Source organism: Lonchura striata, chromosome 4 (assembly GCF_046129695.1).
Source record: "Lonchura striata isolate bLonStr1 chromosome 4, bLonStr1.mat, whole genome shotgun sequence".
Taxonomy (NCBI): domain Eukaryota; kingdom Metazoa; phylum Chordata; class Aves; order Passeriformes; family Estrildidae; genus Lonchura; species Lonchura striata.
The window spans coordinates 64,367,577-64,475,896 of record NC_134606.1 but is presented as its reverse complement, the minus strand read 5'-3'; the positions used below and the strand labels follow the sequence as shown (position 1 = coordinate 64,475,896).

The window sequence follows — 108,320 nt, the reverse complement described above, 5'->3', positions numbered from 1 at the left end:
CAGTGTGACATCATAGAGATGTCATTGTGATGTCAGAGGAGGTTGTGTGACATCACAGAGAGCTGTGTGGCATCACAGATATTAGTGTAACATCACAAGGATGTCCATGTGACATCACAGAGAGATTTGTGACATCACAGAGGTGTCTGTGTGGCATGACAGAGAGCTGTGTGACATCACCCATGGAAAACCTCTGCCACAAATGGCATTCCTGAGATCAGGGCTCCACCTTTGCAGCGTAAGGGTGCTTGTGATGGAATGGGATGGCTTGGTTCCAGTTTTGCTCTGACAGTGGCAATGACAGCAGGAGAATGCGCTGTTGCCTCGCAGAGGCAGCCACACGATTTTCTGCTTTTAATGAGCAGTCGAAGGTTCTGATAATGTGTGAACCTGGAGCTGCACTGCCTCAGCTGGTTCTCTTCAATAATGCAGAGTCTTCACTCAAGGTTCAAGTGATGTGCAGTTGAAGATAAACTGTCATAGTGTATTTTTTCTCCTTTCTTTTATACATGACAAAAAAAATCTAAATGTGCATGTCAAATCTAAAGCTTGCTTTCTTTTTAGATGATTGATGCAGATCTTCTTCGTGGCTTCTGCACAGGTATTGAAACTGGCTTTTTGAAATTATGCTATCCAAACCAGTTTCAATATATTTTCCCTTAAAATTATTTTTAAAAAATTTGCATTCCAAGGTAATGTCAAATACATATTTTATCATCTTGCCATAGTATAAATCGAAACAACAAAAAAAATCTAATAAGTATTGGTTACAACCGCTACCTCTCTATAAAGTAGTTGTCCTGGTTTGTAAAATAAGCTTGTATTCTATTTGCCATCTGTTGGAGGTTGGGCAGGTTTATTATCTCTTGCAAGAACGATGGTTTGCTCCGAAGAGGTAATCGTTTGTTAATGGGCCATTGACTGGCTCACTGCAGGCCCGGTAACGTAACACCATCCCAATTTGAGGTGCTCCACCCAGAGGGGGAAGCCAAGCACTCTTTTATGGTATAAAGTGGTACCTTTTTGGGAGACAGAGCAGCTCTCTCTTTGCGGGATTCCGAGAGAAGCAGCTCCTTCAGCGAGAGTCCCAGAGAACTGCCTAGCCCTGCCTCCCATTTCATAGGAAGAAAGAAAAAGAGTTCAGCAGGGCTCAACCTGAAATGATATTTTGTAGCTTCTGGCTCTCCTCAGAGTTCTGCTAAGAGAGGAACGTCTCTGTCCCTGAAACCAAATAACCCCTGGAATGCACACATGGACCTGTGTGTCACTTCAAGAGACACCAAGAAGCCCTGCCACTTTGCAAGAGCAGCTGTTGTTCCACTGCCGCATTTCTTGGCTAGGCAAAGCCCCTCCTACCCGCACTACGGCCTGAGCTGGAAGATATAAAGAACCAGCCGGGAGGGCAGGCATGGAAAGCTTGACAAAGGCTGAAGGCAGCACTCTGATTCCCCCCTTGCCCAAGACGTTTCTTTAGCTGAAGTTGCTGAAAAGAACCAGCCCCTTGACACACCGCAATGGGTTTGCTGTTTTATTTTTCGGGTTCTCAGTCCTGCGTGGGACTCGCTAAGTTGGTGCTGCAGAGGCTCCGGCAAGGCATCAAAAATGCCGTCCCCGCACCCAAGGGTGGCATGAGATCTCCTCCAGCTCCGGCCTGTCCGCAGGGTGCTTGGCCAAACACCATCGGATCAGGTGCTGGAGCTCTGGGGAGAGAAGGCAGAAAGTGCCGGTCACCGGCAGAGTCTCCTGCCCAGCTGCCCCCGTCGCCCGCGGGGCCCGGGCCATGTTGTGCCGGGCTCTGGGCCGTGCCGGGCTCCCGACCGGCTCTGCCCCACGCGGGAGAGCGGCACGGCGGGACACGGCCGCCTCCTCTGGCCGCCCGTGCCGCGCTGACCCCGTCGGCACGGGCCCCTCCTGCGGCCGGCCCTGGAGGGCAGATCCACGTCCCGCGGAGCTGGTGAGGGCCGCGCCGAGCTGCGCGCCGCCAGCTGCCAAAGCCCGCCGGCTTGAGGCCGGACACCCACCTGGAGAGAGCTGCTGCCGGAAGACGAGCTTGCCCAGCACGATGTCAGGCTCATCCTGGAAGGGGAGGCTCCCGCAGACCATGACGTAGAGCAGCACGCCCAGGGACCAGATGGTGGCCGCGTGGCCGTGGTAGCAGCCGAGCCAGATCCACTCGGGCGGGCTGTACACGCGCGTTCCTAGGGGAGACAGGCGGCGCTGGCCGGGCGCAGGCTGCTGCCTTCCAGAGCCTGGCGGCGGCCTCCTGGCCGAGGCAGGGGCTGCAGCCGTGGCCACAGCTTCCCCCCGAGGCCACCCCGCGTCCCCCAGCCAGCTGGCCAAAGGCACGAAACCATTCCGCAAGGCCAAGAAGGCCAGCGGAGCAGCCCAGGCCCTCGTGGGCCCGCTGAGCCCAGGGGCCGGGAGCCGCTTTTGCCCCCCCTCTGTCGGCAGGGCCGGCAGCCGGCTCCTGGGTCTCGGCATCCGCCCCGTTCCTAAAGGCGGCCGGCTGAAGGACGCAGCCCGCAGCCCAGGAGGGAATGGGGCCGTGCGGTGCCTGGCACCGGGAGCAGGGCCCAGGCCATGGGCTCACCGGCAAAGCCCGTGAAGGCCCGCTCCTGGAGGAAGGTGCCGCAGCCGAAGTCAATGAGCTTCAGGTGGCCGCTCTCCGGGTTCACCAGGAGGTTCTCTGGCTTGATGTCCCGGTGCAGGACGCCGCAGGCGGTGCAGTGCCGCACGGCCTCCAGCACCTGGCAGAAAAGCCAGCGCGCCTGCTCCTCGCACAGGCAGCCCTGCTCCTGCAGGAACTGCAGGAGATCCTGCGATGCCTCCGGACGCTCCAGCACTAGCACAAAGCTGTCCGGCAGCTCAAACCAATCGAGGAGCTGGATGATATTCTGGCAGCCAGAGCCCACCTTCTCCATGAGCACCACCTCCAAGGGCACGCGGGTGCCGTCGGGCTGTGAGCAGGAGAAAGTCAGTGCCTGCAGCAGCCTGCTGCTGCTGCTGCTGCTGCTGCTGCAGCAGCCCTGGGGCTGCGCTGCGCCCTGCCCGGGATGCCCCAGTGCCCCCTGGCGCAGCCTCCCAGGCGCTTGCGCTTCCTCCCGCCCGGGGGATGCTCGGGGCTGCCGCTGCCCGGCCCCAGCTCCGCTCTCCGGTGTGCCCAGGCCCGCGGGGCTGCGGCTCCGCACGCTGAGCCCGCCCCGGGATTCTCCCTGCCCGCCACGCCCCGCTCTGTCCCGCTGGCCCCGTTCACTCACCAGCTCGTCCCACTGCAGGACGCTCTCCCGGGCCACGCGTTTGATGGCCACCTGCGAGCCACGGAGAGAGGAGGGCTGAGCTCCAGCCCTGCCGCTCCCCGCCGCTGCCCCTCCTGCCCCGCCCGGCCGTGGCGGCCACTCACCGGGCTCCCGTCCGAGAGGCGGATGCCCGAGTAGACGGTGCTGAAGCCGCCGCTGCCCAGCTGCGGGCCCCACAGGTACAGCTCCTGCCGCTGCCTCTGTTGCCCTGCGGCCGAGAGAAGCCATCAGCCTTGCGCCCAGAACCCCCCGCAAGTGCCCGCGAGTGAAGCGGGCCGGGCCCCCGCGGCCGCCGCGCTCTCACCTGCTTCCTGCTGCGCGCCGGGCAGCGGCCACCGCCCTGCAGCCGCCGGGCTGGCGAGCGGCAGAGCCGGGCCGGGGCAGCGCGCACAGGCGGCTGCGGCAGCCCCGGGGCAGCGGGGCAGGGCGGCACCGTCGCTGTCCCCGGCGGCGTGGGCTGGGCTCTGCTCCTGACGACGGCCGGGGCTGCAGCCCGAGCCTTGGCACAGGGGGATCCCAGGAGCGGCTGCAAGGCAGACAGGGCTTTTTCAAGCCGTGCCGTCGGAGGCACTGGAAACAGCCGGCGACTAGGCTGCTCGCAGGGGCCCTGGCCTGGCCTGGCCGCGCCCCTCCAGAGCCCCGGGGGAGCCGCAGGCAGCTCCTCGGGAGATCTCACCTGCTACTAGAAAGGCCTTGGCTGCACTCGAGGGCTGTCTTGGAGCAGCTTCCTGCAGATGGAGGAACCTCCGTGCTGTCTGGAGGCTCGTCTCCACCACCAGGCTGGGGCTGTTGCTGGCGGGCAGAACCAGAAGAGCGTCCTGGCTGTCCTGGCTGCTGTGGGATGCCCACTGCTGGCTGCAGGACGCTTGCTGCCCCGCCAGCTGCTCCTGAGCAGGCTCCCCTGCACCGGTCTGGGCTCCCAGTTGGACTTCTGGGCTTTCCCTTGCCACGTCAAGGGTCAGGATGGCACCTGTGTTGTTGAAGTCCCAGAGTCCAAGGGAGCTGGGAGACCTGTCCACGGGCTCTGCTCCTTCTGCAGGCTGACAGGTCTCACTGAGCCTCTGCAAGGGATGGAGGCTGTCAGAGATAGCAGAGGCTCCTGGCAGGATGCAGGGTCTCAGACAGCCTGAGCTTCCTGCATGGATGGTGATGTCTCTCCCCTGCTGTGCCATCCTTGCAGGCCTTGAGGCTCTCCCAGGGATGGAGAATCTTGCTGGGAGCAGCCTCTGGATGGGATGGAGGCTTCTGGAGGAGCTGGCTAAGCCACAGCAGGGCAGGTGGCCTTGGTTCTGCAGCTCCTCCAGTTCTTTCCACAACGCCTGCCACATCCCAGAATAGAGCGGCTCACGTGTCCCGTTGCCATCCCCGAGGTGCAGCATCAGTTCCCGCAGCTCCCGGGCCTCTGCCAGGCAGGGGCCGCAGCTGCAGGGGCTGCCCAGGGGGCTGGCGGGAGCACGTGGCCGCTTGCCAGGAGTCGCCCGAGGCCTGGGGAACCTGGGAGCCGCAGGGGCTCCTCGCTTCCTCCGTGAGCCTCTGGGCTGGACCCTGGGGCGCTTCCTCCACTTCCCTCTCCGTGTCCGCCGGCCCCGCGGTTGCCGGTGGCCAAAGGCCCACCAGACAGCCACGGCGGCCAGCAGCAGGAGAAGCACGGTCAGCAGGACGTCACCGTCACCCATGGCTCCGGCACGTCCCGTCGCGACTGCACTGGCAGCTGCGGGCGCTGGCCCGTCTCACACAGCCACAGCGCGGTGATGTCACAGCGATGTCACAGTGCTGCGGCCAGCACAGCCCTGGGACATCACAGCCCTGCCTCACGCCAGCGCTCTGCCCCTTTGTGCAGTCACAGCCCTGCCTCGGCCCCGCCCTCCGCAGTGCCCCAGGAGGGATGAGGGGGCTCCCTAGGGGCACTTGCCAGCTCTCTGGAGCAGAGCGGGTGGAAGATTCTTCTTTACGTAGGACACAGGGATGAGGAGGGGAATGTTGATGGTCTCACCTCCTTGCTGGCAGAGCACGGCACATGGATTGTCCAATGTGCCACTGCAAAGTCCTTGAGGAGGGCAAGCCCCACTCAGCAACATCCAAGCCATCCGTGTGCTATCTACCACATTCCCGTGCTGAATCCAAACCCAGCTCTTTGCCGCTCCCTGGGAAGAAAATGGATCCTATCCCCTTGAAAACCAGTACATCACCATTCTTCACCCAGCACACCCTGTCTCTGTTTGTCTCACAGCTGGACACCTCCTCCAGATGTATTCTGCGAGGAACAGGATCAAAACTGCACTTAAAACCCTGAAATAGAACCTGCTTTGCCTTCCCATCATCCATGAGACCAGGCCAGGACATCGCTGCTGTTTCTGTGCTGCTGGAACTCCAGTGGTGTGAGCTCCAGTTGAGGGATCTGTGACCTGTGGATGAGCCCAGAAAGGAGCAGGACACCCGCAGGCATCCGCGGCTGGGAATAAGCCCATGGCAGAGCAGGAATCTCTCAGAGTACCTGTGGCCAAGGTTGTTTCCATGGCCAAGAAGGGATTGTGGCCCAGGGATAAACCTGAAGCCTCTGTGGCTGTGGATTAGGCCATGCTCAGCAGGAAGCCCTCGAAACATCAGTGCCTGTGCCTGGGGTCGTGCTGGAGCACCTGAGAGCCATGACCATGGAAGAACCCCTGGCAGAGCAGTTACAGCCTTGGGGGTGCTGCAGCCGTGGTTCAGGCCAAATCCTTTTCTTTACTGGGGATGGAAAACTTCATTGCCTATAGTTAGTATCAAATCATGTTTGTAAAAATTGAAGGTTCTAAATTCTTAGATTCAGGACAAATAAAATACTGCTAATTTTCCTTCAGCTATTTCTTTTCTTGTTACACTTGTGTGACATCAGAGAGATGTCAGCATGACATCACAGAGAGGTCTGTGTAACATCACAGGAGCTTGTGTGACATCACAGATGGCATTGTGACATCACAGAGGTGTCTGTGTGACATCACAAAAAGCTGTGTGATGTCACAGAGATGTCAGTGTGACATCACAGAGAGCTGTGTGACACCACAGATGCCCATGTGTTACCACAGAGAGCTGTGCAAGGTGTCAGTGTGACATCATAGAGATGTCATTGTGATGTCAGAGGAGGTTGTGTGACATCACAGAGAGCTGTGTGGCATCACAGATATTAGTGTAACATCACAAGGATGTCCATGTGACATCACAGAGAGATTTGTGACATCACAGAGGTGTCAGTGTGGCATGACAGAGAGCTGTGTGACATCACCCATGGAAAACCTCTGCCACAAATGGCATTCCTGAGATCAGGGCTCCACCTTTGCAGCGTAAGGGTGCTTGTGATGGAATGGGATTGCTTGGTTCCAGTTTTGCTCTGACAGTGGCAATGACAGCAGGAGAATGCGCTGTTGCCTCGCAGAGGCAGCCACACGATTTTCTGCTTTTAATGAGCAGTCGAAGGTTCTGATAATGTGTGAACCTGGAGCTGCACTGCCTCAGCTGGTTCTCTTCAATAATGCAGAGTCTTCACTCAAGGTTCAAGTGATGTGCAGTTGAAGATAAACTGTCATAGTGTATTTTTTCTACTTTCTTTTATACATGACAAAAAAAATCTAAATGTGCATGTCAAATCTAAAGCTTGCTTTCTTTTTAGATGATTGATGCAGATCTTCTTTGTGGCTACTGCACAGGTATTGAAACTGGCTTTTTGAAATTATGCTATCCAAACCAGTTTCAATATATTTTCCCTTAAAATTATTTTTAAAAACTTTGCATTCCAAGGTAATGTCAAATACATATTTTATCATCTTGCCATAGTATAAATCGAAACAACAAAAAAAATCTAATAAGTATTGGTTACAACCGCTACCTCTCTATAAAGTAGTTGTCCTGGTTTGTAAGATAAGCTTGTATTCTATTTGCCATCTGTTGGAGGTTGGGCAGGTTTATTATCTCTTGCAAGAACGATGGTTTGCTCCGAAGAGGTAATCGTTTGTTAATGGGCCATTGACTGGCTCACTGCAGGCACGGTAATGTAACACCATCCCAATTTGAGATGCTCCACCCAGAGGGGGAAGCCAAGCACTCTTTTATGGTATAAAGTGGTACCTTTTTGGGAGACAGAGCAGCTCTCTCTTTGCGGGATTCCGAGAGAAGCAGCTCCTTCGGCAAGATTCCCAGAGAAGTGCCTAGCCCTGCCTCCCATTTCATAGGAAGAAAGAAAAAGAGTTCAGCAGGGCTCAACCTGAAATGATATTTTGTAGCTTCTGGCTCTCCTCAGAGTTCTGCTAAGAGAGGAACGTCTCTGTCCCTGAAACCAAATAACCCCTGGAATGCACACATGGACCTGTGTGTCACTTCAAGAGACACCAAGAAGCCCTGCCACTTTGCAAGAGCAGCTGTTGTTCCACTGCTGCATTTCTTGGCTGGGCAAAGCCCCTCTCACCCGCACTAGGGCCTGAGCTTGAAGATACAAAGAACCAGCTGGGAGGGCAGGCATGGAAAGCTTGACAAAGGCTGAAGGCAGCACTCTGATTCCCCCCTTGCCCAAGACGTTTCTTTAGCTGAAGTTGCTGAGAAGAACCAGCCCCTTGACACACCGCAATGGGTTTGCTGTTTTATTTTTCGGGTTCTCAGTCCTGCGTGGGACTCGCTAAGTTGGTGCTGCAGAGGCTCCGGCAAGGCATCAAAAATGCCGGCCCCGCACCCAAGGGTGGCATGAGATCTCCTCCAGCTCCGGCCTGTCCGCAGGGTGCTTGGCCAAACACCATCGGATCAGGTGCTGGAGCTCTGGGGAGAGAAGGCAGAAAGCGCCAGTCACCGGCAGAGTCTCCTGCCCAGCTGCCCCCGTCGCCCGCGGGGCCCGGGCCATGTTGTGTCGGGCTCTGGGCCGTGCCGGGCTCCCGACCGGCTCTGCCCCACGCGGGAGAGCGGCACAGCGGGACACGGCCGCCTCCTCCGGCCGCCCGTGCCGTGCTGACCCCGTCGGCACGGGCCCCTCCTGCGGCCGGCCCTGGAGGGCAGATCCACGTCCCGCGGAGCTGGTGAGGGCCGCGCCGAGCTGCGCGCCGCCAGCTGCCAAAGCCCGCCGGCTTGAGGCCGGACACCCACCTGGAGAGAGCTGCTGCCGGAAGATGAGCTTGCCCAGCACGATGTCAGGCTCATCCTGGAAGGGGAGGCTCCCGCAGACCATGACGTACAGCAGCACGCCCAGGGACCAGATGGTGGCCGCGTGGCCGTGGTAGCAGCCGAGCCAGATCCACTCGGGCGGGCTGTACACGCGCGTTCCTAGGGGAGACAGGCGGCGCTGGCCGGGCGCAGGCTGCTGCCTTCCAGAGCCTGGCGCTGGCCTCCTGGCCGAGGCAGGGGCTGCAGCCGTGGCCACAGCTTCCCCCCGAGGCCACCCCGCGTCCCCCAGCCAGCTGGCCAAAGGCACGAAACCATTCCGCAAGGCCAAGAAGGCCAGCGGAGCAGCCCAGGCCCTCGTGGGCCTGCTGAGCCCAGGGGCCGGGAGCCACTTTTGCCTCCCCTCTGTCGGCAGGGCCGGCAGCCGGCTCCTGGGGCTCGGCATCCGCCCCGTGCCTAAAGGCGGCCGGCTGAAGGACGCAGCCCGCAGCCCAGGAGGGAACGGGGCCGTGCGGTGCCTGGCACCGGGAGCAGGGCCCAGGCCATGGGCTCACCGGCAAAGCCCGTGAAGGCCCGCTCCTGGAGGAAGGTGCCGCAGCCAAAGTCAATGAGCTTCAGGTGGCCGCTCTCCGGGTTCACCAGGAGGTTCTCTGGCTTGATGTCCCGGTGCAGGACGCCGCAGGCGGTGCAGTGCCGCACGGCCTCCAGCACCTGGCAGAAAAGCCAGCGCGCCTGCTCCTCGCACAGGCAGCCCTGCTCCTGCAGGAACTGCAGGAGATCCTGCGATGCCTCCGGACGCTCCAGCACTAGCACAAAGCTGTCCGGCAGCTCAAACCAATCGAGGAGCTGGATGATATTCTGGCAGCCAGAGCCCACCTTCTCCATGAGCACCACCTCCAAGGGCACGCGGGTGCCGTCGGGCTGTGAGCAGGAGAAAGTCAGTGCCTGCAGCAGCCTGCTGCTGCTGCTGCTGCTGCTGCTGCAGCAGCCCTGGGGCTGCGCTGCGCCCTGCCCGGGATGCCCCAGTGCCCCCTGGCGCAGCCTCCCAGGCGCTTGCGCTTCCTCCCGCCCGGGGGATGCTCGGGGCTGCCGCTGCCCGGCCCCAGCTCCGCTCTCCGGTGTGCCCAGGCCCGCGGGGCTGCGGCTCCGCACGCTGAGCCCGCCCCGGGATTCTCCCTGCCCGCCACGCCCCGCTCTGTCCCGCTGGCCCCGTTCACTCACCAGCTCGTCCCACTGCAGGACGCTCTCCCGGGCCACGCGTTTGATGGCCACCTGCGAGCCACGGAGAGAGGAGGGCTGAGCTCCAGCCCTGCCGCTCCCCGCCGCTGCCCCTCCTGCCCCGCCCGGCCGTGGCGGCCACTCACCGGGCTCCCGTCCGAGAGGCGGATGCCCGAGTAGACGGTGCTGAAGCCGCCGCTGCCCAGCTGCGGGCCCCACAGGTACAGCTCCTGCCGCTGCCTCTGTTGCCCTGCGGCCGAGAGAAGCCATCAGCCTTGCGCCCAGAACCCCCCGCAAGTGCCCGCGAGTGAAGCGGGCCGGGCCCCCGCGGCCGCCGCGCTCTCACCTGCTTCCTGCTGCGCGCCGGGCAGCGGCCACCGCCCTGCAGCCGCCGGGCTGGCGAGCGGCAGAGCCGGGCCGGGGCAGCGCGCACAGGCGGCTGCGGCAGCCCCGGGGCAGCGGGGCAGGGCGGCACCGTCGCTGTCCCCGGCGGCGTGGGCTGGGCTCTGCTCCTGACGACGGCCGGGGCTGCAGCCCGAGCCTTGGCACAGGGGGATGCCAGGAGCGGCTGCAAGGCAGACAGGGCTTTTTCAAGCCGTGCCGTCGGAGGCACTGGAAACAGCCGGCGACTAGGCTGCTCGCAGGGGCCCTGGCCTGGCCTGGCCGCGCCCCTCCAGAGCCCCGGGGGAGCCGCAGGCAGCTCCTCGGGAGATCTCACCTGCTACTAGAAAGGCCTTGGCTGCACTCGAAGGCTGTCTTGGAGCAGCTTCCTGCAGATGGAGGAACCTCCGTGCTGTCTGGAGGCCCGTCTCCACCACCAGGCTGGGGCTGTTGCTGGCGGGCAGAACCAGAAGAGCGTCCTGGCTGTCCTGGCTGCTGTGGGATGCCCACTGCTGGCTCCAGGACGCTTGCTGCCCTGCCAGCTGCTCCTGAGCAGGCTCCCCTGCATCGGGCTGGGCTCCCAGTTGGACTTCTGGGCTTTCCCTTGCCACGTCAAGGGTCAGGATGGCACCTGTGTTGTTGAAGTCCCAGAGTCCAAGGGAGCTGGGAGACCTGTCCACGGGCTCTGCTCTTTCCGCAGGCTGACAGGTCTCACTGAGCCTCTGCAAGGGATGGAGGCTGTCAGACATAGAGGAGGCTCCTGGCAGGATGCAGGGTCTCTGAGAGCCTGAGCTTCCTGCATGGATGGTGATGTCTCTCCCCTGCTGTGCCATCCTTGCAGGCCTTGAGGCTCTCCCAGGGATGGAGAATCTTGCTGGGAGCAGCCTCTGGATGGGATGGAGGCTTCTGGAGGAGCTGGCTAAGTCACAGCAGGGCAGGTGGCCTTGGTTCTGCAGCTCCTCCAGTTCTTTCCACAATGCCTGCCACATCCCAGAATAGAGCGGCTCACGTGTCCCGTTGCCATCCCCGAGGTGCAGCATCAGTTCCTGCAGCTCCCGGGCCTCTGCCAGGCAGGGGCCGCAGCTGCAGGGGCTGCCCAGGGGGCTGGCGGGAGCACGTGGCCGCTTGCCAGGAGTCGCCCGAGGCCTGGGGAACCTGGGAGCCGCAGGGGCTCCTCGCTTCCTCCGTGAGCCTCTGGGCTGGACCCTGGGGCGCTTCCTCCACTTCCCTCTCCGTGTCCGCCGGCCCCGCGGTTGCCGGTGGCCAAAGGCCCACCAGACAGCCACGGCGGCCAGCAGCAGGAGAAGCACGGTCAGCAGGACGTCACCGTCACCCATGGCTCCGGCACGTCCCGTCGCGACTGCACTGGCAGCTGCGGGCGCTGGCCCGTCTCACACAGCCACAGCGCGGTGATGTCACAGCGATGTCACAGTGCTGCGGCCAGCACAGCCCTGGGACATCACAGCCCTGCCTCACGCCAGCGCTCTGCCCCTTTGTGCAGTCACAGCCCTGCCTCGGCCCCGCCCTCCGCAGTGCCCCAGGAGGGATGAGGGGGCTCCCTAGGGGCACTTGCCAGCTCTCTGGAGCAGAGCGGGTGGAAGATTCTTCTTTACGTAGGACACAGGGATGAGGAGGGGAATGTTGATGGTCTCACCTCCTTGCTGGCAGAGCACGGGACATGGATTGTCCAATGTGCCACTGCAAAGTCCTTGAGGAGGGCAAGCCCCGCTCAGCAACATCCAAGCCATCCGTGTGCTATCCACCACATTCCCGTGCTGAATCCAAACCCAGCTCTTTGCCGCTCCCTGGGAAGAAAATGGATCCTATCCCCTTGAAAACCAGTACATCACCATTCTTCACCCAGCACACCCTGTCTCTGTTTGTCTCACAGCTGGACACCTGCTCCAGATGTATTCTGCGAGGAACAGGATCAAAACTGTATTTGAAACCCTGAAATAGAACCTGCTTTGCCTTCCCATCATCCATGAGACCAGGCCAGGACATCGCTGCTGTTTCTGTGCTGCTGGAACTCCAGTGGTGTTAGCTCCAGTTGAGGGATCTGTGACCTGTGGATGAGCCCAGACAGGAGCAGGACACCCGCAGGCATCCGCGGCTGGGAATAAGTCCATGGCAGAGCAGGAATCTCTCAGAGTACCTGTGGCCATGGTTGTTTCCATGGCCAAGAAGGGATTGTGGCCCAGGGATAAACCTGAAACCTCTGTGGCTGTGGATTAGGCCATGCTCAGCAGGTAGCCCTCGAAACATCAGTGCCTGTGCCTGGGGTCGTGCTGGAGCACCTGAGAGCCATGACCATGGAAGAACCCCTGGCAGAGCAGTTACAGCCTTGGGGGTGCTGCAGCCGTGGTTCAGGCCAAATCCATTTCTTTAGTGGGGATGGAAAACTTCATTGCCTATAGTTAGTATCAAATCATGTTTGTAAAAATTGAAGGTCCTAAATTCTTAGATTCAGGACAAATAAAATACTGCTAATTTTCCTTCAGCTATTTCTTTTCTTGTTACACTTGTGTGACATCAGAGAGATGTCAGCGTGACATCGCAGAGAGGTCTGTGTAACATCACAGGAGCTTGTGTGACATCACAGATGTCATTGTGACATCACAGAGAGCTGTGTGACACCACAGATGCCCATGTGTTACCACAGAGAGCTGTGCAACGTCACAAAGGTGTCAGTGTGACATCATAGAGATGTCATTGTGATGTCAGAGGAGGTTGTGTGACATCACAGAGAGCTGTGTGGCATCACAGATATTAGTGTAACATCACAAGGATGTCCATGTGACATCACAGAGAGATTTGTGACATCACAGAGGTGTCTGTGTGGCATGACAGAGAGCTGTGTGACATCACCCATGGAAAACCTCTGCCACAAATGGCATTCCTGAGATCAGGGCTCCACCTTTGCAGCGTAAGGGTGCTTGTGATGGAATGGGATGGCTTGGTTCCAGTTTTGCTCTGACAGTGGCAATGACAGCAGGAGAATGCGCTGTTGCCTCGCAGAGGCAGCCACACGATTTTCTGCTTTTAATGAGCAGTCGAAGGTTCTGATAATGTGTGAACCTGGAGCTGCACTGCCTCAGCTGGTTCTCTTCAATAATGCAGAGTCTTCACTCAAGGTTCAAGTGATGTGCAGTTGAAGATAAACTGTCATAGTGTATTTTTTCTCCTTTCTTTTATACATGACAAAAAAAATCTAAATGTGCATGTCAAATCTAAAGCTTGCTTTCTTTTTAGATGATTGATGCAGATCTTCTTCGTGGCTTCTGCACAGGTATTGAAACTGGCTTTTTGAAATTATGCTATCCAAACCAGTTTCAATATATTTTCCCTTAAAATTATTTTTAAAAAATTTGCATTCCAAGGTAATGTCAAATACATATTTTATCATCTTGCCATAGTATAAATCGAAACAACAAAAAAAATCTAATAAGTATTGGTTACAACCGCTACCTCTCTATAAAGTAGTTGTCCTGGTTTGTAAAATAAGCTTGTATTCTATTTGCCATCTGTTGGAGGTTGGGCAGGTTTATTATCTCTTGCAAGAACGATGGTTTGCTCCGAAGAGGTAATCGTTTGTTAATGGGCCATTGACTGGCTCACTGCAGGCCCGGTAACGTAACACCATCCCAATTTGAGGTGCTCCACCCAGAGGGGGAAGCCAAGCACTCTTTTATGGTATAAAGTGGTACCTTTTTGGGAGACAGAGCAGCTCTCTCTTTGCGGGATTCCGAGAGAAGCAGCTCCTTCGGCGTGACTCCCAGAGAAGCAGCTCCTTCGGCAAGATTCCCAGAGAAGTGCCTAGCCCTGCCTCCCATTTCATAGGAAGAAAGAAAAAGAGTTCAGCAGGGCTCAACCTGAAATGATATTTTGTAGCTTCTGGCTCTCCTCAGAGTTCTGCTAAGAGAGGAACGTCTCTGTCCCTGAAACCAAATAACCCCTGGAATGCACACATGGACCTGTGTGTCACTTCAAGAGACACCAAGAAGCCCTGCCACTTTGCAAGAGCAGCTGTTGTTCCACTGCTGCATTTCTTGGCTGGGCAAAGCCCCTCTCACCCGCACTACGGCCTGAGCTGGAAGATATAAAGAACCAGCCGGGAGGGCAGGCATGGAAAGCTTGACAAAGGCTGAAGGCAGCACTCTGATTCCCCCCTTTTCCCAAGACGTTTCTTTAGCTGAAGTTGCTGAAAAGAACCAGCCCCTTGACACACCACAATGGGTTTGCTGTTTTATTTTTCGGCTTCTCAGTCCTGCGTGGGACTCGCTAAGTTGGTGCTGCAGAGGCTCCGGCAAGGCATCAAAAGCGCCGGCCCCGCACCCAAGGGTGGCATGAGATCTCCTCCAGCTCCGGCCTGTCCGCAGGGTGCTTGGCCAAACACCATCGGATCAGGTGCTGGAGCTCTGGGGAGAGAAGGCAGAAAGCGCCAGTCACCGGCAGAGTCTCCTGCCCAGCTGCCCCCGTCGCCCGCGGGGCCCGGGCCATGTTGTGCCGGGCTCTGGGCCGTGCCGGGCTCCCGACCGGCTCTGCCCCACGCGGGAGAGCGGCACGGCGGGACACGGCCGCCTCCTCCGGCCGCCCGTGCCGCGCTGACCCCGTCAGCACGGGCCCCTCCTGCGGCCGGCCCTGGAGGGCAGATCCACGTCCCGCGGAGCTGGTGAGGGCCGCGCCGAGCTGCGCGCCGCCGGCTGCCAAAGCCCGCCGGCTTGAGGCCGGACACCCACCTGGAGAGAGCTGCTGCCGGAAGACGAGCTTGCCCAGCACGATGTCAGGCTCATCCTGGAAGGGGAGGCTCCCGCAGACCATGACGTACAGCAGCACGCCCAGGGACCAGATGGTGGCCGCGTGGCCGTGGTAGCAGCCGAGCCAGATCCACTCGGGCGGGCTGTACACGCGCGTTCCTAGGGGAGACAGGCGGCGCTGGCCGGGCGCAGGCTGCTGCCTTCCAGAGCCTGGCGCCGGCCTCCTGGCCGAGGCAGGGGCTGCAGCCGTGGCCACAGCTTCCCCCCGAGGCCACCCCGCATCCCCCAGCCAGCTGGCCAAAGGCACGAAACCATTCCGCAAGGCCAAGAAGGCCAGCGGAGCAGCCCTGGCCCTCGTGGGCCTGCTGAGCCCAGGGGCCGGGAGCCGCTTTTGCCCCCCCTCTGTCGGCCGGGCCGGCAGCCGGCTCCTGGGGCTCGGCATCCGCCCCGTGCCTAAAGGCGGCCGGCTGAAGGACGCAGCCCGCAGCCCAGGAGGGAACGGGGCCGTGCGGTGCCTGGCACCGGGAGCAGGGCCCAGGCCATGGGCTCACCGGCAAAGCCCGTGAAGGCCCGCTCCTGGAGGAAGGTGCCGCAGCCGAAGTCAATGAGCTTCAGGTGGCCGCTCTCCGGGTTCACCAGGAGGTTCTCTGGCTTGATGTCCCGGTGCAGGACGCCGCAGGCGGTGCAGTGCCGCACGGCCTCCAGCACCTGGCAGAAAAGCCAGCGCGCCTGCTCCTCGCACAGGCAGCCCTGCTCCTGCAGGAGCTGCAGGAGATCCTGCGATGCCTCCGGACGCTCCAGCACTAGCACAAAGCTGTCCGGCAGCTCAAACCAATCGAGGAGCTGGATGATATTCTGGCAGCCAGAGCCCACCTTCTCCATGAGCACCACCTCCAAGGGCACGCGGGTGCCGTCGGGCTGTGAGCAGGAGAAAGTCAGTGCCTGCAGCAGCCTGCTGCTGCTGCTGCTGCTGCTGCAGCAGCCCTGGGGCTGCGCTGCGCCCTGCCCGGGATGCCCCAGTGCCCCCTGGCGCAGCCTCCCAGGCGCTTGCGCTTCCTCCCGCCCGGGGGATGCTCGGGGGTGCCGCTGCCCGGCCCCAGCTCCGCTCTCCGGTGTGCCCAGGCCCGCGGGGCTGCGGCTCCGCACGCTGAGCCCGCCCCGGGATTCTCCCTGCCCGCCACGCCCCGCTCTGTCCCGCTGGCCCCGTTCACTCACCAGCTCGTCCCACTGCAGGACGCTCTCCCGGGCCACGCGTTTGATGGCCACCTGCGAGCCACGGAGAGAGGAGGGCTGAGCTCCAGCCCTGCCGCTCCCCGCCGCTGCCCCTCCTGCCCCGCCCGGCCGTGGCGGCCACTCACCGGGCTCCCGTCCGAGAGGCGGATGCCCGAGTAGACGGTGCTGAAGCCGCCGCTGCCCAGCTGCGGGCCCCACAGGTACAGCTCCTGCCGCTGCCTCTGTTGCCCTGCGGCCGAGAGAAGCCATCAGCCTTGCGCCCAGAACCCCCCGCAAGTGCCCGCGAGTGAAGCGGGCCGGGCCCCCGCGGCCGCCGCGCTCTCACCTGCTTCCTGCTGCGCGCCGGGCAGCGGCCACCGCCCTGCAGCCGCCGGGCTGGCGAGCGGCAGAGCCGGGCCGGGGCAGCGCGCACAGGCGGCTGCGGCAGCCCCGGGGCAGCGGGGCAGGGCGGCACCGTCGCTGTCCCCGGCGGCGTGGGCTGGGCTCTGCTCCTGACGACGGCCGGGGCTGCAGCCCGAGCCTTGGCACAGGGGGATGCCGGGAGCGGCTGCAAGGCAGACAGGGCTTTTTCAAGCCGTGCCATCGGAGGCACTGGAAACAGCCGGCGACTAGGCTGCTCGCAGGGGCCCTGGCCTGGCCTGGCCGCGCCCCTCCAGAGCCCCGGGGGAGCCGCAGGCAGCTCCTCGGGAGATCTCACCTGCTACTAGAAAGGCCTTGGCTGCACTCGAGGGCTGTCTTGGAGCAGCTTCCTGCAGATGGAGGAACCTCCGTGCTGTCTGGAGGCCCGTCTCCACCACCAGGCTGGGGCTGTTGCTGGCGGGCAGAACCAGAAGAGCGTCCTGGCTGTCCTGGCTGCTGTGGGATGCCCACTGCTGGCTGCAGGACGCTTGTTGCCCCGCCAGCTGCTCCTGAGCAGGCTCCCCTGCACCGGTCTGGGCTCCCAGTTGGACTTCTGGGCTTTCCCTTGCCACGTCAAGGGTCAGGATGGCACCTGTGTTGTTGAAGTCCCAGAGTCCAAGGGAGCTGGGAGACCTGTCCACGGGCTCTGCTCTTTCCTCAGGCTGACAGGTCTCACTGAGCCTCTGCAAGGGATGGAGGCTGTCAGACATAGAGGAGGCTCCTGGCAGGATGCAGGGTCTCTGAGAGCCTGAGCTTCCTGCATGGATGGTGATGTCTCTCCCCTGCTGTGCCATCCTTGCAGGCCTTGAGGCTCTCCCAGGGATGGAGAATCTTGCTGGGAGCAGCCTCTGGATGGGATGGAGGCTTCTGGAGGAGCTGGCTAAGCCACAGCAGGGCAGGTGGCCTTGGTTCTGCAGCTCCTCCAGTTCTTTCCACAATGCCTGCCACATCCCAGAATAGAGCGGCTCACGTGTCCCGTTGCCATCCCCGAGGTGCAGCATCAGTTCCTGCAGCTCCCGGGCCTCTGCCAGGCAGGGGCCGCAGCTGCAGGGGCTGCCCAGGGGGCTGGCGGGAGCACGTGGCCGCTTGCCAGGAGTCGCCCGAGGCCTGGGGAACCTGGGAGCCGCAGGGGCTCCTCGCTTCCTCCGTGAGCCTCTGGGCTGGACCCTGGGGCGCTTCCTCCACTTCCCTCTCCGTGTCCGCCGGCCCCGCGGTTGCCGGTGGCCAAAGGCCCACCAGACAGCCACGGCGGCCAGCAGCAGGAGAAGCACGGTCAGCAGGACGTCACCGTCACCCATGGCTCCGGCACGTCCCGTCGCGACTGCACTGGCAGCTGCGGGCGCTGGCCCGTCTAACACAGCGACAGCGCGGTGATGTCACAGCGATGTCACAGTGCTGCGGCCAGCACAGCCCTGGGACATCACAGCCCTGCCTCACGCCAGCGCTCTGCCCCTTTGTGCAGTCACAGCCCTGCCTCGGCCCCGCCCTCCGCAGTGCCCCAGGAGGGATGAGGGGGCTCCCTAGGGGCACTTGCCTGCTCTCTGGAGCAGAGCGGGTGGAAGATTCTTCTTTACGTAGGACACAGGGATGAGGAGGGGAATGTTGATGGTCTCACCTCCTTGCTGGCAGAGCACGGCACATGGATTGTCCAATGTGCCACTGCAAAGTCCTTGAGGAGGGCAAGCCCCGCTCAGCAACATCCAAGCCATCCGTGTGCTATCCACCACATTCCCGTGCTGAATCCAAACCCAGCTCTTTGCCGCTCCCTGGGAAGAAAATGGATCCTATCCCCTTGAAAACCAGTACATCACCATTCTTCACCCAGCACACCCTGTCTCTGTTTGTCTCACAGCTGGACACCTGCTCCAGATGTATTCTGCGAGGAACAGGATCAAAACTGTACTTAAAACCCTGAAATAGAACCTGCTTTGCCTTCCCATCATCCATGAGACCAGGCCAGGACATCGCTGCTGTTTCTATGCTGCTGGAACTCCAGTGGTGTGAGCTCCAGTTGAGGGATCTGTGACCTGTGGACGAGCCCAGAAAGGAGCAGGACACCCGCAGGCATCCGCGGCTGGGAATAAGCCCATGGCAAAGCAGGAATCTCTCAGAGTACCTGTGGCCATGGTTGTTTCCATGGCCAAGAAGGGATTGTGGCCCAGGGATAAACCTGAAGCCTCTGTGGCTGTGGATTAGGCCATGCTCAGCAGGTAGCCCTCGAAACATCAGTGCCTGTGCCTGGGGTCGTGCTGGAGCACCTGAGAGCCATGACCATGGAAGAACCCCTGGCAGAGCAGTTACAGCCTTGGGGGTGCTGCAGCCGTGGTTCAGGCCAAATCCATTTCTTTACTGGGGATGGAAAACTTCATTGCCTATAGTTAGTATCAAATCATGTTTGTAAAAATTGAAGGTTCTAAATTCTTAGATTCAGGACAAATAAAATACTGCTAATTTTCCTTCAGCTATTTCTTTTCTTGTTACACTTGTGTGACATCAGAGAGATGTCAGCGTGACATCACAGAGAGGTCTGTGTAACATCACAGGAGCTTGTGTGACATCACAGATGGCATTGTGACATCACAGAGAGCTGTGTGACACCACAGATGCCCATGTGTTACCACAGAGAGCTGTGCAACGTCACAAAGGTGTCAGTGTGACATCATAGAGATGTCATTGTGATGTCAGAGGAGGTTGTGTGACATCACAGAGAGCTGTGTGGCATCACAGATATTAGTGTAACATCACAAGGATGTCCATGTGACATCACAGAGAGATTTGTGACATCACAGAGGTGTCAGTGTGGCATGACAGAGAGCTGTGTGACATCACCCATGGAAAACCTCTGCCACAAATGGCATTCCTGAGATCAGGGCTCCACCTTTGCAGCGTAAGGGTGCTTGTGATGGAATGGGATGGCTTGGTTCCAGTTTTGCTCTGACAGTGGCAATGACAGCAGGAGAATGCGCTGTTGCCTCGCAGAGGCAGCCACACTATTTTCTGCTTTTAATGAGCAGTCGAAGGTTCTGATAATGTGTGAACCTGGAGCTGCACTGCCTCAGCTGGTTCTCTTCAATAATGCAGTCTTCACTCAAGGTTCAAGTGATGTGCAGTTGAAGATAAACTGTCATAGTGTATTTTTTCTCCTTTCTTTTATACATGACAAAAAAAATCTAAATGTGCATGTCAAATCTAAAGCTTGCTTTCTTTTTAGATGATTGATGCAGATCTTCTTTGTGGCTTCTGCACAGGTATTGAAACTGGCTTTTTGAAATTATGCTATCCAAACCAGTTTCAATATATTTTCCCTTAAAATTATTTTTAAAAAATTTGCATTCCAAGGTAATGTCAAATACATATTTTATCATCTTGCCATAGTATAAATCAAAACAACAAAAAAAATCTACTAAGTATTGGTTACAACTGCTACCTCTCTATAAAGTAGTTGTCCTGGTTTGTAAGATAAGCTTGTATTCTATTTGCCATCTGTTGGAGGTTGGGCAGGTTTATTATCTCTTGCAAGAACGATGGTTTGCTCCGAAGAGGTAATCGTTTGTTAATGGGCCATTGACTGGCTCACTGCAGGCCCGGTAACGTAACACCATCCCAATTTGAGATGCTCCACCCAGAGGGGGAAGCCAAGCACTCTTTTATGGTATAAAGTGGTACCTTTTTGGGAGACAGAGCAGCTCTCTCTTTGCGGGATTCCGAGAGAAGCAGCTCCTTCGGCAAGATTCCCAGAGAAGCAGCTCCTTCGGCAAGATTCCCAGACAAGTGCCTAGCCCTGCCTCCCATTTCATAGGAAGAAAGAAAAAGAGTTCAGCAGGGCTCAACCTGAAATGATATTTTGTAGCTTCTGGCTCTCCTCAGAGTTCTGCTAAGAGAGGAACGTCTCTGTCCCTGAAACCAAATAACCCCTGGAATGCACACATGGACCTGTGTGTCACTTCAAGAGACACCAAGAAGCCCTGCCACTTTGCAAGAGCAGCTGTTGTTCCACTGCTGCATTTCTTGGCTGGGCAAAGCCCCTCCTACCCGCACTATGGCCTGAGCTGGAAGATATAAAGAACCAGCCGGGAGGGCAGGCATGGAAAGCTTGACAAAGGCTGAAGGCAGCACTCTGATTCCCCCCTTTTCCCAAGACGTTTCTTTAGCTGAAGTTGCTGAAAAGAACCAGCCCCTTGACACACCACAATGGGTTTGCTGTTTTATTTTTCGGCTTCTCAGTCCTGCGCGGGACTCGCTAAGTTGGTGCTGCAGAGGCTCCGGCAAGGCATGAAAAGCGCCGGCCCCGCACCCAAGGGTGGCATGAGATCTCCTCCAGCTCCGGCCTGTCCGCAGGGTGCTTGGCCAAACACCATCGGATCAGGTGCTGGAGCTCTGGGGAGAGAAGGCAGAAAGCGCCGGTCACCGGCAGAGTCTCCTGCCCAGCTGCCCCCGTCGCCCGCGGGGCCCGGGCCATGTTGTGCCGGGCTCTGGGCCGTGCCGGGCTCCCGACCGGCTCTGCCCCACGCAGGAGAGCGGCACGGCGGGACACGGCCGCCTCCTCCGGCCGCCCGTGCCGCGCTGACCCCGTCGGCACGGGCCCCTCCTGCGGCCGGCCCTGGAGGGCAGATCCACGTCCCGCGGAGCTGGTGAGGGCCGCGCCGAGCTGCGCGCCGCCAGCTGCCAAAGCCCGCCGGCTTGAGGCCGGACACCCACCTGGAGAGAGCTGCTGCCGGAAGACGAGCTTGCCCAGCACGATGTCAGGCTCATCCTGGAAGGGGAGGCTCCCGCAGACCATGACGTACAGCAGCACGCCCAGGGACCAGATGGTGGCCGCGTGGCCGTGGTAGCAGCCGAGCCAGATCCACTCGGGCGGGCTGTACACGCGCGTTCCTAGGGGAGACAGGCGGCGCTGGCCGGGCGCAGGCTGCTGCCTTCCAGAGCCTGGCGCCGGCCTCCTGGCCGAGGCAGGGGCTGCAGCCGTGGCCACAGCTTCCCCCCGAGGCCACCCCGCGTCCCCCAGCCAGCTGGCCAAAGGCACGAAACCATTCCGCAAGGCCAAGAAGGCCAGTGGAGCAGCCCTGGCCCTCGTGGGCCTGCTGAGCCCAGGGGCCGGGAGCCGCTTTTGCCCCCCCTCTGTCGGCCGGGCCGGCAGCCGGCTCCTGGGGCTCGGCATCCGCCCTGTTCCTAAAGGCGGCCGGCTGAAGGACGCAGCCCGCAGCCCAGGAGGGAACGGGGCCGTGCGGTGCCTGGCACCGGGAGCAGGGCCCAGGCCATGGGCTCACCGGCAAAGCCCGTGAAGGCCCGCTCCTGGAGGAAGGTGCCGCAGCCGAAGTCAATGAGCTTCAGGTGGCCGCTCTCCGGGTTCACCAGGAGGTTCTCTGGCTTGATGTCCCGGTGCAGGACGCCGCAGGCGGTGCAGTGCCGCACGGCCTCCAGCACCTGGCAGAAAAGCCAGCGCGCCTGCTCCTCGCACAGGCAGCCCTGCTCCTGCAGGAGCTGCAGGAGATCCTGCGATGCCTCCGGACGCTCCAGCACTAGCACAAAGCTGTCCGGCAGCTCAAACCAATCGAGGAGCTGGATGATATTCTGGCAGCCAGAGCCCACCTTCTCCATGAGCACCACCTCCAAGGGCACGCGGGTGCCGTCGGGCTGTGAGCAGGAGAAAGTCAGTGCCTGCAGCAGCCTGCTGCTGCTGCTGCTGCTGCTGCAGCAGCCCTGGGGCTGCGCTGCGCCCTGCCCGGGATGCCCCAGTGCCCCCTGGCGCAGCCTCCCAGGCGCTTGCGCTTCCTCCCGCCCGGGGGATGCTCGGGGCTGCCGCTGCCCGGCCCCAGCTCCGCTCTCCGGTGTGCCCAGGCCCGCGGGGCTGCGGCTCCGCACGCTGAGCCCGCCCCGGGATTCTCCCTGCCCGCCACGCCCCGCTCTGTCCCGCTGGCCCCGTTCACTCACCAGCTCGTCCCACTGCAGGACGCTCTCCCGGGCCACGCGTTTGATGGCCACCTGCGAGCCACGGAGAGAGGAGGGCTGAGCTCCAGCCCTGCCGCTCCCCGCCGCTGCCCCTCCTGCCCCGCCCGGCCGTGGCGGCCACTCACCGGGCTCCCGTCCGAGAGGCGGATGCCCGAGTAGACGGTGCTGAAGCCGCCGCTGCCCAGCTGCGGGCCCCACAGGTACAGCTCCTGCCGCTGCCTCTGTTGCCCTGCGGCCGAGAGAAGCCATCAGCCTTGCGCCCAGAACCCCCCGCAAGTGCCCGCGAGTGAAGCGGGCCGGGCCCCCGCGGCCGCCGCGCTCTCACCTGCTTCCTGCTGCGCGCCGGGCAGCGGCCACCGCCCTGCAGCCGCCGGGCTGGCGAGCGGCAGAGCCGGGCCGGGGCAGCGCGCACAGGCGGCTGCGGCAGCCCCGGGGCAGCGGGGCAGGGCGGCACCGTCGCTGTCCCCGGCGGCGTGGGCTGGGCTCTGCTCCTGACGACGGCCGGGGCTGCAGCCCGAGCCTTGGCACAGGGGGATGCCAGGAGCGGCTGCAAGGCAGACAGGGCTTTTTCAAGCCGTGCCGTCGGAGGCACTGGAAACAGCCGGCGACTAGGCTGCTCGCAGGGGCCCTGGCCTGGCCTGGCCGCGCCCCTCCAGAGCCCCGGGGGAGCCGCAGGCAGCTCCTCGGGAGATCTCACCTGCTACTAGAAAGGCCTTGGCTGCACTCGAGGGCTGTCTTGGGGCAGCTTCCTGCAGATGGAGGAACCTCCGTGCTGTCTGGAGGCCCGTCTCCACCACCAGGCTGGGGCTGTTGCTGGCGGGCAGAACCAGAAGAGCGTCCTGGCTGTCCTCGTTGCTGTGGGATGCCCACTGCTGGCTCCAGGACGCTTGCTGCCCCGCCAGCTGCTCCTGAGCAGGCTCCCCTGCACCGGTCTGGGCTCCCAGTTGGACTTCTGGGCTTTCCCTTGCCCCGTCAAGGGTCAGGATGGCGCCTGTGTTGTTGAAGTCCCAGAGTCCAAGGGAGCTGGGAGACCTGTCCACGGGCTCTGCTCTTTCCGCAGGCTGACAGGTCTCACTGAGCCTCTGCAAGGGATGCAGGCTGTCAGAGATAGAGGAGGCTCCTGGCAGGATGCAGGGTCTCTGAGAGCCTGAGCTTCCTGCATGGATGGTGATGTCTCTCCCCTGCTGTGCCATCCTTGCAGGCCTTGAGGCTCTCCCAGGGATGGAGAATCTTGCTGGGAGCAGCCTCTGGATGGGATGGAGGCTTCTGGAGGAGCTGGCTAAGTCACAGCAGGGCAGGTGGCCTTGGTTCTGCAGCTCCTCCAGTTCTTTCCACAACGCCTGCCACATCCCAGAATAGAGCGGCTCACGTGTCCCGTTGCCATCCCCGAGGTGCAGCATCAGTTCCTGCAGCTCCCGGGCCTCTGCCAGGCAGGGGCCGCAGCTGCAGGGGCTGCCCAGGGGGCTGGCGGGAGCACGTGGCCGCTTGCCAGGAGTCGCCCGAGGCCTGGGGAACCTGGGAGCCGCAGGGGCTCCTCGCTTCCTCCGTGAGCCTCTGGGCTGGACCCTGGGGCGCTTCCTCCACTTCCCTCTCCGTGTCCGCCGGCCCCGCGGTTGCCGGTGGCCAAAGGCCCACCAGACAGCCACGGCGGCCAGCAGCAGGAGAAGCACGGTCAGCAGGACGTCACCGTCACCCATGGCTCCGGCACGTCCCGTCGCGACTGCACTGGCAGCTGCGGGCGCTGGCCCGTCTCACACAGCGACAGCGCGGTGATGTCACAGCGATGTCACAGTGCTGCGGCCAGCACAGCCCTGGGACATCACAGCCCTGCCTCACGCCAGCGCTCTGCCCCTTTGTGCAGTCACAGCCCTGCCTCGGCCCCGCCCTCCGCAGTGCCCCAGGAGGGATGAGGGGGCTCCCTAGGGGCACTTGCCTGCTCTCTGGAGCAGAGCGGGTGGAAGATTCTTCTTTACGTAGGACACAGGGATGAGGAGGGGAATGTTGATGGTCTCACCTCCTTGCTGGCAGAGCACGGCACATGGATTGTCCAATGTGCCACTGCAAAGTCCTTGAGGAGGGCAAGCCCCGCTCAGCAACATCCAAGCCATCCGTGTGCTATCCACCACATTCCCGTGCTGAATCCAAACCCAGCTCTTTGCCGCTCCCTGGGAAGAAAATGGATCCTATCCCCTTGAAAACCAGTACATCACCATTCTTCACCCAGCACACCCTGTCTCTGTTTGTCTCACAGCTGGACACCTGCTCCAGATGTATTCTGCGAGGAACAGGATCAAAACTGTACTTAAAACCCTGAAATAGAACCTGCTTTGCCTTCCCATCATCCATGAGACCAGGCCAGGACATCGCTGCTGTTTCTATGCTGCTGGAACTCCAGTGGTGTGAGCTCCAGTTGAGGGATCTGTGACCTGTGGACGAGCCCAGAAAGGAGCAGGACACCCGCAGGCATCCGCGGCTGGGAATAAGCCCATGGCAAAGCAGGAATCTCTCAGAGTACCTGTGGCCATGGTTGTTTCCATGGCCAAGAAGGGATTGTGGCCCAGGGATAAACCTGAAGCCTCTGTGGCTGTGGATTAGGCCATGCTCAGCAGGTAGCCCTCGAAACATCAGTGCCTGTGCCTGGGGTCGTGCTGGAGCACCTGAGAGCCATGACCATGGAAGAACCCCTGGCAGAGCAGTTACAGCCTTGGGGGTGCTGCAGCCGTGGTTCAGGCCAAATCCATTTCTTTACTGGGGATGGAAAACTTCATTGCCTATAGTTAGTATCAAATCATGTTTGTAAAAATTGAAGGTTCTAAATTCTTAGATTCAGGACAAATAAAATACTGCTAATTTTCCTTCAGCTATTTCTTTTCTTGTTACACTTGTGTGACATCAGAGAGATGTCAGCGTGACATCACAGAGAGGTCTGTGTAACATCACAGGAGCTTGTGTGACATCACAGATGGCATTGTGACATCACAGAGAGCTGTGTGACACCACAGATGCCCATGTGTTACCACAGAGAGCTGTGCAACGTCACAAAGGTGTCAGTGTGACATCATAGAGATGTCATTGTGATGTCAGAGGAGGTTGTGTGACATCACAGAGAGCTGTGTGGCATCACAGATATTAGTGTAACATCACAAGGATGTCCATGTGACATCACAGAGAGATTTGTGACATCACAGAGGTGTCAGTGTGGCATGACAGAGAGCTGTGTGACATCACCCATGGAAAACCTCTGCCACAAATGGCATTCCTGAGATCAGGGCTCCACCTTTGCAGCGTAAGGGTGCTTGTGATGGAATGGGATGGCTTGGTTCCAGTTTTGCTCTGACAGTGGCAATGACAGCAGGAGAATGCGCTGTTGCCTCGCAGAGGCAGCCACACTATTTTCTGCTTTTAATGAGCAGTCGAAGGTTCTGATAATGTGTGAACCTGGAGCTGCACTGCCTCAGCTGGTTCTCTTCAATAATGCAGTCTTCACTCAAGGTTCAAGTGATGTGCAGTTGAAGATAAACTGTCATAGTGTATTTTTTCTCCTTTCTTTTATACATGACAAAAAAAATCTAAATGTGCATGTCAAATCTAAAGCTTGCTTTCTTTTTAGATGATTGATGCAGATCTTCTTTGTGGCTTCTGCACAGGTATTGAAACTGGCTTTTTGAAATTATGCTATCCAAACCAGTTTCAATATATTTTCCCTTAAAATTATTTTTAAAAAATTTGCATTCCAAGGTAATGTCAAATACATATTTTATCATCTTGCCATAGTATAAATCAAAACAACAAAAAAAATCTACTAAGTATTGGTTACAACTGCTACCTCTCTATAAAGTAGTTGTCCTGGTTTGTAAGATAAGCTTGTATTCTATTTGCCATCTGTTGGAGGTTGGGCAGGTTTATTATCTCTTGCAAGAACGATGGTTTGCTCCGAAGAGGTAATCGTTTGTTAATGGGCCATTGACTGGCTCACTGCAGGCCCGGTAACGTAACACCATCCCAATTTGAGATGCTCCACCCAGAGGGGGAAGCCAAGCACTCTTTTATGGTATAAAGTGGTACCTTTTTGGGAGACAGAGCAGCTCTCTCTTTGCGGGATTCCGAGAGAAGCAGCTCCTTCGGCAAGATTCCCAGAGAAGTGCCTAGCCCTGCCTCCCATTTCATAGGAAGAAAGAAAAAGAGTTCAGCAGGGCTCAACCTGAAATGATATTTTGTAGCTTCTGGCTCTCCTCAGAGTTCTGCTAAGAGAGGAACGTCTCTGTCCCTGAAACCAAATAACCCCTGGAATGCACACATGGACCTGTGTGTCACTTCAAGAGACACCAAGAAGCCCTGCCACTTTGCAAGAGCAGCTGTTGTTCCACTGCTGCATTTCTTGGCTGGGCAAAGCCCCTCCTACCCGCACTATGGCCTGAGCTGGAAGATATAAAGAACCAGCCGGGAGGGCAGGCATGGAAAGCTTGACAAAGGCTGAAGGCAGCACTCTGATTCCCCCCTTTTCCCAAGACGTTTCTTTAGCTGAAGTTGCTGAAAAGAACCAGCCCCTTGACACACCACAATGGGTTTGCTGTTTTATTTTTCGGCTTCTCAGTCCTGCGCGGGACTCGCTAAGTTGGTGCTGCAGAGGCTCCGGCAAGGCATGAAAAGCGCCGGCCCCGCACCCAAGGGTGGCATGAGATCTCCTCCAGCTCCGGCCTGTCCGCAGGGTGCTTGGCCAAACACCATCGGATCAGGTGCTGGAGCTCTGGGGAGAGAAGGCAGAAAGCGCCGGTCACCGGCAGAGTCTCCTGCCCAGCTGCCCCCGTCGCCCGCGGGGCCCGGGCCATGTTGTGCCGGGCTCTGGGCCGTGCCGGGCTCCCGACCGGCTCTGCCCCACGCAGGAGAGCGGCACGGCGGGACACGGCCGCCTCCTCCGGCCGCCCGTGCCGCGCTGACCCCGTCGGCACGGGCCCCTCCTGCGGCCGGCCCTGGAGGGCAGATCCACGTCCCGCGGAGCTGGTGAGGGCCGCGCCGAGCTGCGCGCCGCCAGCTGCCAAAGCCCGCCGGCTTGAGGCCGGACACCCACCTGGAGAGAGCTGCTGCCGGAAGACGAGCTTGCCCAGCACGATGTCAGGCTCATCCTGGAAGGGGAGGCTCCCGCAGACCATGACGTACAGCAGCACGCCCAGGGACCAGATGGTGGCCGCGTGGCCGTGGTAGCAGCCGAGCCAGATCCACTCGGGCGGGCTGTACACGCGCGTTCCTAGGGGAGACAGGCGGCGCTGGCCGGGCGCAGGCTGCTGCCTTCCAGAGCCTGGCGCCGGCCTCCTGGCCGAGGCAGGGGCTGCAGCCGTGGCCACAGCTTCCCCCCGAGGCCACCCCGCGTCCCCCAGCCAGCTGGCCAAAGGCACGAAACCATTCCGCAAGGCCAAGAAGGCCAGTGGAGCAGCCCTGGCCCTCGTGGGCCTGCTGAGCCCAGGGGCCGGGAGCCGCTTTTGCCCCCCCTCTGTCGGCCGGGCCGGCAGCCGGCTCCTGGGGCTCGGCATCCGCCCTGTTCCTAAAGGCGGCCGGCTGAAGGACGCAGCCCGCAGCCCAGGAGGGAACGGGGCCGTGCGGTGCCTGGCACCGGGAGCAGGGCCCAGGCCATGGGCTCACCGGCAAAGCCCGTGAAGGCCCGCTCCTGGAGGAAGGTGCCGCAGCCGAAGTCAATGAGCTTCAGGTGGCCGCTCTCCGGGTTCACCAGGAGGTTCTCTGGCTTGATGTCCCGGTGCAGGACGCCGCAGGCGGTGCAGTGCCGCACGGCCTCCAGCACCTGGCAGAAAAGCCAGCGCGCCTGCTCCTCGCACAGGCAGCCCTGCTCCTGCAGGAGCTGCAGGAGATCCTGCGATGCCTCCGGACGCTCCAGCACTAGCACAAAGCTGTCCGGCAGCTCAAACCAATCGAGGAGCTGGATGATATTCTGGCAGCCAGAGCCCACCTTCTCCATGAGCACCACCTCCAAGGGCACGCGGGTGCCGTCGGGCTGTGAGCAGGAGAAAGTCAGTGCCTGCAGCAGCCTGCTGCTGCTGCTGCTGCTGCTGCAGCAGCCCTGGGGCTGCGCTGCGCCCTGCCCGGGATGCCCCAGTGCCCCCTGGCGCAGCCTCCCAGGCGCTTGCGCTTCCTCCCGCCCGGGGGATGCTCGGGGCTGCCGCTGCCCGGCCCCAGCTCCGCTCTCCGGTGTGCCCAGGCCCGCGGGGCTGCGGCTCCGCACGCTGAGCCCGCCCCGGGATTCTCCCTGCCCGCCACGCCCCGCTCTGTCCCGCTGGCCCCGTTCACTCACCAGCTCGTCCCACTGCAGGACGCTCTCCCGGGCCACGCGTTTGATGGCCACCTGCGAGCCACGGAGAGAGGAGGGCTGAGCTCCAGCCCTGCCGCTCCCCGCCGCTGCCCCTCCTGCCCCGCCCGGCCGTGGCGGCCACTCACCGGGCTCCCGTCCGAGAGGCGGATGCCCGAGTAGACGGTGCTGAAGCCGCCGCTGCCCAGCTGCGGGCCCCACAGGTACAGCTCCTGCCGCTGCCTCTGTTGCCCTGCGGCCGAGAGAAGCCATCAGCCTTGCGCCCAGAACCCCCCGCAAGTGCCCGCGAGTGAAGCGGGCCGGGCCCCCGCGGCCGCCGCGCTCTCACCTGCTTCCTGCTGCGCGCCGGGCAGCGGCCACCGCCCTGCAGCCGCCGGGCTGGCGAGCGGCAGAGCCGGGCCGGGGCAGCGCGCACAGGCGGCTGCGGCAGCCCCGGGGCAGCGGGGCAGGGCGGCACCGTCGCTGTCCCCGGCGGCGTGGGCTGGGCTCTGCTCCTGACGACGGCCGGGGCTGCAGCCCGAGCCTTGGCACAGGGGGATGCCAGGAGCGGCTGCAAGGCAGACAGGGCTTTTTCAAGCCGTGCCGTCGGAGGCACTGGAAACAGCCGGCGACTAGGCTGCTCGCAGGGGCCCTGGCCTGGCCTGGCCGCGCCCCTCCAGAGCCCCGGGGGAGCCGCAGGCAGCTCCTCGGGAGATCTCACCTGCTACTAGAAAGGCCTTGGCTGCACTCGAGGGCTGTCTTGGGGCAGCTTCCTGCAGATGGAGGAACCTCCGTGCTGTCTGGAGGCCCGTCTCCACCACCAGGCTGGGGCTGTTGCTGGCGGGCAGAACCAGAAGAGCGTCCTGGCTGTCCTCGTTGCTGTGGGATGCCCACTGCTGGCTCCAGGACGCTTGCTGCCCTGCCAGCTGCTCCTGAGCAGGCTCCCCTGCACCGGTCTGGGCTCCCAGTTGGACTTCTGGGCTTTCCCTTGCCCCGTCAAGGGTCAGGATGGCGCCTGTGTTGTTGAAGTCCCAGAGTCCAAGGGAGCTGGGAGACCTGTCCACGGGCTCTGCTCTTTCCGCAGGCTGACAGGTCTCACTGAGCCTCTGCAAGGGATGCAGGCTGTCAGAGATAGAGGAGGCTCCTGGCAGGATGCAGGGTCTCTGAGAGCCTGAGCTTCCTGCATGGATGGTGATGTCTCTCCCCTGCTGTGCCATCCTTGCAGGCCTTGAGGCTCTCCCAGGGATGGAGAATCTTGCTGGGAGCAGCCTCTGGATGGGATGGAGGCTTCTGGAGGAGCTGGCTAAGTCACAGCAGGGCAGGTGGCCTTGGTTCTGCAGCTCCTCCAGTTCTTTCCACAACGCCTGCCACATCCCAGAATAGAGCGGCTCACGTGTCCCGTTGCCATCCCCGAGGTGCAGCATCAGTTCCTGCAGCTCCCGGGCCTCTGCCAGGCAGGGGCCGCAGCTGCAGGGGCTGCCCAGGGGGCTGGCGGGAGCACGTGGCCGCTTGCCAGGAGTCGCCCGAGGCCTGGGGAACCTGGGAGCCGCAGGGGCTCCTCGCTTCCTCCGTGAGCCTCTGGGCTGGACCCTGGGGCGCTTCCTCCACTTCCCTCTCCGTGTCCGCCGGCCCCGCGGTTGCCGGTGGCCAAAGGCCCACCAGACAGCCACGGCGGCCAGCAGCAGGAGAAGCACGGTCAGCAGGACGTCACCGTCACCCATGGCTCCGGCACGTCCCGTCGCGACTGCACTGGCAGCTGCGGGCGCTGGCCCGTCTCACACTGCGACAGCGCGGTGATGTCACAGCGATGTCACAGTGCTGCGGCCAGCACAGCCCTGGGACATCACAGCCCTGCCTCACGCCAGCGCTCTGCCCCTTTGTGCAGTCACAGCCCTGCCTCGGCCCCGCCCTCCGCAGTGCCCCAGGAGGGATGAGGGGGCTCCCTAGGGGCACTTGCCAGCTCTCTGGAGCAGAGCGGGTGGAAGATTCTTCTTTACGTAGGACACAGGGATGAGGAGGGGAATGTTGATGGTCTCACCTCCTTGCTGGCAGAGCACGGGACATGGATTGTCCAATGTGCCACTGCAAAGTCCTTGAGGAGGGCAAGCCCCGCTCAGCAACATCCAAGCCATCCGTGTGCTATCCACCACATTCCCGTGCTGAATCCAAACCCAGCTCTTTGCCGCTCCCTGGGAAGAAAATGGATCCTATCCCCTTGAAAACCAGTACATCACCATTCTTCACCCAGCACACCCTGTCTCTGTTTGTCTCACAGCTGGACACCTACTCCAGATGTATTCTGCGAGGAACAGGATCAAAACTGTACTTGAAACCCTGAAATAGAACCTGCTTTGCCTTCCCATCATCCATGAGACCAGGCCAGGACATCGCTGCTGTTTCTGTGCTGCTGGAACTCCAGTGGTGTTAGCTCCAGTTGAGGGATCTGTGACCTGTGGATGAGCCCAGACAGGAGCAGGACACCCGCAGGCATCCGCGGCTGGGAATAAGCCCATGGCAGAGCAGGAATCTCTCAGAGTACCTGTGGCCATGGTTGTTTCCATGGCCAAGAAGGGATTGTGGCCCAGGGATAAACCTGAAACCTCTGTGGCTGTGGATTAGGCCATGCTCAGCAGGTAGCCCTCGAAACATCAGTGCCTGTGCCTGGGGTCGTGCTGGAGCACCTGAGAGCCATGACCATGGAAGAACCCCTGGCAGAGCAGTTACAGCCTTGGGGGTGCTGCAGCCGTGGTTCAGGCCAAATCCATTTCTTTAGTGGGGATGGAAAACTTCATTGCCTATAGTTAGTATCAAATCATGTTTGTAAAAATTGAAGGTCCTAAATTCTTAGATTCAGGACAAATAAAATACTGCTAATTTTCCTTCAGCTATTTCTTTTCTTGTTACACTTGTGTGACATCAGAGAGATGTCAGCGTGACATCGCAGAGAGGTCTGTGTAACATCACAGGAGCTTGTGTGACATCACAGATGTCATTGTGACATCACAGAGAGCTGTGTGACACCACAGATGCCCATGTGTTACCACAGAGAGCTGTGCAACGTCACAAAGGTGTCAGTGTGACATCATAGAGATGTCATTGTGATGTCAGAGGAGGTTGTGTGACATCACAGAGAGCTGTGTGGCATCACAGATATTAGTGTAACATCACAAGGATGTCCATGTGACATCACAGAGAGATTTGTGACATCACAGAGGTGTCAGTGTGGCATGACAGAGAGCTGTGTGACATCACCCATGGAAAACCTCTGCCACAAATGGCATTCCTGAGATCAGGGCTCCACCTTTGCAGCGTAAGGGTGCTTGTGATGGAATGGGATGGCTTGGTTCCAGTTTTGCTCTGACAGTGGCAATGACAGCAGGAGAATGCGCTGTTGCCTCGCAGAGGCAGCCACACGATTTTCTGCTTTTAATGAGCAGTCGAAGGTTCTGATAATGTGTGAACCTGGAGCTGCACTGCCTCAGCTGGTTCTCTTCAATAATGCAGAGTCTTCACTCAAGGTTCAAGTGATGTGCAGTTGAAGATAAACTGTCATAGTGTATTTTTTCTCCTTTCTTTTATACATGACAAAAAAAATCTAAATGTGCATGTCAAATCTAAAGCTTGCTTTCTTTTTAGATGATTGATGCAGATCTTCTTTGTGGCTTCTGCACAGGTATTGAAACTGGCTTTTTGAAATTATGCTATCCAAACCAGTTTCAATATATTTTCCCTTAAAATTATTTTTAAAAAATTTGCATTCCAAGGTAATGTCAAATACATATTTTATCATCTTGCCATAGTATAAATCAAAACAACAAAAAAAATCTACTAAGTATTGGTTACAACCGCTACCTCTCTATAAAGTAGTTGTCCTGGTTTGTAAGATAAGCTTGTATTCTATTTGCCATCTGTTGGAGGTTGGGCAGGTTTATTATCTCTTGCAAGAACGATGGTTTGCTCCGAAGAGGTAATCGTTTGTTAATGGGCCATTGACTGGCTCACTGCAGGCCCGGTAACGTAACACCATCCCAATTTGAGATGCTCCACCCAGAGGGGGAAGCCAAGCACTCTTTTATGGTATAAAGTGGTACCTTTTTGGGAGACAGAGCAGCTCTCTCTTTGCGGGATTCCGAGAGAAGCAGCTCCTTCGGCGTGACTCCCAGAGAAGCAGCTCCTTCGGCAAGATTCCCAGAGAAGTGCCTAGCCCTGCCTCCCATTTCATAGGAAGAAAGAAAAAGAGTTCAGCAGGGCTCAACCTGAAATGATATTTTGTAGCTTCTGGCTCTCCTCAGAGTTCTGCTAAGAGAGGAACGTCTCTGTCCCTGAAACCAAATAACCCCTGGAATGCACACATGGACCTGTGTGTCACTTCAAGAGACACCAAGAAGCCCTGCCACTTTGCAAGAGCAGCTGTTGTTCCACTGCTGCATTTCTTGGCTGGGCAAAGCCCCTCTCACCCGCACTAGGGCCTGAGCTTGAAGATACAAAGAACCAGCCGGGAGGGCAGGCATGGAAAGCTTGACAAAGGCTGAAGGCAGCACTCTGATTCCCCCCTTGCCCAAGACGTTTCTTTAGCTGAAGTTGCTGAGAAGAACCAGCCCCTTGACACACCGCAATGGGTTTGCTGTTTTATTTTTCGGGTTCTCAGTCCTGCGTGGGACTTGCTAAGTTGGTGCTGCAGAGGCTCCGGCAAGGCATCAAAAATGCCGGCCCCGCACCCAAGGGTGGCATGAGAGCTCCTCCAGCTCCGGCCTGTCCGCAGGGTGCTTGGCCAAACACCATCGGATCAGGTGCTGGAGCTCTGGGGAGAGAAGGCAGAAAGCGCCAGTCACCGGCAGAGTCTCCTGCCCAGCAGCCCCCGTCGACCGCGGGGCCCGGGCCATGTTGTGCCGGGCTCTGGGCCGTGCCGGGCTCCCGACCGGCTCTGCCCCACGCAGGAGAGCGGCACGGCGGGACACGGCCGCCTCCTCCGGCCGCCCGTGCCGCGCTGACCCCGTCGGCACGGGCCCCTCCTGCGGCCGGCCCTGGAGGGCAGATCCATGTCCCGCGGAGCTGGTGAGGGCCGCGCCGAGCTGCGCGCCGCCAGCTGCCAAAGCCCGCCGGCTTGAGGCCGGACACCCACCTGGAGAGAGCTGCTGCCGGAAGACGAGCTTGCCCAGCACGATGTCAGGCTCATCCTGGAAGGGGAGGCTCCCGCAGACCATGACGTAGAGCAGCACGCCCAGGGACCAGATGGTGGCCGCGTGGCCGTGGTAGCAGCCGAGCCAGATCCACTCGGGCGGGCTGTACACGCGCGTTCCTAGGGGAGACAGGCGGCGCTGGCCGGGCGCAGGCTGCTGCCTTCCAGAGCCTGGCGCCAGCCTCCTGGCCGAGGCAGGGGCTGCAGCCGTGGCCACAGCTTCCCCCCGAGGCCACCCCGCGTCCCCCAGCCAGCTGGCCAAAGGCACGAAACCATTCCGCAAGGCCAAGAAGGCCAGCGGAGCAGCCCAGGCCCTCGTGGGCCCGCTGAGCCCAGGGGCCGGGAGCCACTTTTGCCTCCCCTCTGTCGGCAGGGCCGGCAGCCGGCTCCTGGGGCTCGGCATCCGCCCCGTGCCTAAAGGCGGCTGGCTGAAGGACGCAGCCCGCAGCCCAGGAAGGAACGGGGCCGTGCGGTGCCTGGCACCGGGAGCAGGGCCCAGGCCATGGGCTCACCGGCAAAGCCCGTGAAGGCCCGCTCCTGGAGGAAGGTGCCGCAGCCGAAGTCAATGAGCTTCAGGTGGCCGCTCTCCGGGTTCACCAGGAGGTTCTCTGGCTTGATGTCCCGGTGCAGGACGCCGCAGGCGGTGCAGTGCCGCACGGCCTCCAGCACCTGGCAGAAAAGCCAGCGCGCCTGCTCCTCGCACAGGCAGCCCTGCTCCTGCAGGAGCTGCAGGAGATCCTGCGATGCCTCCGGACGCTCCAGCACTAGCACAAAGCTGTCCGGCAGCTCAAACCAATCGAGGAGCTGGATGATATTCTGGCATCCAGAGCCCACCTTCTCCATGAGCACCACCTCCAAGGGCACGCGGGTGCCGTCGGGCTGTGAGCAGGAGAAAGTCAGTGCCTGCAGCAGCCTGCTGCTGCTGCTGCTGCTGCTGCAGCAGCCCTGGGGCTGCGCTGCGCCCTGCCCGGGATGCCCCAGTGCCCCCTGGCGCAGCCTCCCAGGCGCTTGCGCTTCCTCCCGCCCGGGGGATGCTCGGGGCTGCCGCTGCCCGGCCCCAGCTCCGCTCTCCGGTGTGCCCAGGCCCGCGGGGCTGCGGCTCCGCACGCTGAGCCCGCCCCGGGATTCTCCCTGCCCGCCACGCCCCGCTCTGTCCCGCTGGCCCCGTTCACTCACCAGCTCGTCCCACTGCAGGACGCTCTCCCGGGCCACGCGTTTGATGGCCACCTGCGAGCCACGGAGAGAGGAGGGCTGAGCTCCAGCCCTGCCGCTCCCCGCCGCTGCCCCTCCTGCCCCGCCCGGCCGTGGCGGCCACTCACCGGGCTCCCGTCCGAGAGGCGGATGCCCGAGTAGACGGTGCTGAAGCCGCCGCTGCCCAGCTGCGGGCCCCACAGGTACAGCTCCTGCCGCTGCCTCTGTTGCCCTGCGGCCGAGAGAAGCCATCAGCCTTGCGCCCAGAACCCCCCGCAAGTGCCCGCGAGTGAAGCGGGCCGGGCCCCCGCGGCCGCCGCGCTCTCACCTGCTTCCTGCTGCGCGCCGGGCAGCGGCCACCGCCCTGCAGCCGCCGGGCTGGCGAGCGGCAGAGCCGGGCCGGGGCAGCGCGCACAGGCGGCTGCGGCAGCCCCGGGGCAGCGGGGCAGGGCGGCACCGTCGCTGTCCCCGGCGGCGTGGGCTGGGCTCTGCTCCTGACGACGGCCGGGGCTGCAGCCCGAGCCTTGGCACAGGGGGATCCCAGGAGCGGCTGCAAGGCAGACAGGGCTTTTTCAAGCCGTGCCGTCGGAGGCACTGGAAACAGCCGGCGACTAGGCTGCTCGCAGGGGCCCTGGCCTGGCCTGGCCGCGCCCCTCCAGAGCCCCGGGGGAGCCGCAGGCAGCTCCTCGGGAGATCTCACCTGCTACTAGAAAGGCCTTGGCTGCACTCGAGGGCTGTCTTGGGGCAGCTTCCTGCAGATGGAGGAACCTCCGTGCTGTCTGGAGGCCCGTCTCCACCACCAGGCTGGGGCTGTTGCTGGCGGGCAGAACCAGAAGAGCGTCCTGGCTGTCCTGGCTGCTGTGGGATGCCCACTGCTGGCTCCAGGACGCTTGCTGCCCCGCCAGCTGCTCCTGAGCAGGCTCCCCTGCACCGGGCTGGGCTCCCAGTTGGACTTCTGCGCATTGCCCTGCCACGTCAAGGGTCAGGATGGCACCTGTGTTGTTGAAGTCCCAGAGTCCAAGGGAGCTGGGAGACCTGTCCACGGGGTCTGCTCCTTCTGCAGGCTGACAGGTCTCACTGAGCCTCTGCAAGGGATGGAGGCTGTCAGAGATAGCAGAGGCTCCTGGCAGGATGCAGGGTCTCTGACAGCCTGAGCTTCCTGCATGGATGGTGATGTCTCTCCCCTGCTGTGCCATCCTTGCAGGCCTTGAGGCTCTCCCAGGGATGGAGAATCTTGCTGGGAGCAGCCTCTGGACAGGATGGAGGCTTCTGGAGGAGCTGGCTAAGCCACAGCAGGGCAGGTGGCCTTGGTTCTGCAGCTCCTCCAGTTCTTTCCACAATGCCTGCCACATCCCAGAATAGAGCGGCTCACGTGTCCTGTTGCCATCCCCGAGGTGCAGCATCAGTTCCCGCAGCTCCCGGGCCTCTGCCAGGCAGGGGCCACAGCTGCAGGGGCTGCCCAGGGGGCTGGCGGGAGCACGTGGCCGCTTGCCAGGAGTCACCCGAGGCCTGGGGAACCTGGGAGCCGCAGGGGCTCCTCGCTTCCTCCGTGAGCCTCTGGGCTGGACCCTGGGGCGCTTCCTCCACTTCCCTCTCCGTGTCCGCCGGCCTCGCGGTTGCCGGTGGCCAAAGGCCCACCAGACAGCCACGGCGGCCAGCAGCAGGAGAAGCACGGTCAGCAGGACGTCACCGTCACCCATGGCTCCGGCACGTCCCGTCGCGACTGCACTGGCAGCTGCGGGCGCTGGCCCGTCTCACACTGCGACAGCGCGGTGATGTCACAGCGATGTCACAGTGCTGCGGCCAGCACAGCCCTGGGACATCACAGCCCTGCCTCACGCCAGCGCTCTGCCCCTTTGTGCAGTCACAGCCCTGCCTCGGCCCCGCCCTCCGCAGTGCCCCAGGAGGGATGAGGGGGCTCCCTAGGGGCACTTGCCAGCTCTCTGGAGCAGAGCGGGTGGAAGATTCTTCTTTACGTAGGACACAGGGATGAGGAGGGGAATGTTGATGGTCTCACCTCCTTGCTGGCAGAGCACGGGACATGGATTGTCCAATGTGCCACTGCAAAGTCCTTGAGGAGGGCAAGCCCCGCTCAGCAACATCCAAGCCATCCGTGTGCTATCTATCACATTCCCGTGCTGAATCCAAACCCAGCTCTTTGCCGCTCCCTGAGAAGAAAATGGATCCTATCCCCTTGAAAACCAGTACATCACCATTCTTCACCCAGCACACCCTGTCTCTGTTTGTCTCACAGCTGGACACCTACTCCAGATGTATTCTGCGAGGAACAGGATCAAAACTGTACTTGAAACCCTGAAATAGAACCTGCTTTGCCTTCCCATCATCCATGAGACCAGGCCAGGACATCGCTGCTGTTTCTGTGCTGCTGGAACTCCAGTGGTGTTAGCTCCAGTTGAGGGATCTGTGACCTGTGGATGAGCCCAGACAGGAGCAGGACACCCGCAGGCATCCGCGGCTGGGAATAAGCCCATGGCAGAGCAGGAATCTCTCAGAGTACCTGTGGCCATGGTTGTTTCCATGGCCAAGAAGGGATTGTGGCCCAGGGATAAACCTGAAACCTCTGTGGCTGTGGATTAGGCCATGCTCAGCAGGTAGCCCTCGAAACATCAGTGCCTGTGCCTGGGGTCGTGCTGGAGCACCTGAGAGCCATGACCATGGAAGAACCCCTGGCAGAGCAGTTACAGCCTTGGGGGTGCTGCAGCCGTGGTTCAGGCCAAATCCATTTCTTTAGTGGGGATGGAAAACTTCATTGCCTATAGTTAGTATCAAATCATGTTTGTAAAAATTGAAGGTCCTAAATTCTTAGATTCAGGACAAATAAAATACTGCTAATTTTCCTTCAGCTATTTCTTTTCTTGTTACACTTGTGTGACATCAGAGAGATGTCAGCGTGACATCGCAGAGAGGTCTGTGTAACATCACAGGAGCTTGTGTGACATCACAGATGTCATTGTGACATCACAGAGAGCTGTGTGACACCACAGATGCCCATGTGTTACCACAGAGAGCTGTGCAACGTCACAAAGGTGTCAGTGTGACATCATAGAGATGTCATTGTGATGTCAGAGGAGGTTGTGTGACATCACAGAGAGCTGTGTGGCATCACAGATATTAGTGTAACATCACAAGGATGTCCATGTGACATCACAGAGAGATTTGTGACATCACAGAGGTGTCAGTGTGGCATGACAGAGAGCTGTGTGACATCACCCATGGAAAACCTCTGCCACAAATGGCATTCCTGAGATCAGGGCTCCACCTTTGCAGCGTAAGGGTGCTTGTGATGGAATGGGATGGCTTGGTTCCAGTTTTGCTCTGACAGTGGCAATGACAGCAGGAGAATGCGCTGTTGCCTCGCAGAGGCAGCCACACGATTTTCTGCTTTTAATGAGCAGTCGAAGGTTCTGATAATGTGTGAACCTGGAGCTGCACTGCCTCAGCTGGTTCTCTTCAATAATGCAGAGTCTTCACTCAAGGTTCAAGTGATGTGCAGTTGAAGATAAACTGTCATAGTGTATTTTTTCTCCTTTCTTTTATACATGACAAAAAAAATCTAAATGTGCATGTCAAATCTAAAGCTTGCTTTCTTTTTAGATGATTGATGCAGATCTTCTTTGTGGCTTCTGCACAGGTATTGAAACTGGCTTTTTGAAATTATGCTATCCAAACCAGTTTCAATATATTTTCCCTTAAAATTATTTTTAAAAAATTTGCATTCCAAGGTAATGTCAAATACATATTTTATCATCTTGCCATAGTATAAATCAAAACAACAAAAAAAATCTACTAAGTATTGGTTACAACCGCTACCTCTCTATAAAGTAGTTGTCCTGGTTTGTAAGATAAGCTTGTATTCTATTTGCCATCTGTTGGAGGTTGGGCAGGTTTATTATCTCTTGCAAGAACGATGGTTTGCTCCGAAGAGGTAATCGTTTGTTAATGGGCCATTGACTGGCTCACTGCAGGCCCGGTAACGTAACACCATCCCAATTTGAGATGCTCCACCCAGAGGGGGAAGCCAAGCACTCTTTTATGGTATAAAGTGGTACCTTTTTGGGAGACAGAGCAGCTCTCTCTTTGCGGGATTCCGAGAGAAGCAGCTCCTTCGGCGTGACTCCCAGAGAAGCAGCTCCTTCGGCAAGATTCCCAGAGAAGTGCCTAGCCCTGCCTCCCATTTCATAGGAAGAAAGAAAAAGAGTTCAGCAGGGCTCAACCTGAAATGATATTTTGTAGCTTCTGGCTCTCCTCAGAGTTCTGCTAAGAGAGGAACGTCTCTGTCCCTGAAACCAAATAACCCCTGGAATGCACACATGGACCTGTGTGTCACTTCAAGAGACACCAAGAAGCCCTGCCACTTTGCAAGAGCAGCTGTTGTTCCACTGCTGCATTTCTTGGCTGGGCAAAGCCCCTCTCACCCGCACTAGGGCCTGAGCTTGAAGATACAAAGAACCAGCCGGGAGGGCAGGCATGGAAAGCTTGACAAAGGCTGAAGGCAGCACTCTGATTCCCCCCTTGCCCAAGACGTTTCTTTAGCTGAAGTTGCTGAGAAGAACCAGCCCCTTGACACACCGCAATGGGTTTGCTGTTTTATTTTTCGGGTTCTCAGTCCTGCGTGGGACTTGCTAAGTTGGTGCTGCAGAGGCTCCGGCAAGGCATCAAAAATGCCGGCCCCGCACCCAAGGGTGGCATGAGAGCTCCTCCAGCTCCGGCCTGTCCGCAGGGTGCTTGGCCAAACACCATCGGATCAGGTGCTGGAGCTCTGGGGAGAGAAGGCAGAAAGCGCCAGTCACCGGCAGAGTCTCCTGCCCAGCAGCCCCCGTCGACCGCGGGGCCCGGGCCATGTTGTGCCGGGCTCTGGGCCGTGCCGGGCTCCCGACCGGCTCTGCCCCACGCAGGAGAGCGGCACGGCGGGACACGGCCGCCTCCTCCGGCCGCCCGTGCCGCGCTGACCCCGTCGGCACGGGCCCCTCCTGCGGCCGGCCCTGGAGGGCAGATCCATGTCCCGCGGAGCTGGTGAGGGCCGCGCCGAGCTGCGCGCCGCCAGCTGCCAAAGCCCGCCGGCTTGAGGCCGGACACCCACCTGGAGAGAGCTGCTGCCGGAAGACGAGCTTGCCCAGCACGATGTCAGGCTCATCCTGGAAGGGGAGGCTCCCGCAGACCATGACGTACAGCAGCACGCCCAGGGACCAGATGGTGGCCGCGTGGCCGTGGTAGCAGCCGAGCCAGATCCACTCGGGCGGGCTGTACACGCGCGTTCCTAGGGGAGACAGGCGGCGCTGGCCGGGCGCAGGCTGCTGCCTTCCAGAGCCTGGCGCCAGCCTCCTGGCCGAGGCAGGGGCTGCAGCCGTGGCCACAGCTTCCCCCCGAGGCCACCCCGCGTCCCCCAGCCAGCTGGCCAAAGGCACGAAACCATTCCGCAAGGCCAAGAAGGCCAGCGGAGCAGCCCAGGCCCTCGTGGGCCCGCTGAGCCCAGGGGCCGGGAGCCACTTTTGCCTCCCCTCTGTCGGCAGGGCCGGCAGCCGGCTCCTGGGGCTCGGCATCCGCCCCGTGCCTAAAGGCGGCTGGCTGAAGGACGCAGCCCGCAGCCCAGGAAGGAACGGGGCCGTGCGGTGCCTGGCACCGGGAGCAGGGCCCAGGCCATGGGCTCACCGGCAAAGCCCGTGAAGGCCCGCTCCTGGAGGAAGGTGCCGCAGCCGAAGTCAATGAGCTTCAGGTGGCCGCTCTCCGGGTTCACCAGGAGGTTCTCTGGCTTGATGTCCCGGTGCAGGACGCCGCAGGCGGTGCAGTGCCGCACGGCCTCCAGCACCTGGCAGAAAAGCCAGCGCGCCTGCTCCTCGCACAGGCAGCCCTGCTCCTGCAGGAGCTGCAGGAGATCCTGCGATGCCTCCGGACGCTCCAGCACTAGCACAAAGCTGTCCGGCAGCTCAAACCAATCGAGGAGCTGGATGATATTCTGGCATCCAGAGCCCACCTTCTCCATGAGCACCACCTCCAAGGGCACGCGGGTGCCGTCGGGCTGTGAGCAGGAGAAAGTCAGTGCCTGCAGCAGCCTGCTGCTGCTGCTGCTGCTGCTGCAGCAGCCCTGGGGCTGCGCTGCGCCCTGCCCGGGATGCCCCAGTGCCCCCTGGCGCAGCCTCCCAGGCGCTTGCGCTTCCTCCCGCCCGGGGGATGCTCGGGGCTGCCGCTGCCCGGCCCCAGCTCCGCTCTCCGGTGTGCCCAGGCCCGCGGGGCTGCGGCTCCGCACGCTGAGCCCGCCCCGGGATTCTCCCTGCCCGCCACGCCCCGCTCTGTCCCGCTGGCCCCGTTCACTCACCAGCTCGTCCCACTGCAGGACGCTCTCCCGGGCCACGCGTTTGATGGCCACCTGCGAGCCACGGAGAGAGGAGGGCTGAGCTCCAGCCCTGCCGCTCCCCGCCGCTGCCCCTCCTGCCCCGCCCGGCCGTGGCGGCCACTCACCGGGCTCCCGTCCGAGAGGCGGATGCCCGAGTAGACGGTGCTGAAGCCGCCGCTGCCCAGCTGCGGGCCCCACAGGTACAGCTCCTGCCGCTGCCTCTGTTGCCCTGCGGCCGAGAGAAGCCATCAGCCTTGCGCCCAGAACCCCCCGCAAGTGCCCGCGAGTGAAGCGGGCCGGGCCCCCGCGGCCGCCGCGCTCTCACCTGCTTCCTGCTGCGCGCCGGGCAGCGGCCACCGCCCTGCAGCCGCCGGGCTGGCGAGCGGCAGAGCCGGGCCGGGGCAGCGCGCACAGGCGGCTGCGGCAGCCCCGGGGCAGCGGGGCAGGGCGGCACCGTCGCTGTCCCCGGCGGCGTGGGCTGGGCTCTGCTCCTGACGACGGCCGGGGCTGCAGCCCGAGCCTTGGCACAGGGGGATCCCAGGAGCGGCTGCAAGGCAGACAGGGCTTTTTCAAGCCGTGCCGTCGGAGGCACTGGAAACAGCCGGCGACTAGGCTGCTCGCAGGGGCCCTGGCCTGGCCTGGCCGCGCCCCTCCAGAGCCCCGGGGGAGCCGCAGGCAGCTCCTCGGGAGATCTCACCTGCTACTAGAAAGGCCTTGGCTGCACTCGAGGGCTGTCTTGGGGCAGCTTCCTGCAGATGGAGGAACCTCCGTGCTGTCTGGAGGCCCGTCTCCACCACCAGGCTGGGGCTGTTGCTGGCGGGCAGAACCAGAAGAGCGTCCTGGCTGTCCTGGCTGCTGTGGGATGCCCACTGCTGGCTCCAGGACGCTTGCTGCCCCGCCAGCTGCTCCTGAGCAGGCTCCCCTGCACCGGGCTGGGCTCCCAGTTGGACTTCTGCGCATTGCCCTGCCACGTCAAGGGTCAGGATGGCACCTGTGTTGTTGAAGTCCCAGAGTCCAAGGGAGCTGGGAGACCTGTCCACGGGGTCTGCTCCTTCTGCAGGCTGACAGGTCTCACTGAGCCTCTGCAAGGGATGGAGGCTGTCAGAGATAGCAGAGGCTCCTGGCAGGATGCAGGGTCTCTGACAGCCTGAGCTTCCTGCATGGATGGTGATGTCTCTCCCCTGCTGTGCCATCCTTGCAGGCCTTGAGGCTCTCCCAGGGATGGAGAATCTTGCTGGGAGCAGCCTCTGGACAGGATGGAGGCTTCTGGAGGAGCTGGCTAAGCCACAGCAGGGCAGGTGGCCTTGGTTCTGCAGCTCCTCCAGTTCTTTCCACAATGCCTGCCACATCCCAGAATAGAGCGGCTCACGTGTCCTGTTGCCATCCCCGAGGTGCAGCATCAGTTCCCGCAGCTCCCGGGCCTCTGCCAGGCAGGGGCCACAGCTGCAGGGGCTGCCCAGGGGGCTGGCGGGAGCACGTGGCCGCTTGCCAGGAGTCACCCGAGGCCTGGGGAACCTGGGAGCCGCAGGGGCTCCTCGCTTCCTCCGTGAGCCTCTGGGCTGGACCCTGGGGCGCTTCCTCCACTTCCCTCTCCGTGTCCGCCGGCCTCGCGGTTGCCGGTGGCCAAAGGCCCACCAGACAGCCACGGCGGCCAGCAGCAGGAGAAGCACGGTCAGCAGGACGTCACCGTCACCCATGGCTCCGGCACGTCCCGTCGCGACTGCACTGGCAGCTGCGGGCGCTGGCCCGTCTCACACTGCGACAGCTCGGTGATGTCACAGCGATGTCACAGTGCTGCGGCCAGCACAGCCCTGGGACATCACAGCCCTGCCTCACGCCAGCGCTCTGCCCCTTTGTGCAGTCACAGCCCTGCCTCGGCCCCGCCCTCCGCAGTGCCCCAGGAGGCATGAGGGGGCTCCCTAGGGGCACTTGCCAGCTCTCTGGAGCAGAGCGGGTGGAAGATTCTTCTTTACGTAGGACACAGGGATGAGGAGGGGAATGTTGATGGTCTCACCTCCTTGCTGGCAGAGCACGGGACATGGATTGTCCAATGTGCCACTGCAAAGTCCTTGAGGAGGGCAAGCCCCGCTCAGCAACATCCAAGCCATCCGTGTGCTATCTATCACATTCCCGTGCTGAATCCAAACCCAGCTCTTTGCCGCTCCCTGAGAAGAAAATGGATCCTATCCCCTTGAAAACCAGTACATCACCATTCTTCACCCAGCACACCCTGTCTCTGTTTGTCTCACAGCTGGACACCTCCTCCAGATGTATTCTGCGAGGAACAGGATCAAAACTGCACTTAAAACCCTGAAATAGAACCTGCTTTGCCTTCCCATCATCCATGAGACCAGGCCAGGACATCGCTGCTGTTTCTGTGCTGCTGGAACTCCAGTGGTGTGAGCTCCAGTTGAGGGATCTGTGACCTGTGGATGAGCCCAGAAAGGAGCAGGACACCCGCAGGCATCCGCGGCTGGGAATAAGCCCATGGCAGAGCAGGAATCTCTCAGAGTACCTGTGGCCAAGGTTGTTTCCATGACCAAGAAGGGATTGTGGCCCAGGGATAAACCTGAAGCCTCTGTGGCTGTGGATTAGGCCATGCTCAGCAGGTAGCTCTCGAAACATCAGTGCCTGTGCCTGGGGTCGTGCTGGAGCACCTGAGAGCCATGACCATGGAAGAACCCCTGGCAGAGCAGTTACAGCCTTGGGGGTGCTGCAGCCGTGGTTCAGGCCAAATCCTTTTCTTTACTGGGGATGGAAAACTTCATTGCCTATAGTTAGTATCAAATCATGTTTGTAAAAATTGAAGGTTCTAAATTCTTAGATTCAGGACAAATAAAATACTGCTAATTTTCCTTCAGCTATTTCTTTTCTTGTTACACTTGTGTGACATCAGAGAGATGTCAGCATGACATCACAGAGAGGTCTGTGTAACATCACAGGAGCTTCTGTGACATCACAGATGTCATTGTGACATCACAGAGGTGTCTGTGTGACATCACAAAAAGCTGTGTGATGTCACAGAGATGTCAGTGTGACATCACAGAGAGCTGTGTGACACCACAGATGCCCATGTGTTACCACAGAGAGCTGTGCAAGGTGTCAGTGTGACATCATAGAGATGTCATTGTGATGTCAGAGGAGGTTGTGTGACATCACAGAGAGCTGTGTGGCATCACAGATATTAGTGTAACATCATAAGGATGTCCATGTGACATCACAGAGAGATTTGTGACATCACAGAGGTGTCAGTGTGACATCACAGAGAGCTGTGTGACATCACCCATGGAAAACCTCTGCCACAAATGGCATTCCTGAGATCAGGGCTCCACCTTTGCAGCGTAAGGGTGCTTGTGATGGAATGGGATTGCTTGGTTCCAGTTTTGCTCTGACAGTGGCAATGACAGCAGGAGAATGCGCTGTTGCCTCGCAGAGGCAGCCACACGATTTTCTGCTTTTAATGAGCAGTCGAAGGTTCTGATAATGTGTGAACCTGGAGCTGCACTGCCTCAGCTGGTTCTCTTCAATAATGCAGAGTCTTCACTCAAGGTTCAAGTGATGTGCAGTTGAAGATAAACTGTCATAGTGTATTTTTTCTACTTTCTTTTATACATGACAAAAAAAATCTAAATGTGCATGTCAAATCTAAAGCTTGCTTTCTTTTTAGATGATTGATGCAGATCTTCTTTGTGGCTACTGCACAGGTATTGAAACTGGCTTTTTGAAATTATGCTATCCAAACCAGTTTCAATATATTTTCCCTTAAAATTATTTTTAAAAAATTTGCATTCCAAGGTAATGTCAAATACATATTTTATCATCTTGCCATAGTATAAATCGAAACAACAAAAAAAATCTACTAAGTATTGGTTACAACAGCTACCTCTCTATAAAGTAGTTGTCCTGGTTTGTAAGATAAGCTTGTATTCTATTTGCCATCTGTTGGAGGTTGGGCAGGTTTATTATCTCTTGCAAGAATGATGGTTTGCTCCGAAGAGGTAATCGTTTGTTAATGGGCCATTGACTGGCTCACTGCAGGCCCGGTAACGTAACACCATCCCAATTTGAGATGCTCCACCCAGAGGGGGAAGCCAAGCACTCTTTTATGGTATAAAGTGGTACCTTTTTGGGAGACAGAGCAGCTCTCTCTTTGCGGGATTCCGAGAGAAGCAGCTCCTTCGGCAAGATTCCCAGAGAAGTGCCTAGCCCTGCCTCCCATTTCATAGGAAGAAAGAAAAAGAGTTCAGCAGGGCTCAACCTGAAATGATATTTTGTAGCTTCTGGCTCTCCTCAGAGTTCTGCTAAGAGAGGAACGTCTCTGTCCCTGAAACCAAATAACCCCTGGAATGCACACATGGACCTGTGTGTCACTTCAAGAGACACCAAGAAGCCCTGCCACTTTGCAAGAGCAGCTGTTGTTCCACTGCTGCATTTCTTGGCTGGGCAAAGCCCCTCTCACCCGCACTACGGCCTGAGCTGGAAGATATAAAGAACCAGCCGGGAGGGCAGGCATGGAAAGCTTGACAAAGGCTGAAGGCAGCACTCTGATTCCCCCCTTGCCCAAGACGTTTCTTTAGCTGAAGTTGCTGAGAAGAACCAGCCCCTTGACACACCGCAATGGGTTTGCTGTTTTATTTTTCGGGTTCTCAGTCCTGCGTGGGACTTGCTAAGTTGGTGCTGCAGAGGCTCCGGCAAGGCATCAAAAATGGCGGCCCCGCACCCAAGGGTGGCATGAGATCTCCTCCAGCTCCGGCCTGTCCGCAGGGTGCTTGGCCAAACACCATCGGATCAGGTGCTGGAGCTCTGGGGAGAGAAGGCAGAAAGCGCCAGTCACCGGCAGAGTCTCCTGCCCAGCTGCCCCCGTCGCCCGCGGGGCCCGGGCCATGTTGTGCCGGGCTCTGGGCCGTGCCGGGCTCCCGACCGGCTCTGCCCCACGCGGGAGAGCGGCACGGCGGGACACGGCCGCCTCCTCCGGCCGCCCGTGCCGCGCTGACCCCGTCGGCACGGGCCCCTCCTGCGGCCGGCCCTGGAGGGCAGATCCACGTCCCGTGGAGCTGGTGAGGGCCGCGCCGAGCTGCGCGCCGCCAGCTGCCAAAGCCCGCCGGCTTGAGGCCGGACACCCACCTGGAGAGAGCTGCTGCCGGAAGACGAGCTTGCCCAGCACGATGTCAGGCTCATCCTGGAAGGGGAGGCTCCCGCAGACCATGACGTACAGCAGCACGCCCAGGGACCAGATGGTGGCCGCGTGGCCGTGGTAGCAGCCGAGCCAGATCCACTCGGGCGGGCTGTACACGCGCGTTCCTAGGGGAGACAGGCGGCGCTGGCCGGGCGCAGGCTGCTGCCTTCCAGAGCCTGGCGCCAGCCTCCTGGCCGAGGCAGGGGCTGCAGCCGTGGCCACAGCTTCCCCCCGAGGCCACCCCGCGTCCCCCAGCCAGCTGGCCAAAGGCACGAAACCATTCCGCAAGGCCAAGAAGGCCAGCGGAGCAGCCCAGGCCCTCGTGGGCCCGCTGAGCCCAGGGGCCGGGAGCCACTTTTGCCTCCCCTCTGTCGGCAGGGCCGGCAGCCGGCTCCTGGGGCTCGGCATCCGCCCCGTGCCTAAAGGCGGCCGGCTGAAGGACGCAGCCCGCAGCCCAGGAGGGAACGGGGCCGTGCGGTGCCTGGCACCGGGAGCAGGGCCCAGGCCATGGGCTCACCGGCAAAGCCCGTGAAGGCCCGCTCCTGGAGGAAGGTGCCGCAGCCGAAGTCAATGAGCTTCAGGTGGCCGCTCTCCAGGTTCACCAGGAGGTTCTCTGGCTTGATGTCCCGGTGCAGGACGCCGCAGGCGGTGCAGTGCCGCACGGCCTCCAGCACCTGGCAGAAAAGCCAGCGCGCCTGCTCCTCGCACAGGCAGCCCTGCTCCTGCAGGAACTGCAGGAGATCCTGCGATGCCTCCGGACGCTCCAGCACTAGCACAAAGCTGTCCGGCAGCTCAAACCAATCGAGGAGCTGGATGATATTCTGGCATCCAGAGCCCACCTTCTCCATGAGCACCACCTCCAAGGGCACGCGGGTGCCGTCGGGCTGTGAGCAGGAGAAAGTCAGTGCCTGCAGCAGCCTGCTGCTGCTGCTGCTGCTGCTGCAGCAGCCCTGGGGCTGCGCTGCGCCCTGCCCGGGATGCCCCAGTGCCCCCTGGCGCAGCCTCCCAGGCGCTTGCGCTTCCTCCCGCCCGGGGGATGCTCGGGGGTGCCGCTGCCCGGCCCCAGCTCCGCTCTCCGGTGTGCCCAGGCCCGCGGGGCTGCGGCTCCGCACGCTGAGCCCGCCCCGGGATTCTCCCTGCCCGCCACGCCCCGCTCTGTCCCGCTGGCCCCGTTCACTCACCAGCTCGTCCCACTGCAGGACGCTCTCCCGGGCCACGCGTTTGATGGCCACCTGCGAGCCACGGAGAGAGGAGGGCTGAGCTCCAGCCCTGCCGCTCCCCGCCGCTGCCCCTCCTGCCCCGCCCGGCCGTGGCGGCCACTCACCGGGCTCCCGTCCGAGAGGCGGATGCCCGAGTAGACGGTGCTGAAGCCGCCGCTGCCCAGCTGCGGGCCCCACAGGTACAGCTCCTGCCGCTGCCTCTGTTGCCCTGCGGCCGAGAGAAGCCATCAGCCTTGCGCCCAGAACCCCCCGCAAGTGCCCGCGAGTGAAGCGGGCCGGGCCCCCGCGGCCGCCGCGCTCTCACCTGCTTCCTGCTGCGCGCCGGGCAGCGGCCACCGCCCTGCAGCCGCCGGGCTGGCGAGCGGCAGAGCCGGGCCGGGGCAGCGCGCACAGGCGGCTGCGGCAGCCCCGGGGCAGCGGGGCAGGGCGGCACCGTCGCTGTCCCCGGCGGCGTGGGCTGGGCTCTGCTCCTGACGACGGCCGGGGCTGCAGCCCGAGCCTTGGCACAGGGGGATCCCAGGAGCGGCTGCAAGGCAGACAGGGCTTTTTCAAGCCGTGCCGTCGGAGGCACTGGAAACAGCCGGCGACTAGGCTGCTCGCAGGGGCCCTGGCCTGGCCTGGCCGCGCCCCTCCAGAGCCCCGGGGGAGCCGCAGGCAGCTCCTCGGGAGATCTCACCTGCTACTAGAAAGGCCTTGGCGGCACTCGAGGGCTGTCTTGGGGCAGCTTCCTGCAGATGGAGGAACCTCCGTGCTGTCTGGAGGCCCGTCTCCACCACCAGGCTGGGGCTGTTGCTGGCGGGCAGAACCAGAACAGCGTCCTGGCTGTCCTGGCTGCTGTGGGATGCCCACTGCTGGCTCCAGGACGCTTGCTGCCCCGCCAGCTGCTCCTGAGCAGGCTCCCCTGCACCGGGCTGGGCTCCCAGTTGGACTTCTGCGCATTGCCCTGCCACGTCAAGGGTCAGGATGGCACCTGTGTTGTCGAAGTCCCAGAGTCCAAGGGAGCTGGGAGACCTGTCCACGGGCTCTGCTCTTTCCGCAGGCTGACAGGTCTCACTGAGCCTCTGCAAGGGATGGAGGCTGTCAGAGATAGCAGAGGCTCCTGGCAGGATGCAGGGTCTCAGACAGCCTGAGCTTCCTGCATGGATGGTGATGTCTCTCCCCTGCTGTGCCATCCTTGCAGGCCTTGAGGCTCTCCCAGGGATGGAGAATCTTGCTGGGAGCAGCCTCTGGATGGGATGGAGGCTTCTGGAGGAGCTGGCTAAGCCACAGCAGGGCAGGTGGCCTTGGTTCTGCAGCTCCTCCAGTTCTTTCCACAATGCCTGCCACATCCCAGAATAGAGCGGCTCACGTGTCCCGTTGCCATCCCCGAGGTGCAGCATCAGTTCCTGCAGCTCCCGGGCCTCTGCCAGGCAGGGGCCGCAGCTGCAGGGGCTGCCCAGGGGGCTGGCGGGAGCACGTGGCCGCTTGCCAGGAGTCGCCCGAGGCCTGGGGAACCTGGGAGCCGCAGGGGCTCCTCGCTTCCTCGGTGAGCCTCTGGGCTGGACCCTGGGGCGCTTCCTCCACTTCCCTCTCCGTGTCCGCCGGCCCCGCGGTTGCCGGTGGCCAAAGGCCCACCAGACAGCCACGGCGGCCAGCAGCAGGAGAAGCACGGTCAGCAGGACGTCACCGTCACCCATGGCTCCGGCACGTCCCGTCGCGACTGCACTGGCAGCTGCGGGCGCTGGCCCGTCTCACACTGCGACAGCTCGGTGATGTCACAGCGATGTCACAGTGCTGCGGCCAGCACAGCCCTGGGACATCACAGCCCTGCCTCACGCCAGCGCTCTGCCCCTTTGTGCAGTCACAGCCCTGCCTCGGCCCCGCCCTCCGCAGTGCCCCAGGAGGGATGAGGGGGCTCCCTAGGGGCACTTGCCAGCTCTCTGGAGCAGAGCGGGTGGAAGATTCTTCTTTACGTAGGACACAGGGATGAGGAGGGGAATGTTGATGGTCTCACCTCCTTGCTGGCAGAGCACGGGACATGGATTGTCCAATGTGCCACTGCAAAGTCCTTGAGGAGGGCAAGCCCCACTCAGCAACATCCAAGCCATCCGTGTGCTATCTACCACATTCCCGTGCTGAATCCAAACCCAGCTCTTTGCCGCTCCCTGGGAAGAAAATGGATCCTATCCCCTTGAAAACCAGTACATCACCATTCTTCACCCAGCACACCCTGTCTCTGTTTGTCTCACAGCTGGACACCTCCTCCAGATGTATTCTGCGAGGAACAGGATCAAAACTGCATTTAAAACCCTGAAATAGAACCTGCTTTGCCTTCCCATCATCCATGAGACCAGGCCAGGACATCGCTGCTGTTTCTGTGCTGCTGGAACTCCAGTGGTGTGAGCTCCAGTTGAGGGATCTGTGACCTGTGGATGAGCCCAGAAAGGAGCAGGACACCCGCAGGCATCCGCGGCTGGGAATAAGCCCATGGCAGAGCAGGAATCTCTCAGAGTACCTGTGGCCAAGGTTGTTTCCATGACCAAGAAGGGATTGTGGCCCAGGGATAAACCTGAAGCCTCTGTGGCTGTGGATTAGGCCATGCTCAGCAGGTAGCTCTCGAAACATCAGTGCCTGTGCCTGGGGTCGTGCTGGAGCACCTGAGAGCCATGACCATGGAAGAACCCCTGGCAGAGCAGTTACAGCCTTGGGGGTGCTGCAGCCGTGGTTCAGGCCAAATCCTTTTCTTTACTGGGGATGGAAAACTTCATTGCCTATAGTTAGTATCAAATCATGTTTGTAAAAATTGAAGGTTCTAAATTCTTAGATTCAGGACAAATAAAATACTGCTAATTTTCCTTCAGCTATTTCTTTTCTTGTTACACTTGTGTGACATCAGAGAGATGTCAGCATGACATCACAGAGAGGTCTGTGTAACATCACAGGAGCTTGTGTGACATCACAGATGGCATTATGACATCACAGAGGTGTCTGTGTGACATCACAAAAAGCTGTGTGATGTCACAGAGATGTCAGTGTGACATCACAGAGAGCTGTGTGACACCACAGATGCCCATGTGTTACCACAGAGAGCTGTGCAAGGTGTCAGTGTGACATCATAGAGATGTCATTGTGATGTCAGAGGAGGTTGTGTGACATCACAGAGAGCTGTGTGGCATCACAGATATTAGTGTAACATCATAAGGATGTCCATGTGACATCACAGAGAGATTTGTGACATCACAGAGGTGTCAGTGTGGCATGACAGAGAGCTGTGTGACATCACCCATGGAAAACCTCTGCCACAAATGGCATTCCTGAGATCAGGGCTCCACCTTTGCAGCGTAAGGGTGCTTGTGATGGAATGGGATGGCTTGGTTCCGGTTTTGCTCTGACAGTGGCAATGACAGCAGGAGAATGCGCTGTTGCCTCGCAGAGGCAGCCACACGATTTTCTGCTTTTAATGAGCAGTCGAAGGTTCTGATAATGTGTGAACCTGGAGCTGCACTGCCTCAGCTGGTTCTCTTCAATAATGCAGAGTCTTCACTCAAGGTTCAAGTGATGTGCAGTTGAAGATAAACTGTCATAGTGTATTTTTTCTACTTTCTTTTATACATGACAAAAAAAATCTAAATGTGCATGTCAAATCTAAAGCTTGCTTTCTTTTTAGATGATTGATGCAGATCTTCTTTGTGGCTACTGCACAGGTATTGAAACTGGCTTTTTGAAATTATGCTATCCAAACCAGTTTCAATATATTTTCCCTTAAAATTATTTTTAAAAAATTTGCATTCCAAGGTAATGTCAAATACATATTTTATCATCTTGCCATAGTATAAATCGAAACAACAAAAAAAATCTAATAAGTATTGGTTACAACAGCTACCTCTCTATGAAGTAGTTGTCCTGGTTTGTAAGATAAGCTTGTATTCTATTTGCCATCTGTTGGAGGTTGGGCAGGTTTATTATCTCTTGCAAGAATGATGGTTTGCTCCGAAGAGGTAATCGTTTGTTAATGGGCCATTGACTGGCTCACTGCAGGCCCGGTAACGTAACACCATCCCAATTTGAGATGCTCCACCCAGAGGGGGAAGCCAAGCACTCTTTTATGGTATAAAGTGGTACCTTTTTGGGAGACAGAGCAGCTCTCTCTTTGCGGGATTCCGAGAGAAGCAGCTCCTTCGGCAAGATTCCCAGAGAAGTGCCTAGCCCTGCCTCCCATTTCATAGGAAGAAAGAAAAAGAGTTCAGCAGGGCTCAACCTGAAATGATATTTTGTAGCTTCTGGCTCTCCTCAGAGTTCTGCTAAGAGAGGAACGTCTCTGTCCCTGAAACCAAATAACCCCTGGAATGCACACATGGACCTGTGTGTCACTTCAAGAGACACCAAGAAGCCCTGCCACTTTGCAAGAGCAGCTGTTGTTCCACTGCCGCATTTCTTGGCTGGGCAAAGCCCCTCCTACCCGCACTACGGCCTGAGCTGGAAGATATAAAGAACCAGCCGGGAGGGCAGGCATGGAAAGCTTGACAAAGCCCCCCTTTTCCCAAGACGTTTCTTTAGCTGAAGTTGCTGAAAAGAACCAGCCCCTTGACACACCGCAATGGGTTTGCTGTTTTATTTTTCGGGTTCTCAGTCCTGCGTGGGACTCGCTAAATTGGTGCTGCAGAGGCTCCGGCAAGGCATGAAAAGCGCCGGCCCCGCACCCAAGGGTGGCATGAGATCTCCTCCAGCTCCGGCCTGTCCGCAGGGTGCTTGGCCAAACACCATCGGATCAGGTGCTGGAGCTCTGGGGAGAGAAGGCAGAAAGCGCCGGTCACCGGCAGAGTCTCCTGCCCAGCTGCCCCCGTCGCCCGCGGGGCCCGGGCCATGTTGTGCCGGGCTCTGGGCCGTGCCGGGCTCCCGACCGGCTCTGCCCCACGCAGGAGAGCGGCACGGCGGGACACGGCCGCCTCCTCCGGCCACCCGTGCCGCGCTGACCCCGTCGGCACGGGCCCCTCCTGCGGCCGGCCATGGAGGGCAGATCCACGTCCCGCGGAGCTGGTGAGGGCCGCGCCGAGCTGCGCGCCGCCAGCTGCCAAAGCCCGCCGGCTTGAGGCCGGACACCCACCTGGAGAGAGCTGCTGCCGGAAGACGAGCTTGCCCAGCACGATGTCAGGCTCATCCTGGAAGGGGAGGCTCCCGCAGACCATGACGTACAGCAGCACGCCCAGGGACCAGATGGTGGCCGCGTGGCCGTGGTAGCAGCCGAGCCAGATCCACTCGGGCGGGCTGTACACGCGCGTTCCTAGGGGAGACAGGCGGCGCTGGCCGGGCGCAGGCTGCTGCCTTCCAGAGCCTGGCGGCGGCCTCCGGCCCGAGGCAGGGGCTGCAGCCGTGGCCACAACTTCCCCCCGAGGCCACCCCGCATCCCCCAGCCAGCTGGCCAAAGGCACGAAACCATTCCGCAAGGCCAAGAAGGCCAGCGGAGCAGCCCAGGCCCTCGTGGGCCCGCTGAGCCCAGGGGCCGGGAGCCGCTTTTGCCCCCCCTCTGTTGGCAGGGCCGGCAGCCAGCTCCTGGGGCTCGGCATCCGCCCCGTTCCTAAAGGCGGCCGGCTGAAGGACGCAGCCCGCAGCCCAGGAGGGAACGGGGCCGTGCGGTGCCTGGCACCGGGAGCAGGGCCCAGGCCATGGGCTCACCGGCAAAGCCCGTGAAGGCCCGCTCCTGGAGGAAGGTGCCGCAGCCAAAGTCAATGAGCTTCAGGTGGCCGCTCTCCGGGTTCACCAGGAGGTTCTCTGGCTTGATGTCCCGGTGCAGGACGCCGCAGGCGGTGCAGTGCCGCACGGCCTCCAGCACCTGGCAGAAAAGCCAGCGCGCCTGCTCCTCGCACAGGCAGCCCTGCTCCTGCAGGAACTGCAGGAGATCCTGCGATGCCTCCGGACGCTCCAGCACTAGCACAAAGCTGTCCGGCAGCTCAAACCAATCGAGGAGCTGGATGATATTCTGGCAGCCAGAGCCCACCTTCTCCATGAGCACCACCTCCAAGGGCACGCGGGTGCCGTCGGGCTGTGAGCAGGAGAAAGTCAGTGCCTGCAGCAGCCTGCTGCTGCTGCTGCTGCTGCTGCAGCAGCCCTGGGGCTGCGCTGCGCCCTGCCCGGGATGCCCCAGTGCCCCCTGGCGCAGCCTCCCAGGCGCTTGCGCTTCCTCCCGCCCGGGGGATGCTCGGGGCTGCCGCTGCCCGGCCCCAGCTCCGCTCTCCGGTGTGCCCAGGCCCGCGGGGCTGCGGCTCCGCACGCTGAGCCCGCCCCGGGATTCTCCCTGCCCGCCACGCCCCGCTCTGTCCCGCTGGCCCCGTTCACTCACCAGCTCGTCCCACTGCAGGACGCTCTCCCGGGCCACGCGTTTGATGGCCACCTGCGAGCCACGGAGAGAGGAGGGCTGAGCTCCAGCCCTGCCGCTCCCCGCCGCTGCCCCTCCTGCCCCGCCCGGCCGTGGCGGCCACTCACCGGGCTCCCGTCCGAGAGGCGGATGCCCGAGTAGACGGTGCTGAAGCCGCCGCTGCCCAGCTGCGGGCCCCACAGGTACAGCTCCTGCCGCTGCCTCTGTTGCCCTGCGGCCGAGAGAAGCCATCAGCCTTGCGCCCAGAACCCCCCGCAAGTGCCCGCGAGTGAAGCGGGCCGGGCCCCCGCGGCCGCCGCGCTCTCACCTGCTTCCTGCTGCGCGCCGGGCAGCGGCCACCGCCCTGCAGCCGCCGGGCTGGCGAGCGGCAGAGCCGGGCCGGGGCAGCGCGCACAGGCGGCTGCGGCAGCCCCGGGGCAGCGGGGCAGGGCGGCACCGTCGCTGTCCCCGGCGGCGTGGGCTGGGCTCTGCTCCTGACGACGGCCGGGGCTGCAGCCCGAGCCTTGGCACAGGGGGATGCCAGGAGCGGCTGCAAGGCAGACAGGGCTTTTTCAAGCCGTGCCGTCGGAGGCACTGGAAACAGCCGGCGACTAGGCTGCTCGCAGGGGCCCTGGCCTGGCCTGGCCGCGCCCCTCCAGAGCCCCGGGGGAGCCGCAGGCAACTCCTCGGGAGATCTCACCTGCTACTAGAAAGGCCTTGGCGGCACTCGAGGGCTGTCTTGGGGCAGCTTCCTGCAGATGGAGGAACCTCCGTGCTGTCTGGAGGCCCGTCTCCACCACCAGGCTGGGGCTGTTGCTGGCGGGCAGAACCAGAACAGCGTCCTGGCTGTCCTGGCTGCTGTGGGATGCCCACTGCTGGCTCCAGGACGCTTGCTGCCCCACCAGCTGCTCCTGAGCAGGCTCCCCTGCATCGGGCTGGGCTCCCAGTTGGACTTCTGGGCTTTCCCTTGCCACGTCAAGGGTCAGGATGGCACCTGTGTTGTTGAAGTCCCAGAGTCCAAGGGAGCTGGGAGACCTGTCCACGGGCTCTGCTCTTTCCGCAGGCTGACAGGTCTCACTGAGCCTCTGCAAGGGATGGAGGCTGTCAGACATAGAGGAGGCTCCTGGCAGGATGCAGGGTCTCTGAGAGCCTGAGCTTCCTGCATGGATGGTGATGTCTCTCCCCTGCTGTGCCATCCTTGCAGGCCTTGAGGCTCTCCCAGGGATGGAGAATCTTGCTGGGAGCAGCCTCTGGATGGGATGGAGGCTTCTGGAGGAGCTGGCTAAGCCACAGCAGGGCAGGTGGCCTTGGTTCTGCAGCTCCTCCAGTTCTTTCCACAACGCCTGCCACATCCCAGAATAGAGCGGCTCACGTGTCCCGTTGCCATCCCCGAGGTGCAGCATCAGTTCCTGCAGCTCCCGGGCCTCTGCCAGGCAGGGGCCGCAGCTGCAGGGGCTGCCCAGGGGGCTGGCGGGAGCACGTGGCCGCTTGCCAGGAGTCGCCCGAGGCCTGGGGAACCTGGGAGCCGCAGGGGCTCCTCGCTTCCTCCGTGAGCCTCTGGGCTGGACCCTGGGGCGCTTCCTCCACTTCCCTCTCCGTGTCCGCCGGCCCCGCGGTTGCCGGTGGCCAAAGGCCCACCAGACAGCCACGGCGGCCAGCAGCAGGAGAAGCACGGTCAGCAGGACGTCACCGTCACCCATGGCTCCGGCACGTCCCGTCGCGACTGCACTGGCAGCTGCGGGCGCTGGCCCGTCTCACACTGCGACAGCGCGGTGATGTCACAGCGATGTCACAGTGCTGCGGCCAGCACAGCCCTGGGACATCACAGCCCTGCCTCACGCCAGCGCTCTGCCCCTTTGTGCAGTCACAGCCCTGCCTCGGCCCCGCCCTCCACAGTGCCCCAGGAGGGATGAGGGGGCTCCCTAGGGGCACTTGCCAGCTCTCTGGAGCAGAGCGGGTGGAAGATTCTTCTTTACGTAGGACACAGGGATGAGGAGGGGAATGTTGATGGTCTCACCTCCTTGCTGGCAGAGCACGGGACATGGATTGTCCAATGTGACACTGCAAAGTCCTTGAGGAGGGCAAGCCCCGCTCAGCAACATCCAAGCCATCCGTGTGCTATCCACCACATTCCCGTGCTGAATCCAAACCCAGCTCTTTGCCGCTCCCTGGGAAGAAAATGGATCCTATCCCCTTGAAAACCAGTACATCACCATTCTTCACCCAGCACACCCTGTCTCTGTTTGTCTCACAGCTGGACACCTGCTCCAGATGTATTCTGCGAGGAACAGGATCAAAACTGTACTTAAAACCCTGAAATAGAACCTGCTTTGCCTTCCCATCATCCATGAGACCAGGCCAGGACATCGCCGCTGTTTCTATGCTGCTGGAACTCCAGTGGTGTGAGCTCCAGTTGAGGGATCTGTGACCTGTGGACGAGCCCAGAAAGGAGCAGGACACCCGCAGGCATCCGTGGCTGGGAATAAGCCCATGGCAGAGCAGGAATCTCTCAGAGTACCTGTGGCCAAGGTTGTTTCCATGGCCAAGAAGGGATTGTGGCCCAGGGATAAACCTGAAGCCTCTGTGGCTGTGGATTAGGCCATGCTCAGCAGGTAGCCCTCGAAACATCAGTGCCTGTGCCTGGGGTCGTGCTGGAGCACCTGAGAGCCATGACCATGGAAGAACCCCTGGCAGAGCAGTTACAGCCTTGGGGGTGCTGCAGCCGTGGTTCAGGCCAAATCCATTTCTTTAGTGGGGATGGAAAACTTCATTGCCTATAGTTAGTATCAAATCATGTTTGTAAAAATTGAAGGTTCTAAATTCTTAGATTCAGGACAAATAAAATACTGCTAATTTTCCTTCAGCTATTTCTTTTCTTGTTACACTTGTGTGACATCAGAGAGATGTCAGCGTGACATCACAGAGAGGTCTGTGTAACATCACAGGAGCTTGTGTGACATCACAGATGTCATTGTGACATCACAGAGGTGTCTGTGTGACATCACAAAAAGCTGTGTGATGTCACAGAGATGTCATTGTGACATCACAGAGAGCTGTGTGACACCACAGATGCCCATGTGTTACCACAGAGAGCTGTGCAACGTCACAAAGGTGTCAGTGTGACATCATAGAGATGTCATTGTGATGTCAGAGGAGGTTGTGTGACATCACAGAGAGCTGTGTGGCATCACAGATATTAGTGTAACATCACAAGGATGTCCATGTGACATCACAGAGAGATTTGTGACATCACAGAGGTGTCAGTGTGGCATGACAGAGAGCTGTGTGACATCACCCATGGAAAACCTCTGCCACAAATGGCATTCCTGAGATCAGGGCTCCACCTTTGCAGCGTAAGGGTGCTTGTAATGGAATGGGATGGCTTGGTTCCGGTTTTGCTCTGACAGTGGCAATGACAGCAGGAGAATGCGCTGTTGCCTCGCAGAGGCAGCCACACGATTTTCTGCTTTTAATGAGCAGTCGAAGGTTCTGATAATGTGTGAACCTGGAGCTGCACTGCCTCAGCTGGTTCTCTTCAATAATGCAGAGTCTTCACTCAAGGTTCAAGTGATGTGCAGTTGAAGATAAACTGTCATAGTGTATTTTTTCTCCTTTCTTTTATACATGACAAAAAAAATCTAAATGTGCATGTCAAATCTAAAGCTTGCTTTCTTTTTAGATGATTGATGCAGATCTTCTTTGTGGCTTCTGCACAGGTATTGAAACTGGCTTTTTGAAATTATGCTATCCAAACCAGTTTCAATATATTTTCCCTTAAAATTATTTTTAAAAAATTTGCATTCCAAGGTAATGTCAAATACATATTTTATCATCTTGCCATAGTATAAATCAAAACAACAAAAAAAATCTACTAAGTATTGGTTACAACCGCTACCTCTCTATAAAGTAGTTGTCCTGGTTTGTAAGATAAGCTTGTATTCTATTTGCCATCTGTTGGAGGTTGGGCAGGTTTATTATCTCTTGCAAGAACAATGGTTTGCTCCGAAGAGGTAATCGTTTGTTAATGGGCCATTGACTGGCTCACTGCAGGCCCGGTAACGTAACACCATCCCAATTTGAGATGCTCCACCCAGAGGGGGAAGCCAAGCACTCTTTTATGGTATAAAGTGGTACCTTTTTGGGAGACAGAGCAGCTCTCTCTTTGCGGGATTCCGAGAGAAGCAGCTCCTTCGGCAAGATTCCCAGAGAAGTGCCTAGCCCTGCCTCCCATTTCATAGGAAGAAAGAAAAAGAGTTCAGCAGGGCTCAACCTGAAATGATATTTTGTAGCTTCTGGCTCTCCTCAGAGTTCTGCTAAGAGAGGAACGTCTCTGTCCCTGAAACCAAATAACCCCTGGAATGCACACATGGACCTGTGTGTCACTTCAAGAGACACCAAGAAGCCCTGCCACTTTGCAAGAGCAGCTGTTGTTCCACTGCCGCATTTCTTGGCTGGGCAAAGCCCCTCCTACCCGCACTACGGCCTGAGCTGGAAGATATAAAGAACCAGCCGGGAGGGCAGGCATGGAAAGCTTGACAAAGCCCCCCTTTTCCCAAGACGTTTCTTTAGCTGAAGTTGCTGAAAAGAACCAGCCCCTTGACACACCGCAATGGGTTTGCTGTTTTATTTTTCGGGTTCTCAGTCCTGCGTGGGACTCGCTAAATTGGTGCTGCAGAGGCTCCGGCAAGGCATGAAAAGCGCCGGCCCCGCACCCAAGGGTGGCATGAGATCTCCTCCAGCTCCGGCCTGTCCGCAGGGTGCTTGGCCAAACACCATCGGATCAGGTGCTGGAGCTCTGGGGAGAGAAGGCAGAAAGCGCCGGTCACCGGCAGAGTCTCCTGCCCAGCTGCCCCCGTCGCCCGCGGGGCCCGGGCCATGTTGTGCCGGGCTCTGGGCCGTGCCGGGCTCCCGACCGGCTCTGCCCCACGCGGGAGAGCGGCACGGCGGGACACGGCCGCCTCCTCCGGCCACCCGTGCCGCGCTGACCCCGTCGGCACGGGCCCCTCCTGCGGCCGGCCCTGGAGGGCAGATCCACGTCCCGCGGAGCTGGTGAGGGCCGCGCCGAGCTGCGCGCCGCCAGCTGCCAAAGCCCGCCGGCTTGAGGCCGGACACCCACCTGGAGAGAGCTGCTGCCGGAAGACGAGCTTGCCCAGCACGATGTCAGGCTCATCCTGGAAGGGGAGGCTCCCGCAGACCATGACGTAGAGCAGCACGCCCAGGGACCAGATGGTGGCCGCGTGGCCGTGGTAGCAGCCGAGCCAGATCCACTCGGGCGGGCTGTACACGCGCGTTCCTAGGGGAGACAGGCGGCGCTGGCCGGGCGCAGGCTGCTGCCTTCCAGAGCCTGGCGGCGGCCTCCGGCCCGAGGCAGGGGCTGCAGCCGTGGCCACAACTTCCCCCCGAGGCCACCCCGCGTCCCCCAGCCAGCTGGCCAAAGGCACGAAACCATTCCGCAAGGCCAAGAAGGCCAGCGGAGCAGCCCTGGCCCTCGTGGGCCCGCTGAGCCCAGGGGCCGGGAGCCGCTTTTGCCCCCCCTCTGTCGGCCGGGCCGGCAGCCAGCTCCTGGGGCTCGGCATCCGCCCCGTTCCTAAAGGCGGCCGGCTGAAGGACGCAGCCCGCAGCCCAGGAGGGAACGGGGCCGTGTGGTGCCTGGCACCGGGAGCAGGGCCCAGGCCATGGGCTCACCGGCAAAGCCCGTGAAGGCCCGCTCCTGGAGGAAGGTGCCGCAGCCGAAGTCAATGAGCTTCAGGTGGCCGCTCTCCGGGTTCACCAGGAGGTTCTCTGGCTTGATGTCCCGGTGCAGGACGCCGCAGGCGGTGCAGTGCCGCACGGCCTCCAGCACCTGGCAGAAAAGCCAGCGCGCCTGCTCCTCGCACAGGCAGCCCTGCTCCTGCAGGAGCTGCAGGAGATCCTGCGATGCCTCCGGACGCTCCAGCACTAGCACAAAGCTGTCCGGCAGCTCAAACCAATCGAGGAGCTGGATGATATTCTGGCAGCCAGAGCCCACCTTCTCCATGAGCACCACCTCCAAGGGCACGCGGGTGCCGTCGGGCTGTGAGCAGGAGAAAGTCAGTGCCTGCAGCAGCCTGCTGCTGCTGCTGCTGCTGCTGCAGCAGCCCTGGGGCTGCGCTGCGCCCTGCCCGGGATGCCCCAGTGCCCCCTGGCGCAGCCTCCCAGGCGCTTGCGCTTCCTCCCACCCGGGGGATGCTCGGGGGTGCCGCTGCCCGGCCCCAGCTCCGCTCTCCGGTGTGCCCAGGCCCGCGGGGCTGCGGCTCCGCACGCTGAGCCCGCCCCGGGATTCTCCCTGCCCGCCACGCCCCGCTCTGTCCCGCTGGCCCCGTTCACTCACCAGCTCGTCCCACTGCAGGACGCTCTCCCGGGCCACGCGTTTGATGGCCACCTGCGAGCCACGGAGAGAGGAGGGCTGAGCTCCAGCCCTGCCGCTCCCCGCCGCTGCCCCTCCTGCCCCGCCCGGCCGTGGCGGCCACTCACCGGGCTCCCGTCCGAGAGGCGGATGCCCGAGTAGACGGTGCTGAAGCCGCCGCTGCCCAGCTGCGGGCCCCACAGGTACAGCTCCTGCCACTGCCTCTGTTGCCCTGCGGCCGAGAGAAGCCATCAGCCTTGCGCCCAGAACCCCCCGCAAGTGCCCGCGAGTGAAGCGGGCCGGGCCCCCGCGGCCGCCGCGCTCTCACCTGCTTCCTGCTGCGCGCCGGGCAGCGGCCACCGCCCTGCAGCCGCCGGGCTGGCGAGCGGCAGAGCCGGGCCGGGGCAGCGCGCACAGGCGGCTGCGGCAGCCCCGGGGCAGCGGGGCAGGGCGGCACCGTCGCTGTCCCCGGCGGCGTGGGCTGGGCTCTGCTCCTGACGACGGCCGGGGCTGCAGCCCGAGCCTTGGCACAGGGGGATGCCAGGAGCGGCTGCAAGGCAGACAGGGCTTTTTCAAGCCGTGCCGTCGGAGGCACTGGAAACAGCCGGCGACTAGGCTGCTCGCAGGGGCCCTGGCCTGGCCTGGCCGCGCCCCTCCAGAGCCCCGGGGGAGCCGCAGGCAGCTCCTCGGGAGATCTCACCTGCTACTAGAAAGGCCTTGGCGGCACTCGAGGGCTGTCTTGGGGCAGCTTCCTGCAGATGGAGGAACCTCCGTGCTGTCTGGAGGCCCGTCTCCACCACCAGGCTGGGGCTGTTGCTGGCGGGCAGAACCAGAAGAGCGTCCTGGCTGTCCTGGCTGCTGTGGGATGCCCACTGCTGGCTCCAGGACGCTTGCTGCCCCGCCAGCTGCTCCTGAGCAGGCTCCCCTGCATCGGGCTGGGCTCCCAGTTGGACTTCTGGGCTTTCCCTTGCCATGCCAAGGTTCAGGATTTCGCCCGTGTTGTTGTAGTCCGTCAGTCCAAGGGAGCTGGGAGACCTGTCCACGGGCTCTGCTCCTTCTGCAGGCTGACAGGTCTCACTGAGCCTCTGCAAGGGATGGAGGCTGTCAGAGATAGCAGAGGCTCCTGGCAGGATGCAGGGTCTCTGAGAGCCTGAGCTTCCTGCATGGATGGTGATGTCTCTCCCCTGCTGTGCCATCCTTGCAGGCCTTGAGGCTCTCCCAGGGATGGAGAATCTTGCTGGGAGCAGCCTCTGGATGGGATGGAGGCTTCTGGAGGAGCTGGCTAAGCCACAGCAGGGCAGGTGGCCTTGGTTCTGCAGCTCCTCCAGTTCTTTCCACAACGCCTGCCACATCCCAGAATAGAGTGGCTCACGTGTCCTGTTGCCATCCCCGAGGTGCAGCATCAGTTCCTGCAGCTCCTGGGCCTCTGCCAGGCAAGGGCCGCAGCTGCAGGGGCTGCCCAGGGGGCTGGCGGGAGCACGTGGCCGCTTGCCAGGAGTCGCCCGAGGCCTGGGGAACCTGGGAGCCGCAGGGGCTCCTCGCTTCCTCCGTGAGCCTCTGGGCTGGACCCTGGGGCGCTTCCTCCACTTCCCTCTCCGTGTCCGCCGGCCCCGCGGTTGCCGGTGGCCAAAGGCCCACCAGACAGCCACGGCAGCCAGCAGCAGGAGAAGCACGGTCAGCAGGACGTCACCGTCACCCATGGCTCCGGCACGTCCCGTCGCGACTGCACTGGCAGCTGCGGGCGCTGGCCCGTCTCACACTGCGACAGCGCGGTGATGTCACAGCGATGTCACAGTGCTGCGGCCAGCACAGCCCTGGGACATCACAGCCCTGCCTCACGCCAGCGCTCTGCCCCTTTGTGCAGTCACAGCCCTGCCTCGGCCCCGCCCTCCGCAGTGCCCCAGGAGGGATGAGGGGGCTCCCTAGGGGCACTTGCCAGCTCTCTGGAGCAGAGCGGGTGGAAGATTCTTCTTTACGTAGGACACAGGGATGAGGAGGGGAATGTTGATGGTCTCACCTCCTTGCTGGCAGAGCACGGGACATGGATTGTCCAATGTGCCACTGCAAAGTCCTTGAGGAGGGCAAGCCCCGCTCAGCAACATCCAAGCCATCCGTGTGCTATCCACCACATTCCCGTGCTGAATCCAAACCCAGCTCTTTGCCGCTCCCTGGGAAGAAAATGGATCCTATCCCCTTGAAAACCAGTACATCACCATTCTTCACCCAGCACACCCTGTCTCTGTTTGTCTCACAGCTGGACACCTGCTCCAGATGTATTCTGCGAGGAACAGGATCAAAACTGTACTTAAAACCCTGAAATAGAACCTGCTTTGCCTTCCCATCATCCATGAGACCAGGCCAGAACATCGCTGCTGTTTCCGTGCTGCTGGAACTCCAGTGGTGTGAGCTCCAGTTGAGGGATCTGTAACCTGTGGACGAGCCCAGAAAGGAGCAGGACACCCGCAGGCATCCGCGGCTGGGAATAAGCCCATGGCAGAGCAGGAATCTCTCAGAGTACCTGTGGCCAAGGTTGTTTCCATGGCCAAGAAGGGATTGTGGCCCAGGGATAAACCTGAAGCCTCTGTGGCTGTGGATTAGGCCATGCTCAGCAGGTAGCCCTCGAAACATCAGTGCCTGTGCCTGGGGTCGTGCTGGAGCACCTGAGAGCCATGACCATGGAAGAACCCCTGGCAGAGCAGTTACAGCCTTGGGGGTGCTGCAGCCGTGGTTCAGGCCAAATCCATTTCTTTAGTGGGGATGGAAAACTTCATTGCCTATAGTTAGTATCAAATCATGTTTGTAAAAATTGAAGGTTCTAAATTCTTAGATTCAGGACAAATAAAATACTGCTAATTTTCCTTCAGCTATTTCTTTTCTTGTTACACTTGTGTGACATCAGAGAGATGTCAGTGTGACATCACAGAGAGGTCTGTGTAACATCACAGGAGCTTGTGTGACATCACAGATGGCATTGTGACATCACAGAGAGCTGTGTGACACCACAGATGCCCATGTGTTACCACAGAGAGCTGTGCAACGTCACAAAGGTGTCAGTGTGACATCATAGAGATGTCATTGTGATGTCAGAGGAGGTTGTGTGACATCACAGAGAGCTGTGTGGCATCACAGATATTAGTGTAACATCACAAGGATGTCCATGTGACATCACAGAAAGATTTGTGACATCACAGAGGTGTCAGTGTGGCATCACAGAGAGCTGTGTGACATCACCCATGGAAAACCTCTGCCACAAATGGCATTCCTGAGATCAGGGCTCCACCTTTGCAGCGTAAGGGTGCTTGTGATGGAATGGGATGGCTTGGTTCCAGTTTTGCTCTGACAGTGGCAATGACAGCAGGAGAATGCGCTGTTGCCTCGCAGAGGCAGCCACACTATTTTCTGCTTTTAATGAGCAGTCGAAGGTTCTGATAATGTGTGAACCTGGAGCTGCACTGCCTCAGCTGGTTCTCTTCAATAATGCAGAGTCTTCACTCAAGGTTCAAGTGATGTGCAGTTGAAGATAAACTGTCATAGTGTATTTTTTCTCCTTTCTTTTATACATGACAAAAAAAATCTAAATGTGCATGTCAAATCTAAAGCTTGCTTTCTTTTTAGATGAGTGATGCAGATCTTCTTTGTGGCTACTGCACAGGTATTGAAACTGGCTTTTTAAAATTATGCTATCCAAACCAGTTTCAATATATTTTCCCTTAAAATTATTTTTAAAAACTTTGCATTCCAAGGTAATGTCAAATACATATTTTATCATCTTGCCATAGTATAAATCGAAACAACAAAAAAAATCTAATAAGTATTGGTTACAACCGCTACCTCTCTATAAAGTAGTTGTCCTGGTTTGTAAGATAAGCTTGTATTCTATTTGCCATCTGTTGGAGGTTGGGCAGGTTTATTATCTCTTGCAAGAACGATGGTTTGCTCCGAAGAGGTAATCGTTTGTTAATGGGCCATTGACTGGCTCACTGCAGGCCCGGTAACGTAACACCATCCCAATTTGAGATGCTCCACCCAGAGGGGGAAGCCAAGCACTCTTTTATGGTATAAAGTGGTACCTTTTTGGGAGACAGAGCAGCTCTCTCTTTGCGGGATTCCGAGAGAAGCAGCTCCTTCAGCGAGAGTCCCAGAGAACTGCCTAGCCCTGCCTCCCATTTCATAGGAAGAAAGAAAAAGAGTTCAGCAGGGCTCAACCTGAAATGATATTTTGTAGCTTCTGGCTCTCCTCAGAGTTCTGCTAAGAGAGGAACGTCTCTGTCCCTGAAACCAAATAACCCCTGGAATGCACACATGGACCTGTGTGTCACTTCAAGAGACACCAAGAAGCCCTGCCACTTTGCAAGAGCAGCTGTTGTTCCACTGCCGCATTTCTTGGCTAGGCAAAGCCCCTCCTACCCGCACTACGGCCTGAGCTGGAAGATATAAAGAACCAGCCGGGAGGGCAGGCATGGAAAGCTTGACAAAGGCTGAAGGCAGCACTCTGATTCCCCCCTTGCCCAAGACGTTTCTTTAGCTGAAGTTGCTGAAAAGAACCAGCCCCTTGACACACCACAATGGGTTTGCTGTTTTATTTTTCGGCTTCTCAGTCCTGCGCGGGACTCGCTAAATTGGTGCTGCAGAGGCTCCGGCAAGGCATGAAAAGCGCCGGCCCCGCACCCAAGGGTGGCATGAGATCTCCTCCAGCTCCGGCCTGTCTGCAGGGTGCTTGGCCAAACACCATCGGATCAGGTGCTGGAGCTCTGGGGAGAGAAGGCAGAAAGCGCCGGTCACTGGCAGAGTCTCCTGCCCAGCTGCCCCCGTCGCCCGTGGGGCCCGGGCCATGTTGTGCCGGGCTCTGGGCCGTGCCGGGCTCCCGACCGGCTCTGCCCCACGCGGGAGAGCGGCACGGCGGGACACGGCCGCCTCCTCCGGCCGCCCGTGCTGCGCTGACCCCGTCGGCACGGGCCCCTCCTGCGGCCGGCCCTGGAGGGCAGATCCACGTCCCGCGGAGCTGGTGAGGGCCGCGCCGAGCTGCGCGCCGCCAGCTGCCAAAGCCCGCCGGCTTGAGGCCGGACACCCACCTGGAGAGAGCTGCTGCCGGAAGACGAGCTTGCCCAGCACGATGTCAGGCTCATCCTGGAAGGGGAGGCTCCCGCAGACCATGACGTACAGCAGCACGCCCAGGGACCAGATGGTGGCCGCGTGGCCGTGGTAGCAGCCGAGCCAGATCCACTCGGGCGGGCTGTACACGCGCGTTCCTAGGGGAGACAGGCGGCGCTGGCCGGGCGCAGGCTGCTGCCTTCCAGAGCCTGGCGGCGGCCTCCGGCCCGAGGCAGGGGCTGCAGCCGTGGCCACAGCTTCCCCCCGAGGCCACCCCGCGTCCCCCAGCCAGCTGGCCAAAGGCACGAAACCATTCCGCAAGGCCAAGAAGGCCAGCGGAGCAGCCCAGGCCCTCGTGGGCCCGCTGAGCCCAGGGGCCGGGAGCCGCTTTTGCCCCCCCTCTGTCGGCAGGGCCGGCAGCCGGCTCCTGGGGCTCGGCATCCGCCCCGTGCCTAAAGGCGGCTGGCTGAAGGACGCAGCCCGCAGCCCAGGAGGGAACGGGGCCGTGCGGTGCCTGGCACCGGGAGCAGGGCTCAGGCCATGGGCTCACCGGCAAACCCCGTGAAGGCCCGCTCCTGGAGGAAGGTGCCGCAGCCGAAGTCAATGAGCTTCAGGTGGCCGCTCTCCGGGTTCACCAGGAGGTTCTCTGGCTTGATGTCCCGGTGCAGGACGCCGCAGGCGGTGCAGTGCCGCACGGCCTCCAGCACCTGGCAGAAAAGCCAGCGCGCCTGCTCCTCGCACAGGCAGCCCTGCTCCTGCAGGAGCTGCAGGAGATCCTGCGATGCCTCCGGACGCTCCAGCACTAGCACAAAGCTGTCCGGCAGCTCAAACCAATCGAGGAGCTGGATGATATTCTGGCAGCCAGAGCCCACCTTCTCCATGAGCACCACCTCCAAGGGCACGCGGGTGCCGTCGGGCTGTGAGCAGGAGAAAGTCAGTGCCTGCAGCAGCCTGCTGCTGCTGCTGCTGCTGCTGCAGCAGCCCTGGGGCTGCGCTGCGCCCTGCCCGGGATGCCCCAGTGCCCCCTGGCGCAGCCTCCCAGGCGCTTGCGCTTCCTCCCGCCCGGGGGATGCTCGGGGGTGCCGCTGCCCGGCCCCAGCTCCGCTCTCCGGTGTGCCCAGGCCCGCGGGGCTGCGGCTCCGCACGCTGAGCCCGCCCCGGGATTCTCCCTGCCCGCCACGCCCCGCTCTGTCCCGCTGGCCCCGTTCACTCACCAGCTCGTCCCACTGCAGGACGCTCTCCCGGGCCACGCGTTTGATGGCCACCTGCGAGCCACGGAGAGAGGAGGGCTGAGCTCCAGCCCTGCCGCTCCCCGCCGCTGCCCCTCCTGCCCCGCCCGGCCGTGGCGGCCACTCACCGGGCTCCCGTCCGAGAGGCGGATGCCCGAGTAGACGGTGCTGAAGCCGCCGCTGCCCAGCTGCGGGCCCCACAGGTACAGCTCCTGCCGCTGCCTCTGTTGCCCTGCGGCCGAGAGAAGCCATCAGCCTTGCGCCCAGAACCCCCCGCAAGTGCCCGCGAGTGAAGCGGGCCGGGCCCCCGCGGCCGCCGCGCTCTCACCTGCTTCCTGCTGCGCGCCGGGCAGCGGCCACCGCCCTGCAGCCGCCGGGCTGGCGAGCGGCAGAGCCGGGCCGGGGCAGCGCGCACAGGCGGCTGCGGCAGCCCCGGGGCAGCGGGGCAGGGCGGCACCGTCGCTGTCCCCGGCGGCGTGGGCTGGGCTCTGCTCCTGACGACGGCCGGGGCTGCAGCCCGAGCCTTGGCACAGGGGGATGCCAGGAGCGGCTGCAAGGCAGACAGGGCTTTTTCAAGCCGTGCCGTCGGAGGCACTGGAAACAGCCGGCGACTAGGCTGCTCGCAGGGGCCCTGGCCTGGCCTGGCCGCGCCCCTCCAGAGCCCCGGGGGAGCCGCAGGCAGCTCCTCGGGAGATCTCACCTGCTACTAGAAAGGCCTTGGCGGCACTCGAGGGCTGTCTTGGGGCAGCTTCCTGCAGATGGAGGAACCTCCGTGCTGTCTGGAGGCCCGTCTCCACCACCAGGCTGGGGCTGTTGCTGGCGGGCAGAACCAGAAGAGCGTCCTGGCTGTCCTGGCTGCTGTGGGATGCCCACTGCTGGCTCCAGGACGCTTGCTGCCCCGCCAGCTGCTCCTGAGCAGGCTCCCCTGCATCGGGCTGGGCTCCCAGTTGGACTTCTGGGCTTTCCCTTGCCATGCCAAGGTTCAGGATTTCGCCCGTGTTGTTGTAGTCCGTCAGTCCAAGGGAGCTGGGAGACCTGTCCACGGGCTCTGCTCCTTCTGCAGGCTGACAGGTCTCACTGAGCCTCTGCAAGGGATGGAGGCTGTCAGAGATAGCAGAGGCTCCTGGCAGGATGCAGGGTCTCTGACAGCCTGAGCTTCCTGCATGGATGGTGATGTCTCTCCCCTGCTGTGCCATCCTTGCAGGCCGTGAGGCTCTCCCAGGGATAGAGAAACTTGCTGGGAGCAGCCTCTGGACGGGATGGAGGCTTCTGGAGGAGCTGGCTAAGCCACAGCAGGGCAGGTGGCCTTGGTTCTGCAGCTCCTCCAGTTCTTTCCACAATGCCTGCCACATCCCAGAATAGAGCGGGTCACGTGTCCCGTTGCCATCCCCGAGGTGCAGCATCAGTTCCTGCAGCTCCCGGGCCTCTGCCAGGCAGGGGCCGCAGCTGCAGGGGCTGCCCAGGGGGCTGGCGGGAGCACGTGGCCGCTTGCCAGGAGTCGCCCGAGGCCTGGGGAACCTGGGAGCCGCAGGGGCTCCTCGCTTCCTCCGTGAGCCTCTGGGCTGGACCCTGGGTCGCTTCCTCCACTTCCCTCTCCGTGTCCGCCGGCCCCGCGGTTGCCGGTGGCCAAAGGCCCACCAGACAGCCACGGCGGCCAGCAGCAGGAGAAGCACGGTCAGCAGGACGTCACCGTCACCCATGGCTCCGGCACGTCCCGTCGCGACTGCACTGGCAGCTGCGGGCGCTGGCCCGTCTAACACAGCGACAGCGCGGTGATGTCACAGCGATGTCACAGTGCTGCGGCCAGCACAGCCCTGGGACATCACAGCCCTGCCTCACGCCAGCGCTCTGCCCCTTTGTGCAGTCACAGCCCTGCCTCGGCCCCGCCCTCCGCAGTGCCCCAGGAGGGATGAGGGGGCTCCCTAGGGGCACTTGCCAGCTCTCTGGAGCAGAGCGGGTGGAAGATTCTTCTTTACGTAGGACACAGGGATGAGGAGGGGAATGTTGATGGTCTCACCTCCTTGCTGGCAGAGCACGGGACATGGATTGTCCAATGTGCCACTGCAAAGTCCTTGAGGAGGGCAAGCCCCGCTCAGCAACATCCAAGCCATCCGTGTGCTATCCACCACATTCCTGTGCTGAATCCAAACCCAGCTCTTTGCCACTGCCTGGGAAGAAAATGGATCCTATCCCCTTGAAAACCAGTACATCACCATTCTTCACCCAGCACACCCTGTCTCTGTTTGTCTCACAGCTGGACACCTGCTCCAGATGTATTCTGCGAGGAACAGGATCAAAACTGCACTTAAAACCCTGAAATAGAACCTGCTTTGCCTTCCCATCATCCATGAGACCAGGCCAGGACATCGCTGCTGTTTCTATGCTGCTGGAACTCCAGTGGTGTGAGCTCCAGTTGAGGGATCTGTGACCTGTGGACGAGCCCAGAAAGGAGCAGGACACCCGCAGGCATCCGCGGCTGGGAATAAGCCCATGGCAGAGCAGGAATCTCTCAGAGTACCTGTGACCATGGTTGTTTCCATGGCCAAGAAGGGATTGTGGCCCAGGGATAAACCTGAAGCCTCTGTGGCTGTGGATTAGGCCATGCTCAGCAGGTAGCCCTCGAAACATCAGTGCCTGTGCCTGGGGTCGTGCTGGAGCACCTGAGAGCCATGACCATGGAAGAACCCCTGGCAGAGCAGTTACAGCCTTGGGGGTGCTGCAGCCGTGGTTCAGGCCAAATCCATTTCTTTAGTGGGGATGGAAAACTTCATTGCCTATAGTTAGTATCAAATCATGTTTGTAAAAATTGAAGGTTCTAAATTCTTAGATTCAGGACAAATAAAATACTGCTAATTTTCCTTCAGCTATTTCTTTTCTTGTTACACTTGTGTGACATCAGAGAGATGTCAGCGTGACATCACAGAGAGGTCTGTGTAACATCACAGGAGCTTGTGTGACATCACAGATGTCATTGTGACATCACAGAGGTGTCTGTGTGACATCACAAAAAGCTGTGTGATGTCACAGAGATGTCAGTGTGACATCACAGAGAGCTGTGTGACACCACAGATGCCCATGTGTTACCACAGAGAGCTGTGCAAGGTGTCAGTGTGACATCATAGAGATGTCATTGTGATGTCAGAGGAGGTTGTGTGACATCACAGAGAGCTGTGTGGCATCACAGATATTAGTGTAACATCACAAGGATGTCCATGTGACATCACAGAGAGATTTGTGACATCACAGAGGTGTCAGTGTGGCATCACAGAGAGCTGTGTGACATCACCCATGGAAAACCTCTGCCACAAATGGCATTCCTGAGATCAGGGCTCCACCTTTGCAGCGTAAGGGTGCTTGTGATGGAATGGGATGGCTTGGTTCCAGTTTTGCTCTGACAGTGGCAATGACAGCAGGAGAATGTGCTGTTGCCTCGCAGAGGCAGCCACACTATTTTCTGCTTTTAATGAGCAGTCGAAGGTTCTGATAATGTGTGAACCTGGAGCTGCACTGCCTCAGCTGGTTCTCTTAATAATGCAGAGTCTTCACTCAAGGTTCAAGTGATGTGCAGTTGAAGATAAACTGTCATAGTGTATTTTTTCTCCTTTCTTTTATACATGACAAAAAAAATCTAAATGTGCATGTCAAATCTAAAGCTTGCTTTCTTTTTAGATGAGTGATGCAGATCTTCTTTGTGGCTTCTGCACAGGTATTGAAACTGGCTTTTTGAAATTATGCTATCCAAACCAGTTTCAATATATTTTCCCTTAAAATTATTTTTAAAAAATTTGCATTCCAAGGTAATGTCAAATACATATTTTATCATCTTGCCATAGTATAAATCGAAACAACACAAAAAATCTACTAAGTATTGGTTACAACCGCTACCTCTCTATAAAGTAGTTGTCCTGGTTTGTAAGATAAGCTTGTATTCTATTTGCCATCTGTTGGAGGTTGGGCAGGTTTATTATCTCTTGCAAGAACGATGGTTTGCTCCGAAGAGGTAATCGTTTGTTAATGGGCCATTGACTGGCTCACTGCAGGCCCGGTAACGTAACACCATCCCAATTTGAGATGCTCCACCCAGAGGGGGAAGCCAAGCACTCTTTTATGGTATAAAGTGGTACCTTTTTGGGAGACAGAGCAGCTCTCTCTTTGCGGGATTCCGAGAGAAGCAGCTCCTTCGGCAAGATTCCCAGACAAGTGCCTAGCCCTGCCTCCCATTTCATAGGAAGAAAGAAAAAGAGTTCAGCAGGGCTCAACCTGAAATGATATTTTGTAGCTTCTGGCTCTCCTCAGAGTTCTGCTAAGAGAGGAACGTCTCTGTCCCTGAAACCAAATAACCCCTGGAATGCACACATGGACCTGTGTGTCACTTCAAGAGACACCAAGAAGCCCTGCCACTTTGCAAGAGCAGCTGTTGTTCCACTGCCGCATTTCTTGGCTGGGCAAAGCCCCTCCTACCCGCACTACGGCCTGAGCTGGAAGATATAAAGAACCAGCCGGGAGGGCAGGCATGGAAAGCTTGACAAAGGCTGAAGGCAGCACTCTGATTCCCCCCTTGCCCAAGACGTTTCTTTAGCTGAAATTGCTGAAAAGAACCAGCCCCTTGACACACCGCAATGGGTTTGCTGTTTTATTTTTCGGCTTCTCAGTCCTGCGCGGGACTCGCTAAATTGGTGCTGCAGAGGCTCCGGCAAGGCATGAAAAGCGCCGGCCCCGCACCCAAGGGTGGCATGAGATCTCCTCCAGCTCCGGCCTGTCTGCAGGGTGCTTGGCCAAACACCATCGGATCAGGTGCTGGAGCTCTGGGGAGAGAAGGCAGAAAGCGCCGGTCACCGGCAGAGTCTCCTGCCCAGCTGCCCCCGTCGCCCGTGGGGCCCGGGCCATGTTGTGCCGGGCTCTGGGCCGTGCCGGGCTCCCGACCGGCTCTGCCCCACGCGGGAGAGCGGCACGGCGGGACACGGCCGCCTCCTCCGGCCGCCCGTGCCGCGCTGACCCCGTCGGCACGGGCCCCTCCTGCGGCCGGCCCTGGAGGGCAGATCCACGTCCCGCGGAGCTGGTGAGGGCCGCGCCGAGCTGCGCGCCGCCAGCTGCCAAAGCCCGCCGGCTTGAGGCCGGACACCCACCTGGAGAGAGCTGCTGCCGGAAGACGAGCTTGCCCAGCACGATGTCAGGCTCATCCTGGAAGGGGAGGCTCCCGCAGACCATGACGTACAGCAGCACGCCCAGGGACCAGATGGTGGCCGCGTGGCCGTGGTAGCAGCCGAGCCAGATCCACTCGGGCGGGCTGTACACGCGCGTTCCTAGGGGAGACAGGCGGCGCTGGCCGGGCGCAGGCTGCTGCCTTCCAGAGCCTGGCGGCGGCCTCCGGCCCGAGGCAGGGGCTGCAGCCGTGGCCACAGCTTCCCCCCGAGGCCACCCCGCGTCCCCCAGCCAGCTGGCCAAAGGCACGAAACCATTCCGCAAGGCCAAGAAGGCCAGCGGAGCAGCCCAGGCCCTCGTGGGCCCGCTGAGCCCAGGGGCCGGGAGCCGCTTTTGCCCCCCCTCTGTCGGCAGGGCCGGCAGCCGGCTCCTGGGGCTCGGCATCCGCCCCGTTCCTAAAGGCGGCCGGCTGAAGGACGCAGCCCGCAGCCCAGGAGGGAACGGGGCCGTGCGGTGCCTGGCACCGGGAGCAGGGCCCAGGCCATGGGCTCACCGGCAAAGCCCGTGAAGGCCCGCTCCTGGAGGAAGGTGCCGCAGCCGAAGTCAATGAGCTTCAGGTGGCCGCTCTCCGGGTTCACCAGGAGGTTCTCTGGCTTGATGTCCCGGTGCAGGACGCCGCAGGCGGTGCAGTGCCGCACGGCCTCCAGCACCTGGCAGAAAAGCCAGCGCGCCTGCTCCTCGCACAGGCAGCCCTGCTCCTGCAGGAACTGCAGGAGATCCTGCGATGCCTCCGGACGCTCCAGCACTAGCACAAAGCTGTCCGGCAGCTCAAACCAATCAAGGAGTTGGATGATATTCTGGCAGCCAGAGCCCACCTTCTCCATGAGCACCACCTCCAAGGGCACGCGGGTGCCGTCGGGCTGTGAGCAGGAGAAAGTCAGTGCCTGCAGCAGCCTGCTGCTGCTGCTGCTGCTGCTGCAGCAGCCCTGGGGCTGCGCTGCGCCCTGCCCGGGATGCCCCAGTGCCCCCTGGCGCAGCCTCCCAGGCGCTTGCGCTTCCTCCCGCCCGGGGGATGCTCGGGGGTGCCGCTGCCCGGCCCCAGCTCCGCTCTCCGGTGTGCCCAGGCCCGCGGGGCTGCGGCTCCGCACGCTGAGCCCGCCCCGGGATTCTCCCTGCCCGCCATGCCCCGCTCTGTCCCGCTGGCCCCGTTCACTCACCAGCTCGTCCCACTGCAGGACGCTCTCCCGGGCCACGCGTTTGATGGCCACCTCCGAGCCACGGAGAGAGGAGGGCTGAGCTCCAGCCCTGCCGCTCCCCGCCGCTGCCCCTCCTGCCCTGCCCGGCCGTGGCGGCCACTCACCGGGCTCCCGTCCGAGAGGCGGATGCCCGAGTAGACGGTGCTGAAGCCGCCGCTGCCCAGCTGCGGGCCCCACAGGTACAGCTCCTGCCGCTGCCTCTGTTGCCCTGCGGCCGAGAGAAGCCATCAGCCTTGCGCCCAGAACCCCCCGCAAGTGCCCGCGAGTGAAGCGGGTCGGGCCCCCGCGGCCGCCGCGCTCTCACCTGCTTCCTGCTGCGCGCCGGGCAGCGGCCACCGCCCTGCAGCCGCCGGGCTGGCGAGCGGCAGAGCCGGGCCGGGGCAGCGCGCACAGGCGGCTGCGGCAGCCCCGGGGCAGCGGGGCAGGGCGGCACCGTCGCTGTCCCCGGCGGCGTGGGCTGGGCTCTGCTCCTGACGACGGCCGGGGCTGCAGCCCGAGCCTTGGCACAGGGGGATGCCAGGAGCGGCTGCAAGGCAGACAGGGCTTTTTCAAGCCGTGCCGTCGGAGGCACTGGAAACAGCCGGCGACTAGGCTGCTCGCAGGGGCCCTGGCCTGGCCTGGCCGCGCCCCTCCAGAGCCCCGGGGGAGCCGCAGGCAGCTCCTCGGGAGATCTCACCTGCTACTAGAAAGGCCTTGGCGGCACTCGAGGGCTGTCTTGGGGCAGCTTCCTGCAGATGGAGGAACCTCCGTGCTGTCTGGAGGCTCGTCTCCACCACCAGGCTGGGGCTGTTGCTGGCGGGCAGAACCAGAAGAGCGTCCTGGCTGTCCTGGCTGCTGTGGGATGCCCACTGCTGGCTCCAGGACGCTTGCTGCCCCGCCAGCTGCTCCTGAGCAGGCTCCCCTGCACCGGGCTGGGCTCCCAGTTGGACTTCTGGGCTTTCCCTTGCCACGTCAAGGGTCAGGATGGCGCCTGTGTTGTTGAAGTCCCAGAGTCCAAGGGAGCTGGGAGACCTGTCCACGGGCTCTGCTCTTTCCGCAGGCTGACAGGTCTCACTGAGCCTCTGCAAGGGATGGAGGCTGTCAGAGATAGCAGAGGCTCCTGGCAGGATGCAGGGTCTCTGACAGCCTGAGCTTCCTGCATGGATGGTGATGTCTCTCCCCTGCTGTGCCATCCTTGCAGGCCTTGAGGCTCTCCCAGGGATGGAGAATCTTGCTGGGAGCAGCCTCTGGATGGGATGGAGGCTTCTGGAGGAGCTGGCTAAGCCACAGCAGGGCAGGTGGCCTTGGTTCTGCAGCTCCTCCAGTTCTTTCCACAATGCCTGCCACATCCCAGAATAGAGCGGCTCACGTGTCCTGTTGCCATCCCCGAGGTGCAGCATCAGTTCCTGCAGCTCCCGGGCCTCTGCCAGGCAGGGGCCGCAGCTGCAGGGGCTGCCCAGGGGGCTGGCGGGAGCACGTGGCCGCTTGCCAGGAGTCGCCCGAGGCCTGGGGAACCTGGGAGCCGCAGGGGCTCCTCGCTTCCTCCGTGAGCCTCTGGGCTGGACCCTGGGGCGCTTCCTCCACTTCCCTCTCCGTGTCCGCCGGCCCCGCGGTTGCCGGTGGCCAAAGGCCCACCAGACAGCCACGGCGGCCAGCAGCAGGAGAAGCACGGTCAGCAGGACGTCACCGTCACCCATGGCTCCGGCACGTCCCGTCGCGACTGCACTGGCAGCTGCGGGCGCTGGCCCGTCGCACACAGCGACAGCGCGGTGATGTCACAGCGATGTCACAGTGCTGCGGCCAGCACAGCCCTGGGACATCACAGCCCTGCCTCACGCCAGCGCTCTGCCCCTTTGTGCAGTCACAGCCCTGCCTCGGCCCCGCCCTCCGCAGTGCCCCAGGAGGGATGAGGGGGCTCCCTAGGGGCACTTGCCAGCTCTCTGGAGCAGAGCGGGTGGAAGATTCTTCTTTACGTAGGACACAGGGATGAGGAGGGGAATGTTGATGGTCTCACCTCCTTGCTGGCAGAGCACGGGACATGGATTGTCCAATGTGCCACTGCAAAGTCCTTGAGGAGGGCAAGCCCCGCTCAGCAACATCCAAGCCATCCGTGTGCTATCCACCACATTCCCGTGCTGAATCCAAACCCAGCTCTTTGCCGCTGCCTGGGAAGAAAATGGATCCTATCCCCTTGAAAACCAGTACATCACCATTCTTCACCCAGCACACCCTGTCTCTGTTTGTCTCACAGCTGGACACCTGCTCCAGATGTATTCTGCGAGGAACAGGATCAAAACTGCACTTAAAACCCTGAAATAGAACCTGCTTTGCCTTCCCATCATCCATGAGACCAGGCCAGGACATCGCTGCTGTTTCTATGCTGCTGGAACTCCAGTGGTGTGAGCTCCAGTTGAGGGATCTGTGACCTGTGGACGAGCCCAGAAAGGAGCAGGACACCCGCAGGCATCCGCGGCTGGGAATAAGCCCATGGCAGAGCAGGAATCTCTCAGAGTACCTGTGACCATGGTTGTTTCCATGGCCAAGAAGGGATTGTGGCCCAGGGATAAACCTGAAGCCTCTGTGGCTGTGGATTAGGCCATGCTCAGCAGGTAGCCCTCGAAACATCAGTGCCTGTGCCTGGGGTCGTGCTGGAGCACCTGAGAGCCATGACCATGGAAGAACCCCTGGCAGAGCAGTTACAGCCTTGGGGGTGCTGCAGCCGTGGTTCAGGCCAAATCCATTTCTTTAGTGGGGATGGAAAACTTCATTGCCTATAGTTAGTATCAAATCATGTTTGTAAAAATTGAAGGTTCTAAATTCTTAGATTCAGGACAAATAAAATACTGCTAATTTTCCTTCAGCTATTTCTTTTCTTGTTACACTTGTGTGACATCAGAGAGATGTCAGCGTGACATCACAGAGAGGTCTGTGTAACATCACAGGAGCTTGTGTGACATCACAGATGTCATTGTGACATCACAGAGGTGTCTGTGTGACATCACAAAAAGCTGTGTGATGTCACAGAGATGTCAGTGTGACATCACAGAGAGCTGTGTGACACCACAGATGCCCATGTGTTACCACAGAGAGCTGTGCAAGGTGTCAGTGTGACATCATAGAGATGTCATTGTGATGTCAGAGGAGGTTGTGTGACATCACAGAGAGCTGTGTGGCATCACAGATATTAGTGTAACATCACAAGGATGTCCATGTGACATCACAGAGAGATTTGTGACATCACAGAGGTGTCAGTGTGGCATCACAGAGAGCTGTGTGACATCACCCATGGAAAACCTCTGCCACAAATGGCATTCCTGAGATCAGGGCTCCACCTTTGCAGCGTAAGGGTGCTTGTGATGGAATGGGATGGCTTGGTTCCAGTTTTGCTCTGACAGTGGCAATGACAGCAGGAGAATGCGCTGTTGCCTCGCAGAGGCAGCCACACTATTTTCTGCTTTTAATGAGCAGTCGAAGGTTCTGATAATGTGTGAACCTGGAGCTGCACTGCCTCAGCTGGTTCTCTTAATAATGCAGAGTCTTCACTCAAGGTTCAAGTGATGTGCAGTTGAAGATAAACTGTCATAGTGTATTTTTTCTCCTTTCTTTTATACATGACAAAAAAAATCTAAATGTGCATGTCAAATCTAAAGCTTGCTTTCTTTTTAGATGAGTGATGCAGATCTTCTTTGTGGCTTCTGCACAGGTATTGAAACTGGCTTTTTGAAATTATGCTATCCAAACCAGTTTCAATATATTTTCCCTTAAAATTATTTTTAAAAAATTTGCATTCCAAGGTAATGTCAAATACATATTTTATCATCTTGCCATAGTATAAATCGAAACAACACAAAAAATCTAATAAGTATTGGTTACAACCGCTACCTCTCTATAAAGTAGTTGTCCTGGTTTGTAAGATAAGCTTGTATTCTATTTGCCATCTGTTGGAGGTTGGGCAGGTTTATTATCTCTTGCAAGAACGATGGTTTGCTCCGAAGAGGTAATCGTTTGTTAATGGGCCATTGACTGGCTCACTGCAGGCCCGGTAACGTAACACCATCCCAATTTGAGATGCTCCACCCAGAGGGGGAAGCCAAGCACTCTTTTATGGTATAAAGTGGTACCTTTTTGGGAGACAGAGCAGCTCTCTCTTTGCGGGATTCCGAGAGAAGCAGCTCCTTCGGCAAGATTCCCAGACAAGTGCCTAGCCCTGCCTCCCATTTCATAGGAAGAAAGAAAAAGAGTTCAGCAGGGCTCAACCTGAAATGATATTTTGTAGCTTCTGGCTCTCCTCAGAGTTCTGCTAAGAGAGGAACGTCTCTGTCCCTGAAACCAAATAACCCCTGGAATGCACACATGGACCTGTGTGTCACTTCAAGAGACACCAAGAAGCCCTGCCACTTTGCAAGAGCAGCTGTTGTTCCACTGCCGCATTTCTTGGCTGGGCAAAGCCCCTCCTACCCGCACTACGGCCTGAGCTGGAAGATATAAAGAACCAGCCGGGAGGGCAGGCATGGAAAGCTTGACAAAGGCTGAAGGCAGCACTCTGATTCCCCCCTTGCCCAAGACGTTTCTTTAGCTGAAATTGCTGAAAAGAACCAGCCCCTTGACACACCGCAATGGGTTTGCTGTTTTATTTTTCGGCTTCTCAGTCCTGCGCGGGACTCGCTAAATTGGTGCTGCAGAGGCTCCGGCAAGGCATGAAAAGCGCCGGCCCCGCACCCAAGGGTGGCATGAGATCTCCTCCAGCTCCGGCCTGTCTGCAGGGTGCTTGGCCAAACACCATCGGATCAGGTGCTGGAGCTCTGGGGAGAGAAGGCAGAAAGCGCCGGTCACCGGCAGAGTCTCCTGCCCAGCTGCCCCCGTCGCCCGCGGGGCCCGGGCCATGTTGTGCCGGGCTCTGGGCCGTGCCGGGCTCCCGACCGGCTCTGCCCCACGCGGGAGAGCGGCACGGCGGGACACGGCCGCCTCCTCCGGCCGCCCGTGCCGCGCTGACCCCGTCGGCACGGGCCCCTCCTGCGGCCGGCCCTGGAGGGCAGATCCACGTCCCGCGGAGCTGGTGAGGGCCGCGCCGAGCTGCGCGCCGCCAGCTGCCAAAGCCCGCCGGCTTGAGGCCGGACACCCACCTGGAGAGAGCTGCTGCCGGAAGACGAGCTTGCCCAGCACGATGTCAGGCTCATCCTGGAAGGGGAGGCTCCCGCAGACCATGACGTACAGCAGCACGCCCAGGGACCAGATGGTGGCCGCGTGGCCGTGGTAGCAGCCGAGCCAGATCCACTCGGGCGGGCTGTACACGCGCGTTCCTAGGGGAGACAGGCGGCGCTGGCCGGGCGCAGGCTGCTGCCTTCCAGAGCCTGGCGGCGGCCTCCGGCCCGAGGCAGGGGCTGCAGCCGTGGCCACAGCTTCCCCCCGAGGCCACCCCGCGTCCCCCAGCCAGCTGGCCAAAGGCACGAAACCATTCCGCAAGGCCAAGAAGGCCAGCGGAGCAGCCCAGGCCCTCGTGGGCCCGCTGAGCCCAGGGGCCGGGAGCCGCTTTTGCCCCCCCTCTGTCGGCAGGGCCGGCAGCCGGCTCCTGGGGCTCGGCATCCGCCCCGTTCCTAAAGGCGGCCGGCTGAAGGACGCAGCCCGCAGCCCAGGAGGGAACGGGGCCGTGCGGTGCCTGGCACCGGGAGCAGGGCCCAGGCCATGGGCTCACCGGCAAAGCCCGTGAAGGCCCGCTCCTGGAGGAAGGTGCCGCAGCCGAAGTCAATGAGCTTCAGGTGGCCGCTCTCCGGGTTCACCAGGAGGTTCTCTGGCTTGATGTCCCGGTGCAGGACGCCGCAGGCGGTGCAGTGCCGCACGGCCTCCAGCACCTGGCAGAAAAGCCAGCGTGCCTGCTCCTCGCACAGGCAGCCCTGCTCCTGCAGGAACTGCAGGAGATCCTGCGATGCCTCCGGACGCTCCAGCACTAGCACAAAGCTGTCCGGCAGCTCAAACCAATCAAGGAGTTGGATGATATTCTGGCAGCCAGAGCCCACCTTCTCCATGAGCACCACCTCCAAGGGCACGCGGGTGCCGTCGGGCTGTGAGCAGGAGAAAGTCAGTGCCTGCAGCAGCCTGCTGCTGCTGCTGCTGCTGCTGCAGCAGCCCTGGGGCTGCGCTGCGCCCTGCCCGGGATGCCCCAGTGCCCCCTGGCGCAGCCTCCCAGGCGCTTGCGCTTCCTCCCGCCCGGGGGATGCTCGGGGCTGCCGCTGCCCGGCCCCAGCTCCGCTCTCCGGTGTGCCCAGGCCCGCGGGGCTGCGGCTCCGCACGCTGAGCCCGCCCCGGGATTCTCCCTGCCCGCCACGCCCCGCTCTGTCCCGCTGGCCCCGTTCACTCACCAGCTCGTCCCACTGCAGGACGCTCTCCCGGGCCACGCGTTTGATGGCCACCTGCGAGCCACGGAGAGAGGAGGGCTGAGCTCCAGCCCTGCCGCTCCCCGCCGCTGCCCCTCCTGCCCCGCCCGGCCGTGGCGGCCACTCACCGGGCTCCCGTCCGAGAGGCGGATGCCCGAGTAGACGGTGCTGAAGCCGCCGCTGCCCAGCTGCGGGCCCCACAGGTACAGCTCCTGCCGCTGCCTCTGTTGCCCTGCGGCCGAGAGAAGCCATCAGCCTTGCGCCCAGAACCCCCCGCAAGTGCCCGCGAGTGAAGCGGGCCGGGCCCCCGCGGCCGCCGCGCTCTCACCTGCTTCCTGCTGCGCGCCGGGCAGCGGCCACCGCCCTGCAGCCGCCGGGCTGGCGAGCGGCAGAGCCGGGCCGGGGCAGCGCGCACAGGCGGCTGCGGCAGCCCCGGGGCAGCGGGGCAGGGCGGCACCGTCGCTGTCCCCGGCGGCGTGGGCTGGGCTCCGCTCCTGACGACGGCCGGGGCTGCAGCCCGAGCCTTGGCACAGGGGGATGCCAGGAGCGGCTGCAAGGCAGACAGGGCTTTTTCAAGCCGTGCCGTCGGAGGCACTGGAAACAGCCGGCGACTAGGCTGCTCGCAGGGGCCCTGGCCTGGCCTGGCCGCGCCCCTCCAGAGCCCCGGGGGAGCCGCAGGCAGCTCCTCGGGAGATCTCACCTGCTACTAGAAAGGCCTTGGCGGCACTCGAGGGCTGTCTTGGGGCAGCTTCCTGCAGATGGAGGAACCTCCGTGCTGTCTGGAGGCCCGTCTCCACCACCAGGCTGGGGCTGTTGCTGGCGGGCAGAACCAGAACAGCGTCCTGGCTGTCCTGGCTGCTGTGGGATGCCCACTGCTGGCTCCAGGACGCTTGCTGCCCCGCCAGCTGCTCCTGAGCAGGCTCCCCTGCACCGGGCTGGGCTCCCAGTTGGACTTCTGGGCTTTCCCTTGCCACGTCAAGGGTCAGGATGGCGCCTGTGTTGTTGAAGTCCCAGAGTCCAAGGGAGCTGGGAGACCTGTCCACGGGCTCTGCTCTTTCCGCAGGCTGACAGGTCTCACTGAGCCTCTGCAAGGGATGGAGGCTGTCAGAGATAGCAGAGGCTCCTGGCAGGATGCAGGGTCTCTGACAGCCTGAGCTTCCTGCATGGATGGTGATGTCTCTCCCCTGCTGTGCCATCCTTGCAGGCCTTGAGGCTCTCCCAGGGATGGAGAATCTTGCTGGGAGCAGCCTCTGGATGGGATGGAGGCTTCTGGAGGAGCTGGCTAAGCCACAGCAGGGCAGGTGGCCTTGGTTCTGCAGCTCCTCCAGTTCTTTCCACAATGCCTGCCACATCCCAGAATAGAGCGGCTCACGTGTCCCGTTGCCATCCCCGAGGTGCAGCATCAGTTCCTGCAGCTCCCGGGCCTCTGCCAGGCAGGGGCCGCAGCTGCAGGGGCTGCCCAGGGGGCTGGCGGGAGCACGTGGCCGCTTGCCAGGAGTCGCCCGAGGCCTGGGGAACCTGGGAGCCGCAGGGGCTCCTCGCTTCCTCCGTGAGCCTCTGGGCTGGACCCTGGGGCGCTTCCTCCACTTCCCTCTCCGTGTCCGCCGGCCCCGCGGTTGCCGGTGGCCAAAGGCCCACCAGACAGCCACGGCGGCCAGCAGCAGGAGAAGCACGGTCAGCAGGACGTCACCGTCACCCATGGCTCCGGCACGTCCCGTCGCGACTGCACTGGCAGCTGCGGGCGCTGGCCCGTCTCACACAGCGACAGCGCGGTGATGTCACAGCGATGTCACAGTGCTGCGGCCAGCACAGCCCTGGGACATCACAGCCCTGCCTCACGCCAGCGCTCTGCCCCTTTGTGCAGTCACAGCCCTGCCTCGGCCCCGCCCTCCGCAGTGCCCCAGGAGGGATGAGGGGGCTCCCTAGGGGCACTTGCCAGCTCTCTGGAGCAGAGCGGGTGGAAGATTCTTCTTTACGTAGGACACAGGGATGAGGAGGGGAATGTTGATGGTCTCACCTCCTTGCTGGCAGAGCACGGGACATGGATTGTCCAATGTGCCACTGCAAAGTCCTTGAGGAGGGCAAGCCCCGCTCAGCAACATCCAAGCCATCCGTGTGCTATCCACCACATTCCCGTGCTGAATCCAAACCCAGCTCTTTGCCGCTCCCTGGGAAGAAAATGGATCCTATCCCCTTGAAAACCAGTACATCACCATTCTTCACCCAGCACACCCTGTCTCTGTTTGTCTCACAGCTGGACACCTGCTCCAGATGTATTCTGCGAGGAACAGGATCAAAACTGCACTTAAAACCCTGAAATAGAACCTGCTTTGCCTTCCCATCATCCATGAGACCAGGCCAGGACATCGCTGCTGTTTCTATGCTGCTGGAACTCCAGTGGTGTGAGCTCCAGTTGAGGGATCTGTGACCTGTGGACGAGCCCAGAAAGGAGCAGGACACCCGCAGGCATCCGCGGCTGGGAATAAGCCCATGGCAGAGCAGGAATCTCTCAGAGTACCTGTGGCCATGGTTGTTTCCATGGCCAAGAAGGGATTGTGGCCCAGGGATAAACCTGAAGCCTCTGTGGCTGTGGATTAGGCCATGCTCAGCAGGTAGCCCTCGAAACATCAGTGCCTGTGCCTGGGGTCGTGCTGGAGCACCTGAGAGCCATGACCATGGAAGAACCCCTGGCAGAGCAGTTACAGCCTTGGGGGTGCTGCAGCCGTGGTTCAGGCCAAATCCATTTCTTTAGTGGGGATGGAAAACTTCATTGCCTATAGTTAGTATCAAATCATGTTTGTAAAAATTGAAGGTTCTAAATTCTTAGATTCAGGACAAATAAAATACTGCTAATTTTCCTTCAGCTATTTCTTTTCTTGTTACACTTGTGTGACATCAGAGAGATGTCAGCGTGACATCACAGAGAGGTCTGTGTAACATCACAGGAGCTTGTGTGACATCACAGATGGCATTGTGACATCACAGAGAGCTGTGTGACACCACAGATGCCCATGTGTTACCACAGAGAGCTGTGCAACGTCACAAAGGTGTCAGTGTGACATCATAGAGATGTCATTGTGATGTCAGAGGAGGTTGTGTGACATCACAGAGAGCTGTGTGGCATCACAGATATTAGTGTAACATCACAAGGATGTCCATGTGACATCACAGAAAGATTTGTGACATCACAGAGGTGTCAGTGTGGCATGACAGAGAGCTGTGTGACATCACCCATGGAAAACCTCTGCCACAAATGGCATTCCTGAGATCAGGGCTCCACCTTTGCAGCGTAAGGGTGCTTGTGATGGAATGGGATGGCTTGGTTCCAGTTTTGCTCTGACAGTGGCAATGACAGCAGGAGAATGCGCTGTTGCCTCGCAGAGGCAGCCACACTATTTTCTGCTTTTAATGAGCAGTCGAAGGTTCTGATAATGTGTGAACCTGGAGCTGCACTGCCTCAGCTGGTTCTCTTCAATAATGCAGAGTCTTCACTCAAGGTTCAAGTGATGTGCAGTTGAAGATAAACTGTCATAGTGTATTTTTTCTCCTTTCTTTTATACATGACAAAAAAAATCTAAATGTGCATGTCAAATCTAAAGCTTGCTTTCTTTTTAGATGAGTGATGCAGATCTTCTTTGTGGCTTCTGCACAGGTATTGAAACTGGCTTTTTGAAATTATGCTATCCAAACCAGTTTCAATATATTTTCCCTTAAAATTATTTTTAAAAAATTTGCATTCCAAGGTAATGTCAAATACATATTTTATCATCTTGCCATAGTATAAATCGAAACAACACAAAAAATCTAATAAGTATTGGTTACAACCGCTACCTCTCTATAAAGTAGTTGTCCTGGTTTGTAAGATAAGCTTGTATTCTATTTGCCATCTGTTGGAGGTTGGGCAGGTTTATTATCTCTTGCAAGAACGATGGTTTGCTCCGAAGAGGTAATCGTTTGTTAATGGGCCATTGACTGGCTCACTGCAGGCCCGGTAACGTAACACCATCCCAATTTGAGATGCTCCACCCAGAGGGGGAAGCCAAGCACTCTTTTATGGTATAAAGTGGTACCTTTTTGGGAGACAGAGCAGCTCTCTCTTTGCGGGATTCCGAGAGAAGCAGCTCCTTCGGCAAGATTCCCAGACAAGTGCCTAGCCCTGCCTCCCATTTCATAGGAAGAAAGAAAAAGAGTGCAGCAGGGCTCAACCTGAAATGATATTTTGTAGCTTCTGGCTCTCCTCAGAGTTCTGCTAAGAGAGGAACGTCTCTGTCCCTGAAACCAAATAACCCCTGGAATGCACACATGGACCTGTGTGTCACTTCAAGAGACACCAAGAAGCCCTGCCACTTTGCAAGAGCAGCTGTTGTTCCACTGCCGCATTTCTTGGCTGGGCAAAGCCCCTCCTACCCGCACTACGGCCTGAGCTGGAAGATATAAAGAACCAGCCGGGAGGGCAGGCATGGAAAGCTTGACAAAGGCTGAAGGCAGCACTCTGATTCCCCCCTTGCCCAAGACGTTTCTTTAGCTGAAGTTGCTGAAAAGAACCAGCCCCTTGACACACCGCAATGGGTTTGCTGTTTTATTTTTCGGCTTCTCAGTCCTGCGCGGGACTCGCTAAATTGGTGCTGCAGAGGCTCCGGCAAGGCATGAAAAGCGCCGGCCCCGCACCCAAGGGTGGCATGAGATCTCCTCCAGCTCCGGCCTGTCCGCAGGGTGCTTGGCCAAACACCATCGGATCAGGTGCTGGAGCTCTGGGGAGAGAAGGCAGAAAGCGCCGGTCACCGGCAGAGTCTCCTGCCCAGCTGCCCCCGTCGCCCGCGGGGCCCGGGCCATGTTGTGCTGGGCTCTGGGCCGTGCCGGGCTCCCGACCGGCTCTGCCCCACGCGGGAGAGCGGCACGGCGGGACACGGCCGCCTCCTCTGGCCGCCCGTGCCGCGCTGACCCCGTCGGCACGGGCCCCTCCTGCGGCCGGCCCTGGAGGGCAGATCCACGTCCCGCGGAGCTGGTGAGGGCCGCGCCGAGCTGCGCGCCGCCAGCTGCCAAAGCCCGCCGGCTTGAGGCCGGACACCCACCTGGAGAGAGCTGCTGCCGGAAGACGAGCTTGCCCAGCACGATGTCAGGCTCATCCTGGAAGGGGAGGCTCCCGCAGACCATGACGTACAGCAGCACGCCCAGGGACCAGATGGTGGCCGCGTGGCCGTGGTAGCAGCCGAGCCAGATCCACTCGGGCGGGCTGTACACGCGCGTTCCTAGGGGAGACAGGCGGCGCTGGCCGGGCGCAGGCTGCTGCCTTCCAGAGCCTGGCGCCGGCCTCCTGGCCGAGGCAGGGGCTGCAGCCGTGGCCACAGCTTCCCCCCGAGGCCAACCCGCGTCCCCCAGCCAGCTGGCCAAAGGCACGAAACCATTCCACAAGGCTAAGAAGGCCAGTGGAGCAGCCCAGGCCCTCGTGGGCCCGCTGAGCCCAGGGGCCGGGAGCCGCTTTTGCCCCCCCTCTGTCGGCAGGGCCGGCAGCCGGCTCCTGGGGCTCGGCATCCGCCCCGTGCCTAAAGGCGGCTGGCTGAAGGACGCAGCCCGCAGCCCAGGAGGGAACGGGGCCGTGCGGTGCCTGGCACCGGGAGCAGGGCTCAGGCCATGGGCTCACCGGCAAAGCCCGTGAAGGCCCGCTCCTGGAGGAAGGTGCCGCAGCCGAAGTCAATGAGCTTCAGGTGGCCGCTCTCCGGGTTCACCAGGAGGTTCTCTGGCTTGATGTCCCGGTGCAGGACGCCGCAGGCGGTGCAGTGCCGCACGGCCTCCAGCACCTGGCAGAAAAGCCAGCGCGCCTGCTCCTCGCACAGGCAGCCCTGCTCCTGCAGGAACTGCAGGAGATCCTGCGATGCCTCCGGACGCTCCAGCACTAGCACAAAGCTGTCCGGCAGCTCAAACCAATCGAGGAGCTGGATGATATTCTGGCAGCCAGAGCCCACCTTCTCCATGAGCACCACCTCCAAGGGCACGCGGGTGCCGTCGGGCTGTGAGCAGGAGAAAGTCAGTGCCTGCAGCAGCCTGCTGCTGCTGCTGCTGCTGCTGCAGCAGCCCTGGGGCTGCGCTGCGCCCTGCCCGGGATGCCCCAGTGCCCCCTGGCGCAGCCTCCCAGGCGCTTGCGCTTCCTCCCGCCCGGGGGATGCTCGGGGGTGCCGCTGCCCGGCCCCAGCTCCGCTCTCCGGTGTGCCCAGGCCCGCGGGGCTGCGGCTCCGCACGCTGAGCCCGCCCCGGGATTCTCCCTGCCCGCCACGCCCCGCTCTGTCCCGCTGGCCCCGTTCACTCACCAGCTCGACCCACTGCAGGACGCTCTCCCGGGCCACGCGTTTGATGGCCACCTGCGAGCCACGGAGAGAGGAGGGCTGAGCTCCAGCCCTGCCGCTCCCCGCCGCTGCCCCTCCTGCCCCGCCCGGCCGTGGCGGCCACTCACCGGGCTCCCGTCCGAGAGGCGGATGCCCGAGTAGACGGTGCTGAAGCCGCCGCTGCCCAGCTGCGGGCCCCACAGGTACAGCTCCTGCCGCTGCCTCTGTTGCCCTGCCGCCGAGAGAAGCCATCAGCCTTGCGCCCAGAACCCCCCGCAAGTGCCCGCGAGTGAAGCGGGCCGGGCCCCCGCGGCCGCCGCGCTCTCACCTGCTTCCTGCTGCGCGCCGGGCAGCGGCCACCGCCCTGCAGCCGCCGGGCTGGCGAGCGGCAGAGCCGGGCCGGGGCAGCGCGCACAGGCGGCTGCGGCAGCCCCGGGGCAGCGGGGCAGGGCGGCACCGTCGCTGTCCCCGGCGGCGTGGGCTGGGCTCTGCTCCTGACGACGGCCGGGGCTGCAGCCCGAGCCTTGGCACAGGGGGATCCCAGGAGCGGCTGCAAGGCAGACAGGGCTTTTTCAAGCCGTGCCGTCGGAGGCACTGGAAACAGCCGGCGACTAGGCTGCTCGCAGGGGCCCTGGCCTGGCCTGGCCGCGCCCCTCCAGAGCCCCGAGGGAGCCGCAGGCAGCTCCTCGGGAGATCTCACCTGCTACTAGAAAGGCCTTGGCTGCACTCGAGGGCTGTCTTGGGGCAGCTTCCTGCAGATGGAGGAACCTCCGTGCTGTCTGGAGGCCCGTCTCCACCACCAGGCTGGGGCTGTTGCTGGCGGGCAGAACCAGAAGAGCGTCCTGGCTGTCCTGGCTGCTGTGGGATGCCCACTGCTGGCTCCAGGACGCTTGCTGCCCCGCCAGCTGCTCCTGAGCAGGCTCCCCTGCACCGGTCTGGGCTCCCAGTTGGACTTCTGGGCTTTCCCTTGCCATGCCAAGGTTCAGGATTTCGCCCGTGTTGTTGTAGTCCGTCAGTCCAAGGGAGCTGGGAGACCTGTCCACGGGCTCTGCTCCTTCTGCAGGCTGACAGGTCTCACTGAGCCTCTGCAAGGGATGGAGGCTGTCAGAGATAGCAGAGGCTCCTGGCAGCATGCAGGGTCTCTGACAGCCTGAGCTTCCTGCATGGATGGTGATGTCTCTCCCCTGCTGTGCCATCCTTGCAGGCCTTGAGGCTCTCCCAGGGATGGAGAAACTTGCTGGGAGCAGCCTCTGGACGGGATGGAGGCTTCTGGAGGAGCTGGCTAAGCCACAGCAGGGCAGGTGGCCTTGGTTCTGCTGCTCCTCCAGTTCTTTCCACAATGCCTGCCACATCCCAGAATAGAGCGGCTCACGTGTCCTGTTGCCATCCCCGAGGTGCAGCATCAGTTCCTGCAGCTCCCGGGCCTCTGCCAGGCAGGGGCCGCAGCTGCAGGGGCTGCCCAGGGGGCTGGCGGGAGCACGTGGCCGCTTGCCAGGAGTCGCCCGAGGCCTGGGGAACCTGGGAGCCGCAGGGGCTCCTCGCTTCCTCCGTGAGCCTCTGGGCTGGACCCTGGGGCGCTTCCTCCACTTCCCTCTCCGTGTCCGCCGGCCCCGCGGTTGCCGGTGGCCAAAGGCCCACCAGACAGCCACGGCGGCCAGCAGCAGGAGAAGCACGGTCAGCAGGACGTCACCGTCACCCATGGCTCCGGCACGTCCCGTCGCGACTGCACTGGCAGCTGCGGGCGCTGGCCCGTCTCACACAGCGAGAGCGCGGTGATGTCACAGCGATGTCACAGTGCTGCGGCCAGCACAGCCCTGGGACATCACAGCCCTGCCTCACGCCAGCGCTCTGCCCCTTTGTGCAGTCACAGCCCTGCCTCGGCCCCGCCCTCCGCAGTGCCCCAGGAGGGATGAGGGGGCTCCCTAGGGGCACTTGCCAGCTCTCTGGAGCAGAGCGGGTGGAAGATTCTTCTTTACGTAGGACACAGGGATGAGGAGGGGAATGTTGATGGTCTCACCTCCTTGCTGGCAGAGCACGGGACATGGATTGTCCAATGTGCCACTGCAAAGTCCTTGAGGAGGGCAAGCCCCGCTCAGCAACATCCAAGCCATCCGTGTGCTATCCACCACATTCCCGTGCTGAATCCAAACCCAGCTCTTTGCCGCTCCCTGGGAAGAAAATGGATCCTATCCCCTTGAAAACCAGTACATCACCATTCTTCACCCAGCACACCCTGTCTCTGTTTGTCTCACAGCTGGACACCTGCTCCAGATGTATTCTGCGAGGAACAGGATCAAAACTGCACTTAAAACCCTGAAATAGAACCTGCTTTTCCTTCCAATCATCCATGAGACCAGGGCAGTGCCGCGTCCCCGCCCCAGCCCCCTGTCCTCAGCCCTGGCTAGCTCTCCTGCGGGGCGAGTAGGGCGAGTGGAAGCACCCTCCGTGTACCCGGCGGGGCTTTGGAGAGTTCTTTGCGGGTCCTGAGGTCACTGCCGATTCCAACGGTGAGGAAATGAGGAGAGGCACTTGTTGGGGGCAAAAATCCAATGTTTATTGATGTCCTGTGGATCCAACAGCACCGGAGGGGCCAGCCAACAAGAGCAACTCGGGGGTGCTGGCAACAGGTTACATAGGGAGAGGGAGGGGGGCCGATCAGCCAGTGGGGAACAGACAGGAGTGACTCTTGTGGGGATTGACATCTGGGGGATCCAGTGAGGGGGAGACAGGGCAGGGGTCCCAGGACCTCATCCAATCACACGGTGCCCTGGATGGAAGTTTCTAGAGGTAGGGGAAGGGACACCGAGTGACAGACAAGGCACTTGGGAGGGGGCAGGGAACTGGCTTGGCATTTTCTAGGGAAACTGACACTTGGGGAAAGGCGGGAAAACTCAGGGAGAAACCAATACAGTATGGGGGTACACTGGAGCAAACCATGACAGAATAAAGATGTAATAAAGCATATAAAACTGCAACTCCACATCTCCCTCTTTTTTTTTTTTTGTTTAAAAGGAAAGGCAAGAGAGAAGTAAAAATAACTTTTATAATACTAAATCTAATGACAAATACAACAAAGACTAACAAAAGTAAAAGTCCAGTTTGAACCAGGGATTGGATCCAACCGGAGTCCCCATCCTCGAAAAGAGACCCCAGCCAGTCTGATGTTTCTTTCTTGAGATGTGTTATCATATTTTGCATTTTGTCTATGGTGGCACGGGTGTCCTCTGCCTTAGAACTTAGATTCATAGAGCATTTGGCCAATGTAGTCCACACATTAGCCTGAGGCTGAGGAATAATCCATGCCTGTTGGGGTCTTACGTTGATCGTGATGGTGAGAAGGATGAGGCTCAGTGTGGGTGACAAAATCTGAAAAATAACTTCAAGTTACACTAAAAATCAGGGTAGGGGAGGTCCAGCTCAAAAGGGAACAAAGAACCAAGGGAACTGGAAAGGGAAGAGGTAGACCCAAAAAGGGAAGATTTTTTCCACCTTCTGAAGGCAGCATGTCCCACCTGAGGACTCTCCGGTTTGGCTTGGACTTTGGGGACATACGGCCTGACAAATTTGGAGGGGATCCATCTCAGGCCTGAGGGCGTGGATACACAAGCATATCCCCGTCCCCAGGTGACTAAGTCATAGGGCCCCTCCTGCCGCCAGGTCTCAGGATCTTTAATGAGGACCGGCGGCTTTTCCCTGACCTTGCCCTGCTCATAGTTGTTAAAGGGCCGAGTGATTGGCGGATTTAAACATTCAAAAGAGCAGTTAAGAAAGTTAACGGTAAAGAGGGCCCGCGCTAATTGAACCTGGGGGGACTCTACCTTCATTACGGCTGTTGTTGTTTTAACATCCGTTTAAGACTCTGGTGAGTCCTCTCCACCACGGCCTGGCCTGATGGGGAATAGGCGATGCCAGTCTTGTGTTCTATTCCCCATTGCTGTAGGAAGCTGGCGAACTCCTTGGAGGTGTAACCTGGGGCATTATCTGTTTTGATTAATTTGGGGACGCCCAGCATAGAGAAAGCCTGTATTAGATGTTTCTCGATATCTGAGGCTTTCTCCCCTGTGTGGGCAGAGGCGAAAACTGCCCCAGAGAAGGTGTCAACGGAGACATGGACGTACTTCATCCTCCCAAAGGAATGGATGTGAGTAATGTCCATCTGCTACACCTCACAGGACTTCAGACCCCTAGGGTTGGCCCCTGCGCTCACCGATGGTAGGGGGAGCGACTTACAGGACGGGCATGTGGCCACAATGGCCCGAGCCTGGTCCTGGGTAAGGTGGAACTGTCTTACCAGCCCTGGCGCATTTTGATGGTAGAGCTGGTGGCTTCTTTTAGCCTGTTGGAATTTATCAGGGAGCGGCGCCATTTGCACGGGGGCGGCAGCGAGGGAATCAGCACGCCTATTGCCCTCGGCCAAGAACCCCGGCAGGTCAGTGTGTGACCTGATATGCATCACATAGAACAGTTGCTCCCGGTGGGAGACCAACTTAATTAATTTTGAGAGCCACCTATTCAAGGCATCGCTGGAAACACCTTGCAGGATTGCATCCTGCGCTCTAGACACTACAGCTGCTACGTAAGCCGAATCGGTGACCAAATTAAAGGGTTCAGAGAACCGCTCAAAAGCTCTAACGACGGCGGCCAACTCAGCTACCTGAGGGGAGCCTTCCACCTCAACAACATCTGCCTCCCACTGCTGAGTTTGAGGATCTTTCCAAGTCACCACAGACTTGTGGAACCCTCCGGATGTGTCAGTAAAAACTGTTAGGGCTTTCAAGGGTTTCTTGCTCTGAATTCGCTTTGTTGATAGTGTGAATTGAATCTCTGAATTAAAAATTTTGTGGACCGGTCTCAAAACTGAAATTTTGCCTGTGTAGCTATCTAGAGCAAATTGTAATGATTCATTTTCCTGTAACAGGTGTTCCAACATAGCCTTTGTGAATTGGCCTGATTCTAATTTAATGGGAACGTGAATGCATTCAAAGTCACATCCCGCCAACTCCCGAATCCGTGCTCTAGCCTTGCAGATTAGATCTGCCACCAGCTCTTGTGGTCGTGTCATTCTCTTGGACCGGTGGTGACTTAGGAAAACCCACTCCATTGATGGAGAGTGGGTCCCTTCGGTCCTGGTTACCCTTCCCTAGGGTGTCTGTCCACTGAAAGATAACACCATGGAGGTGTGGCAGTCTGCCCAATACGATGAATTTGAAGGGCAGACCCGGATCGTACCGGTGGGCCTGCCTGGCAGATATTGTCTCCTGAACCCTCTCTAATGCAGCCTTGGCCTCTGGGGTGAGTTCCCTAGGAGAACTAGGCTCTTCCCCCCCTTTCAATAAATCAAAAAGGGGGGCTAGGTCTTCGTTGGTGATACCTAACCAGGGTCTCACCCAGTTCAAGGATCCACACAGCTGCTGAACATCAGCTAGGGTCCGAATGTTATTTTTGATTGCTAATTTTTGCGGAACAATGGTCCGCTTGTTTATTTCCAAACCAAGGTACCTCCAAGGTGGCATCCGTTGCATTTTATCTGATCACAGCTCGAACCCCACAGCAACCAACGCATCAGTTGTCAGGTTAAGTGCGTATGTAAGTAAATCGCTGTTGGGGGCACAAATGAGTATGTCATCCATGTAATGTATTATCACGCCCTCGGTGGCTGCACGCACAGGGGACAGGAATGAAGAAACGTACCACTGGCAGATAATAGGGCTGTTTTTCATGCCTTGTGGTAGACATCTCCAGTGATATCTCTCCACTGGGGCTTCTCGGTTGGTGGAAGGAACCGAGAAGGCAAAACGTGGTGCGTCTCCAGGATCTAGAGGAATTTGGAAAAAACAGTTTTTTATATCAATGACTGCCAATTCCCAATTTTCAGGTAACATCGTGGGGGACGGCATCCCTGGCTGGAGAGGACCCATGTCTTTTAATGACTTTATTTATTTCACGAAGGTTGTGGAGGAGGTGCCACTCATCTTTGCCAGGTTTCTTGAGAACAAAGACGGGGGAATTCCAGGGAGATGTTGTTTCCTGGATGTTCCCCTGAGCGAGCTGCTCATCCACAAGCTCCCGGAGCGCTTTTAATTTTTGTTTGTTGAGCGGCCACTGCTTTACCCAGATTGGTGTATCTGTAAGCCAATCCAACTTCTGAGTAGGACGCTCCTCAGTGGCCGCTACCCAAAAAACCTGGGGGGTCGGTATGGCAATTGTGACCCCCCATTGGGCCATTAGGTCCCTCCCCCACAAGGGTTCCGTATAGTCCAATACAAACGGACGCAAATAAGCTGATTGTCCGTTTGGCCCCTCAAATTTTACGATGCTCTTTGATTTTTTGGCCAATTGAGAACCCCCTACACCCTGAATCTGTCCTGCCACATCCTGCAATTCCCATCGTGATGGCCAGTCCTGCGAGGGGATGACTGTCACGTCTGCCCCTGTGTCGAGAAGTCCATTGAGATATTTGTGCTCCCCGCCTTTCCACGTGTAGCACGAAATTTTAGGTCTTTCCTTCCCCAGTATCTGGGCCTGACACGCCTGGTAGATTTTGTCGGGTGTCTGCTTCCATATGTCTTTGGGGAAAACTGGAGGCCCAGATACAGGAATGGCTTGGGCGATGATTTGGCCCTTGGGGAGGAAGACTGGCGGGTGAGCACAGTGCAGCCACAAGACCAAGTGTTTAGGATGTGCAGATGTCAGACTTGGTGCAATGGTGATGTCCAGTGGCGTGAACTTTGTGTCCCCAAGAACGATACACTTACTGTGGAGGTTCCTCCAGGTTCCGGGGTCCTTGGTGTCAACAGTAATAAAGTGCCAATCTGTATCCTTCAGATGTAAAGGTTCAGTAAGGGCCAACCTATAGGGAGAGAAATTGGATTGAGTATTAAGAATGGGCCTGGGGTGGTCGGGATCCCGGCCAAGCCAGGCTTTTGAAATGAAATTCACATCCTCCCCCATACAGGCTGGTTTGTCAGCCGTAGTCAAATCCGATAGGGTGTAGTTTCTAGTGGTGATGTTTTTGTCCCTCCCCTCCTCGGATGTTGATTGTCCCACCATACTTATTTCTGTGCGCAGGGAGAGACTGCGCTGGTCTATTCGTTTTTTTGGTTCCCCCCTGGATTGGGCGCACCTCGCCCTTGCTGCTGCTGTCGGAATTTTAAAAAGTCGTCCCTCAATGGGCATTGTGGAGCCCAATGGCCTCTTTTATTACAAAGATTGCAGGGTCTATCTGAATTAAATCCTCTTGGAGGTGACCTTGGAAAGCAGCATTTGGGAGCAGGAGTAGTTGATGGGGTGATGGCTTCAGCGATGGAGACTCTCCTGGATGGTGCTCGGGGAGTCCCCTGCGAGTCTCTGGGTGGGATGGTCACCTTGCGGGAGCAGATGTCCAGCATGCTTTGTAATGTAGGCTCCGGATCGAGAGGGAGACTCAAGATGGCTTGCCTGCATGCCTCGTTGGCATTTTGCCTGGCAACCTCGGTGATGATGCCTCTCCTGAGGCCCTCGTCCGGAACCTGTGCCTCAATGGCTCGGCATAGACGATCCACAAAACTCACAAATGACTCTAATGGCTCCTGCTTTATAGATAAATAGTTAATAGTTGGGCCGGCAGGCCTTAGTTTAAAAAAGGCCTTCTCCGCTGCCTTCGCAGTGACTACTAAAGCCTCCCTGGGAATTTTTTCAGCCTGCTTTGGCCCAAATTCCCAATCCCCAGCCCCGCACAGATGGTCAATTGATAACATTCCCCCATCCACATCCGTAGAGGTTTCTGCATTGGCCCAGAGGTCTGGCAAAAACTCCCTCACTTCCCGCCTCCATGCGGACTCCCAGACTAAAAACTCAGCCCGAGTTATTAAACATGAAAAGAGAGTTCGCATGTCTGCGGAAACATACTCTGCAGAGGCAAGTGTTGCCTTTAACATCCCTCTAAAAAACTCACTTTCACGGCCGAATTCCTTCTGGGCCTTGCAGAGGTCTTTGATGACTTGTGGAATGGGGGACCACTGTGCGAGGGGCCTGCCCCCCTGCCGTGGGGTGAAGGTGACAGGGGCAGCAGAGAAGGCAGGCAGGGAATGCGGCAGGCCAGAGTTTCCACGCTCCCGCCCCCCGCCGCCCTCACGTGAACCCAAAGCGTGGGAACCGAGGGAGGAGGAGGAGGCAGAGTCAGGGCCGGGGGAGCGGCTGATGGAAAGCTCCCCCCCGAGGCAGTGCTAGGGGATGAGATGTTAAATAATTCAACAGGGGAGGTGACTGAGGTGGGTGGAGAAGAGAAGTGGGAGGGAAAATCTGGGGAGTGGAAGGGGTTGGCTGTTGATCGGGAAGGGGTTTCAGGAAGAGGCTGGAAAGGGATTGTGGGAAGAAGGAGCACATGTGGAGGGAAAAGCCATGCGGTCCCTGCCATCTTGTGTCCTTTGAGAAGAGGGGAAACCATTTTGTGGACTGTGGGATAAGGGGTTAGGAACAGAATCAGGGAGACTAAAGCTTACAGAATGTCTATGGGATGGGACTGTACATTGCAGGGAAACAGTGGAACTGGGAGAGACCAGAGCAGTTCCAGCACTGTCCTGGTAAGGGTTCTGAGGATTCTCAGAGGGGCCAGAATCTGCCTGTGGACATAGCCAGGATGCCTATCTAAGAATCCCTGGTTTTTGGAAAGAGGGAGACGAGAGAGGGGTAGGATTTTTAGAACTGGGGTTTGGTTTGTCAGCCCATGGCTGTGGCAGAGCTTCATAATTGTTTTTAATAATATCCCTAATATGCAGTGCCAAATAAGTAAATTTGGACAAGGAAGGATCCCCCTGCTTGAGGATTTCCCTTCCAACCTGGTCCCAGAAGGGGACTTGGTATAATATGGTTGCAGAAGTATCTGGGAAGCTCTGTGACACCCACCGGACAAACCTTTTAACATCTGATTTTTTAAACTTTTTATCCCGCCCAACTAGGATGCCCACAACCTGGGAATACAGTCTCCTCTGTGGCAGGGTCAGCTTTGCACCCATGCTGACAGATTTTAAGGTGTGCCACAAAGTCTACAGCCAGGAGAATTACAACGAAAAAGAAAAGACCACCCTGAACAACTTAGACCACCTGCCCTTCAAGCTCCCCACACCCCGGGAAAGGGAGCTATAACAAAAGAATGTGGGGTCTTTCTCCTACACTCAGGGAGCAAGAAAACCCCCCCCAAAGAGGGAATCCCTCCCCCCAACCCTGGAGAGGAAAGAAAAACCCTTAAAAAAAGCAGGAGTCTAAGCCCCAAGGACCCCCTCACTCACCAGCAAAAAGGGTCCAGCCACGTCCAGGCAGAAATGAAAAATCCAGGCTGCAGACACGCCCAAGGGGGCACCGACTCCAGTGGTGCCAGCCGGAGCTGCTGGCCCCATCCCCGGGAGCGCCACTCACTAAAACGTGGGTCTGCTCCCACCGGGGAAATTTGACAGCCGAAAGGATAAATCCATGGGTCTCCTGGACTCCGAGGGTCCTCTTCAGTGGGGTCAGGATCTCTTCTGGCCCCCTGGCAGGCGCCAAATTGCCGCGTTCCCGCCCCAGCCCCCTGTCCTCAGCCCCGGCTAGCTCTCCTGCGGGGCGAGTAGGGCGAGTGGAAGCACCCTCCGTGTACCCGGTGGGGCTTTGGAGAGTGCTTTGTGGGTCCTGAGGTCACTTTTGATTCCAACGGTGAGGAAATGTGGAGAGGCACTAGTTGGGGGCAAAAATCCAATGTTTATTGATGTCCTGTGGATCCAACAGCACCGGAGGGGGCCAGCCAACAAGAGCAACTCGGGGGTGCAGGCAACAGGTTACATAGGGAGAGGGAGGGGGGCTGACCAGCCAGTGGGGAACAGACAGGAGTGACTCTTGTGGGGATTGACATCTGGGGGATCCAGTGAGGGGGAGACAGGGCTGGGGTCCCAGGACCTCATCCAATCTCTCGGTGCCCTGGATGGAAGTTTCTAGAGGTAGGGGAAGGGACACCGAGTGACAGACAAGGCACTTGGGAGGGGGCAGGGAACTGGCTTGGCATTTTCTATGGAAACAGACACTTGGGGAAAGACGGGAAAACTCAGGGAGAAACCAATACAGTATGGGGGTACACTGGAACAAACCATGACAGAATAAAGATGTAATAAAACATATAAAACTGCAACTCCACATCTCCCTCTTTTTTTTTTTTTTTGTTTAAAAGGAAAGGCAAGAGAGAAGTAAAAATAACTTTTATAATACTAAATCTAATGACAAATATAACAAAGAATAACAAAAGTAAAAGTCCAGTTTGAACCAGGGATTGGATCCAACCGGAGTCCCCATCCTCGAAAAGAGACCCCAGCCAGTCTGATGTTTCTTTCTTGAGATGTGTTATCATATTTTGCATTTTGTCTATGGTGGCACGGGTGTCCTCTGCCTTAGAACTTAGATTCATAGAGCATTTGGCCAATGTAGTCCACACATTAGCCTGAGGCTGAGGAATAATCCATGCCTGTTGGGGTCTTACGTTGATCGTGATGGTGAGAAGGATGAGGCTCAGTGTGGGTGACATCCTGGGTTGGATCTAAACTGGAACAAAATCTGAAAAATAACTTCAAGTTACACTAAAAATCAGGGTAGGGGAGGTCCAGCTCAAAAGGGAACAAAGAACCAAGGGAACTGGAAAGGGAAGAGGTAGACCCAAAAAGGGAAGATTTTTTCCACCTTCTGAAGGCAGCATGTCCCACCTGAGGACTCTCCGGTTTGGCTTGGACTTTGGGGACATACGGCCTGACAAATCTGGAGGGGATCCATCTCAGGCCTGAGGGCGTGGATACACAAGCATATCCCCGTCCCCAGGTGACTAAGTCATAGGGCCCCTCCTGCCGCCAAGTCTCAGGATCTTTAATGAGGACCGGCGGCTTTTCCCTGACCTTGCCCTGCTCATAGTTGTTAAAGTGCCGAGTGATTGGCAGATTTAAACATTCAAAAGAGCAGTTAAGAAAGTTAACGGTAAAGAGGGCCCGCGCTAATTGAACCTGGGGGGACTCTACCTTCATTACGGCTGTTGTTGTTTTAACATCCGTTTAAGACTCTGGTGAGTCCTCTCCACCACGGCCTGGCCTGATGGGGAATAGGCGATGCCAGTCTTGTGTTCTATTCCCCATTGCTGTAGGAAGCTGGCGAACTCCTTGGAGGTGTAACCTGGGGCATTATCTGTTTTGATTAATTTGGGGACGCCCAGCATAGAGAAAGCCTGTATTAGATGTTTCTCGATATCTGAGGCTTTCTCCCCTGTGTGGGCAGAGGCGAAAACTGCCCCAGAGAAGGTGTCAACGGAGACATGGACGTACTTCATCCTCCCAAAGGCATGGATGTGAGTAATGTCCATCTGCTACACCTCACAGGACTTCAGACCCCTAGGGTTGGCCCCTGCGCTCACCGATGGTAGGGGGAGCGACTTACAGGACGGGCATGTGGCCACAATGGCCCGAGCCTGGTCCTGGGTAAGGTGGAACTGTCTTACCAGCCCTGGCGCATTTTGATGGTAGAGCTGGTGGCTTCTTTTAGCCTGTTGGAATTTATCAGGGAGCGGCGCCATTTGCACGGGGGCGGCAGCGAGGGAATCAGCACGCCTATTGCCCTCAGCCAAGAACCCCGGCAGGTCAGTGTGTGACCTGATATGCATCACATAGAACAGTTGCTCCCGGTGGGAGACCAACTTAATTAATTTTGAGAGCCACCTATTCAAGGCATCGCTGGAAACACCTTGCAGGATTGCATCCTGCGCTCTAGACACTACAGCTGCTACGTAAGCCGAATCGGTGACCAAATTAAAGGGTTCAGAGAACCGCTCAAAAGCTCTAACGACGGCGGCCAACTCAGCTACCTGAGGGGAGCCTTCCACCTCAACAACATCTGCCTCCCACTGCTGAGTTTGAGGATCTTTCCAAGTCACCACAGACTTGTGGAACCCTCCAGATGTGTCAGTAAAAACTGTTAGGGCTTTCAAGGGTTTCTTGCTCTGAATTCGCTTTGTTGATAGTGTGAATTGAATCTCTGAATTAAAAATTTTGTGGACCGGTCTCAAAACTGAAATTTTGCCTGTGTAGCTATCTAGAGCAAATTGTAATGATTCATTTTCCTGTAACAGGTGTTCCAACATAGCCTTTGTGAATTGGCCTGATTCTAATTTAATGGGAACGTGAATGCATTCAAAGTCACATCCCGCCAACTCCCGAATCCGTGCTCTAGCCTTGCAGATTAGATCTGCCACCAGCTCTTGTGGTCGTGTCATTCTCTTGGACCGGTGGTGACTTAGGAAAACCCACTCCATTGATGGAGAGTGGGTCCCTTCGGTCCTGGTTACCCTTCCCTAGGGTGTCTGTCCACTGAAAGATAACACCATGGAGGTGTGGCAGTCTGCCCAATACGATGAATTTGAAGGGCAGACCCGGATCGTACCGGTGGGCCTGCCTGGCAGATATTGTCTCCTGAACCCTCTCTAATGCAGCCTTGGCCTCTGGGGTGAGTTCCCTAGGAGAACTAGGCTCTTCCCCCCCTTTCAATAAATCAAAAAGGGGGGCTAGGTCTTCGTTGGTGATACCTAACCAGGGTCTCACCCAGTTCAAGGATCCACACAGCTGCTGAACATCAGCTAGGGTCCGAATGTTATTTTTGATTGCTAATTTTTGCGGAACAATGGTCCGCTTGTTTATTTCCAAACCAAGGTACCTCCAAGGTGGCATCCGTTGCATTTTATCTGATCACAGCTCGAACCCCACAGCAACCAACGCATCAGTTGTCAGGTTAAGTGCGTATGTAAGTAAATCGCTGTTGGGGGCACAAATGAGTATGTCATCCATGTAATGTATTATCACGCCCTCGGTGGCTGCACGCACAGGCGACAGGAATGAAGAAACGTACCACTGGCAGATAATAGGGCTGTTTTTCATGCCTTGTGGTAGACATCTCCAGTGATATCTCTCCACTGGGGCTTCTCGGTTGGTGGAAGGAACCGAGAAGGCAAAACGTGGTGCGTCTCCAGGATCTAGAGGAATTTGGAAAAAACAGTTTTTTATATCAATGACTGCCAATTCCCAATTTTCAGGTAACATCGTGGGGGACGGCATCCCTGGCTGGAGAGGACCCATGTCTTTTAATGACTTTATTTATTTCACGAAGGTTGTGGAGGAGGTGCCACTCATCTTTGCCAGGTTTCTTGAGAACAAAGACGGGGGAATTCCAGGGAGATGTTGTTTCCTGGATGTTCCCCTGAGCGAGCTGCTCATCCACAAGCTCCCGGAGCGCTTTTAATTTTTGTTTGTTGAGCGGCCACTGCTTTACCCAGATTGGTGTATCTGTAAGCCAATCCAACTTCTGAGTAGGACGCTCCTCAGTGGCCGCTACCCAAAAAACCTGGGGGGTCGGTATGTCAATTGTGACCCCCCATTGGGCCATTAGGTCCCTCCCCCACAAGGGTTCCGTATAGTCCAATACAAACGGACGCAAATAAGCTGATTGTCCGTTTGGCCCCTCAAATTTTACGATGCTCTTTGATTTTTTGGCCAATTGAGAACCCCCTACACCCTGAATCTGTCCTGCCACATCCTGCAATTCCCATCGTGATGGCCAGTCCTGCGAGGGGATGACTGTCACGTCTGCCCCTGTGTCGAGAAGTCCATTGAGATATTTGTGCTCCCCGCCTTTCCACGTGTAGCACGAAATTTTAGGTCTTTCCTTCCCCAGTATCTGGGCCTGACACGCCTGGTAGATTTTGTCGGGTGTCTGCTTCCATATGTCTTTGGGGAAAACTGGAGGCCCAGATACAGGAATGGCTTGGGCGATGATTTGGCCCTTGGGGAGGAAGATTGGCGGGTGAGCACAGTGCAGCCACAAGACCAAGTGTTTAGGATGTGCAGATGTCAGACTTGGTGCAATGGTGATGTCCAGTGGCGTGAACTTTGTGTCCCCAAGAACGATACACTTACTGTGGAGGTTCCTCCAGGTTCCGGGGTCCTTGGTGTCAACAGTAATAAAGTGCCAATCTGTATCCTTCAGATGTAAAGGTTCAGTAAGGGCCAACCTATAGGGAGAGAAATTGGATTGAGTATTAAGAATGGGCCTGGGGTGGTCGGGATCCCGGCCAAGCCAGGCTTTTGAAATGAAATTCACATCCTCCCCCATACAGGCTGGTTTGTCAGCCGTAGTCAAATCCGATAGGGTGTAGTTTCTAGTGGTGATGTTTTTGTCCCTCCCCTCCTCGGATGTTGATTGTCCCACCATACTTATTTCTGTGCGCAGGGAGAGACTGCGCTGGTCTATTCGTTTTTTTGGTTCCCCCCTGGATTGGGCGCACCTCGCCCTTGCTGCTGCTGTCGGAATTTTAAAAAGTCGTCCCTCAATGGGCATTGTGGAGCCCAATGGCCTCTTTTATTACAAAGATTGCAGGGTCTATCTGAATTAAATCCTCTTGGAGGTGACCTTGGAAAGCAGCATTTGGGAGCAGGAGTAGTTGATGGGGTGATGGCTTCAGCGATGGAGACTCTCCTGGATGGTGCTCGGGGAGTCCCCTGCGAGTCTCTGGGTGGGATGGTCACCTTGCGGGAGCAGATGTCCAGCATGCTTTGTAATGTAGGCTCCGGATCGAGAGGGAGACTCAAGATGGCTTGCCTGCATGCCTCGTTGGCATTTTGCCTGGCAACCTCGGTGATGATGCCTCTCCTGAGGCCCTCGTCCGGAACCTGTGCCTCAATGGCTCGGCATAGACGATCCACAAAACTCACAAATGACTCTAATGGCTCCTGCTTTATAGATAAATAGTTAATAGTTGGGCCGGCAGGCCTTAGTTTAAAAAAGGCCTTCTCCGCTGCCTTCGCAGTGACTACTAAAGCCTCCCTGGGAATTTTTTCAGCCTGCTTTGGCCCAAATTCCCAATCCCCAGCCCCGCACAGATGGTCAATTGATAACATTCCCCCATCCACATCCGTAGAGGTTTCTGCATTGGCCCAGAGGTCTGGCAAAAACTCCCTCACTTCCCGCCTCCATGCGGACTCCCAGACTAAAAACTCAGCCCGAGTTATTAAACATGAAAAGAGAGTTCGCATGTCTGCGGAAACATACTCTGCAGAGGCAAGTGTTGCCTTTAACATCCCTCTAAAAAACTCACTTTCACGGCCGAATTCCTTCTGGGCCTTGCAGAGGTCTTTGATGACTTGTTGTGGAATGGGGGACCACTGTGCGAGGGGCCTGCCCCCCTGCCGTGGGGTGAAGGTGACAGGGGCAGCAGAGAAGGCAGGCAGGGAATGGGGCAGGCCAGAGTTTCCACGCTCCCGCCCCCCGCCGCCCTCACCTGAACCCAAAGCGTGGGAACCGAGGGAGGAGGAGGAGGCAGAGTCAGGGCCAGGGGGAGCGGCTGATGGAAAGCTCCCCCCCGAGGCAGTGCTAGGGGATGAGATGTTAAATAATTCAACAGGGGAGGTGACTGAGGTGGGTGGAGGAGAGAAGTGGGAGGGAAAATCTGGGGAGTGGAAGGGGTTGGCTGTTGATCGGGAAGGGGTTTCAGGAAGAGGCTGGAAAGGGATTGTGGGAAGAAGGAGCACATGTGGAGGGAAAAGCCATGCGGTCCCTGCCATCTTGTGTCCTTTGAGAAGAGGGGAAACCATTTTGTGGACTGTGGGATAAGGGGTTAGGAACAGAATCAGGGAGACTAAAGCTTACAGAATGTCTATGGGATGGGACTGTACATTGCAGGGAAACAGTGGAACTGGGAGAGTCCAGAGCAGTTCCAGCACTGTCCTGGTAAGGGTTCTGAGGATTCTCAGAGGGGCCAGAATCTGCCTGTGGACATAGCCAGGATGCCTATCTAAGAATCCCTGGTTTTTGGAAAGAGGGAGAGGAGAGAGGGGTAGGATTTTTAGAACTGGGGTTTGGTTTGTCAGCCCATGGCTGTGGCAGAGCTTCATAATTGTTTTTAATAATATCCCTAATATGCAGTGCCAAATAAGTAAATTTGGACAAGGAAGGATCCCCCTGCTTGAGGATTTCCCTTCCAACCTGGTCCCAGAAGGGGACTTGGTATAATATGGTTGCAGAAGTATCTGGGAAGCTCTGTGACACCCACCGGACAAACCTTTTAACATCTGATTTTTTAAACTTTTTATCCCGCCCAACTAGGATGCCCACAACCTGGGAATACAGTCTCCTCTGTGGCAGGGTCAGCTTTGCACCCATGCTGACAGATTTTAAGGTGTGCCACAAAGTTTACAGCCAGGAGAATTACAACGAAAAAGAAAAGACCACCCTGAACAACTTAGACCACCTGCCCTTCAAGCTCCCCACACCCCGGGAAAGGGAGCTATAACAAAAGAATGTGGGGTCTTTCCCTACACTCAGGGAGCAAGAAAACCCCCCCCAAAGAGGGAATCCCTCCCCCCAACCCTGGAGAGGAAAGAAAAACCCTTAAAAAAAGCAGGAGTCTAAGCCCCAAGGACCCCCTCACTCACCAGCAAAAAGGGTCCAGCCACGTCCAGGCAGAAATGAAAAATCCAGGCTGCAGACACGCCCAAGGGGGCACCGACTCCAGTGGTGCCAGCCGGAGCTGCTGGCCCCATCCCCGGGAGCGCCACTCACTAAAACGTGGGTCTGCTCCCACCGGGGAAATTTGACAGACGAAAGGATAAATCCATGGGTCTCCTGGACTCCGAGGGTCCTCTTCAGTGGGGTCAGGATCTCTTCTGGCCCCCTGGCAGGCGCCAAATTACCGCGTTCCCGCCCCAGCCCCCTGTCCTCAGCCCCGGCTAGCTCTCCTGCGGGGCGAGTAGGGCGAGTGGAAGCACCCTCCGTGTACCCGGCGGGGCTTTGGAGAGTGCTTTGTGGGTCCTGAGGTCACTTTTGATTCCAACGGTGAGGAAATGAGGAGAGGCACTAGTTGGGGGCAAAAATCTGATGTTTATTGATGTCCTGTGGATCCAACAGCACCGGAGGGGGCCAGCCAACAAGAGCAACTCGGGGGTGCTGGCAACAGGTTACATAGGGAGAGGGAGGGGGGCCGACCAGCCAGTGGGGAACAGACAGGAGTGACTCTTGTGGGGATTGACATCTGGGGGATCCAGTGAGGGGGAGACAGGGCTGGGGTCCCAGGACCTCATCCAATCACTCGGTGCCCTGGATGGAAGTTTCTAGAGGTAGGGGAAGGGACACCGAGTGACAGCCAAGGCACTTGGGAGGGGGCAGGGAACTGGCTTGGCATTTTCTAGGGAAACAGACACTTGGGGAAAGATGGGAAAACTCAGGGAGAAACCAATACAGTATGGGGGTACACTGGAACAAACCATGACAGAATAAAAATGTAATAAAACATATAAAACTGCAACTCCACAGGCCAAGATATCCCTGCTGTTTCTGTGCTGCTGGAACTCCGGTGTGAGCTCCAGTGGAGGAATCTGTGACCTGTGGATGAGCCCAGAAAGGAGCAGGACACCCGCAGGCATCCGCAGCTGGGAATAAGCCCATGGCAGAGCAGGAATCTCTCAGAGTACCTGTGGCCATGGTTGTTTCCATGGCCAAGAAGGGATTGTGGCCCAGGGATAAACCTGAAGCCTCTGTGGCTGTGGATTAGGCCATGCTCAGCAGGTAGCCCTCGAAACATCAGTGCCTGTGCCTGGGGTCGTGCTGGAGCACCTGAGAGCCATGACCATGGAAGAACCCCTGGCAGAGCAGTTACAGCCTTGGGGGTGCTGCAGCCGTGGTTCAGGCCAAATCCATTTCTTTAGTGGGGATGGAAAACTTCATTGCCTATAGTTAGTATCAAATCATGTTTGTAAAAATTGAAGGTTCTAAATTCTTAGATTCAGGACAAATAAAATACTGCTAATTTTCCTTCAGCTATTTCTTTTCTTGTTACACTTGTGTGACATCAGAGAGATGTCAGCGTGACATCACAGAGAGGTCTGTGTAACATCACAGGAGCTTGTGTGACATCACAGATGTCATTGTGACATCACAGAGGTGTCTGTGTGACATCACAAAAAGCTGTGTGATGTCACAGAGATGTCAGTGTGACATCACAGAGAGCTGTGTGACACCACAGATGCCCATGTGTTACCACAGAGAGCTGTGCAAGGTGTCAGTGTGACATCATAGAGATGTCATTGTGATGTCAGAGGAGGTTGTGTGACATCACAGAGAGCTGTGTGGCATCACAGATATTAGTGTAACATCACAAGGATGTCCATGTGACATCACAGAAAGATTTGTGACATCACAGAGGTGTCAGTGTGGCATGACAGAGAGCTGTGTGACATCACCCATGGAAAACCTCTGCCACAAATGGCATTCCTGAGATCAGGGCTCCACCTTTGCAGCGTAAGGGTGCTTGAGATGGAATGGGATTGCTTGGTTCTAGTTTTGCTCTGACAGTGGCAATGACAGCAGGAGAATGCGCTGTTGCCTCGCAGAGGCAGCCACACTATTTTCTGCTTTTAATGAGCAGTCGAAGGTTCTGATAATGTGTGAACCTGGAGCTGCACTGCCTCAGCTGGTTCTCTTCAATAATGCAGAGTCTTCACTCAAGGTTCAAGTGATGTGCAGTTGAAGATAAACTGTCATAGTGTATTTTTTCTACTTTCTTTTATACATGACAAAAAAAAATCTAAATGTGCATGTCAAATCTAAAGCTTGCTTTCTTTTTAGATGATTGATGCAGATCTTCTTTGTGGCTACTGCACAGGTATTGAAACTGGCTTTTTGAAATTATGCTATCCAAACCAGTTTCAATATATTTTCCCTTAAAATTATTTTTAAAAAATTTGCATTCCAAGGTAATGTCAAATACATATTTTATCATCTTGCCATAGTATAAATCGAAACAACAAAAAAAAAATCTAATAAGTATTGGATACAACAGCTACCTCTCTATAAAGTAGTTGTCCTGGTTTGTAAGATAAGCTTGTATTCTATTTGCCATCTGTTGGAGGTTGGGCAGGTTTATTATCTCTTGCAAGAACGATGGTTTGCTCCGAAGAGGTAATCGTTTGTTAATGGGCCATTGACTGGCTCCCTGCAGGCCCGGTAACGTAACACCATCCCAATTTGAGATGCTCCACCCAGAGGGGGAAGCCAAGCACTCTTTTATGGTATAAAGTGGTACCTTTTTGGGAGACAGAGCAGCTCTCTCTTTGTGGGATTCCGAGAGAAGCAGCTCCTTCGGCAAGATTCCCAGAGAAGTGCCTAGCCCTGCCTCCCATTTCATAGGAAGAAAGAAAAAGAGTTCAGCAGGGCTCAACCTGAAATGATATTTTGTAGCTTCTGGCTCTCCTCAGAGTTCTGCTAAGAGAGGAACGTCTCTGTCCCTGAAACCAAATAACCCCTGGAATGCACACATGGACCTGTGTGTCACTTCAAGAGACACCAAGAAGCCCTGCCACTTTGCAAGAGCAGCTGTTGTTCCACTGCTGCATTTCTTGGCTGGGCAAAGCCCCTCCTACCCGCACTACGGCCTGAGCTGGAAGATATAAAGAACCAGCCGGGAGGGCAGGCATGGAAAGCTTGACAAAGGCTAAAGGCAGCACTCTGATTCCCCCCTTGCCCAGGACATTTCTTTAGCTGAAGTTGCTGAAAAGAACCAGCCCCTTGACACACCACAATGGGTTTGCTGTTTTATTTTTCGGCTTCTCAGTCCTGCGTGGGACTCGCTAAGTTGGTGCTGCAGAGGCTCCGGCAAGGAATCAAAAGCGCCGGCCCCGCACCCAAGGGTGGCATGAGATCTCCTCCAGCTCTGGCCTGTCCGCAGGGTGCTTGGCCAAACACCATCGGATCAGGTGCTGGAGCTCTGGGGAGAGAAGGCAGAAAGGGCCGGTCACCGGCAGAGTCTCCTGCCCAGCTGCCCCCGTCGCCCGCGGGGCCCGGGCCATGTTGTGCCGGGCTCTGGGCCGTGCCGGGCTCCCGACCGGCTCTGCCCCACGCAGGAGAGCGGCACGGCGGGACACGGCCGCCTCCTCCGGCCGCCCGTGTCGCGCTGACCCCGTTGGCACGGGCCCCTCCTGCGGCCGGCCCTGGAGGGCAGATCCACGTCCCGCGGAGCTGGTGAGGGCCGCGCCGAGCTGAGCGCCGCCAGCTGCCAAAGCCCGCCGGCTTGAGGCCGGACACCCACCTGGAGAGAGCTGCTGCCGGAAGACGAGCTTGCCCAGCACGATGTCAGGCTCATCCTGGAAGGGGAGGCTCCCGCAGACCATGACGTACAGCAGCACGCCCAGGGACCAGATGGTGGCCGCGTGGCCGTGGTAGCAGCCGAGCCAGATCCACTCGGGCGGGCTGTACACACGCGTTCCTAGGGGAGACAGGCGGCGCTGGCCGGGCGCAGGCTGCTGCCTTCCAGAGCCTGGCGCCGGCCTCCTGGCCGAGGCAGGGGCTGCAGCCGTGGCCACAGCTTCCCCCCGAGGCCACCCCGCGTCCCCCAGCCAGCTGGCCAAAGGCACTAAACCATTCCGCAAGGCCAAGAAGGCCAGCGGAGCAGCCCAGGCCCTCGTGGGCCCGCTGAGCCCAGGGGCCGGGAGCCGCTTTTGCCTCCCCTCTGTCGGCAGGGCCGGCAGCCGGCTCCTGGGGCTCGGCATCCGCCCCGTGCGTAAAGGCGGCCGGCTGAAGAACGCAGCCCGCAGCCCAGGAGGGAACGGGGCCGTGCGGTGCCTGGCACCGGGAGCAGGGCCCAGGCCATGGGCTCACCGGCAAACCCCGTGAAGGCCCGCTCCTGGAGGAAGGTGCCGCAGCCGAAGTCAATGAGCTTCAGGTGGCCGCTCTCCGGGTTCACCAGGAGGTTCTCTGGCTTGATGTCCCGGTGCAGGACGCCGCAGGCGGTGCAGTGCCGCACGGCCTCCAGCACCTGGCAGAAAAGCCAGCGCGCCTGCTCCTCGCACAGGCAGCCCTGCTCCTGCAGGAACTGCAGGAGATCCTGCGATGCCTCCGGACGCTCCAGCACTAGCACAAAGCTGTCCGGCAGCTCAAACCAATCGAGGAGCTGGATGATATTCTGGCAGCCAGAGCCCACCTTCTCCATGAGCACCACCTCCAAGGGCACGCGAGTGCCGTCGGGCTGTGAGCAGGAGAAAGTCAGTGCCTGCAGCAGCCTGCTGCTGCTGCTGCTGCTGCTGCAGCAGCCCTGGGGCTGCACTGCGCCCTGCCCGGGATGCCCCAGTGCCCCCTGGCGCAGCCTCCCAGGCGCTTGCGCTTCCTCCCGCCCGGGGGATGCTCGGGGCTGCCGCTGCCCGGCCCCAGCTCCGCTCTCCGGTGTGCCCAGGCCCGCGGGGCTGCGGCTCCGCACGCTGAGCCCGTCCCGGGATTCTCCCTGCCCGCCACGCCCCGCTCTGTCTCGCTGGCCCCGTTCACTCACCAGCTCGTCCCACTGCAGGACGCTCTCCCGGGCCACGCGTTTGATGGCCACCTGCGAGCCACGGAGAGAGGAGGGCTGAGCTCCAGCCCTGCCGCTCCCCGCCGCTGCCCCTCCTGCCCCGCCCGGCCGTGGCGGCCACTCACCGGGCTCCCGTCCGAGAGGCGGATGCCCGAGTAGACGGTGCTGAAGCCGCCGCTGCCCAGCTGCGGGCCCCACAGGTACAGCTCCTGCCGCTGCCTCTGTTGCCCTGCGGCCGAGAGAAGCCATCAGCCTTGCGCCCAGAACCCCCCGCAAGTGCCCGCGAGTGAAGCGGGCCGGGCCCCCGCGGCCGCCGCGCTCTCACCTGCTTCCTGCTGCGCGCCGGGCAGCGGCCACCGCCCTGCAGCCGCCGGGCTGGCGAGCGGCAGAGCCGGGCCGGGGCAGCGCGCACAGGCGGCTGCGGCAGCCCCGGGGCAGCGGGGCAGGGCGGCACCGTCGCTGTCCCTGGCGGCGTGGGCTGGGCTCTGCTCCTGACGACGGCCGGGGCTGCAGCCCGAGCCTTGGCACAGGGGGATGCCAGGAGCGGCTGCAAGGCAGACAGGGCTTTTTCAAGCCGTGCCGTCGGAGGCACTGGAAACAGCCGGCGACGAGGCTGCTCGCAGGGGCCCTGGCCTGGCCTGGCCGCGCCCCTCCAGAGCCCCGGGGGAGCCGCAGGCAGCTCCTCGGGAGATCTCACCTGCTACTAGAAAGGCCTTGGCGGCACTCGAGGGCTGTCTTGGGGCAGCTTCCTGCAGATGGAGGAACCTCCGTGCTGTCTGGAGGCCCGTCTCCACCACCAGGCTGGGGCTGTTGCTGGTGGGCAGAACCAGAAGAGCATCCTGGCTGTCCTGGCTGCTGTGGGATGCCCACTGCTGGCTCCAGGACGCTTGCTGCCCCGCCAGCTGCTCCTGAGCAGGCTCCCCTGCGCCGGTCTGGGCTCCCAGTTGGACTTCTGGGCTTTCCCTTGCCACGTCAAGGGTCAGGATGGCGCCTGTGTTGTTGAAGTCCCAGAGTCCAAGGGAGCTGGGAGACCTGTCCACGGGCTCTACTCTTTCCGCAGGCTGACAGGTCTCACTGAGCCTCTGCAAGGGATGGCGGCTCTCAGAGATAGCAGAGGC

The 108,320-nt window shown here is 59.3% G+C and overlaps 13 protein-coding genes across 13 annotated transcripts; all 13 read right to left on the bottom strand.

Annotated features, from left to right (window-relative positions):
* Positions 1-1,581: 1,581 nt before the first annotated feature.
* Positions 1,582-4,972, bottom strand: LOC144246161 (serine/threonine-protein kinase pim-1-like). The gene is made up of 6 exons (XM_077782619.1): positions 4,963-4,972; positions 3,401-3,504; positions 3,258-3,308; positions 2,591-2,957; positions 2,022-2,198; positions 1,582-1,700 (listed from the first exon to the last, which is right to left on the bottom strand). Exons 1-6 carry the CDS (start codon positions 4,970-4,972, stop codon positions 1,597-1,599), a joined length of 813 nt encoding a protein of 270 aa, XP_077638745.1. The 3' UTR covers positions 1,582-1,596.
* A 2,928-nt stretch (positions 4,973-7,900) lies between these two features.
* On the bottom strand, positions 7,901-12,017 carry LOC144246160 (serine/threonine-protein kinase pim-1-like). Its single transcript, XM_077782618.1, has 8 exons — positions 11,859-12,017; positions 10,686-10,735; positions 10,351-10,466; positions 9,779-9,882; positions 9,636-9,686; positions 8,969-9,335; positions 8,400-8,576; positions 7,901-8,078 (listed from the first exon to the last, which is right to left on the bottom strand). The coding sequence occupies exons 1-8, from the start codon at positions 12,015-12,017 to the stop codon at positions 7,975-7,977; spliced, it is 1,128 nt and encodes a 375-aa protein (XP_077638744.1). The 3' UTR covers positions 7,901-7,974.
* A 36-nt stretch (positions 12,018-12,053) lies between these two features.
* LOC144246159 (serine/threonine-protein kinase pim-1-like) lies at positions 12,054-18,528 on the bottom strand. Its single transcript, XM_077782617.1, has 9 exons — positions 18,519-18,528; positions 18,209-18,429; positions 17,691-17,753; positions 16,995-17,085; positions 16,129-16,232; positions 15,986-16,036; positions 15,322-15,688; positions 14,753-14,929; positions 12,054-12,079 (listed from the first exon to the last, which is right to left on the bottom strand). Exons 1-9 carry the CDS (start codon positions 18,526-18,528, stop codon positions 12,054-12,056), a joined length of 1,110 nt encoding a protein of 369 aa, XP_077638743.1.
* A 2,114-nt stretch (positions 18,529-20,642) lies between these two features.
* On the bottom strand, positions 20,643-24,876 carry LOC144246158 (serine/threonine-protein kinase pim-1-like). Its single transcript, XM_077782616.1, has 8 exons — positions 24,867-24,876; positions 24,557-24,777; positions 23,136-23,433; positions 22,477-22,580; positions 22,334-22,384; positions 21,670-22,036; positions 21,101-21,277; positions 20,643-20,779 (listed from the first exon to the last, which is right to left on the bottom strand). Exons 1-8 carry the CDS (start codon positions 24,874-24,876, stop codon positions 20,643-20,645), a joined length of 1,365 nt encoding a protein of 454 aa, XP_077638742.1.
* Positions 24,877-26,961: 2,085 nt separating this feature from the next.
* Positions 26,962-30,367, bottom strand: LOC144246157 (serine/threonine-protein kinase pim-1-like). The gene is made up of 6 exons (XM_077782615.1): positions 30,358-30,367; positions 28,796-28,899; positions 28,653-28,703; positions 27,989-28,355; positions 27,420-27,596; positions 26,962-27,098 (listed from the first exon to the last, which is right to left on the bottom strand). Exons 1-6 carry the CDS (start codon positions 30,365-30,367, stop codon positions 26,962-26,964), a joined length of 846 nt encoding a protein of 281 aa, XP_077638741.1.
* Positions 30,368-31,008: 641 nt separating this feature from the next.
* LOC144246156 (serine/threonine-protein kinase pim-1-like) lies at positions 31,009-36,716 on the bottom strand. Its single transcript, XM_077782613.1, has 8 exons — positions 36,585-36,716; positions 36,011-36,101; positions 35,145-35,248; positions 35,002-35,052; positions 34,338-34,704; positions 33,769-33,945; positions 33,365-33,447; positions 31,009-31,143 (listed from the first exon to the last, which is right to left on the bottom strand). The coding sequence occupies exons 1-8, from the start codon at positions 36,714-36,716 to the stop codon at positions 31,009-31,011; spliced, it is 1,140 nt and encodes a 379-aa protein (XP_077638739.1).
* A 641-nt stretch (positions 36,717-37,357) lies between these two features.
* Positions 37,358-43,065, bottom strand: LOC144246155 (serine/threonine-protein kinase pim-1-like). Its single transcript, XM_077782612.1, has 8 exons — positions 42,934-43,065; positions 42,360-42,450; positions 41,494-41,597; positions 41,351-41,401; positions 40,687-41,053; positions 40,118-40,294; positions 39,714-39,796; positions 37,358-37,492 (listed from the first exon to the last, which is right to left on the bottom strand). Exons 1-8 carry the CDS (start codon positions 43,063-43,065, stop codon positions 37,358-37,360), a joined length of 1,140 nt encoding a protein of 379 aa, XP_077638738.1.
* Positions 43,066-46,067: 3,002 nt separating this feature from the next.
* LOC144246154 (serine/threonine-protein kinase pim-1-like) lies at positions 46,068-49,440 on the bottom strand. The gene is made up of 6 exons (XM_077782611.1): positions 49,431-49,440; positions 47,869-47,972; positions 47,726-47,776; positions 47,062-47,428; positions 46,493-46,669; positions 46,068-46,171 (listed from the first exon to the last, which is right to left on the bottom strand). The coding sequence occupies exons 1-6, from the start codon at positions 49,438-49,440 to the stop codon at positions 46,068-46,070; spliced, it is 813 nt and encodes a 270-aa protein (XP_077638737.1).
* A 2,949-nt stretch (positions 49,441-52,389) lies between these two features.
* On the bottom strand, positions 52,390-56,462 carry LOC144246153 (serine/threonine-protein kinase pim-1-like). Its single transcript, XM_077782610.1, has 9 exons — positions 56,304-56,462; positions 55,786-55,854; positions 54,969-55,180; positions 54,796-54,911; positions 54,224-54,327; positions 54,081-54,131; positions 53,417-53,783; positions 52,848-53,024; positions 52,390-52,526 (listed from the first exon to the last, which is right to left on the bottom strand). The coding sequence occupies exons 1-9, from the start codon at positions 56,460-56,462 to the stop codon at positions 52,390-52,392; spliced, it is 1,392 nt and encodes a 463-aa protein (XP_077638736.1).
* A 2,291-nt stretch (positions 56,463-58,753) lies between these two features.
* LOC144246152 (serine/threonine-protein kinase pim-1-like) lies at positions 58,754-62,999 on the bottom strand. The gene is made up of 7 exons (XM_077782609.1): positions 62,978-62,999; positions 62,712-62,888; positions 60,588-60,691; positions 60,445-60,495; positions 59,781-60,147; positions 59,212-59,388; positions 58,754-58,890 (listed from the first exon to the last, which is right to left on the bottom strand). Exons 1-7 carry the CDS (start codon positions 62,997-62,999, stop codon positions 58,754-58,756), a joined length of 1,035 nt encoding a protein of 344 aa, XP_077638735.1.
* Positions 63,000-65,073: 2,074 nt separating this feature from the next.
* On the bottom strand, positions 65,074-68,479 carry LOC144246151 (serine/threonine-protein kinase pim-1-like). Its single transcript, XM_077782608.1, has 6 exons — positions 68,470-68,479; positions 66,908-67,011; positions 66,765-66,815; positions 66,101-66,467; positions 65,532-65,708; positions 65,074-65,210 (listed from the first exon to the last, which is right to left on the bottom strand). Exons 1-6 carry the CDS (start codon positions 68,477-68,479, stop codon positions 65,074-65,076), a joined length of 846 nt encoding a protein of 281 aa, XP_077638734.1.
* Positions 68,480-69,120: 641 nt separating this feature from the next.
* On the bottom strand, positions 69,121-74,853 carry LOC144246150 (serine/threonine-protein kinase pim-1-like). Its single transcript, XM_077782607.1, has 7 exons — positions 74,844-74,853; positions 73,282-73,385; positions 73,139-73,189; positions 72,475-72,841; positions 71,906-72,082; positions 71,502-71,584; positions 69,121-69,255 (listed from the first exon to the last, which is right to left on the bottom strand). Exons 1-7 carry the CDS (start codon positions 74,851-74,853, stop codon positions 69,121-69,123), a joined length of 927 nt encoding a protein of 308 aa, XP_077638733.1.
* A 641-nt stretch (positions 74,854-75,494) lies between these two features.
* Positions 75,495-82,055, bottom strand: LOC144246149 (serine/threonine-protein kinase pim-1-like). Its single transcript, XM_077782605.1, has 8 exons — positions 82,046-82,055; positions 81,780-81,956; positions 79,656-79,759; positions 79,513-79,563; positions 78,849-79,215; positions 78,280-78,456; positions 77,876-77,958; positions 75,495-75,629 (listed from the first exon to the last, which is right to left on the bottom strand). The coding sequence occupies exons 1-8, from the start codon at positions 82,053-82,055 to the stop codon at positions 75,495-75,497; spliced, it is 1,104 nt and encodes a 367-aa protein (XP_077638731.1).
* Positions 82,056-108,320: the final 26,265 nt, after the last annotated feature.

What these genes read in the sequence shown, in the direction of transcription:
- LOC144246161 (XM_077782619.1), bottom strand. An exon ending in GGCCTTCACGGGCTTTGCCG is followed by an intron (nt 2,199 to 2,590) that starts GTGAGCCCATGG and finishes TGTCTCCCCTAG; the next exon opens with GAACGCGCGTGTACAGCCCG. An exon ending in CCGGCAGCAGCTCTCTCCAG is followed by an intron (nt 1,701 to 2,021) that starts GTGGGTGTCCGG and finishes TTCTCTCCCCAG; the next exon opens with AGCTCCAGCACCTGATCCGA.
- LOC144246160 (XM_077782618.1), bottom strand. Translation starts at nt 12,017, where the DNA reads ATGTCCTGGCCTGGTCTCATGGATGATGGGAAGGCAAAGCAGGTTCTA. An exon ending in GCCTCTCGGACGGGAGCCCG is followed by an intron (nt 9,687 to 9,778) that starts GTGAGTGGCCGC and finishes CGTGGCTCGCAG; the next exon opens with GTGGCCATCAAACGCGTGGC. An exon ending in GGCCTTCACGGGCTTTGCCG is followed by an intron (nt 8,577 to 8,968) that starts GTGAGCCCATGG and finishes TGTCTCCCCTAG; the next exon opens with GAACGCGCGTGTACAGCCCG.
- LOC144246159 (XM_077782617.1), bottom strand. An exon ending in CTGGGACTTCAACAACACAG is followed by an intron (nt 16,233 to 16,994) that starts GTGCCATCCTGA and finishes TCTCGGCCGCAG; the next exon opens with GGCAACAGAGGCAGCGGCAG. An exon ending in GGCCTTCACGGGCTTTGCCG is followed by an intron (nt 14,930 to 15,321) that starts GTGAGCCCATGG and finishes TGTCTCCCCTAG; the next exon opens with GAACGCGCGTGTACAGCCCG.
- LOC144246158 (XM_077782616.1), bottom strand. An exon ending in CAGCCTGGTGGTGGAGACGG is followed by an intron (nt 22,581 to 23,135) that starts GCCTCCAGACAG and finishes TCTCGGCCGCAG; the next exon opens with GGCAACAGAGGCAGCGGCAG. An exon ending in GCCTCTCGGACGGGAGCCCG is followed by an intron (nt 22,385 to 22,476) that starts GTGAGTGGCCGC and finishes CGTGGCTCGCAG; the next exon opens with GTGGCCATCAAACGCGTGGC.
- LOC144246157 (XM_077782615.1), bottom strand. An exon ending in GCCTCTCGGACGGGAGCCCG is followed by an intron (nt 28,704 to 28,795) that starts GTGAGTGGCCGC and finishes CGTGGCTCGCAG; the next exon opens with GTGGCCATCAAACGCGTGGC. An exon ending in TCCTGCAGTGGGACGAGCTG is followed by an intron (nt 28,356 to 28,652) that starts GTGAGTGAACGG and finishes TCCTGCTCACAG; the next exon opens with CCCGACGGCACCCGCGTGCC.
- LOC144246156 (XM_077782613.1), bottom strand. Translation starts at nt 36,716, where the DNA reads ATGGGTGACGGTGACGTCCTGCTGACCGTGCTTCTCCTGCTGCTGGCC. An exon ending in TCCTGCAGTGGGACGAGCTG is followed by an intron (nt 34,705 to 35,001) that starts GTGAGTGAACGG and finishes TCCTGCTCACAG; the next exon opens with CCCGACGGCACCCGCGTGCC. An exon ending in AGCTCTCATGCCACCCTTGG is followed by an intron (nt 31,144 to 33,364) that starts GTGCGGGGCCGG and finishes GCTTATTCCCAG; the next exon opens with CCGCGGATGCCTGCGGGTGT.
- LOC144246155 (XM_077782612.1), bottom strand. Translation starts at nt 43,065, where the DNA reads ATGGGTGACGGTGACGTCCTGCTGACCGTGCTTCTCCTGCTGCTGGCC. An exon ending in AGTGGAGGAAGCGCCCCAGG is followed by an intron (nt 42,451 to 42,933) that starts GTCCAGCCCAGA and finishes CATCCCTTGCAG; the next exon opens with AGGCTCAGTGAGACCTGTCA. An exon ending in CCGGCAGCAGCTCTCTCCAG is followed by an intron (nt 39,797 to 40,117) that starts GTGGGTGTCCGG and finishes TTCTCTCCCCAG; the next exon opens with AGCTCCAGCACCTGATCCGA.
- LOC144246154 (XM_077782611.1), bottom strand. An exon ending in TCCTGCAGTGGGACGAGCTG is followed by an intron (nt 47,429 to 47,725) that starts GTGAGTGAACGG and finishes TCCTGCTCACAG; the next exon opens with CCCGACGGCACCCGCGTGCC. An exon ending in GGCCTTCACGGGCTTTGCCG is followed by an intron (nt 46,670 to 47,061) that starts GTGAGCCCATGG and finishes TGTCTCCCCTAG; the next exon opens with GAACGCGCGTGTACAGCCCG.
- LOC144246153 (XM_077782610.1), bottom strand. Translation starts at nt 56,462, where the DNA reads ATGTCCTGGCCTGGTCTCATGGATGATGGGAAGGCAAAGCAGGTTCTA. An exon ending in CAAGGCCTTTCTAGTAGCAG is followed by an intron (nt 54,328 to 54,795) that starts GTGAGATCTCCC and finishes TCTCGGCCGCAG; the next exon opens with GGCAACAGAGGCAGCGGCAG. An exon ending in GGCCTTCACGGGCTTTGCCG is followed by an intron (nt 53,025 to 53,416) that starts GTGAGCCCATGG and finishes TGTCTCCCCTAG; the next exon opens with GAACGCGCGTGTACAGCCCG.
- LOC144246152 (XM_077782609.1), bottom strand. Translation starts at nt 62,999, where the DNA reads ATGGAAACAACCTTGGCCACAG. An exon ending in TCTGGAGCAGGTGTCCAGCT is followed by an intron (nt 60,692 to 62,711) that starts GTGAGACAAACA and finishes TCTCGGCCGCAG; the next exon opens with GGCAACAGAGGCAGTGGCAG. An exon ending in CCGGCAGCAGCTCTCTCCAG is followed by an intron (nt 58,891 to 59,211) that starts GTGGGTGTCCGG and finishes TTCTCTCCCCAG; the next exon opens with AGCTCCAGCACCTGATCCGA.
- LOC144246151 (XM_077782608.1), bottom strand. An exon ending in TCCTGCAGTGGGACGAGCTG is followed by an intron (nt 66,468 to 66,764) that starts GTGAGTGAACGG and finishes TCCTGCTCACAG; the next exon opens with CCCGACGGCACCCGCGTGCC. An exon ending in CCGGCAGCAGCTCTCTCCAG is followed by an intron (nt 65,211 to 65,531) that starts GTGGGTGTCCGG and finishes TTCTCTCCCCAG; the next exon opens with AGCTCCAGCACCTGATCCGA.
- LOC144246150 (XM_077782607.1), bottom strand. An exon ending in CCGGCAGCAGCTCTCTCCAG is followed by an intron (nt 71,585 to 71,905) that starts GTGGGTGTCCGG and finishes TTCTCTCCCCAG; the next exon opens with AGCTCCAGCACCTGATCCGA. An exon ending in AGATCTCATGCCACCCTTGG is followed by an intron (nt 69,256 to 71,501) that starts GTGCGGGGCCGG and finishes GCTTATTCCCAG; the next exon opens with CCGCGGATGCCTGCGGGTGT.
- LOC144246149 (XM_077782605.1), bottom strand. An exon ending in GCCTCTCGGACGGGAGCCCG is followed by an intron (nt 79,564 to 79,655) that starts GTGAGTGGCCGC and finishes CGTGGCTCGCAG; the next exon opens with GTGGCCATCAAACGCGTGGC. An exon ending in GGCCTTCACGGGCTTTGCCG is followed by an intron (nt 78,457 to 78,848) that starts GTGAGCCCATGG and finishes TGTCTCCCCTAG; the next exon opens with GAACGCGCGTGTACAGCCCG.